Below are 115,854 nucleotides of genomic sequence, written 5' to 3'. Positions count from 1 at the left end.
AGGCCTGGACTAAACAGTTATGGACTGGACAGCTGACTCCATGGCAATGCAAAAATCCTCACGGCACAATCAGTTCTCACACCCCTCACCACAATCGTCAATCCCTGGCGTACCTGTGATTTCAAATTCCAGTCTCCCTAGGACAGCAGATTTCTCCTTTGCCTGGATCCCAGCGAGTGGGAGTTTTCCCTTCAAAGAGATAAGGAAAGAGGAAATGCCGGCAGCGTATAGGCACAGGGTAGCATCCCTCTACATGAGCCCTCTAACGATGTTCATGGTGTACTATGTTAGAGAAGCTGCTAGTATCCAGTAGGAAGCGGCAGGCTATATCTAGCTAGGCTTCGCATGTTTGTGTCCATTTAGCAAATATGGATATTTAGGACCCAGCCCTGGCCCTGTGGTTTCTTCTTGTTATTTTTGTTGCATCCAGAGCAGAAGCTGCAGCAATGTTCTTATGATTGCAGCTCCTTGGAAAGCAACTGCCTCTGTTTCTGCAGCGCTGTTGCTGCGGTGTCGGTCCCAGGGTATTAGACGAGGTGGGTGAGAAGTTGGTCCAATAAAAGATATTGGCTCACCTACCTTGTCCTGCTCCGTTTCTGTTACTCAGCAGTACAGATGCCAACCCATGTGGCGACTGCTTTGAAGTTTAGGAGCTGAAGTTACCTTTTGCCTCCTGGGGGTTAGCTCTGAGCTAGGGCAGAAATGGAGATCAGAGGCCATTTGATACACCACCACGCTGATTTTTAAGGATTCTAACAGAGGCTTACTAGGAATTGCCAAGTCCTGGAGTCAGAGAAGAGGTGGGGGAAACGAGAAGGCATGTGAAGTCACCGCGTGCATCTCCTCAGACTAGGATTGCCCAGTCTAGTATTAAATATCCCAAGCATGGTGGTTTCCACATCTGGGAGAAGATTCCCTCATTGTTAGGACATGTTTCCTGATATTCACTTCAAGTTTTCCTTAGCTCAGCTTCATCCCATAACTCCTCGTTATTCCTCCCTGGGCCACCCTAATCAACCCCTCTGCTTCCAACACCTGTAGGGTGGTTCTTGGATTCCCCCCTTAGCTCTCATTTAGCAATGTGCTACAGGCTCAGTAAAATTCTTCCAAAGTCAATCCTCCCCCCCCCTTCATTATTTACCTTATACGCAATGCTGGTTCTCTCTCTGTCTACGGAGAGGAAAACCAGATCTTCTGGAAACAGTACCAGCAGCCTCTCTTCAAAGTCCTGCAGAGAGAGGTACGTAGCACAGCTTGGAGACAGTGAAGTCACTAACTTGTGCTTAATAGGGCAGTCTTAGCTTGAAGGCAGAATGTGTAGTGATGTAAAATGGGTGTGGAGAGAGACCCTTGGGCCTGGTCTACGCTATGAGTTTATGTCGTAGTGTAGACATGGCCTAAATCACAGGGTCACTTTCAAGCATTCATTCATCCTAATCACACACCTCACAGCAGGTATTTTCCTTTTGTTTGCCATAGCTACAAAATATAAAATATTGGCAGGTCATCTGTCATGTAATGGTAGGCTGCATTTATTGCACTGGTTAGCTCAGTGGTTTGAGCATTGGCCTGCTAAACCCAGGGTTGTGAGTTCAATCTCTGAGGGTGCCATTTAAGGATTTGGGGCAAAAATTGGGGATTGGTCCTGCTTTGAGCAGGGGGTTGAACTAGATGACCTCCTGAGGTCTCTTCTAACCCTGATAGTCTATGATTATACTGTTCAGCCACTAGGTGGCATGATGTGCAAAATACCTTATTAAAGCTAGCCTTAGCCATACCTGGCAGAGCATTAAAGGATTTTATGATGAACACATCTGGTGTGTATCCGCAAGCTCTGTAGCCAGTCCATATCTGGGACAGAAATACATGACAACATCCTCTACAGTATATATGATAGAGAATACACAAGTGTCATAACCATACAGCTAAGGGTAGCCTAGAATTCCTCCTTACCAGTAAGGGGTTAAGAAGCTCAAATAACCTGGTTGGCACCTGACCAAAAGGACCAATGGGGAAAGAAGATACTTTCAAATCTTGCGGAGGGGGGAGGCTCTGTTTTGTGTGTTCTCTTGGGAAGCAGAGAAGCATCAGGTCAGAAAACTCCTCCTATAAACCATCCTAAAAGTCTCTCATATTACAAAAATTGTAAGTAAAAGCCAGGCAAGGCGTGTTAGATCATCTTTTGTTCTGCTTGTGAATTTTTCCTTTGCCGGAGGGAGGTTTACTCCTGTTTTTTGTAACTTTGAAACTAAGCCTAGAGGAAGTTCTGCTGTGTTTTTGAATCTTTTGTTACCCTGTAAAGTTATTTTCCATCCTGATTTTACAGAGGTGATTTTTACCTTTTTTTAAAATAAAATCCTTCTTTTAAGAATCTGACTGATTTCTCTATTGTCCTAATACCCAGGGGGTTGGGTCTGTGATCACTTTGTAACCAATTGGTTAAGATATTATTCTCAAGCCTCCCCAGGAAAGGGGGTGTAAGGGCTTGGGGGGATATTTTGAGAGAATAGGAACTCCAAGTGGTCCTTTCCCTGATCCTTTGTTAAATCACTTGGTGGTGGCAGAGTACCCTCCAAGGGCAAAGAATTTGTGCCTTGGGAAAGTTTTAACCTAAGCTGGTAGAAATAAGCTTAGGGGGTCTTTCATCCGGGTCCCCACATCTGTACCCTAGAGTTCAGAGGGGGGAGGGAATCCTAACAACAAGGCATTTAAATGCTTATGAAACTGACCAGTTTAGAATCTGTGTTGCCATTTCCTCCGTCACAGATAGCTGCATATAAATGCAATGTGTCTGTGTGTTTGTGTAGGTATGTACCTAACACTACATCACAGTTACAGAGGTATTTGGTACCTTACGAGGGATATTTTACATATACATAAATCATCTATGCTTGTCTCTTTGGTACTGTGGGATCCTTTTTCACTAGCCTATTTGGCTGACATTTGCTTTCCTTTAGATTGCTTATGGAATAATGTTGCACAAGCCAAAGTCATTGATGATTCATTTAGGGTTTCCCAGCCCATGAGAATTCTTGAGATTTAGAAAAGTTCTGCCATTTTAAATTGGGAAGAAACATTGTAATCTCAAAATTTCTTGTGAACCAACAAACAGTGACAAAATTCCAGTTTGGGTTAATTTTGTTTTGACCATTTTGAAGTGTTTTATTTTAATTTTCACATTTCCACCCTTCTAAATTTTGTTTTACTCTAAATTTACTAAAATTTTGAAATGAAAAAGTCATCTAGCCTCAAAACCCCCCAACACTTCTCATTTCAGAAATGTATGTTTCTCAAACAGTTTTGGTTTTGAGGTATCGGCATTTTATGATGAAAAACTGGTAGGCTGAAAAATTCCTGACCAGCTGTAGTTTCCATATGCACTCATCTAGCTAGGACCCCAGGCTATCTTAGTCCAGTGACTCCATGTGAACCCAAGCTCCAGTTGCTTCCAGTCCTTCTAAGGTGATCCACATGTTCTAGAGCAATAGATGCTGTACATTACCCCCATACTGGCATAAGCCACCTGCACCATGGCCAGGTAGTGTATCCGTCCTAGGTGCTGGATGGGTTTCCCTTCCCACTTCAGAATGGTGGTGTAAACCAGATGCTTCATCAGCTTCCGTTTCTTCCACTGCTCATCACATGGAACCTTTCCAAGACAGATCAGAATGCAACACAGAAGGGAATAAAAATAGAAGTGTTAGCAGCTTGAAGGTGTTAGAGGAATGTTGCACTTGTTATGGCATTAGCATAGGACTTAAGAGAGCTGAGCTCGAGTCCCTTCTCTGCCCCAGACTTCCTGTGTGACCTTGGGCAAGTCACGCAGCCACTCTGTGTCTCAGTTTCCCATCTGTGAAACGGCGATATTAGCACTGCTTTGCCTCACGGGGATGTTGTGAGGCTAAAGATATTACAGATTGTGAAGTCCTTAGATACTACAGGAATGGGGTCCATATGGATAAATTTGCATCTGAAGCTAAACTTCCCCCAGGTTTGGGAGGGGACATTTCGTGTGATGTGAGGTTCTGTTTTGGGCCAGTTATAGAAATGGGCCTGATCCAAATGAGAATTTTCCCAAAAATTCAAAGCGCTTTGGGCCTGGAGTTCTGATGCAGGCCTGTCTCTAAATGACATAAGAATAAGCCTGAACACCCCTCCCTCGTTAGGAGATTCGAGAAAAAGATTTAGTCAAAACCTTTCCCACCAACCAACCACCCTGGCCCAGTCTTTCCCCATCCCTGAGATTTTTACACACTCCAGGTTGTTCAGTCCCCCGTGCAGTCTGTAAGCCCTACTGCACAGCTACGTTTTAGCACATAGGAGCAGTGGGGACAATCAAGTGGTGCCTTGGTCTTGCTGCACTGGTGTGGAGTGGGCCTTTCTCTGAAAGGGAGACTTAGTGATGGACAGGTTGGGTTGCTGGAAGGGGGATGAGCTGGTAAGGGAGTTACACATTGGTTAGGTGAGCTTACCCCATATCACACAATAAAGGTCTAATCTATATCTAGTGGATCATTGATTAGCAAAGAATATTAAGATCTGAACACCCTGTTGTTGTATTTTGGGGGTGTTTAGGGAAAATAAGGAAAGTCCCTGTCACCGTAATAGGACTGCTAGGTTTGTTATTGCTTAAAAAGGGGAATAAGATCTAAGAACTCGGTGTGAGCAGTGGGTTTGTCGGCTTTCCTTGGGTTTGTGAGGTAACCTGTGGGCCTGGTTGAACAGGTCCTGAAACATCCTCACACTAAGTGGGTGCTTGGAAGAAGAGGACCCTTATTTGAACCTTCAGGTGATCAGGCTCGAGAGAGGAGTGAGGGACTAGGCTGGGTCTGGGCTTACCTGAACTTTTCCTAATTAGAAACATGAAGACAGAATTTGAAGGGGAGGACTGGATGAAAAGCCTTAAGAATATTCACTGCGTTAAAATATGTCACCCCGCAGTAGCATCCAAATGCATGACTCTTCTCAACTTCAGTGTACGCCTGTCCTCTGGTAGCACTTCATGGCATTGTGTTGTGTCTTATGAGGCTCTGTATGGTACAGGCCAGTAGACACTTCAGACCAAATCTTCCTCTTTGGGACAGTAACTAATGGGAAGGTTGAATGTCTGGGCTGACTAACTATTTCCCTGTGGTCAGTCAGTCACAGCCCCCTTCTGCGCCTCAGAAAACCAGTCGTTCTGCTGAATGTGTCTCAGCCAGTTAGAAAAACTAAATGCCAGAGGTATGAAAGTTCATAGTGTGTTTAGCAAGACTTGCTCTGACTATGCCTGACTATGCCTAATTAGTGGTGTCCCCAGGGTGTACACTGGCTTGGAGGAAGGGGTCACATCTCCCTCTGGAGTCTGCCCCCAGCCACTAAAACAGGTTGTTAATTGTCAGTTCAGATAGCACAGGGTTGTGCTTGGGGTGGCAGGGCTCACTGCAGCTGATGGGCCTGGGGTCTATCACTCTGGTATTTTGTTTCTGGCCTCAGTGTGTCATACCCCCACCTGGGAGTGCTCAGAGGACTTCAGTCTCTCCGCACTCAGGAGCCACTAACATTTCTTGCCCCCATCCCATTCACTCCGCATCTACTCTGGGCTCTACCCACCACCTCTAGCAGGGCAGCCTCACCAGGAAAGGAATGATATTGCTGGGGTGGGCTGGACAGTGAGCATTTGCCATCTTGATGTGCCTCTGGATGCTGAGAACCCAGATGTGGAATTCAGCTGGACTCAGGCATGAGATGATCCTGGATTCTATCATGGGCCCTATGGAAGGAAACACACAGCTCTGGCATGCCAGGAAGAAGACAGAACTGCCTCCGAGTCTGATGGGTGAATTCCTCCCAACACCCCAAGACTTCACAAGCTGGTAGCCAGCCTTGCAGACACCTCCTTTGGGACCAGTTCTATTCCGGATGCTGAGACAAGCTCATCCCCGTCTTGTGGTCCATGATGGTGGGTTCTGGGCTAGTCCCCATCAGAACTAGACAATTGTCCTGCTCAGCTTGAAAAGACACTGACCTCTAACAGGTGGGCTCAGCACTTTGAGGGAGCAGATTCAGGAGGATCTATCATTTAGGGTGACTTTAGCACAAGGGTCACAGTTAACAGTGAAGCTTTGCTGGCTTGAGAATCAGTGGCTGCTGCATTTACATGTGAAGACTGGGAATTTCAATGCCCCTAGCCCTGCCTGGGCCTTAGCCCCATTGCATGTGGTCAGCATGGGCTCCCCTGTTCACAGGAATAGGGATGAGGTGGTGCCTGTAATGAACACAGAGGAACAAGGGTCCCTCTTTCCCTGGTCATCACAAGAGGATCTTCCATCTGTTTAAGCCTTTCACGGGCGTCTAGAGAGAAGGCTTACCAGTCATTTCAAACATGCAGCCAGTGTCACTCGGCACATCCCTCACACTCATCCCCGCGAGCGGAAGCAGGCCCTGCAGCAATGGGGAATTACTGTTAGAAAGCAATCATTGTGACTCCCTCCTCTCCGCCCTCTCTCAGTCACACACTCTCCCATAACACTAGACTCTACTTCCCCCACATCCAGTGTTTCCCTGCCTCCTGAAAGCTGGTCCCTTACTTCAGAAAAATTAAATGCCACTTGGGCCCAGCTCTTTCAAGGGAGGCAGCATCACCTAGCTGCTAGAGCACTGGACTGGAACTCAGGAGACATGGGTTCGATTTCTGGCTCTGCCGGTGGCCTTGGGCAAGTCATTGCTCTGCTCTGTGCCTCAGTTTCCCCATCTGTAAAATGGAGATAATGATACTGATGTCCTTTGTAAAGGATCTGTGGATGAACTCTAGCTCTGCTTTGAGATCTAGGGATGGAAAGTGACTCGAAGAGTGGGTATTGCTATTATTCAACACTACCATGTGGTGTTAAAGGGCTCCCCATGCTAATTCATATGCCTACTGTGCGCCTCCCCCCCATCACCCTGCCAGGCTGGCACACCCCAAGCTTTGGGCAATATGCCCTACTCTTTGATTTGGCTGCTGTAACTCATAATTCTATACATCTGTGATTCCTTCTCTCCCTTCTGCTGTCTGTTCCCTCATCATCATGACCTGATGATGGTCAGGCCTGGACTCCCTCTGATTTCCTCTGCTTTGAAGTCCCACAGATTGGGACACTCCTTTTGTAGCTAGAGAGTTTTCTAGCTGAGCCCCTGTTCTGATATTTAGTTACTGTATTTGTGCCACAGACGTTCAGCAAAGGGATAGCTTGGTGCCTTGATGGATGAAGCCCAGTGCTCCAACGAACAGGGGCTCTACACTGTACAAAGGGAACCCGGTGTTTTACCTGGTAAATAAACATCTTCTTCATGTGATCCACTGATAGAATCAACAGCTGGAAGGGGAACAGCACAATGTACTGTTCAGACATCTCCTGTGGAAATAAGGTTTTATTATCATCATTGTCCTAAAATGTTAAGACAAATTTAAAATAAAATATGTTCGAGATTAAATTTCCCCAAGCTCCTTGCTTTACCCGTTCTGCATCACTGCAGTATTTCATATATCTATACGTGCTCCCAGTTCCAATAGGTCAGACTGTTTAAGGGCCGTAGAAGGGAGCTATGAGTTGTGCTGTGTAATGTAGCAGATGGCCCAGGGTGAGCCAAAAGTCAAGCAACTTGCTCCTATGAATACATTGCCATTCTATAGCACCTTTCCTCTGAGGATCTCAAACATGAATGAATTAAGCACAACGCTGCTGTGAGACAAGGAGTTTAGATATTATTTATCCCCTTTTTAGCTGCCTCTGTCCGCCTTAACTTCCCTGAGAGCTCCCGTGTAGACATGACCTGAGATATCAGGCTGGCTTTTTTCAGCTGGAATTCATTCAGTTGTGATCCCATGCAGATCTTACAGAGAGACAATTTATTTGTCATGTTATTGGAGACAATAACAAGGGGGAAACCCTACGGTTGGTCTGGAAATGTTTTTTTATTCCTGAAACAATGAAATCCAAAGTCTTTTTTTTTTTGTGCCAGAAAACTAGATAAAAACCATATATATTTTTTGATTTTTCATTAAAACATCTCAAAATTCTTTGAACATGGATATTTCCGTTTAAACAAACAAAATGTCATCAACACAACATTTTGAATGAAAAATGTCAACCAGTTCTAAGAAGCTTATGTGAGACCTGTCCACCTTTAGCTGACCTTGGTGGAAAAAGCTGAATATTTTACCTTTCGCTAGCAGTCCCAAATTCCCTCCTAGCAAAGTATGGCTCCAATTCTGCAGTAGGGTTTATAGATTCCAAAACCAGAAGGGACTATTGTGATCATGTAGTTTGACCTCATGTATGAAACAGGACAGAGAACTTCCCCAAAATAAGTCCCAGAGTGTATCCTTTAGAAAAACATCCAATCTTGATTTAAAGATGGTCAGTGATGGAGAATCCACCATGACCATTGGTAAATTATTCCAGTGGTTAATAACCCTCGCTGTTAAAAATGTACCTTATTTTCTGTCAGAATTTGTCTAGCTACAACTTCCAGACATTGGATTGTGTTATAACTTTGTCTGCTAGATTGAAGAACTCGTGATTAAATATTTGTTCCCCATGTAGGTACTTATAGATTGTCATCAAGTCACCCCTTAATCTTCTCTTTTTTAAGATAAATAGATTGAGCTCTTTGAGTTTGTCACTATAAGGCAAGTTTTCTAGTCCTTTACTCATTCTCATGGCTCTTCTCTGAACCCTCTCCTATTTATCATCATCCTTCTTGAATTGTAGTCACCAAAACGGGACACAGAATTCCAGCAACAGTCGCACCAGTGCCAAATATAGAGGTGAAATAACCTCTTTTCTCTTACTTGAGATTCCCCTGCTTAGGCATCCCAGGATCCCATTAGCTCTTTTGGCCACAGCATTGCATTGGAAGTTCATGTTCAGTTGACTATCCACCATGACACCTAAATCTTTTTCAGAGTCACTGCTGCTCAGGATAGAGTCCCCCATTCTGTAAGTATGGCCGACATTCTTTGTTTCCAGATATATACATTTATATTTAGCCATATTAAAATGCATATTATTTGCTGGCCCCACTTTACCATGTGATCTGGAACACTCTAAATCAGTGACCTGTGCTCTTCATTTTTTACCACTTCCCCAATTTTTGTGTCATCTGCATACTATATCAGTGATAATTTTATGTTTTATTCCAGGTCACTGATAAATAATGATAAATAGCGTAGGGCCAAGAACCTAGCCCTGTGGGTCCCCACTAAAAACAGACCTGCACAATGACAATTCCCCATTTATAATTACATTTTCAGATCTATCAATTAGTCAGTTTTTAATCCATTTAATGTGGGCCATGTTAATTTTATATGGTTCTAGATTTTTAATCACAAGGTCTTGCAGTACAAGGTCAAATGCCTTGCAGGAGTCTAAGTATATTACATCAACATAATACTTTCATCAACCAAACTTGTAAGCTTATAAAAAAAAAAAAAGATATCAAGTTAATTTGACAGGATCTGTTTTCCACAATAACATGATAGCAGATCCTGTTGTGGGCCCGAGGACCAAATTACCCCAGTCTTTCTCCTCCTACCATTTAAAAATACATTGCTTTCCCCTCCCTTCCCCCTGTGCATTTGGGAAATCCCTTGCTAAAGAGACAGAAGGTGCAGATAGGATGAGATGGTTACCTCCATGTGACAGCTGCGCATAAGAACCAGCGAGGACCATACTATTTCCCCAAGAGAGTGGATGCTCCTCCCTTCCCAGCCAGTGATGGGCTGTGTGAATAGGAAGTTCCTTAGTTCCTCCTGTGTTCTCCCCCACAACACTTCTGCCTGGAAGCAAAAACAATATCTCTTTATTAGCCTGGTGGGAAGTATCCTGAAACACATATGGAAACGGCAGGTGGAACCCATGGAATCTAGGTGCAAACTCTTTGACATTGCTCAGGTGTTTGGATGTAAGGTTCAGAGCAGAAGGGATGGTCTTGGATTGAACTGAGACTCAGGAGACCTGGATTCAGCTCCCAGCGCCTGCCATTCACCTACCGTGAGATGTCTCTGTGTACAATGGGGTGAAGAGCATTGTGAGGTGCTCCTGGGAACAGCGCCCAGCATCTGACCCTGTCTGTGGCCTCTAGGAGCTACCCTGACACAAATCATAATGGCGTTAGACTCACCTGTGGGTTCAGCTCTCTGATCCTCCCCTGAAAATCTTCCTCTTCAGCTAGCCTCAGGTTCTATAAGAAACAATGTGTGGATTCGTATGACTGTGTAAAACTGGAGGGGAAAAGTCCTCCCCACACCCTGAGATAGTGAGAACCGTTCATCGCTGTTTGGGGCTCAGGGCTTATCCATGTAATGGTGTCAGGCACCTTACTGGAGTGGAAAAGCCTAAGTGGTGATGATGACACCATGCCCCCTTGAAATAAACAGGCCCGGACTCTCCTACCTGACTCTAGGTGTGACTCTTGGCTTGTGAGGTTCTGCTTATACTCACACCTCCTGTCTCTGTCGTGGTCACGGGGTCCCTGAGATGGAGGGAGCCTTCACTCTGAGGTTCTGAAATGGACCATTTTCTGTCGTGGGAGAGGAAGGGATGGGAAACGGAAGATGAATAGGAGAGGTTCCTTTATTCACTTATCCTATGGGGTTTCGCTAGGTTGTGACACGGACAGGACCGTTAATGTCATGTTCAGGCAGGAGACTCAGTTCTGACATGGGCATTTCAGCTTTTAACTGCTTGATTGCTAGGAGTATTCCAGCGGGCTCTAGCTGGAAGGTAACCTCTGTGTATCCAGCAAGGCCACCTGGCCCCTTCCGAACGCCCAGATTCAAAGACACGCTGCCTACCTGCTGCCACCTATTTCCAGCAGCTCCATCTCATCCTGGCATGCCCCTGCCGACGCAGCTCGCCGGGCGCTCATGCTACAGCACCCCATCTCTTCTCACCAGCTCCCCCAGGCCAGCCACCTGCCCTTAGCCGCTTCAGCCCCCGGGGTCAAGTCCGAAATCGCAGGCTGACGTGCCGACCTTGTCCCTAACAAACGGTCCGTAAGCATGAGGAGACAGCGCAGATGGCGGGAGGAGAGAGGGCCGTGCCCATCCGCTTACTTGCTCATTAAGAATATGCTTGGGGTAGAGGCAGCAGCATCTGAGATGTAAAAGTGTTTCCTGTTGGTCTGAAAACCTTTCCTCTCCCATCCCCCAGCGTCACAGCTTCCGGCTAAAGAAATTGAGGGGGGAGATAAGCAAATGTGACAGTTTGACTGTAAAACCCAACCAAAATAAAAGATGAAAGCGACCTTTAATACACAGCCGGAGGATGCCGAGCGCAGCAGCCCCAGCAGCGTGGCAAGCCTGGGGGTACAACTAGGAATCACGTGATGAAAGGGAGGATCTGGGGACAATTTCCAACTAGCGAGGCTGTGGCAGGGTGCTAGGAACCAACAACTGAGCCAACTGCTCACGTAAACACCAATTATTCCCCGACCACCACCCGCCCGCCCAAGTGGCCCTGACTATGCCTAATTAGTGCATCAGAATGGGCTGGGGGAGGACTAAAGAACTAATTAGCCCACTAGCGCGGAGGGTAGAAGAAGGCATGGGAAGGAGGTGCTGGCAAACAGAGGCAGAACCAAGATGGATCTCTGGGTGGAGAGATCTCTTCCCTCTCCTCTCCTCAGCAAAGGGCTGAAGAGCAACTGGTACAGTTGATGTATGGATGAGTAAGGTGGTGGGACGAGCCATGTAAGTAAATTCTAGGGCGGGTGCTTAGCCATGGAAGGGCTCTGAACAGTCTGTGTAGACAGCGCAGACGATGGGAATGGGACATTGCTCTGCCACAGGGCTTGGTATGGAAGCGTCTCCCTAGAGGAGTGTGGGAGACTATTTGAAACTGGACTGAGAATGGGGCTGTGCAGGGCCAGGGTGGGTGGGGAAGATGGGCCTGAATATTGGCCCTTTTCCTCTTTGTATTTCTGGGATTCTATACAACAAAGGGTTTGGTTTTATTTGAATGCTGGCCAGGCAGATAGTGACTCTCCTAGTACCTGAGGGATTGGTGGGCAATGCAAGAGGGGGCTCTTTCAAGACAGTGAAGGGAGAGGAAGAGGAAAGGGAAAGAGGAGCTGCTGAAGGAAGGGGGAAAAGGAGAGAGAATCATAGAAGATTTGGGTTGGACAAAACCTCAGGAGGTCATCTAGTCCAACCCCCTGCTCAAAGCAGGACCAGCCCCAACTAAATCATCCCAGCCAGGGCTTTGTCAATCCGGGCCTTAATAACCTCGAAGGATGGAGATTCCACCACCTCCCTAGGTAGAGATGGGAACTGAACTGACTTGATCCTTGTCCTCCCTCTTGGGATACTGAGGATGAGCCATTGGGCTCAGGGTTCTAAGCAGGGTTCTAAGCAGAGCTGTGAAGTTCTTACCCAAATCTGAACATCCTCAATGCTCAGGAGCGCGAGGATCTGGGATTTGGTTTGGCCCATTTTAGAGGCAGAGAGTCAGCTGTAAAATTTGGACCAGGATCTGAACGTCCCCAAAGTTTGGGGGATCTTAGGAGAGGAGCTGGGTTTTGGTCAGGCTTCACTGGCAGCCGGAGCAGTAATCTACTTTGTTAGATGTACCTCATGTCCTGCATCTCATGGACATGAAAGGGTTAACACATATGGGGGGTGGTTTTGTTTTTTTTTAATGCACAGGCACAAACAGAACTGAAAGGGCTGGAAGCAGCTGTGGAGGGCTGTCTAGTGATGCTCTGAGGTGGTGTCACCATCCCACAGAGCAGCAAACTGTATGTCTGACTCCTCCCCACTCTCTGAAAACAGCACCCGGTGCTCGCTGCTGAGTTTCACAACACTTCCTGCATGAGAAATGTTCCCCTGCGGCTGACTGGAGCGTCAAGCATCGCTGGGTGGGCCAAGGGTGCACACAGTCCCTTTATAACAGCCTTATGCCAGCGAAACTGAAGAACCCTGCAGTGTACAGTGACATTGCTGCAGTATGTGGAATCAGGACTGCTCTGATTTGCATTAATTAGCCCAGTGGTATTCACTGGGGAAGATCAGTCTATACTCAGCCCTCACCGCCAGCAAAACTGAGAGTTTGGTTCCAGATCAAGGCTGGGGTGAAGGTTGGGAACTGAAGGAGGTGAAATCTCATGAGCTGAAGCCATGTGAGCTGGTTGGTTTTAGCAAGATTTCTGCCATCTTGGGCCAAAATCTCATGGGAAAAGCCTCTTCTTCCAAGAGTTTGGCTTCATCCAAATCAGAACCAGAAGGCAGGTTGCTTCTGGTTTAGGATCCAACCTTGGATGGGGATCTCCAAATCCAATAGCCCTCAGTCTCTACATTCAAAGGAGCTCAGGTCCCCAGTTTTAGGTGTTTTGCCTACCTCTATCCCCCAGTGTAAGTGATCTGTGGCCATAACCCATCAGGGATTTTCAAGCAATAAAACCATCAGCAACCAAAGTGACACATTCCTCCATGATGTAACTCCATTGAGTTCTATGGAAACACACCAGAGAGGAATTTAGCTCAAGATATTTGATTTGGGCCAGGCCAGTTATCAGCAGAAAAAAAATCCTTGGTCCAGGGGAAATGAATGTTTGCATTAGCCCTGGCCCCCACTGCAAGGCCCTTGCTACTCAGGGGGGCCGTACGAGCCTTTCTTTAGGTCCACCAGTGGGTCCGGTACTGTAGACCAGCTGTGGGTGTTTTAACCACAGTGGCTCAGAGCAGGCCCAGGCAAGAAGGTCACTGCTGGCACCTTGTCCACACTAGTGATTTAAGCACCGCTGGAGAGGCAGGCTGGCTCTGGAATAGCCAGGGAAGCTCATGCCGCAACCTCTGAGATGTCTGATGGTTCTAAAGACAGACGGCTGCCTCAGCTCAGCTGGAGCTAGCAGAGCACTGGCTTTCCGCGTCTGGCTTCACCATGCTCAGAAAAGAATGAGGGCTGCAAACAGTGGTTGGTTTGTATGGGGCGGGAGAAGCCAAGGAAATTCCCTCCCTCTGCGCGAGCACCTTGTGCAGAGACGCTTTGCAAGACTCACTGCCACTAGATCGGAGAGGAGAACACAAAGGGTGGGTCCTGTGCCCTCTGCCGATGACACGAGGGGCTTACCTGTGATTTACTGGGGATGTGCTGGGATTGGAGGGAGCCACACATGGCGGTTGGGAAAGTGCAGGGTCTGGTAATGGGATCACTTTATGCTCACACAGATCCGGGCATGTGCCCTGGAAGGGAAATTATTGAGTGCTGAGAGCCAGGGAAGAGGAGGCTCACGAGCCCTGAATGACACGCTATGGTAGGATGAGATGATCAGGAACAACCTGGGACATTAGGTCTCCTTCGCCCTCCAGCCTCGCACATCATTTGGAACGATTCCTGCTCTGGCCAGGGCTATGTGGGTGGGGTGGTGAAGGTGTTTTTTACATGGTGATAGGGAGGCATCACATCTCTATAAAATGGGGGCTTACTGCACGCGAAGCACGTATGGGGGGGAAGGGGCGTTGTGCGGCTCTGTTCAGGTTCATACAATGCTATTTAAGTAGGATTATTAAATGCATACAGGCAGGATTTTACACACTGGCCCGCTCATGTTTCAATGCAAACAGGAATGCTGTTCGGAAGTCCTGTCTTCGAGCTGCTACGGTTCCAAGCATCATGGAGGTGACTCACTTGGGACTAGTTTGTTGCGTGGGGACCTCCCGCTGACCCTTCTGCAGAGCAAAAAAGGGGCTTGGAAAAGACCACACCTCTGAGTGGTCAGAGCTGGAGGACCTGTGCCTCGTTCCCTGCCACTGTGTGGTGTCCAGAGAAGAGGGTGGCTCCTTGTAGCTGGGGGAGAGGCTGAACAAAGTGCAGCAAGATGGGGGGAATGATTCATCCCAGGCGGAAGTGGCGTGTACCACTACAGAAAGTATTATGCCATTGACCATCTCTCCGCAGACCATGCAAGAGAGGGCTGGGAAATCTCACTCGTTTAACTGACAGAAGAACATAAGAAAGGCCAGACTGGGTCAGACCAATGGTCCATCTAGCCCAGTATCCTGTCTCCTGACAGTGGCCAATGCAAGGTGGCCCAGAGGGAATGAACAGAACAGAGAATCACCAAGTGATCCATCCCCTGTCGCCCATGCCCAGCTGGCAAACAGAGGCTAGGGACACCAGACCTCTATACCAGTGGTTCTCAACCCGCAGCCTGTGGGCCACTTGCGGCCCAAACAGCACATAGCTGCGGCCCATGTGACATCCTCAGGGCCATGCAGGTAGTATAGATATTGTGTCAATGTGGCCTGACTAAACACAGAGCGCTGCATCTGCAGCCCACAATGGTAAATAGGTTGAGACCCATGGCTCTATACGATCATGCGAATAGAATTGTGAATAATAGATCCCTAGCACATGAGTGCATGGTGCATAAACAATAACACGTGCGCATATATCTGGAATAAGACATGATTAGGAGTGCACATTACATACATAATTGCACAGGACACACAATGGCATACGTGGGTATAACTGAGTCTGCTCAGCTGCCATTAAAAGAAACACTCTGGAAGAGGACATCACACTCTGTGGTTTCAGTCTCATTCCATAGATTTACAGGATAAGGCTATGATTTAAAAAAACAAAAAACAAAGTGCAATGGTCTTTCTAAATTGACAGCTGTGTGCAGGAGGAGGGGAGTGAACTGGATTGATGGTGGCGGGGGGGTGTTACATTGGTGGTCAGTAGCCAGTGTATTGCACAATCATCTCTCTCTTTCTTCTAAAATAACAAAATAGCTTTTAAAAGTCAGTGACCGTTTCCAAAAAATGCTTAGATACGTCACAGATACATAGAATGTGTTTTTTTTTATGTTCCTCATGGGAAAGCATCATGTATTCAACACACAGTGATCTCAGTCTAAGACCCGCGATGGGACACCTTTTTCTGATCGTCTGGAGGTGGCTCGGTGCACTGGGATGCAGCCGCTGCTTTGCTGTCATTGATCAATGGTGTTTCCTGGGCTGTGGGGTGGATCGGGGGTTGGTAGAGTGACTTGGAGTGGCCTTCCCAGCAAGGCAGGCCACCTGAGACCTTGGAGTGGAGGTGCAGAAAGACCATCTGGGAGCTGGTGAAGGCCAGGTCTTCTTTAGGGGATGTGGGAGATTTAATCCCAAAGGTCTGCTGTAACCACATGCCATAGGCGGTCTCTTTTGAAGCAGCAGCTGTGGGAACAATAGTGCTGGCCGTGTCCTTCTCTGAGCCATCGTCTGTGCTGAGCTTTGCCAGGCTACCTTCCTCTGAGACTACCACAGGCTTGATAATGTACTGGCTGCAAGCACCGCTCACCTGGCCTCTTTGGACTGTGGGTTTGAAAGGATGGCAGGCGTAGGCGCTGCGTATATCAGTGTTCTGCACCTGGGGCATATTTAAGACAGTTTTCTGGGAAACCTTCTGAGGAGTGGAGATGGTGTTTTCTCCAGGACCACTTGGTTTCTTTGGAGGCTTCTCTGATGCTTTGGGAGGATGCCGAGCGAGGTGGCTGGTGCTTTCCGTCAGTGACCTTTGGTTCCTAGAGATACCCAGGGCGTTCCTGGTCTTTGAGGGTCTCAGTCCAGCTTCAGACGTACCCCCGTTATGGAGCAGCACAAAATGACACTGTGTCTGCAAAGGCAAAATCCTCTGGCCTTTCAAGCTCTTGTTGAAAATCTCAAGAGCCAAATCTGTGACAGAAAACATAGTCATGACATGGCTAAACACCTCTACACACACACACAGAGAGAAGACATAATCATAACATGGCTAAACACCTCTACACACGCACATGCATCCCAAACTACACTGCACACCACACAAAACACAGCTAAGTCACCCAAAGGACACACAGTCAGGACATGACTAACTACCCCAGCATAACACCCACTACACACAACAGTCATATCTATGAAAGGAAGCACAGTCAGGACACTACTAACCCATCTTGCACAAACACACGCACTTCCCATGTTACACACCAGACTGCAGAAAACATCTATAATGCTGTCTGTATAAAGTTGATTTGTCATGTGCAAATTGCATGTGTGTGTGTGTGCAAATAGCTCACACAGGCAGCAAAGTGTTCGCTCAGCATGCATAAATGTACGCTGAGAACAGAAGGGTGGTGCAGTGGCTAGAATGCTAGCGCGGGCTGTGGGAGACTCAGCTTTAATTCCTGCTCTGTCACAAACCTCTTGTGCAACTCACAAGTTCCTCTGTGCCTCAGTCCCCCATCTGTGAAAGGGGGACAATAGCATTGCCCTACCTTACAGGGCTGCTGTGAGGATAAATACATTAAAGATACTATGCTAATGGGAGCCATATAAATGCCCAAGTCGGATAGACTGTGCATGCATGTTGCTAATTCCTGTGCCTGCAAAAGAATGCATGTGAAAGCTGCACTTGCAGGAACGTACGGGTACAATTTGAAGGACTGTTTATAAAAATGTAGCCCACACATTTTACATAAAAGTAAGCGAAAACATCTTCAGAAACATGTTCTGCCCTGAATGAGCAGGTGGCTACAAACAGCAATATTCCTAAGCAGTCTCAGGGTAGGATTTTCAAAAGCACAAGTCCCACTGAAAGTCAATAGGACTAAGTCCCATAAGTGCTTTTGAGAGTCCCAGCCTTAGTGCACAAAGGGGCCCACACCAGTTTTGCCAGCAGGTCTGTCTATTGATTGCAATGGGCATTAGACCCCATCCAGAGTTTGAGATCCATGAAAACCCTTATGCAAAGAGACCCTGACTTGACTCCTATTCTGTATAATGCCCAAAGCCATGTTGTTGTGCCTTTGCTCCAGGTGGACATGTCTCATGGAGAGCATTGGGGAAGCTTAGGCCTGGATTGCAGGGCTCTTTACTTACCCAGAGTCCCATTGACCACAGTGGGGATGATGTCCTGCAGCACTGCACAGTTGGTGTGTAACGCAGGGTTTGCGTTCATCTCCAGGAGCCAGACCTAAAAAGAGATGAGCATAGACAAGAGCCTGAAAGCTACATTTATTCCCCCACAGTTTGTGCTGATGCTGATTCATGAGCATGAGAATAGGCGGCATGAAATCAAGTCAACACATTCCAAAACATAAGCAAGGGGCTAACCACATCTCCGGTCTGACTGTGATCTGACTAGCGCTGCGCAAAACTTTCATAACGAGCCCTGCAGTCAGGTGACGGTTCACCAAGCTTGTGGTTTAATTAAAAAACAGACACTTGTGAGGTTTGCTGAAATTCATGAATCTGTCATAAGATTTAAGAGGTAGCCATTTGCAGGGCTTATCTACACCAGCTTTACTGAGCTTACTAAGTTAGTGAAACCCTACATATTATTTTGTACTCTTTATATTAACTATCTACATATACATGAGTATCTATACCTAGGTCTTTTTTATATAGTGCTTCCATAACATCTGTCAAATGAGTTTGGAATGAACCTGTGGCAAAGTTGTGTGGGTAGTTAGGGGTGAAGCTTTGACAAGCCTGATTTCAAGTGAGCCTGAGATCAAGTTTAAGCCCAGTGAGGGGTTGGTTTCAAATGGACCCAGGGCCTTGATTCCAGGGCTTGAGTTCTGAGCAAGACTAGGGCCAAGTTTCGGTTTCAGCTGAAAACCATGTGAAACATTGACTTTGCATGTCTGGGTTAAATTCAGCTTAGTTTCCTTTGACTTGTCAGGCTCTTTCAAATCCAAGGGTGCAAGTAAGACACAGCAGTGGTGAAACCAGAGCAAACGCTCACACAAATCTTTACAAAACAAAGCAACTGAGTTGTGCACGGTTCTATTAAAACCCCAACAAATGTAAAGCCCAGTGAGCTAAACCCCTCTATTCAGCCTCTGCTTCCAGCACAGGTTCTCCAACTCATGCTGAGAACTTGCCGGGAGATTCAGAGCATTCAGCCATTTGCGGGGAGGCAGAAAAGGGTGCTTACGCACGTCGTTTTCCTAGGACTGACTAGTGCTCTGTTGTTGAAATGCTGTGGAGAAAGAGCCCATCATTAGAAGCAGCCAGTGTGTCTTCCTCAATAAGTGTTCCTGCCTTCCCCTAGAAATAAATCACTTGAATTAGGCAGGGTTGATGCCGTAATTTTACCTTCACCTCTCCCCCTCTTTTACTGAGAGGAAAAATAAAACTCTGAATTCTCAGTTTGTTCTGGAAAATGAAAAGACACAAAAGGGGCTTTGAAATGTGGATTGTCTCCTTCAGAAGAGTAGAAACGAAAGCAAAGCCAGCTCTCATTGAAATGGAAATGTTTTACTGGTACCACAAGAGGGCACTGAAACTCCATTGATAGCTTCTGGCAAATATTTTTTCCCATCTTTGAAAACTTTGCTCAGCGCCCCGCAAATACAAGATCATAAGATTTTGTACTGACAGATGAACCTTTACAGGGGGGGAGGGATAGCTCAGTGGTTTGAGCACTGGCCTACTAAACCCAGGGTTGTGAGTTCAATCCTAGAGGGGGCCATTTAGGGATGGGGCAAAAATTGGGGATTGGTCCTGCTTTAGCAGGGGGTTGGACTAGATGACCTTCTGAGGTCCCTTCCAACCCCGATAGTCTATCATTCTATGAAATGTCTGGATTAGTTTCTTGTTTCCCTTTCATGCTTTCAAGTGAAACAGACAAACAGAAGGAGCAAAGCTGTCCATGCTACCTATCTTATATGGCCCGCATCAGTATAGCTCAGTAGTTCTCAACCCGTGGCCTGTGGGCTGCTTGTGGCCCAATCAGCACACAGCTGCGGCCCATGTAACATCCTCAGGGCCATACAGGCAGTATATATATTGTGTGGATGTGGCCCACCTAACACAGAGAGAGCTGCCTGTATGACCCACAATGGAAAATAAGTTGAGAACCACTGGTATAGCTTCTGAGTCTCTCATATGTTTTCAATGTATTCATCCTCACAACAACCCTGTGATGTAGGGATGTACTTTTATTCCCGCTTTGCAGATGGACAGAGAGACAAAATGACTTTCCCAAGGTCAGGCAGGAAACCAAACCTCTACAGATCAGTGAATTGAACCCTGGGCTCCTGAGTCCATAACCACTGGACCATCCCTCCTCTCCTGGCTTTTTATGAAAAGGTGGCTGATGAACTGCAAGCTTTCTATGAAAGGTGGCTGATAAACTGCAAGCTCCTCAAGGCTGGGCCCATGCCTTCATTCGTTCTTTAAATGGCACTAGATACAGTCAGCATTTGACAAATACCTTTTATTATCAGCTACTTAATCTTTTTTCTGTTCTGTTCGGGTTCATATACAGCTCTCATCATTGTAGCCTCTGAGCGCCTGTGGCTAGAATTTGTTCCGTGTTACTTTGCAGATAACAGCTACCAAAGGACCCGAGTCTGTGTTCCTTCTGCACCCACAACTCCTACTGCTTCAGGGGTCTGAGCTTTGGGGCTCAGAAGAAATGCAAGTTTGGGTGAGAGTTTGATTCTTTTCCCCAAGAATTTTGACCTTGCGAAGTGACGTCCCATAAACTGTGTGGTCCTTTGTGCACTGCTTAATTGTAGCAGCTGGCCAAGTGGAAAGTAAAGATTTTTTTGGGGGTCTCTGAAAATAATAGGGGATAGTGCTGGTGTCCCATCTCCCAGTGGACTCTAATATTCAAGCGCACATGGAATTTATTGCTGGGCATGTAATTACGGCTGCATTTGATGCACCTGTTCGCAACCTATGATATACATGGGTTTATTCTCACGCACACCAAGTGTCACACTCTACTGACTTCAGTGGAAATACTCCTGCTCTTCGCCAGCGCCAATGAGATCCAAACCAGGCCTCCGTTATTTGTCCCATAGCTTTAAGACCTTTGAGATGTATAGAACTGGAGTGAAAGCTGCATTATTCCCTTTTGTTTTGTTCTAATGGTGCCTCAACTTAGCTTGTTCATAAGAAAAGCCAGGTGGGGGTCTGAGTGCTTGGCCAGAATCCATGAGTTTCTGAGTTCTGCCTCTCTCTGAAACTGGTTTTCTTTGTGGTTCTGGACAACTCATTTAGGGCCAGTTTTGCAAAGGGATTTTTAGGTGCCTAAAGATGTAAATAGGTGCCTAGTGGGCTTTTCAAATGCACCTAAGCAACGTAGGCGCCTAATTCCCATTGAAATCGATGTGAGCTAGCGCTAGGTGCTCTTGAGAATCCCATTAGACGCCTAGCTGCATTTTCAGGGGCCTACACACCCTTGGCCTCTCGGGGACAGATTTTCAAAAAAGCTCAGCTTGCATTTAGCCACCTAAATAAGGGTCAGATGTTCAGATGCACTCGGCCCCCAACAGACCCCACCTCCACTGAGATTTTCAAACGGGCCTAGCACCCCCTCTGCTCAGCTTGTTTGAAAATCTGGGTATTTGTTTTGGTGCCTGGATGGGTGGTGGGTGGGAAGGGGGTGTTTGTTAGTTTAACTTTCTGACTTCTGTGTCTGTTTCCTTATGTACAAAATAGGAACACTGCAACTTACCAACCTAGGAAGGGTGTTGTGAAGATGAATTAGTTAATGTTGATACAGTGCCTTGAAGATCTAAAGAACTATTTAATCCTATGAACTGCAGAAGAAGCAAAATCCCAACACCAAACAAAGGTAATGCTTAAAAATAAAATAACCAAATTATCTTTTTACTCTCTGGACATAAACAAGGGAATTTGTGCTTCCATACTGTTTTCCTCCAGTCCTGTTCTCTAGTCTCTGCAGGGCATACCTGTTGGGTGATGCCATTTACTCTCCCTCAGGCAGTTTAGATTTCCCGTGGCACGTAAAACTCCTGCCATGTTGCGTCTTTTAGCCAGTGGCTTTGTCAAGGAAAGGCAGCGCTTACAAAAGCTACAAGGGGTAGTGGTTATTCTGCTGCTCTTGGCGCCCCCCTGAGCTTGCTCTGTGTTGTCTCTTGTGTTGCCTTTGAAACGAGTTGTGGAGTAAATATGGTTCCATCAACGCATACACCGTGCGGGGTGGGGGAATGCATGTGCTTATACACACTAACACTCACAGAGTGATCTGTGTGGGTTACCTTGGAGCGTGCGTTCTTGCCAGGAAAGTAACATTTAAAAGATTTAGCCTCCATAACTAATTAAGAAGATACCGGCTACAGCTGCAACCTCAGACACAAACTCCTTCATCCCTTTGCGGTCCTGGGGGGGCAGAGATTTGTGCTTATTTTGCATGTGAATCCCCAGTTCAGAAGCAGCTTTGCAGGGCTGGTTCTGAGTCTGGTCCCAAGCCCAGAGCTCTGTGGGGCAGGGACTATCTTTTTGGTCCATGTTTGTACAGCACCTCGCCGTGATGGGGTCCTGATGCACAATCACCGCACTGCAGCTGATTAATAATAATACTAAAGAGGCCTGGTCTCATGTTACACTGTGGATGAGGCTGAAATCCTGAGCGCACTGGAGTATTGAGAGGGGCCTTCAGTCTCTGCTGAACTCCCCACAAGGGAACCAATTAGTGCTGCCAAAGGTCACAAAGTTAGCTGGCAGATTCCCCCCACCCCTGAAGACGGAAGCTGTAAAGCAGGTTTTATCCTGAGCTCCTGAAATTGGCCTGGAACCATCTATCTCTCTGGAGCACCACTCCAAGGACCCAATGATCCCAGGAGCGAGTGGGCAGCAGTACCATTGAAATGAATGGAACTGCACCTGCTCACCGCAGGGGTGATTTTGGCCCTTTATCCCCAACGTGTTTGGCTTTCACAAATTGGCAGGCGAAGCTGGAGTCTGCTCTCCCGTGGCTGGCTGGCTGAATCCCTTTATTGCTACTAAAAGAGCCACACGCCTCAGCGGCCCTTGAGGAGAGCAGCCCTTCTGCCTGGCTGATGCAATCCTTCCTGTCAACTGCTTCCCTGACTGGAGACCATTTAAATGAACTCCCCCTAAGCCCTGGGTCTTGGCAAAACTACTCGAGGAGGCAGAACAGCTGTGCTCAACAAGCACTGTGCCCCCATGCCCTCCTCCTTGCGGCTGAGACAAGAGTGGTCGGTGCTGCAGAGGGGTTGTGGGTCCTTTCCACGGGCCCTGTTTGCATGCACGCTGCAACCAATGTGCTGCAGACCATGCTCTGGGACAGAAATGCCTTTCAAAGACTGCGCCAGCCAAATGCAGGACCCTGGAGCCCTACTGGGGACTGATTCAGGGGTGTCTAGGCATTTGGAACAAGGAGGAAGGAAGGACATAGATGGGAGAAAGCTAATATTAGCCCTTTCTACCAGCACTTTCCCTCCCGTCAATTCACTCCTTTAACTGTGTGTATGTGAGTTTGGCGCTGGATGCTCGGCTCTGGGGGAGACCACCTGGATCTATAGCACACCTCAGCACAAGCATCGTTGATGCAAGCTTCCCCCTGTCCCACCTACATTCCTCATTCCGGAGGGAGTTCCTGGTGTGAGGGAACAGCTCCATCCGTGCGACCCGGTTAGCCCTTGGCTTCCCAGCTTAGACTGACAACCAAGGGGACACGCTGCACTGTCCTAAAGACACACATACACACACCCCGGTTTGTATCATCTAGGCCATTGGAAATCCATCAGGTGGCAACACCTTTCAATCCCTTTCATCCTGGACTGGAGCTGAAGACGTAACAGAACTCCAAGGTGATGCCTGCCACTATCAAGCCCTTCAGCCCTCCAGCCTGTCCCTCCACCCCCTTTTACAGCCACTCCAATGCCTGTGGGCCCTTGGAACATGAGAAACTTGAACATCACAGCCTTGCCCCTTTAGAAGGGGAGCCCTGCTCTGGGGCAGAACACCGCACATTCAGGCACCTCATTTACTCTGATGTGAATCAGATGCCACTGAAGTCTCTGGTGTATGGCGAAGAGGAGAACCAGGCCCATTGTGTCTTATGGGTGCAGATCCCTACACAACAGGAAGCCCAGCCAGGAACTACCCAATCACCCCAGCAACCATGGTATTCGTACAAACTTCAACAGACCATTAACACTGGGTTAAAGGCACTGGTCCTGAGTCTCCTCTCTCTTCTACCAGTTCTACCCTGAGGTATCTCCACTGACTTCAGTGAAGTTTTTTCTAATTGACAGTGGTGTACATGAACAGAGAATCAGGTTCATTGTCTCCCTACAGGACAAGAGAACAAGGAATAGCCTGCAATACACAAATACAGACATATAGTCCTGCTTTACTCCCTTTCCCCATTTTAACAGACTTCCAAACCTGCTCAGCACTGCTGGGTCTCCAGTTTCTCAGCACTGAAATCCCCACCACGGTTATAGATCAAACCATTCTAAAGTAACCGATCTGTTTATCCGTCCATATACAAAATACATAGAGACGTAATAGTCTCCAGGGGCCATGTTTTCACTGAAGTGGAGCTAACGCTTTTAATTAACCACAGAGGGATTGCCAGACTAGAGTGACATTGGATCTCCCTTTCTATATCAGGTTTACACAGCCAGGGCTTTGCATGCCAACATTGCAAAAAGACAGTTGTCACTGAAATTTGAGACGTGCCAGTTTCTGTGTCTTTGCCATTAACTCTCTCTTGCCATAGATTTCCTGCACAAAGGACACTATTGTGTGGGCACCATGCCCTGTGCTGCATACATGACTGCCATTCTGTAGTAGGGTTTGCTGGAATATGTTTGAGTTAGCTTCTACATTAGCAACAGGTCTACAAAAGCAAAGTAAACCAGATAGCTTTCTGTTGTGTCCAGGCCAGGTGGTTCTATAGGGCTTTGAGGCAACGTGATGGTTGTAGCCAGTCCTTCCCCTCTCTTCTAGCTTTCTTTCTCTGTCTGTACTTCCCAATTTACCGTTTTATTCTGTGATTCTATCAGTTCTCACAAGCTAAGTTGGATTGGGATGGATCAGTACATGGATGAAAAACCTACAAGGAACATCTAGAAAGTTCTGCTGGTAATTTGATGATCAGTAACGAGCCAGTGCCCCAGCATAGCCTTGAAAGGGTCTCTGTGTTGTTGGAGTTTCAATGCTAGATACTCAGCTGGTGTAAATCAGGATAGTTCCTTTGAAGTCAAGGCAGATGCATTGACTTATACAAGCTGAGTATCCGGCCCGCCATCTTTCAGAGGCGATGTAAAATTGAGACCGGGGGCTTCTGGTCACTAAAGATCCCTTGATATTTTTCGCTATTAAATCCACATTCCTGCCCAAATTCCAATCACAGTTTTAACTGGATAAAGTATTCACTTCCCACCCTAAACTCTTATGGAAGGGCTGCTCTGCGCTGTTAAACATTTGGCTTCTTCCTTCTCAGAAGCGGCTGCATGCATGAAGGGAACAAGATTTTGCTAAATACCTTAAAGTCTTCGTCAATCAAGAAATCACAGCCAATGAGATCAAAGTAGCCCAGTTTACATTCCAGCTTGGATTTGACAGCCAGGAAGCATTGCAACATGATCTGCTGCATTCTCTTCTGAAAGACACACGATAACGGCCTCTTAGGGTCAGTCCAAACACACAGGAGCACAGCATCTTAGTTGCGATGCAACCAACCGGCCCAGCAAACTTTACCCTTCCCTGTCACTATAGAGATGGTTTCCCAGGTTTGTAAAATGAGAGGATTTGAGAGCCAAATCACATGTGAAATGGGGCACAAAATCCACAACTCAGGGCAGGATTTTCCCATGTAAGTGTTTTTTCCAGAGACACCCACTATCTCCAGTGTGGATTTTCTCATATTAGGCAGACACTGGAGCCATTCCAGCTGAGATCATAAGACCCCTGGACCCTGTTGGCTTGTGAACAACACTTCCTCACAAGCCTTCCCATCTTCAAGCAGACAGCCACCCACTGTACACCTTCTCTGGTAGGAAGCTTGAGGAAAAATACTGCTTACCAGATAAAAGGGGTCCTTGCATAATATTCAACCTTCACCCATCTCTCTGACTTCCTCCTTGAGGGCTTCTTTTGAACCTAGCTACTCCATGGTGCTATCACACTGACTGCACCATGGAACTGAGCCTGGCTTCTCACTCAGAACAAGTGTTTACAAACTTCCGAGAAATACTTCTTCATTTACTCTTCTAAAAGGGACAACCAGACTTGGGGACAAAAGTGGCAGTTGACGATTCACAGACTCCCTGAGTTTTGTGCTCTGAGGTGCGGGTTCAGGAAGCCAAAAACATAGGGCAAAATGGAGCAGACACTGCCAGGTTTTGCTTGGTTTTGAGCTGAAATGATTGTGTTTTATGGTTTCTGTCCAATAACCTGAACCCAGGCTGGTGGAAAGATTTCAGAACCGTAGTGAAACTTTTGGCAAACTTAGTCCGAGTTGCTTCCTAGCTGGTTCCCTAAGGTTTGAGTGAAAAACCTAATGCTATCTTAAGGTTTTTAGCATTTAATTTCCTTTGGGTGTCGTTTTAAACAACAGCAGAACCACAACAAAGCTTAACAGCCCTTGTCCTTTCTGAGCTCTGCTCCCTTCATTTCCATCCACAGCGTATGTTTCAAGCTGCGTGGAACCTTACTGCATCATCAGGGTCAGGCTGATGAACTGGATGGCCCCAGAGACTCCGTCCCTAACTTTCTTCCCCTCTTGGCCTGTGCAAGATGGGAGTGCGGGGTGGAAATCAAGCCTTTTAGGTCTGCTCCACTCTTCATGACAGGAGGGGTTATCCAGCCACAATCTGAGCATCCCACTGCAAGAACAGAGTGTATGTGATTGGGATCAGGCCATAAATGAATGGGCTTATACAAAGGCCTTCAAAAGTGCAGTCACACTTCGGCTTGAGTCCTGTCAATCTACACATCTCTTTGACGCCCCTTGACTTTTCACTGTAGAACCGTGGCATTGGATTGAAAGCATGGATAACACGAGAGCACTGCTCCAGGTAATTGCTGCCCATCGCCCTCTTTCATGACAAGTCACCTCAAAGTGTGATGTAAAAATAAAACCTACATTGACATGAACAAGATGAAAGACTCCAGTAGATTCTGATGCACATTTTTAGGGTGGTTTTTAACAGTAAAATGCTGCCGCATTCAGCATCTGCTGGTAAACGGTTACTATGGTGTTGCCAATACCTTCCCCTACTTGATGCCCCTCTGTTTCCCCTCAGGCATCTGAGAAGCAAGCAGATTTGCCCTCCCTCCTGTTCCAGGAATCCTAATTAACACCGCGCACGCACATAGGCTCCCCATACACTCACAGTGAACACGGTGAAGACCCAGTCCTTGGGGAGGCCCTTGGCTTGCCTGAATTTATCATTAACGTAGCTGTTAAAGCGCTCCATCCGCCACACCGTCTCCTCCTTCAGCTGACTGTACAGGGGGTTTTTCTTCTGCATGTACTGGGGGGGAAGGGCGGATGGAGAAAGCGAAGGGATGGTTAGTTAAAAGGCTTAGATTTCCCCCTCCCTGCAATGAGGAATGGGGAGGGGAAGAGAGGAATGGTCATAAGGAAACCAGACTCAAACCATAGGTTCTGAGTTGCCACCTGGCCCAAGAGATGGGAAAACAAGTGGATCCAAGTGAGAACTGCAGAAGGAACGCTCTGGGCTAGGAGTTGTGGCCAGTCTGTTCTTCCCAAGCACCCTTGCTCAGAGGGTTTAGCTCTGATGGCTTTAGGGCTCTGGCTCCCATGTCAGAATTCCCAGCTGGAAGTTCCAGACTTGTTTACCTCATGTTTTGCTTTGGGACCCTGCTCGGGAAGGTGCTGGGTACCCACAATTCCCATTGGCCTCTTGGAGGCCAGGGTGCAGGTCAGCCCCTTGAATTGCTAAGATGAGTGAGCTCACTGACACCATGGGAAATATGAGGGTGGGTGAGATCAGACCTAGAGTCCTAACGCTTGATCCTGCAGAATGTTACTAAGTCCTCCTGTGAGGTGCTGAGTACCCTCAATGTCCATTGAAGTCAGTGGGTGTTAAGGGTGCTCAGTGCCTCGAAGGATCAATCCCTGAATGCACAAGTTTCAGGCAGCCCGGATGCAATCAGAACTAGGGGTGCAGTGTGGACACAAAGATAGTCTGAGCCCACCCAGAGTCTTAGCTAGCAGTCGCAGTGCACAGAGGACCTGCTAGAAAGCGCCTCATAGCCAAGCATGAAAGTCCATTTGCTTCCCAGCCTGGAGGTGAAGTGACACACAGCGAGTCAGTGACGGAGCTGGGAACAGAGTCCAGAGGCCTGATTCTCAGTTGCATTAAAGCCCCATGATGCTGCTTGAAGTGGGCATAAACATCCCCCTGAGAACGCTCGCTACACAAGCCTCTCCCCAGTCCCCCCCAGTGCTCCACCCCAGCCCTGCTTGCAGCCCCGGGACTAAGGGTTGGATTGGAGGCCCGCTGGGACCATGGCACTGTACTGCAGCTATTCTCGGCTTCCCAGGGCCTCATGCAGACCCATGAGAAACAGCCTCATCGGGGGGCAGGCCCCTGTATGGCCCCAGAACATAGAGAATGCCCCAAAGGTGGCTTAAAACTACATTAACCCCCCTCCCCATTCCCTGCCCAAGGCCTGGAATGGACTCACTGAGAATCAGACCCTGGGACTGGGAGTCCAGACTCCCAGTGCCCTGCTCTATATTATCCTTTTCCTTCCCGTTCCACTGGCTGCTGCCTAGATGATATCACTTTAGGGGCAGGCAGCCTGTGATGCATGCTTACAGCAGCCCCCATTACCCAGCAACTGTGTTAAAGCAGCGTCAGGCATTTTTAGGAAGGCATTTCTCTTTGTGAACACACAGCCCCCCGGCTCGCCATGCGACAGGCAGGACGAGGCCATGCTCCCAGCCAGTGTAATACTCCCCCACACAACCAGGAATAAACCCACTTCCGGAGAGTGTCTCTCTGCTGGGAAGGGAAGCTGCGAGAGAGAGAGAGCGCCTGGGAAACATGCACATGTGTGTATCTCTAGAGGAAATCAGGGAGAAGAAGTCTCAATTCCGCTGTCTCATTAATCCTTGGGTAAGGTGGAGCCTTATCAAGCCCTGGGTGTTTGCATTCGCCAGTGAGAGATAAATCCCCTCTCCTTATGCAACAGCTGGGCAGGATTGCAAACATATCTGCCATGCAATTGCTGCTAAGCTGCAAAACTTCTGATTAGTGGCGCTGTCTGCGTCTCATCCTGGTTTCAGTTTAAATCACTGTCCCCTGGCCGGGGCAGGAGGCAAATGAGGCCTATCACTTGTTGAGCCTTTGTCTTCCCACTCCCACCTGTCCTCATAAGATAAGTGCATACTGGCTCCTGCCAGCACGTGCCCCTTGAAAACAGAGGGCCTGATCCTGTGAGGTGCTGAGCACCCTCAGCAGCGCCTCACAAGGACCAGCCCTGGATGGAACAAACTTCACCTTGTCAAAGGAAAATAGGGTGACCAGATGTCCCGATTTTATAGGGACAGTCCCAATATTTGGGGCTTTTTCTTATATAGGCTCCTATTACCCCCCCATCCTCTGTCCCGATTTTTCACACTTGCTGTCTGGTCAGCCTAAAGGAGAAAGACAAGTTTGTAAAAAATAATGGGACAAATCCTCAGTTGGTGTAAATCAGTGGCGCTCCAATCATTTCCATGGGGTCCACTGGTTTACACCAGCCGAGGGTCTGGCTCAATAACTACAAATTTGATTTGGGCTGAGAGACCCTTTAAAAGCTGGTTTATAAAACATGGCAAAGCTCTTAAAAAAAAGGGCGGGGGGGGGGAAGGGTTGTCGATGGGAACAGACACAACAGTAGCTTTCTTTCCAAGGTTTCAGGATCCATTTTCACATTCCCTTGTGCTTGCTTGTGAAACAAAATCAGCCCCTCTCTGTTGATGAGCTGTTGCCTGACTCGTGGGACGGAAAGCCACTGACTGGCTGGCAGGGGTGTATTAATGAGGTGGCGTGGGAGAAAGGGAGCGTTTGTCCTAGGTGCAAGACCTCGGCTCCCCCAGATGTGTCCTTAGCTGGGATTAGAGGAAGGTAAAATCCAAAACTAAGACAGGCACCAGCAGCAAAATTGGGATCTGGGCCAGAATTTCAAACATGAATCAGGGTTTTGGTTTGAGTCCATCTGCAAACAAAAGTGGACCAAATGTGCTAATGTTGGTTCATGTACTTCAATGGACCGAAATCAGATATGAATTTGTCCCATCCATAGACTGTAGGCTCTTTGAGAGAGGGACTGGCTTTTTGTTCTGTGTTTGTACAGTGCCTGGCACAGTGGGGTCCCAGTCCATTACTATGGCTCCTAGGTACTAGGGTAATACAAACAACACATACAATAAGAATTAATAATTAATTAATCGTTGAAACAGGATGCCAAATTAGTCATCGGCTCTGTGTAGATTTACAGATAAATACATTTGGAACAAAGCTTTGACACTATACTTTCTGTGTCAAGCTAGAGATGATTGTGCATTTAAGCCAAAACAGTGCTGGTGTTTAGCAAAGCAAAGTTCCCTGCAGCAAGGGGAGCAAGCTACCTTGTTATCCAACTGCAGGGCGTTTTCGTAGAGGTGCGCTGTGGAAAATGGTTCTGCTTGACATTTGAAACATACAAGAGAAAAATGGCTGCCTTCCTGGCACGGGGGAGGAAGGACAGAATCAAGTGTAGTTTGAAAAAAAGTCCTCCACGTTGCCAGCTGCTCAGGTGAGTTACCTTTCCCCCTCTTCCCGACAGGTTTCTAGGTAATTTATGCTCTGCTAATAAACACCTGTCCCTTGTTTGATGTCGGTTGTGCCAGAGGGTCTCACCTGAGCACTTGAAATCCCCTGTGCACAGCCCTCGAGCTGAGCAAACAACTCTGTTCCAGGAAAACAAGTTGATAACAGCATATATTGCAGAAAGTGGCTATAATACGTGTCCTGAGCTACCCTTCTGCAATAACAATAAAACTCCTGCAAGAAACAAAGCCAAAGAGCCAGGTGGGGAGATCTCCCAGGCTCGCCTGAACACACCATTCCACTGGAGGGAGCACATGCATTACAGGCGAAACGCTTTTCTTCCCTGTGGTTTCTTTCCTAAGTGCCCATTTATTCTCTACCGCAGGGGTCAGCCCTAGCTGATGTGGGCCTCGTGTGACGCAAAACCTCTGGTGGACTTTGGTCCCCTGCTTGGTATATGTTGAGCAGGGGGATCGCATGGGGCCGTGGAACTGGGGGGGTGGGCAGGTGTGTTTGGAAATATTGGGGGTGGTGGATCAATGTCTCCACCCCACCCACTGGTTTGCACCCTCACAATACATTGTGGGGGTTTGAGCAGCATCCAGCTGTATTTCGGGCCCCACAAGCATGGGAGGGAAGCGGGGGCAGAGGAGAGCAAGACCTGGAGGAGGGACTGGAGCAGCCACCACAGCACGTGAGACTAGGCCAGCCACCGGGGAGCAAGTAGGACTCCCTGGCCCAGCCCAGGTCCCGCCTTCTAGCTGCCATGGGTCCTTGCACAGACACCCTGGGGGGATGGGCAGTAAGTGCCCCAACCGCCAGGGCAGGTGGGAGACAGGAGAGGGCACCAAAACCTGGGCAGAGGTCAGGGTGCCAATCACCAAGAAGGGCGGGGGAACACAGGGTACTGGGCATCAGCTGCTCTCGAAATGCCATAGGAATGGCCGTAGGACCTACCGGGATGCCCCTTCACAGCCTGGATCTGATTCCTCCCCTTCCCCAAGAGTCTCGGTAGCTTGCCTTGTTCCCCCTCCTCTCCCTCTGCCTCCCCATTCACAGGAAGCTTCTGCCCCCCTTAGGGGCTGTTACTAGCGGGAGAGAGGGTGGGCTGGGCGTTTGGCAGATAACAGGGCCCAGTGCAAGGGTCTCACTTGGAGGTAGCAAAGCTGGCAAAGATCAAGGTTTAATTCCAAGAGCTAGCAAGAGGCATGCTTTATTAAAGACATGTTTGCATGCTGCATGATTATTATTTATTTGAATTATGGTAGCACCAGCGACCGAGGCCCCAGATCCGTCAAGGGATATATTGTCTCTGTCCCAAAGACCTTACGATCTGCGTACGCAAGACAAACTAAGGGAAAAGAGACCCAGAGAGGGGAACTGTCTCACCTAAGATCACACAGCAGATCAGTGGCAGAGAACAGAATCCAAATCCAGTACACTGTCCATTTGGCCATAATACATTTGGGATCCTGATCCAATCACTCCCATACCAGCCAAAGTGCAAGGGTCACATACTCATGAACCACATCAGTAGCCTCTCAAGGCACCCTGCTTTTGGGAGTCCCATCTCTGTCAGAACTGCCTCCCAGAATGCACCTAAATCAACTTCCCCACTTGCTAATAGTGACATCTCTAGTCCATCATTTTACTGGTCTATGGGCACAAAGGGGACCTCCTGGCACCATCCAATCAGATCACAGAGGGTGGAAAGATGGATATATTTTCAGCTTACCTGATTGGTCAGATGAGCAGTGAGGTCATCAGAAGTGGCATCATAGTGGGTGCAGGTAAGTCGGACATAGCCTTGGCCGAAAAATACTACGTAAGGCACCGTGCAGGCAATGAGGAGGTAAGAACGGACATCAAACTTCTTCCCCTCTAGGAGCAGAGGCTTTTCGATATACCTGCCAGAGTGAAAGTGCAAGATGTGACATCAAGAAAGGACATGAAGGGCTGTAGCATGGGGAGTTAATGGCTCACTCCTGTGCCCTTGGAAGTCACTAGGAGCATTGCCGTTGATTTCAGTTGACACAGGATCAGCCTCTGATCACTTTACTCCATAAGTACGGATTTAGATCAATGGGAGGGAGAGGCTACCCAAAAAGATTAAGTTTAACAGAAGCTGAAAGCTGATGAACAAAACCAAATGACCCACTAAACGGCTACTTTCTTGTCCTATATTTCCCTTCCCCTCACCTCTGTTGACATTTTGGCCCGATCTAATCATCCGCGCTCAGGCAAAACTCCCAGTGGAGTCAAATGCGAGAGCGGTTTGAGTGAGGAGGGCAGATGCGGGTCCCTCTGTGTGTAAATAACGATGTGTCTTAAAGTATGCAGTATAGTTGTAGCCATGTCAGCCCCAGAATATTAAAGAGACAAGGTGGGTGAGGTAATATCTTTGGTTGGACCAACTAAATTCTGTTGGTGAGAGAGACAAGCTTTCGACCAACAGAAGTCAGTTCTATAAAACATACCACCTCACCCACCTTGTCTCTCTCTGTCCCTTAAAGTGTAGTTCTGCTCTGAAAAGCAACCATGTTAAAGTGGCATCATTTCACTCATCAGATCTATGGCTTGCGTGTGTATTCAGAGTCATATCAGAGCTGCTGACTTTACGGACTAAAGTATATTAGCACTTTAACACCTCTCGACTGTGTTGTGCCACGACAGTGCGAGTGACCTAGATTCTTTTCTAGCTCATGCGTCATCAACAGACTTGTCAAGTAGGCTGACCAGATTTGAGCTAGAAAGAAACCCTCTAGACTTTTAGCTGTGAGGTTGAGTTTGCGAGGTAGGCAGTTAGAAAAACACCTATCTTTTAACTTGTAAATAGAGCAGGTTGGTTAAAAAAGTTAAGGGGGCAACTATAGAAAGTCATTTTCTATAACAGACAACACTTCAACTCTCATCCTATTCATGTCCCCCAGCTCTGATTGCTTTTAGCAGTGACTTTAACATTCGTTGATAGCGACATCACAGTTCAGTCCTACCATGGAAGTGACCATGTTGCTATAAACTCTGGCTCTCAATGAGTTACCCAAACAACTAAGGCACACAGCAGTGCTAACATTATAGTTACCCTGGGACAAATCTTGAGAGATGCTGACCCATTAAAAACTAAGGCCCAGATTCAATAAAGTATTTACATGTCTATCTCCCACTGGAAAGGGTTCAGAGAAGAGCCCCGAGAATGATTAAAGGATTAGAAAACATGCCTTATAGTGATAGATTCAAAAAGCTCGGTCTATTTAGCTTAACAGAGAAGAGGGGTGACTTGATTACAGTCTATAAATATCTACATGGGGAACAAATATTTAATAATGAGCTCTTCTGTCTAACAGAGAAAGGCATGACACGATCCAATGGCTGAAAGTTGAAGCTAGTCAAATTGAGACTGGAAATAAGGCATACATTTTTAACAGTGAGAATAATTGTTGGGACAATTTATCAAGGGTTGTGATGGATTCAGAATCACTGGAAGATTTTAAATCAAGATGGGATGTTTCTTCTATAATATCTGTTCTAGGAATTATTTTGGGACAGTTCTATGGCTTGTGCTATATAGGAGGGCAGACTAGACAACTGTCCCTTCTGGCCACAAAATCTATGAATTATATTCAGGACAGACCACTGAATCAGCTGCTCAATGGAATTAATATAGCCAGAATAAAGGGCTAGGCCTCCCCCTTCCATCCCCCACTTCTGCTGTTCTCAGAAGGAGAATTTCGGGCAGCATGTAGTACTGGAGAGTTTCTTTTCTGCCTGAAAACAAGGGACACATTGCAGAAGGTAAAAAGAAAAGGAGTGAGTATTTGTGGCACCTTAGAGACTAACAAATTTATTTGAGCATGAGCTTTCTTGAGCTACAGCTCACTTCATCAGATGCATTCAGTGGAAACTGTATTTTCCACTGAATGCATTCAATGAAGTGAGCTGTAGCTCACGAAAGCTTATGCTCAAATAAATTGGTTAGTCTCTAAGGTGCCACAAGTCCTCCTTTTCTTTTTGCGGATACACACTAACACAGCTGCTAATCTGCAACCTGTCATATTGCAGAAGGTAGAAAGAGAAAGATTAAATTTCTTGACACATTCAGATAAATTAGCTTGCCCTGCCCCTCCCCATTGGCAGCACAGTTCTCCAGGTCATGCGGAGTTTTCTAGTTGGTTTAAAAATGCTATAGTCTCATTACACACCACAAAACAAACCCATTCATTCATCTTATGGTCTAACCCAACATTTCTTTGTGGACACTGACAGGAGAGGGCACTGTTAGGACGCAAAGTGAAATGGCAGGAAGAGAAGCTGAGCATTTGAACATTAAAGGAATAAAAGCGTATGCCACATTTGTAGAGTGGGAGGGAATTAAAGAGTGACTAATATTTACTGGAGAGTATACAGAGTTTGCATTTGAATACAAAGAACCCATCACAGAGTGATATCATTTAGGAGCAGTATGCCGTCCCTTCTCACCAAAGGGGAGTGGACATTTATGTGGATAACAAGAATACCCAGAGTTCTAACAGTTAAGACTAACAACATTTTTGGACAGGATGATAAACCTCATCCTTAACCCAGTCTCTCGCTATTGGAGATCAGGTTTTGGGGTCAGGAAAGAATTTGCCCTCAGGTCAGGTTGGCAGAGGACTTTTCTCTGCACCATGTGGGGGCACCAATCATGCACTGGTTTGAACTAGAGTAAAATAATGGGTTCTCTGTAACTTGAAGTCTATAAATCAAGATTTGAGGACTTCAGTAACTGAGCCAGAAGTCATAGGTCTGTTACAGGAAAGGGTGGGTGAGCTTCTGGGATCTGAGCTGTCCAGGCGGTCAGACTATATGAGAATGAGACCTAATGTGGGGGGCAGATTACCCCACATGTGCTACTGCAAGGTTCTTACAGCGTCCTCTGAATCATGTGGTATTGGTCACTGTTGGAAACAGAATACCGGACAAATGGACCTTGGGTTTGATCCAGGCTATCAATTCCTCTGCTTCTATGTGCAAGCTACTGCATACCCAGACCTGTCCTACCACAGAACGGCTGGCAGTTCAGACTTGCCCTCTTACAAGACTCTCCTGTCCTTCCCAACTAGACCGGCTAACACCTTCCTTGTGAAGAGAGATTTATCGTAATAGTCTGACAAGGATAAAATGGACTAATTGCTTGAGTTGACTGGGAAGTTTGGAGTTTTGTGTTCTTGACCTTCTGGGATAAAATTGCTAAGTTGTCATATCAGAATGTCTGCGTTGTGACCCACTGGCATGGTGGGGTGATGTAAACAGCACCATGATGGATCATGCTAATGTCACACTATGATAAATTTGTCATGCCCTTAGTATATCGCACTATAATGTTGGCATGCCATGTGGCAAGTCACACCTTGATCACACTTGATCATGATAATATAGTATTGGTCATTGGGTTGCTTGAAGTGTACTGGAAGCCTAGCTTCAAGATTACTGAACCAAACAACCACTTAGAATCCAGGCTGTCCCATGAAAGCCAGGAGGGGTGTCTGTGAATTACAGCTCATTACATAAATAATGACAACACTTTGCATGTCTGTAGTGCATCTCATTCACGAAGTTCAAGGCACTTTAGAAAAATCAATGAATTAATCAACCCAGCTCTCACTTGGGACCTGAGTATTTCCTATTCTTATTTCAAAGATGGGGAACTGAGAGCAGTTTAGTGAGTTGCCTAAGGACAGAGGGCGAGTCAGTAGAAAGTTTATGCAGTGAAGAACTCTTATCTGGATCCGTCTGAGCACATACCCAGTCTGGATTCTTTGTGGCAGGAGTCATATTTTGTTCCGTGTTTGTACTGTGCCTAGCACAATGGAGTCCAGGGCCAAGACTAGGGCTTATAAGAGCTATGGTAATGCAAATAATTAATAATAATAACAATAATTCTCAAGCTCCACCTGCAAAATGGAATGAACCTTGTCTTATGTGACCACTCAAGAGACCAACAAATATTGGTTGGATAAGGATGTGTCTAATAAAGAGGGGACTGAGTTGTGTACTATGGGTGTGGATTTTCACAGGCTCTCAGGGTTGGATTTGTTTCTGCTCCTATTAAAATGACACCCATTGACTTCTGTGGGAACATAGGTGCTAAGCCACTGCTCAGTGCTCTTGAAACACCCCCCCTTTATTTCTGGGGACAGTTTGGAGCACTGCCTTAGAATGGGAGATTACCCAAGTAAGGGCCTCTTGTATGGGTTTCACTGTACTGATCGCTGGAAATCTAACTCACACCTTGCTGAATGGTGGTTGCTGTTTGTATGTGGTTAGTTAGTGGACTGGGATCTCTTTATTTAGGTCCTTATGTCCGTACACAGAGACTAGACCTGTTCTGGGGAAGAGCTTGCTCCTCCACAGCTCCTTATTTGTGTTCCTTCTTGCACCTGTCCACCTCATCAGCTTTCCATCACTTTTCAAATCTCAGCTGAAAACTTTCTCCCTTGCTTCTGCTAGTCTAACTTCACTCTCCTTCTGCCACGGCTGTGTTATTCAACTCTGCAAAGCATTCTGGGATGCAGCTGATAAGAGAGATGCTCTACAAAAGAAAGCTATATGGTGTTATTGCACTGCCCTGGAGTATGACACTTGCAGAGACATCAGAAGGAAACAGCAGTAACATCTGGTAGCCAGAGACTCTCTGGGCTTTGGCTTAAAAAAATGTAGTTAGCTATGAAGTTCTTACAAAGAAAGTATGTGTCTCCTTTGACTATCGGCCATGAGTATCTACAATAGCAGTTCCTGTTTGAGGTCAAGAAGCTCACAGCTTCCAGGCAGACTACAACAGATATATAGGAAGCAAGGCATAGAATGGGTGGAACAGATGCTGCAGCTGTATGGTGTGTGAAATCTTGGCATGGTGTCACAAGCTGGGATAATACCTAATTCAAATGGCTCTCTACAAGGCTTTTTGTCATGTATGAATCCATAGCATTTGGCCTTTGGAAGTCATTCTTACATTGCCAGACAAAGATCATCTCAAATCTCCTGTTTGATGGTGATGATCTATCTCCAAATGTCAGACATGAAAGTGTTGAAACAGGCTCAGCTGAGAAATAGCCCTCTACCCACAAAACACAGTGAATCTGAGGCCACTGAGAAAAGATGGTGTGAGCCATCAAACATCTGTGAAGGGATTCAAGTTATTAAGGTCAATAAGGTCTGACTGAGTGCCCATGGAGGTCAGCTGGCACCTTCCCACTGAATTCTTGGAGCACTGGATCAGACCCATAGAAGTGATCTCAAATATTTCAGTGCTCAGGTAGCTGCTTTCAGAAACACTGACCTTCAGGGGACTGGATGACACAGGGGTGGAGAGTGCCAGACCCAGTTCTTTTTCAGTTTCCAAGCTGAAGTCAGAGGGAGTTTCCCTTATAAAGGTCTGAGTGGGAAATGAGCAAGGGGCTCTGGATTTGGCTAAGAGAAATGAAGTGAAGCAAAGCAATTTACTCGAGTTCACAGAGCATGTCTGTGGCAGATTCAGGAGGGGAACCCAGCTCTTCCAGCTTGCAATTCTGCCTCAACATCACGGGAACACCCTTCTTCCCCTTTGTCACCAGCACTAGCTGGATTGCAAATGGTTGCAATGGAGTGCCCACCTGCTGCATTCTCTACCTTTGCACTATTCTTGCCTGGGGAGCTTTGTACGGCACCTTCTTGTACAGAGGATCTTCTTTGATGCTCTGGAGCTTGGCCTGAAGCGCGTGGACACCTGCTTGATTTTTAAGCAGGAAAATTCCTCGTCCTTGGTTGGAGCAGGTGGGTTTGCAGATCCAAATCTGTGTGTCTGCAGACAAGATTACAGCATAGTTATGGGTACTGTACATTCCCTAAAGCAGTGGTTCCCAGACTTGTTCCACCGCTTGTGCAGGGAAAGCCCCTTGCGGGCCAGGCTGGTTTGTTTACCTGCCGCGTCCACAGGTTCGGCCGATCGCAGCTCCCAGTGGCCGCGGTTCGCTGCTCCAGGCCAATGGGAGCTGCTGGAAGCGGCATGGACCGAGGGACATACTGGCGGCTCCCAGTGGCTGCGGTTCGCTGCTCCAGGCCAATGGGAGCTGCTGGAAGCGGTGCGGGCCGAGGGACGTACTGGAGGCTCCCAGTGGCCGCGGTTCGCTGCTCCAGGCCAATGGGAGCTGCTGAAAGCGGTGCGGGCCGAGAGACGTACTGGCGGCTCCCAATGGCCGTGGTTCGCTGCTCCAGGCCAATGGGAGCTGCTGAAAGCGGTGCGGGCCGAGAGACGTACTGGCGGCTCCCAATGGCCGTGGTTCGCTGCTCCAGGCCAATGGGAGCTGCTGGAAGCGGTGCGGGCCGAGGGACGTACTGGCGGCTCCCAATGGCCGTGGTTCGCTGCTCCAGGCCAATGGGAGCTGCTGGAAGCGGCGTGGACCGAGGGACGTACTGGCGGCTCCCAGTGGCCGCGGTTCGCTGCTCCAGGCCAATGGGAGTTGCTGAAAGCGGTGCGGGCCGAGGGACGTACTGGCGGCTCCCAATGGCCGCGGTTCGCTGCTCCAGGCCAATGGGAGCTGCTGGAAGCGGTGCGGGCCGAGAGACGTACTGGCGGCTCCCAATGGCCGTGGTTCGCTGCTCCAGGCCAATGGGAGCTGCTGGAAGCGGCGTGGACCGAGGGACGTACTGGCGGCTCCCAGTGGCCGCGGTTCGCTGCTCCAGGCCAATGGGAGTTGCTGAAAGCGGTGCGGGCCGAGGGACGTACTGGCGGCTCCCAATGGCCGTGGTTCGCTGCTCCAGGCCAATGGGAGCTGCTGGAAGCGGCGTGGACCGAGGGATGTACTGGCGGCTCCCAGTGGCTGCGGTTCGCTGCTCCAGGCCAATGGGAGCTGCTGGAAGCGGTGCGGGCCGAGGGACGTACTGGAGGCTCCCAGTGGCCGCGGTTCGCTGCTCCAGGCCAATGGGAGCTGCTGAAAGCGGTGCGGGCCGAGAGACGTACTGGCGGCTCCCAATGGCCGTGGTTCGCTGCTCCAGGCCAATGGGAGCTGCTGGAAGCGGCGTGGACCGAGGGACGTACTGGCGGCTCCCAGTGGCCGCGGTTCGCTGCTCCAGGCCAATGGGAGTTGCTGAAAGCGGTGCGGGCCGAGGGACGTACTGGCGGCTCCCAATGGCCGTGGTTCGCTGCTCCAGGCCAATGGGAGCTGCTGGAAGTGGCACGGACTGAGGGATGTACTGGCCGCCACTTCCAGCAGCTCCCATTGGCCTGGAGCAGCGAACCGCGGCCACTGTGAGCCGCGATGGGCCGAACCTGCAGACGCGGCAGGTAAACAAACCGGCCCGGCCCACCAGGGGCTTTCCCTGCACAAGCAGCGGAACAAGTCGGGGGACCACTGGTCTAAAGCATGTTATCCCAAGACACCAACGTGCTCAATTAATGGGTGCTGAAACATGCTCATTTGAATATATATTTAAATATCGTATCTCACAAATAAAGAAGGGCCTGGGGTTAACACAAGATCTGAACACTCCCAAGCACTGGTGTCATTTAAGATCTGGAGCTGGGTTTTATCGGTTGGTCTCAGCTCTACTATGATAACTAGTCAATATATGGATCCTGGTTTACTGTAACAGCTCAGTGCCAGGATATATCAGCTCCTTTGAGGTTACATGGGGGCAGCCTGATGGCAGGTAATCGCTTACTCTGCAGGGGTCTGAGTTCAAGTCCCAAATTCAGTAGTGTCTGCTGCGCGTGCAGCAGCTGAGAATGTCGAGGAAACGGCACTGCCAACAGCTGGGAAGGCTTTGTTCAGCGGTATCAGTTTCCTCCATACATCATTCGCTTTGGAGACTGGACTCTGTTTCCGCCTCCTGAATGATGGGGCCTTCAAGTGCATTTGCAGCTGGCCTCCAGGATGCTTTTGCGGGTGTGTTGGAGAAGTGAGCGGGCAAACAAAAGTGCTGGTGATGATGTCTAGTGATGATGGCCAAGGGAACCGCTGAAGGGAGAAAGTTGGCGGGAGCCTCTTTCTGACACTGCCCAAGACAAGAATCTGTCTCCAGGGTTTGGACAGCTTGGAGGCGGGGATGTTGTGCAAGGAGATACCTATAAGGCAGCTGACAGCTGGCTAGAGACAGTGGGGTGGGGAACTTTTGGGCCAATCAAAACCATCTGAATGTTGAAGGGGCATATTTGGGCTTCGTGTCAGAGAAACTGGGGACGAGCGAGTCACGTTCTCTGAGTAGCCCACCTGTCAGCAGTATTCGGGTCTAGATGAATATCCCACATGTTGCTGATATTCCTGGGGAGTCAGGACATTTACTGTTCATTCTCTAGCCCTACTGATATTCCAGAAGAGAGGCTGAAAGGGCTGCTGAGAGCTGTAGCATGATTGATTCTTGGGCAGGTCAGAGAAGCCATAGGCACCTTGCTAACACACCAGGGATTTCTGGGGTACTTGAAGGAGTGGGCAGGTACTGGGGAGCAAAGGGGGGCAGGGAAGCCCCTCATTGCTTTTTCATAATTACTTTGGGATCACTAAGCCATTTAAAAAACAATGTTTCTCCCAGAACACTTGACCTCATCATTGGCCGCTAACATGCAAAGGCCAGTCACCTTTGTAAAGTTCAAAGAAAGCTTCTCTCTCATCTTTTATGTCCAGCCGAAAGGATTCTGGGAAGAAGTCTTCCATCTTCAGTACCCTGTGGGAGAACCGACAATAAGCCAAAAAAACCTTTCCTGAGCCATACAGCCCTTTTTGAGTTCTCATCAGACAAGAGGTGGGGGAAGCAGGGCACATCTTACTGTAGACTTGGGTTATGGATTTTTTTCCCCTTGTCTTTTCCCCTGCACTCTTTTATTTCCATTGGGGAAGGCTGCCTTTTACTCACAATAATTATTTTTTTCTTGGTCACCTCTAGAGGCGAGCCTGAGTCTCAACCCCAGGCTCCAACTTTTGGGAAAGTTCAAATCTGGGTCTGACTTCTGGGTCTTGAGCGCATCCCTTATAATATTGCATCAAGCTCTTCGGGACTTTGGGACATGCAGCAGCTTGTAAATCAATATTGACTGTTTATCAGAGGTAGACAAGGATTTGGGCAAAACTAGAGCTTCTTCTCCAAATCTGAATAATGGAAAAAGTCCCAGGAGGGAATTCTGGAGAATATATGCTAAGACATGGCCAAATATTTCCTTAATCTCGACAGAATTTCTGTTGGCCTTGATGATGTCCTTTGCACACTAGGTTTGCTGCAAACTAACAGACAGGACCTCAGATAACCATGGCAGAGGTCGTTTGCGGTACAGATAAGTCTGCAGCAGAGGTGGTCATGTGCTGTGTCTGATATTTACAAAATGCTCTAGAGCTTTAGGAGTTCCCACCTCGTCTTTCACGGGGGGATTCATTACAACTGGTACCTTTGGGGATCAGGCATTTCCACAGTCCCAGGCATAAATAAAAGATGGATTCTTTTCTCTAATTTACTCCTTCAAGAAGTAAAAAAAAAAAAAAAATCAACCCCCCACCCCCCACCGCCATGGCTTTTATACCTCTTCTTTCATACTCAAAATAACCAAAGAGATTAAACCCACAGAATAGGTGGGTGACTACAACCCAATATTAATGCCAGTGAAGACACAAAAATGCTGGCACAGTTAGTTGGAGGAGTAAAACTGAACCCCAAAAAACTATGGACCAAGTTAAAGCCTACTAAAAATGTAGCACTCAGCATCCACCTCAGCTTAGATCATTTGAAGTGAAGACTAAGATCTTTAGAAGGTTGAAGCAGAAAACATGGACCATTGAACTTAACTACAGCTGAGTACTGGAGAAAAGCTACTTCACTCTGATCAGCCACCAAGGGCATGCTCCAGAATCCACTGAAATCAGTGGAAAGACTTCCATTAACTCCCAGTGGGCTTTGGATCAAAACATGAGGCCAAAAGATGAGCGGATGGAGGAGAGGAAAGAAGAGCGTACAAGACTTTAGAAAAGAAGAGAAAGCCTGGTGTCCCCAGAGCTGATTGTGCTGTACCATGTTGGGTTAATTGATATGAGACTCTGCATGAGTTAGTGTGATATCTAGTGAAGCCAAAGTTAAATATGGTGGCATACGATGGCTTCTTAAAACAATCTTTGCTTTGTCCATCATTAGTGGAGCTATACAAACAGAATTGGTTGGCTAGCTTAATGATTCTGAAAAGTTCTAAGATCAAAGCAGAGGGTGGAGTTGCATCAGAGCTTAATCAGAGATCAGTTTTAATCACAGGGTGGAGAAACCAAGGATTTCCATGATGGGTCTCACAAGCCCGTCTCTACCAGATGATTGCTCATCCCATCAATGAGGTGATCATCTATCCAACTTCTCCTTTATATGGTACCTCTCCCAAGTGACACGGGTTTCTATATTCTGGCTGTGTAATGCCCAAAAGGATGTGCAGTCCTTACTTGGCATTCAAGTTCTTGCTGATCTTGTTCATCACCCGCTCATACTCCCTCAGGTTGCCCAAAAGGCCAATCTTAGTAGTGAGGACCTTATTGTTGGGGATCTGGTAGAGAAGCTGTTCACCTGCATTAGAAAACAAAACATATCCTTCATGGGCCACACAGCCCGGGCTGGGACGTGGAGGTAAATCCTGCCTGCAGAGTAAAATTCCCCATCTGCTAAACGGCTTGCCGAGGAGCTGATATCTGCCCTGAAACCACAAGGGACAGACCACACACACTCCTTCTCCCTCACAGCACCTCTGTGAGTTTGCTTTGCCACAGTAGCAGCCACCCGGCCTGCCACTTACAGTGCAATGGTGATACTGTTATATACACAGGGCCAGATTGTCTCTGGTCCTGTGTGGGTGGGGAAGGAGCTTTCCTGTCCCCTCCCTTCCTCCCCGGTACCACCCTTCAGGGGACATCCATAGGATGACAAGATAATGCAGGCAGCGTGCTGGACTGGGGTGCAAGTGAGGAGGGCCAGGGTGAAGGTAGCACAGTGTCTCCTGCTCTTTTATCCATGCATCTGCCAGCAGAGATGTGTCATCCCAGAACAGGCACTCTGCCCCTGTCAAAGACTGGTGGAACGGCTGTCCAGGGGCCAGGAGGAATTCTAGCCTGCAAAGGCTTCCCCCTGCAGTTTGACCCCCTCCCACATCCTCTGCTTTAATGGCATAATCTGGCCAAAGAGCTGGCATGTCCCCACTGTAACTGCAGTGGCATGCCCAGACCCTGCCCATGGATTGGCAGGGAAAGAGTTAACCCACTCTGGCCCTGCCTGTAGGAATGAGCACAGCTGCATACCCTGAGTATAGGGATTGCTGGGATAGCAGGCTGGGCCAGCTGTAGTGCATTAATTCCCCAGCACCCAGACTTTAAGAGGGAGGGGCTGGGTGCTTTTTGGCCCTAGGGCTCCTAGGAGGGAGGGTATGGGAAAAGCCCTCCAGCTGCTAGTTTACATTTTGGCTGTACAAAGCCCCTCTCTTTGGGGTGAAATCTGATCAGGCACCAGGCTAAAGGAGGCCTTTGTGAGTTCTTGGTTTCATGCTCTTCCTGTGGGGAGTTTGGCTGGGCCCCAAGAAGCCTGGTTATGCTGATTAGATTTATCTCTAGGCCAGGGAGATCCACAGAATGCTTAGCCTGATCTTTTATATGGAGGTTTAGAGTTTTCAGGGCTCCTTAGTATCTAAACCCTTGTAAAGGGGCTTCTTTTCTTTCTGCTCGTTCACGTCCCATTTAAGGATAGCGAGCCTGTGTGAAATACTCCCCCTTCTAAAGCATCCATCCTTCCTGAGGGTCAGTTTCTCAGCTGGCACAAAGTACAGCAGCTCCCTTGACCTCAGGGGACATAAACCAAGTTATGCTAGAAGACAACATTCCCCTGATCTCAAGGTGGAGCTGCACTGCCAGGCCACCCCCTATGGCACTAGCTTTGAAAAGAATTCAGGTGTAGCATTGTCTCTTAGTAAGAGCAAGAGACTGGAAGGCAGCAGCTCTGAGTTGCCCTCCGTGCCACCTTAAGCAAGTCTCCTAGGCCAGTGGTATCAATCTGTGATTTGCAGAGCACTTGATGGGCTGCGGAGTCCAGGCTGACTTCATTTCCCAGCTGCTAGCACATGGGTTCAAACTCATCAGTGCAGCTGGGAATGAGGAGGGGCCACTGCTAAACAAGAGGAACCAAGGTTCTCAGGGACTAGAGCTACCAGTAGGCCTGGATCTACCAGCCGCCAGTGGTGGGAAGAGGACTAGGTAGCTGGGCAGCATGCCCAAGGGGAGTGGAGATCAGGCATGAGAGAAGCGTACGCAGCGGGCAAGAGAGAAGAGTAGATCAGAGAGGGAGTAGTGAAATGAAGAGCAAATTCAGCCATGTGTTTCACAGAGGACAAAGCACACACCATTTTAGAAAGTTCCAGCTTAGCTCCTCTATGCCTCAGTTTCCCTAGCGCGACACCAGCAGTAATAACGGCCACCTTTTGAAAAGCACTTGGAGGTCCCTACACACAAGGTGAAGCAGTATGATGCAAAATGCGCCTATTATCCTGGAGTGGCTTAGTTTGGGACTCTTCTCAGTACAGCCAGAAATAGCTGGGCTTGGAGTATGCACAGAGCAATCATTTCACTGCACAAATGCACCGTTTATTGGATCTAATGCACAAGAACTGCTCGGGAAAGTGTCTTTTCTGTCTCTGCCTAGAAGGCTGGGGGCATCACCTGGTTTGGTCATTGGGTGCTCTGTGGATATAATATTGGATTGAGTATGCAGCTCGACAGATAAGAGTGCAATCCACCCATGGCAGTACCAAAGTGATGCTCGTGTTCTGGGTCTATATCTTTATACTGCCCCCATCACCATGGGGTTTGAGTAGTCACAGCGGCATCTTCTCCACCAAGGCTTCATGCGTCCATTGCTCCTGCAGAGGTGCCCTGCCAGGGAACCCAAATCCTCCTCCTCCTCCCTAACTCTCTCAGCCACCGCTTTGACCTCTTACCTTCTTTGAAGTTGTAATAGGTCTCTCGGCTCTTGGTCTCGCACCATTTCAGTTTGTAATCCTCCCTTTTGTTGTCATGGATACGCTGCCAGCCTTTGCTCCTGCAGTAGATGCTCACCCTGCGCGGAGCACAAAATAGCCAAGCAGCCACCACTTTTAATGAAGAGTTAATTAGCTCGGAGTCCTTCAATTCCCTGAGGTTGTCCCTAGAGGGCTGACTCAACAACACCTACAAGCCCTGAGGTGGGGGAGAGGGGGCTTCTCCCCTCTCTAGTTAATTAGAGTGTACCCTTGTGGGACTGTACTGGGGGTTTTGAGAGGTGATGATGATGATGGTACAGACTTCATTAATAAAGGCTGATCTGGTCAAATGGGGCTATTTCAATTAGGAGGGAAATGGTACTTGTGGGAGCCCTGGTTCCTCTGTGTAGTGGGTGACTTGGCAAGAAATCTCTGCCTAAGACTTCAGAAATGAGGGGGAAGAAAGAACAGCTACGTAGCCACTGGAAAAACGAAATGTGTTTGTAAACCCAGTGGGGTGGCACCGAAAGAGTTAATTAGAAAAGCCCAGGGAGCTGTAGCAAGGAGCCGGACAGGGCCCCAAAGTTTGCTCCTGTTCTGTGTCAGGTTCAAAATTGCAATTCAAAAAGGATGCTGGCACATTGGAAAGTTACAAAAATGACTTGAGGTGGGAGGGTGTAACTGTCTTCTAGCGAGAGGCTTAAGACGTTCAATCTATTTAGTTTATCAAAGAGAAGATTAAGAAGTGATTTGTAGGCTGTGATCAAATACCTGCAGGGGAATAGATTTTTGATAGTAGTCAGCACTTGAAGCTGGCAGGAAAAGGTATAACAAAATCCAATGGCTGAAAGTTGAAGCAAGACAAATTCAGACTAGAGAGAGGCTCAGATTATAAACAGTGAGGATAATTAACCATTGGAACAAACTATCAAGCGCCAGGGTGGATTCTCCATCACTTGCAGTATTAAAATCAAGATTGGATGTCTTTCTAAAAGACATGCTGTAGCTAAAAGGAAGTTATGGGCTTGATGCTGTAGAGATTAACGAGGGGAGGGTCTAAGGCCTGTGCTTTGCAGGAGGTCAAACTACAAGATCAAAATAGTCCCTGCTGGCCTTAAAATCTATGAATCTAATTACACAGAAGTCTCTGGGGAGTAGAATGACTTACAGTCCAGCCCCATTAGCACCACCAATGTAAAAGAATGGCCCCGGCGACTGAGGGTCCTCCGGCTTCTTGTCTTCCGGCTGATCTACTTCAGGGGCTGTTTTGTGATTTGTTTTATTCCCTTTGGACTTGGCTTCATCCACCAGCTCCACTTCAGATGCACTGGAAGCAACTGCAAGAATTAGAAAGAGGGAGACTTGAGCCAGGTTAGTGAGGTCTTCTCTATCTCAGCAGAAGCTAGCAATGGAAAAGCACAATGCTATTAAGTCCCCTAGTTTATTCAATGGCCAGTGCAGGGCATGGTCCCTAGATAGAGGAGGGATCGGATATTAAACCGATGGCAGGTGTGTGTGAACAAAATAAAAAACTGGAACAGGGCAGAGATTTACAGGAAAAACTTCTCCTAAATCTGCACTGGGCTATGGTAACACTCTTACTCAGTATTCACAGAGGTTATAGTAGATGCAAGGTTTTACAGTTAAAGCACTCAGCTGGGACTCAGGAGATCTGAGTTCAATTCCTAGATTTGCCACCAAGTCCCTGTATGATCTTGGACAAGTGACTTCATCGCTCTGCCTCAGTTTCCCTCGCTATAAAATGGAGAATGGCACCTCCCTATTTTAGCAGGTGTTGCAAGAACAGATTTGTTAATGCTTGTAAGGTTCCCAGGTATTATAGAGATGGGGCCATAAAAATGCCTATCACTAAATTATTCATATCAGAAATGCAGGACCACAGAGTTGGCGGGAGTGTTGCACAGGTCGGGAGTGAAGAATAAGCCGCTACATTACGACATTGACTACTAGCTAGGCTAACCACACTTCGAAGCAGATGATCACACGTCTATTTGAAGCCTATAGAATTTCGCTGTGCATGCAGAAAGTGACAGCTCTGAGGTCCTGTTCTCAGTGATAGGCAGCCACGAAATGGAACGGCACGAATTAATTGCGGTGACACGACTATAGGAGTTGTGTGGGTGGGAATGAGAAACGTTCAGCCAGCTTCAGACTGGTAACTAATCAGGTCAGGGCTTGCCATGGTTCTGTTACTGATTCTCAGATGCTAAGGCTCAGATGCTGATGAACTGGCAGGGGATAATAATGATTTTCAGAACAAAGCTAATGAGATCTGCCCTGTCTTCAAGAGCTGCAGTGTGATTTTCTGGAGAGAATGACGAGGCTCGTATCTAGTGCCAGCAATCAGCAGACATAATTCTAACTTTTGGCCCTTTTGGGAAGGACAGTCTTGTGGGTGAGGCACTAGACTAGGACTCAGGAGAGCAAGGTTCCATTCCTGCCTCTGCCACAGATTTTCTGTGTGACCCTGGGCGCGTCACTTATTCTCTGTGCATCAGTTCTCCATCTGTACAATGGGGATAACGATTTTTAGCCCCTCTACTGTGTGTATTGTCATTCTAGACTGTAAGGTCTTTGTAACAGGGACTGTCTCTTATGTGTCTGTACAGCACTTAGTGGAATGGGGTCTTGAGGTCAACAGAGGCCTCTAGGTGCTATTATAGTACCAATAGATAGCCTAGGGTGGATCATTTTGTTGAATAATTAGAAAACGCTGGGAAATAATGCCCTGGCATTTCAGCTACCATACCTAAGGCTGTTTGCCAGTTACTTCTCTGTACAGACCAGATACAGAACCTTGATGCCATGAAAGTTTCCAAAACTGATCACTCATTGTTCCAGAACCCCCGCTGCCAGGCAACCTCATAAATGCAAAGACGTCTGATTCTCTGAGAACTTGGAGTCTCTTGGCATTATTCATATAGCACCTGATCCTGTCAATGGGAATTCTGATATTGACTTCAGTTGGGACCAGGAGCACAGCCACAGTGCAGCTGTGGAATAATATCCTCTGTTTCCCAGTAGATCAGGGAAAAGATTGATATAAATGTAACTCCAATGATTTAGGCCAGTTGAAGGTCTGATTCTGAGGGATTATCAAACTAAAACAATCACAACCTGAATCAAACCATAAATAAATCTACTGGGGCCACTTGGAAGATCTTCAGCCATACTATGAATGAATAGTCTAAATTGTCTAAAGGTGGGAACCTAAATGAAGTCACAAATCTAGACATTAAAACCTCCCCCTTTCCCGGGAATATGAGGTAGCTGAAGAAGGACTGAGCCCAGTTTTCAAATGCAGGTGCCTTCATTTGGATGCTCACATCAGCAATTAGGCAAGTAAATGCCCCATTTTGTATGGTAATATGGTAAATTACCCAGTGGTAATTTGTGGCTCAGTAGGGGATGCCCACGTTTGAAAATTGGATCCACAATCTATAGACCCTCGAAAGTACTTTGAAAAATGACTTGGGTAGAAACTATAAATGATTTGTTGTTTTTTACTCTTGTGACTGGATATTGTTACAAAATTCTTGAAGAGCAGAGTTTTCTACCCAAGGATTTGGAAAAATAAGTCCCTGTGTTTACTATCTCCTTAATTTGGAAACGTTAACACTGAGCTTTACACCTTATAAATTGCACCACGATACTACGGTGATGGGTATCTTATACGTGCATGTAACAATCACAATTTGTTGTTGTTGTTATTATGCCATCTACTAAGCACAAAGAAAGAATAGAAGGAGGGAAAGGGGTGGGTTGCCTACTGCATTTGTTCTTAATGCCCATGATTTTCAGCAATTTCTTTCCGAAAATACACCTGAACTTGCTGCCTCCTAAATATGTGGAATCTGTAAACAAACAAGACAGAGATGAATCTGTTAATGCTAAATGTCGTTTACCACTGGTGACTCAGCATTACAGCAGTAAGCCACACCTGATACCTTCTTTGGAGATTAGCCCCATAATTCAGATCAGGACCCAGATCAGAATTTCCCCAAAGTCCAGGAGTGTTCAGATCCTGGGTTTGGTCCATCTCTAGTTCTTCGATACGGGATAACACCTGGCAGTGAAAACGTTCACATCTGTGGCCCCCTTGCACAGCAGTAGGGTGGGTGTGTTGTCCAGGAATGCCATTAACAGCACCCACTTGCTCCTGCTGTTACCAAGAGTGGCTAGGCGCAGAAAGAGGAGGGGGTCAGAGACAGCAAAGACAGGCAAGCAAATAGTCAGTAGCCAGAGACAGTACAATGGGATGACTGGAAAGAGGACCAACCCTGTGACAGGTGTGGCCCAGAGATGCAGGCTGTAATTTAGTCCTTAATCCATCTCTTTACTTGATATAATGGAATTTACAAGAGCAAGGAATGACTGGTGTGAATGAAGATTTTAGAATTAAACCCACTGGGCGTTTTGCCAAAGCCAGGACTGAATAAATCCGTCGTAAAAAGTTTGGGATTCAGATTATGACTCTCTCATTCTCAGTTATGCTGGGCCATAGGTGGGCATGGCACTTGGTTGGCCCTGCAAAACCTTCAGATGCTGGTGGCCTCAAGGGACCAGGGTGATCACAAAGTGAATTTTTGGCTGATGTTTTTATTAGAAGTCAGGTCTTCCACCTTGGGAGGCAAGAGTTTAAGTGCCTGGCCCAGTCCTGGGTTCATACTGTTTGTTTTGTGGCTGCTGGCCAGTCTCCTGACACGCTGGCAAATATTTGAAAACAAATAAGTTTATTTGTTGGCTGAAGGATACAGTTTATGGGAAACACATTATTATAGAGGTCTGAGACTGTGCCCCCAGCTCTCCCACCCAATTCATTATTCCAGATAAAAGCCATCTCTACTATTGTGAAGTCAGCTGTAGCCCATGAAAGCTCATGCTCAAATAAATTTGTTAGTCTCTAAGGTGCCACAAGTACTCCTGTCCTTTTTTCCTGTGTATACTTGACAGCACATGTAGGGCTTAATTCTGCCATCGTGCAGAACATACATGCTCACCAAAATAACCTGTGTGCAGTGCAGAGAGAAGGGGTCCACCTGACACCCCGTCCCAAAAAATAATCTGTGAAAAGTCTGATGCTTGCCTCGGGCCCCCTATGCCAAGAGTTGTGTGGGGCATTTGAGGAGCAGGAATGATGTTTATATAGAGACCCTATTGCCCCATCAGTGGCTTCCATGTGTCACTCACTCACTGGGGAGTGACCAGTCCCCCTCTGTGCTGATCCACCAAGGAGATGAGTTGTTACAGCCCCCAGCTACAGCACCTTGACCTTTTAGCTCAAGCTGTAGCTTCTTCTGCATTTAGCTCTGGAAATCCCTGGTGCACTTGCTCGGAGGGCGGCCATCACGTATGCACACCCCTCCCGCTGCACCATTTATTCACATCCCTCCCAGTGGTGGTTTGTGCAGAGGGTTACGTGTGGGTGTGTTGAATACATTTGAAGCTGCTACTCCTCCTTTATTCTCACAGGCAGATTTTGTGGCTAATGGGTGGGAGCTCTTGTTCCTGTGTGTGCGGGGGAAGCAGTTAGGCAATCGAGATTAAGAGCGGGAGACCATTCAAAAAGCCCGACTTCCCAGCAAGGCTTTTGAATCTTATGCCCTGCCACCCTACAGTAAAACCTGACTTGGGTCCAGTCTGCTGCAGTCCCAGCAGGCTCTCCTCTGTCTCTCTGAACTGATCAGAATTGTAGCTTTGTGCATGGAAGACCCCAGCACCAACAGAAGTGATATTCTGTCAGCCAAGTCACACAGGAGAGAGATTGTAGGTTTCTTGCAGTTGTTCAAAGTCTAAGAACCAGGTCCTGAAAATTTCACTGGGCGCTTTGCCTGAGCGTAAGGGCTGCTTGTGAGGAGCCCATGAAATGCATCACGGCAAGGGGTTTGGGGTTTGACATACATAGACCAAGTGGCCTACGAGGATGGTGGTGTGAGACCTTAGGTCAGTTCAGAGTGACGGTCTCTCATGGCAGTCAGGGACTGTGGAATGTGCAGGAATATGGACTGAGGGGACTGCAGACGCAGTACTCAGCTTTAGCAGACAAAAGAAGTAAAGTGCTGCGCAGAAGAGAAACTGACTGAGTCACATGCATCGTTTCTATGCTTCCAAAGGAACCATTGGGATTCTTGGCTAGGGAAATGGTGGAGATGAGGAGGGTTAAAGTTGTAAAATGGGGGTGAATCCTGGGGAAACCACCAAGGACTCACAGGACCCACCTCTTCAAATACCCTCTGCACTGACTATATTGTGTTTTCTGTGAGATCAATTATATTGGGGGGAGTATATTGTGTATTGCTAATATGAAACTCTCAGGGGAATGGGTGTCACTCAATATTGGTGTACTATGAATTTTCATGATATGGGCCAAAGTTTTAAAATCGGGTTCTCTTCCCCCCCACCCACCCACACACACAAATATTAGTGTACACAATTAATGGAAATCAAGTATTTATATGTCTAACTGGCATTGATTGTGCCTTTAATTTTGCTGGGGCAAACAAAGAGGAAGTGACACAGTAACACGGGTTTTTCAAAATTGGGTCATACACATTCACGTGCTCTCTCTCTCACTTTCTCGCTGCTATCAGTAATGGAAATCCTGTCTCCTAACTGTTTAAGGAGCAATTGTCACTAATGTGGTGAAATCTCTGAACACTATGTGCCAAGTAAACTAATCAAGGATCTCTAGGAGAACATTATCTGACCAGAAAGAGTTCCAAACAGGTTTTCATTAGGTAGTTCTGAGGAGCTTCTTGGTCAGATAGCATGCAATTTCTTTAACAAGCATTGGCTAACAAAAGAGGAAAAAAGAAATCTTTTCTAAACATTAAACATTAAGGTCCCACCATTTATTGCACAAACAGGGCTTGATTTACTACCATTTTACTCCAGTTTCGTGCTGCTGCAACCTCTTTGACTTCCGAGAAATTATTCAGCTGTATTATGGAAGAAACACAATGGCGAATCAAGCCCTTGGTGTTTCATCTGCATAGTGCTTGTAACATTATACTCTCAAAAAATGTGTATTCCATCTCTCCTACCTGAAAAGTATGGGGGCCTTTTGATTGTTAAGAAGGGTGGGAAGCAAAGCAAACTTTTCTTGCAGACATTTTTTGTTAAGGCAATCGATGGTGCATCTGCATCGTGCCCTGAAGCCATAATATCTAAAAGTTGGGTTTAGTGATCATAATGTTAGTGTGATGTTATCGGTGACTCTGATTTAGGCTGAAGAAGATGGGAAGGGGTTGTTAGGTGGATAGTAGCCCTGAAAGGTTCGTCTTCGTATTTTCAGTTCTCTAATAGAATTGGATCTGCATGCAGATCAGGTACCAGTATAAATACGTCACCAAAGGGGTGTGATTTTTAACCACTATAGTTATTCTGGTACAACCCCTAGAGTGAAATCAGTTATACTGGGATAAAGGTGACTTATACCAGTATAGCTTATTTCCCTTCCAGTATGTAAACAAACTACCGTAATGGAAGCACATTTATACTGATATACCTGTGTCCATGTCTCGTGGGGAGGTTTGTACTACTTTAACAATACGAGTACAGTTAAAATGATGCAGCATTTGTATGCAGCCCTAACAAAACAGAACACTCGAATGCCACATACCATATTGTCACTTTCAACAAAAAAAGCAATCAACCAACTTGATTACAAACTAACAACTTTTTTGTGGACAATTTCTAGCTGTTTAATCTTCACCTTGTATAAACACACTCTCCAAAACAGGTTAGCAGGAGAAGCAATTAATTGAATCAAGGGAATTGATTGGCTTAGAATCCAGATCCTTTCATGCCTGGGGAGGCTGGTTTGAATCTTGACCAGGCCTGTGAATCTTGTCCAAAGGCCTTTTCCCAGTGGTGATCTATTATATGTGAAAAGAGTTGGTGGTCTCTGTCCAGTACCATTCCCTGTGCCCAGGTGTTCACATCACAAAAAGCCACCACTATGTTTGTCCCTCTTATCTGCTGTCCCAGCCAAAAAGACCAAGGAGTGAATGGGCCATGCAGACTGAACTTCATATGTATCAAAATAGAGAGTTGCCTGAACTGCAAAGTTCAGCTCTGGATCTGGACTTATCCAAAGTTATGGGGTGTTGAGCAATGAGGTTTCCGAAGAGTTTGGGGCCAGTTATGAAGTTAGGCTCTGGATTCAGAGTGGAAATTGCCCAGAACTCGTGTGTCTTCACTCCTATCCAGTGACTTTCATCTATCTCTATCCAAAACTTGGACTGGACACCCAGCCTCTGTTTATTTCCCCTGTCTAAAGAGCATCAGGGTCTTACTGCCTTCACTGCAGCTAGCTACCCCCTCCCAGGTGCTGGAACTAGGGGTCCTGAGGGTGCTGCCACACCCCCTGGGTTGAAGTGGTTTCCATCATATACAGGGTTGAGAGTTTGGCTCAATGGCTCTCAGGACTTCCACTATACAAGTTGTTCCAGCCCCCCTGCCCCTCCCTTCAGACCCAAACTCCTTTTCACTGAGTTTTAAAAAGTTGAGACCCCTGCTTCATCCTTAAACTAGGATCTGGGTGCAACTCATCCTCCCTGCTCTCTTCTTGCCTCCAGTGAAATAAAAACATAGGCCATAAAATATAAAAGGCGTGAGTTTCAGAGGGGCTGACAATTTGCCACTCTGTTGGCTTCGGTTGAAGTCATGTGTGCTCATTGCCTTTGAAAATCAGATCCAAAAAGCTGGCATAAAGAATGAAAAAGTAAAAATCCAAAGATATTCTCTCAGATCATTTATTTGAAAGCTGCCACTTGAAAGCCTTTCTGCAGCATGCAACATTACATAATCTATCTATGAATAATTCCCTCAACTATCTACATCAGTCAGATATGACCTAGAAACTTAGAAGTGGGTTAACTGCCGGGGTATAACGTATTGGAGGTGGGGGACCCATGAATATGTGTTTCCTAAAGAGTTTCACAGCTTAATACAGAGATGTGCTGGGGGAAAGGACTACGTGTGTTTACAAGGCAGATGATAATTACTGTGACTCCAGCTGCAATCACACAATATCACATTAAAATAGAACTTGTGATATCTGATACCCTGACGATGCTAATCTGTTCGGGTGAAACCAATGGGAGTTTTGCTATTGACTTCAATGGGGCCAGGATTTCACTCTTTGAGATTTATCCACATTTTTACCTCTGTGTTTACAGTGTCGGTTTACAGAAGGATCGCTAAGGAATATGCTTTCACCGTGGATAGAATAGACTGTACTGGGCAGAAGAGAGAGAGAGAAACCACAACGCAGTCAACCTATGGAACTCGTTGCCAGGGGACGTTGTGAAGGCCGAAAATATAATGGGGTTCAAAAAAGATTGAGATAAGTTCATGCAGGAGAGGTCCATCAATGGCTATTAGCCAAGATGGTCAGGGATACAACCACGTGGTCTGGGTGTCCCTAACCTCTGACTGGCAGAAGCTGGGAGTGGATGACAGCGGATGGATCATTCCCTCTGAAGCACCGGCACTGGATGCTGGGCTAGGCAGACCATTGTTCTGACCCAGTATGGCCGTTCTTATATTCTTATAAGCCCCCGTAAGCACCCATTCCCACTAAATTCTTCTCAGAAATACTCCAGGCTCTCCTCTCTGATTTGGTATTTTTATGACTTTTTTTTTCTTGCTGGGTTGCCTCCTTCTGCCAAAAGTTCTCCAGTCCGCCCCCACCTCCGACCCCTTGTATTTCACAACAGAACTTCTTCTAGCTCCCAATCATGCTGTTAATGGCAAACTTTTGGTTATCCTAATTACATGCTGCCATTCTATTGCACCTTTTATCTGAAGAGCTCCAATCACTGTGTAGGCATTAGTTAATTAAACCTCACAACCCTCCTGGGTGAGGTAGGGAAGTATTATTCCCATTTCACAGATAAGGAAACAGGTTCGGAGAGATGTTTTATCCCAGGTTACATAGCGAGTCAGGAGCAGAGCCAAGCACAGAACCCAAAAGGGCCTGATCTACACGCCCCTGTTCTATCCACTACACCACACACTCCCATCTAGCTTCATAACAGGGTTTAGTGATGCTGACTTGGTACTTCTGGCCCTTCAGCTCTGTTCCATGTGGGACTGTGACTCCGTTTGTATAATATGCCGAAGCACCTTAGCCTCACATACCAGGCTGTTAAAATGAGCCATTACATCATCCACTCACCACTTGGTATGTGTGCATGGGAAGGGAAAGGGAGGGAAGGAGGCAGGGGAGTTGTGTCATTTGCTAGCAGTTAAAATCCAGTTGTAATGTTGCTGGAAGATGCTGCTCACCAGTCTAGGATTTCCTGATGTATTTGATACCCGTGAAAGTTACATGGGCTCCATGTCTTCTCAGATTCTCTGCCCTGTGAGCATTCTGTGTCTTGGTGGCTCTCCCGTCCCTTCCTCCTTGTCTCCCTAACCCTTTTCTCCACCCATGGCCCACTGTGGAATGGTGGGAAAGTCACATCCAGTTACAGCTCCTTGCCCCTCTTCTCCCACTGCTGCGTCTATCCAGCACAGCTCCACTCACTGCTGAACGGTTGTATTATGACATCGACCACCTTCTTCTTGCTTCCCTTTCATCACCCCTATTCGTCTCATTTGCATGCTGCAACCCCATTGGTTGAAATAAGCCAGCAGGGCAAGAGGTATAATCTATGGGTGCCGACGGGCTATTACATCTCTAGCAGAGTTTTTTCCACTGAACGTTCAGAGCGACATTTGAGATTCCGTGGGTCATGAAACGGCCCAAAGTGAAAAGGGAAAATGTCCGCGCAGAAGTTTTTGTCACATTTACACAGTTCTAATCTACAGATAAATACAAATCAATATGTGTGCAAAAATTATTTTGGGTAAGAGGCCCTGACCATACCTTTTTGTCTTCTTGCAATACCAAGTGGAACTTGGATACCCACCAATAAACCCACACTGCGTTATTTGATTACAAAGTTCCTGATGGTACTTATAACAGTATAACCAGTGTCTTGTCAATATTCCAAACAGTGGCTAAAGAATGACACAGCTTTTACACAAATAAGATTTATCATTATCAATGAATTGCATCACCAAGCATTTTTTAAATGGAAAAAGAGATGATTTTGTGAAAAAGTTATACTAATGAAGCTTCCAATAATCAAAACAGATATGAGGTTCTCAGCCAATAACATGTACTGATTTAGCGGACATTGCTTTTGTTTACCATAAAGCATGAGGTGTTTGGCTGCACTGTATCCCTTCATGTTATTTCTGATGATTCACGAGGCCAAAGATCATGTGCTTTCAGACAAGGCTAGAACTGCTGCGGTCTTTGGCTCTGATCCAATTCTCATTGGAAAAATTCCATTTGACATTAATGGGAGTTGGATGAAACTCTGTTTAATTGGCACTTCCTGAAATGTATCATTAATGGGGATGGGCAAACTTGTTTGGCCAAATTTAAAATTCCCTTGGTCATGGTAGGTTGGAAAGTTCAACTAGATCTCAGGGGTTCATGTTTTGCTATGAACAAAGGAGCAGAAGGGACAAGAAGAAAAACATCCGCTGGAAAAACGTGATGAAAAAAACAGAACTGAGAATTGGGCAGCGTGAAAATCAAATACAGAGAGATCCAGATCCTGAGCGGGGATACATTAGAGGAGCTCCACTGAAGCCAACTAAGTTATATCAATTGACACCCATGCAGGATCTGGCCTAGATAGCACAAAGGCAAAGGAGCAGACACACATAATTCCACCCCTTTGGAAGCCAAAAGCAAAACTCCCATTGTCTTAAGTCGAAGCAGGATTGGGCCCCAAAATGAAAAACAAAGCAGGCAGACTACGGAGACCCCAGATTCTCTGTCAGCCATTTGGACTGTTCTCTTGTGCTACCTGGTCTACCATATTTATGGATTATGGCACATTATAATTTATTTGTGTTCATAGGTGAAATCCTAACTCCAATGAAGCCAATGGCAGTTTGACATTGACTTTTATGGGGCCAAGATTTTGCTCATTGAAATATTTTATAAGTATTTACATGCATTGTAATGTGCTTGTCATAGACCTCATCTACACATTCAAGTGCAGTCTACAATAAATTGTGTTGAGGGTTATTTTATTACTGTTTCCCTGCTACCTTCGCCCGCTTAGCAAAGTGTGTTAGTTCCTCAATATAAAGGAAGTTGATTGTAAACTGTATGGGGGCAGGGACTGTCTTTTTTTTTTTTATTTACCCTTATTTGTATTGCTTGTTGATACAGCCCCTGCCACCATAGGACCCTGGGCCATGATTGGGACTACAATAACAGTACAGAGTGTGTTTCCTGGCTTTCTGCCTAAAACTGTTGTCTTGTTCTTCCCTTTAAAAAAATTCTTTTGCATTTTGTTTTTTCAAAAATACAAACACATACGCAATTACAAAACACTACATAATGCAAAAGTACTGCAACAACAACTGCAGAACACTCTCTCTAAATGTTGACACCCCTAAGATGTGAATCTTCTTCCTCCTTAATGAAGTGAATAAACTGTTACCCCAGGGAATTCAATTTAGTCTAATAATTAATTCTATGAGGTCATCTCTGGCACCCAGTCTCTCTGATATCCAGGATATCTAGAGATATAAACAATGGAGGGGGAGGAAGGGGCGGAAGGGGACATGTTTTCCCCAGCCCCGTATTATTTCAGCTAATAATACCAAAAATACCAAATTCTGGGACATGAGCATATAATGGCTGTCTGGCTATATCTCCTCCTTGTTGCCAAACACGTCCTGATGGCACTATGTTAATATAGCCTATGCGGACCGAGCTGTATCTTTCTCTTACAAGTCTCATGCTCCCTGGATAACATAGAGAAAGGAAGATTTTTTTACATGGGTGTGTGAAAATATGACCAAAAGTATAGAAACCTGAGAAGGACTAAAATGGCTGCCATGAGGTGCGGAATGTGGTCAATAGAGAAGTAAATAACTGAGAGAGATGGATAAAACAATTGTATCTGGCTGTCATATCAGAGCCTCACAGTCTTTAATGTGTTTATCCTCACAACAGCGCTCTGAGATAGGGCATTTTACAAAGGGGAACTGAGGCCCAGAGAGGTTAAAGGGACTTGCCCAAGGTCACGCAGAAAGTCTGTTGCATCTTCTCTTTCTTATTTATATGATACCCCTCACCACGGATGTGAGTCTATGTGGGGAACGTTACCTGAGCAGCATGGGTGTGCAGAGCATGACTGGTAGTATGGGTTAGAAGCAGGGTGAGGGGAAGCATTATCACCAGGATTGATATGGGAAGCTAGTCAGCAGTGCGGATGAAGAGTGTGAAAAGATGTTCATTGCAAGACACATCTGTTTTCACAGCTAGTTAGCAATGGCTTCCAGCACAAAGGCTGGTCTCTTCTCTCTGCAGTTTTATAGCACTGTTACTGTTACACTTTGAAATGGGGATCTAAATATTTATAGGTCTATTTTTAACATTCAGTTATTCACTTCTGCTCTCTCTAGAGCTGTTTGCTCTTTTATCCTCCTTGCCAGGGTTGCTAAGAAATTAACCAATTTTAAACAGTCCCATTTATCCTGAGACATGAACTCATGAAATAAACTGCAGCGATTGAAGTGTTGATAAGGAGACTCTTCCATTAGTCTGAACACGTACCTGTCTCTGTTTAATACTGGGAGATTCCATAATTACACAGAGAAAGAAGATCAAAGTGTCCCATCCCCCAGGTCTCCATACAAAGATTACAGATGAACTTTCCTGCTCTTTGAATCTTTTGACACATGATGTTTAAGCATAAGTCCCTTTACCTTTCATTTATTTGTGTATTTTGCATCTCTGGATCGCTAATTATTAAAGAGAGGATAATGAAACAGATCCTCCAGTCTACCCAAGTTATTAATTAAAAACCCCATCCACAGCAGAGGGGCCAAATTCAGGTCTTGCTTTCCCCCATTCAACCCCACCGGAACCAAAATACCAAATGAGGCTTCTGAATTGTGCCTTGCAAATCTTCATGGGCATCTATCTGCACGTGCAGAATCCTATATTTGTGCATCTAAAATGATACTTTGCCTGCAGTTACCCACATTGAACAAACCGAATCCTGTGCAAAAGTGAGTTTGGAATGCATAAACAAATAGCTGCACAAATCTTGTCTACAGTTTAGGAGGCCTGAAAGTGTCTACTGTATATTTTGGGATGACTCATAGTTACCCTAATAGTGGCACATGAGAAACTGAGGCAAAGAGAGAGGTAAAGTAATTTGTTCAGCATGATAGTGCAGGGTCTAGAATCCGGGTCTCTCACTCCCCCGCACTAGAACCTGATCCAAAGCCCACTGAAAGTCGGTGGAAAGACTTCCATTGACTTCAATGGGTTTTGTATCAAGCCCTTAATGTAATGGTTCATTCCGTCCTCCTCCAACCATTAGACGACTACAGTGATCCAGGAGCATTCAGGCAAGCTCCTATGACAGATACATGCATGTTGGTTGGTCCTGCTTTGAGCAGGGGGTTGAACTAGATGACCTTCTGAGGTGTCTTCCTACCCTAATCGTCTATGATTCTACGATTCTGTGTCAGCTCCAAGATATAGAACCATGGATGCCAGAATAGGGGCAACACTGGAATAAAGATAGGTTTGGTAGAGCAAATGGCTATCTCCAACCTGGAGGGCGCTGATTGCTCTGGGGACATTATATTGTCCTTCCCAGAAAGAACCACCACTGAAGTGTCATCTTCGGGACATCCTGGCAATGAACAATGCTGACTGGCTGACACACTGAGCGGTGAGTCTAGGCACCCCTTCTTTTGGCCCTTCACCCTATGAGTTATAGTAACTTAGATTCAGAGTCAGTGGGGCAGAGTCAAAGGAGATGTGTAGGAGGGGTTAAAAGATACTTGTCAGTTAAGTGGGAGTGAAGACTAAGGGAGCCTAAAATGGAGTAATTGGGCCTAGTAAATTACTCCATCTGAGACATCGTTAGACTCATCTCTGAATTTGGTTCATTGGGAACTGTGATCACTCAGGGCCAGGTTTTTAAAGGTATTTAAGCACCTAGTGTGATTTTCAAAAGTATCTAGGCACCTAAAACTGTGTCTATCAAGATGAGGTCCATGCATAAGCACCTCATAATGAATCTTAGCTTCTGCTCTTGACACACACACAATGCCGCCACTCTGTACTCTAGAAAATCTATTATCAGAAGAAACAAAAAGCCTCAGCCGTTGACAACATAGTGTCTGCTTTTTCTACTGTCATAGAAAGAGTGGTCTAACAGATTGTTATCTAAATGCCCTGCCTGTGGAGCCCGAGCTGAAACCTACCTGAAATTCTCATTCGCTCCATCTAACTTGTCTAACCATCTTTCTTAAAGATCAAAATCTTCCTGAAGATTATCTCATTATTAACGTTTCCCTTTGAAATGAACTAATATACATTTTACTACCAGTGCATCCATGTGATTTTTAACAATGGAAACATCAGAAGATAAGCTGATTGCTGTATTTATCACTGAAAATGTTGTAGCACTTCAGCCAAATTGCCTATTAATGAAGAGATTTATTTCTTCTTCACCCAAATTTCCTGCTAATGGAGAGGTTATTTTTCTCTCCGTGTTTCCAATTTGCCACTTAAAAGCTTAATTTAAATTATTTCAGTGTCACTAGATGTTTGCCAGTGACAGTAAATTCTAACTTGATTTGTTTCAGAGGCAAGGCCCATGCCCATCTTTTCAGTGTTGTTAATAGGAGGTTGCAATTGTGTACAATACAGTTGCAACCAACTGTATACAACCTTGCATACAAGTTGTACACAACTGTATACAAGGTTATGGGTCAGATCTTTAGCTAATGTAAATTGCTGTAACTCCATTGGTATTTATGCCAACTGAGGATGTGACCTGATGACTAGATATTGACATTTAAGAGTCAAGGCTCCAAGATTCACCTGTATCAGCTGATGAGGATCCAACCAGCTGCTTATCTCCTTCTTTTGTCATTGACTTGGTTACCTTTTTCCTCTTGCTAGTTGCTAATGTCCCCTTGGAATTTAATTTGGAGTTTGAAGGGGCATTTTCAGCAATTACACCAGAATCATGGATGATCTGGGAAGGCTTGAGATCTATACTGTTCTCCTTCCTATTGTTTTCTTGGCTGGCCTTAGATGTGACTTTTGTTGCTGTCTTTGGTTCTTGGGCTTCCTCAGAACCTTTATTCTGACCCAAATTTCCATCCGGGAGTGCACAGTTACTGCTTTCCAAGTCCGGTTTAGTAAGATTAGTCTCCAGCAGCCTGCTCGCTGCTGACTGTCCCCTGTTTTCACTAGCTTCTGTATCTAATCCCCTTTCTATTTCATCCTCTCTGGTAACATTAGACCCAGTTCTTGGGATGCCCTGTAAATCCACAGCAATTATATGGGTGGTCTCCCTCAATCTGGTCCTGCTCATTATGTCCTGAGCCATGCCTTGGGATCTGGGAGCTGTCTCTTCATTTTTCAGTTGCATCTTGCCTTCCTTTTCCATGCCATCTCCATCATCGTCAGCAGGCTCCTGTTGTACAGTCTCAGGATAGAAGACAGACTTCTTGCCGGGAAGCTCTCTAACCGAAGCCCACTTGTGTTCTGGGCAGTGGCTATGAAGACAACAAACGAGACCTTTCGTTAGAGCACTGACACCAAATATTCTTCAGGCAGTAAGTGGGAGAATAACCTTAGTGAGACAGGCTTGTAACCAATCTTTGAGAAGGAATGGTTTTGAGTAAAAGTAGCAAGCAAAGCGTTTGTTTAAGAAGAGGATGCTTAATTCACAAGGCTTGAGGAACTGAAACACTGATTAGAGCAAGGGGGGAGGGTGTGGAAATAGGCTTTCCAAGCTAGGGTAACAGATAGTCGAAGATAAGCAAATGTTAAACAATTCCTCCAGGAAACCTATAAATGTCACGGCTAAATATTCTGTGTAATCTCTATTGTAGAGGCAGGACCAATGGGAAATTAGAGAAGTGTATTGTGTTATGTGCTCCCATTGAGCTAGACATAACATAGGTTGAAAGATGATGCCGAGTTAATAAGGCATCAAAACAGACCTACCTAAAACTTGTTCCTTCTTAAAGGAAAGCTGTGATTTATTGGAGTGAGTGGGCGGGAGAAGCAGGTGAATGTTAAGTCACTGCTGCTGATTCACTGGGTGTTCTTGGTCACATCACAGTGCCTTGTTATGCCTCATTCTCCCCTTTATAAATGGGGGATAACAATCAGGGCTGGGCAGGAACCAGAATTTTTGCTTCATGGGAAATTCTATTATTTTGATATTTGTTTTCTTGTTGAATTGGAATGAAAACAAACCTTTTTGAAATCTCAAGTGAAATAAAATGTAAAAGAAAATTCACTTGGGGTCAATCAAAACTTTTCATGTTGATAAAATCAGGCTGGTTCACTCCAATTTCAACTTTAAAAATATGGAAACAAAAGGTCATGTCAGAATGGAAAACTGAAACACACCATGTCAACAATGTCAAAACATTCCATTTCCACATCCACAAAATGCTTCATTTCCATTTTTTTTTCAAAACAAAATTTTGTTGAAATCAACATGTTCCTGCAAAATGTTTCAATATCAACAAAATTATGCAAAAAGAAAAGGAGGACTTGTGGCACCTTAGAGACTAACCAATTTATTTGAGCATAAGCTTTCGTGAGCTACAGCTCACTTCATCGGATGCATACTGTGGAAACTGCAGAAGACATTATATACACAGAGACCATGAAACAATACCTCCTCCCACCCCACTCTACTGCTGGTAATAGCTTATCTAAAGTGATCACTCTCCTTACAATGTGTATGATAATCAAGTTGGGCTATTTCCAGCACAAATCCAGGTTTTCTCACCCTCCGCCCCCCGCCACACACAAACTCACTCTCCTGCTGGTAATAGCCCATCCAAAGTGACCACTCTCTTTACAATGTGTATGATAATCAAGGTGGGCCATTTCCAGCACAAATCCAGGTTTTCTCACCCCCCACCCCTCCAAAAACCACACACACACAAACTTGTACATTGTACAAATGCACATTGTAGGGAGAGTGGTCACTTTGGATAAGCTATTACCAGCAGGAGAGTGAGTTTGTGTGTGTGTGGTTTGGGGGGGGGGGTGAGAAAACCTGGATTTGTGCTGGAAATGGCCCACCTTGATTTTCATACACATTGTAAAGAGAGTGGTCACTTTGGATGGGCTATTACCAGCAGGAGAGTGAGTTTGGGGGGGCGCGGGCGCGGAGGATGAGAAAACCTGGATTTGTGCTGGAAATGGCCCAACTTGATTATCATACACATTGTAAGGAGAGTGATCACTTTAGATAAGCTATTACCAGCAGGAGAGTGGGGTGGGAGGAGGTATTGTTTCATGGTCTCTGTGTATATAATGTCTTCTGCAGTTTCCACAGTATGCATCCGATGAAGTGAGCTGTAGCTCACGAAAGCTTATGCTCAAATAAATTGGTTAGTCTCTAAGGTGCCACAAGTACTCCTTTTCTTTTTGCGAATACAGACTAACGTGGCTGTTACTCTGAAACAAAATTATGGTTTCCAATGGAAAACTCTTTAGCTGAAAATGTTCTGACCAGCTCTCCTAATAACGCTCACTAACGTTTGCCAAAAGCTATTAGATCTCAGGATGGAAATGTGCTGTCTAAACAATAGATATTTTATTATTTCACGAGTGGCTATTCAGTAGCGGGTTTGAACCAAAACCCCAGGTCTGAAACATCACTGTTGTGTGGTGTTCAAAAACAGAACTCAGATTTTAGGCCTTGAGCCTGTCTCTAGTCTAAAGTGCATCCTAATTTCATGAAATTTTGGATGGAGAGAGAGAAACTGGGTGGTATGTTCTCTTCTCAGCATTATGCACAGGATTTAACTTCCGTCACTGGCATAGCCTTCTGGGAGAGAAATGGTCTTCACAAGTGTCCCAAGGGATCTGAGGAATCACTTGAGCAAATCCCCTTGCTTCCCTTTGAATATTTACCCTAAAAGTCCCACTCTTCCTTGACTACCACTCTGGTAGTGTAAAGACTGAGGCCGTAAAATAGGCAAAATTACATTTACATATCAAGGGGTATAAAGGGGACTTGGGGTACAATGAACGTTCGCCATAAGGAAAAGGTGATGTTGCCATAATACTCCAGCCAGCATTTATTTAATGCCTTTCATCCCAAAGGACTTCGCAGCACTTTACAAACTATACATTTAAAGATCACTTCATCCCCATGTGGGGTGTGATGTACAGCAGCCTGTAACACTCCCCAGCAGTCTTTAAGACAGGAGGTGAGGAAGGCTAGCTTGTGAAAGCAGGCTGCTAAGCTTGTGAGCTTTGACTCAGCCCAGAGAATGGGCACAGAAGGACTTTGCCACAATGTGTTTTAGATCCGTTCTTAGACATTCATTCTGAACATTAAAATAACTATGAACCTAGTAGAAACTAATAATGACAATAGTTTCCACTAGGTTCATAGTTTGACACTATTACTCTGTCATTGGATCACATGTATAGCTGATGTAAGTCAGTATCTTTATCTCCACCTTGACTTTAGAATTGCTCCAACCAGAACTTCTGCTTTGTTTTGTTTCTTTCAAAGAAAAAAGTGAAGTAAAGAAATGGAAATTCTAACCTTTGCTCAGCAGACACTAAATGCCGTAGCAAAGCTTTCACTGTCCCCTGTCCTTCCTTCTGCTTAGAAAACTTGGCTTCTAGCAGGGCCATTAAGAGAGCTTCTAAAGAAACCAAACCATCGCGTTATGGAGCAGCAGACCCACACGGCTGTAGAGTGTGGACTGCTTATCTCACTGAGTGGAGAAGGATAGCTTCACAGCAGCAAGTGATGGCTCTGAAACCGAACCTGCCTCTGCTTTATATACACCAGGTTCCAAAGGAGTCCTCCGGCAGGTTCAGAAAACCCTCAGCACTATAAACAAGGGCTGGTCTCCTAGCAACAGCTGCCTAGCGACTGTTGCTAATTGTGGAAGGGGTTCCAGCATTAACATGCAGAGCGACTTCTACAAAGGGGTGTGTTTTTAGATAAAGCTCTGCAGTGATAAAGAGGGCTGCTGTTTGAGTGGGCGCACACGTGTCACCAGAGTGAGCGCGTGTAGCAGAGAGATAGGGAAACCAATTTGGTGGCTGGAACGCCTGTTGCCTGGCTTGTTTCAACTCAGTCGTCCATGGTCCTCTTCAAGTCTTCGAAAGGTCAGGCTTCACCTGTGCTGCCAGACACTACACCCACTTTCAATGTCACTCAGAAGCAAACAGTAAAAGCTAATTTTGTTTCCTTCCCCCTGCACAACCACTCGCTCGTCACCTGATAAAAGTCGACTCAGAGTGGCTGCCAATATGAATTTTGATCACGGTGTACCTGTCCTTCAAGTGCAGTCACTGATCTCATTGCTCAGTGCTCCATCTCTCCTGACTTTGTTAACATCTCTATGGCGATACCTTTCAGTATGTTGCAGTAGGTACAGTTCAAAACAGTCACCGCCCAGGCCAACGACTGACATAGGCACATTCAGATTATGTAACTGTATGCTCAGAATCTGCTTGTGTAGGCAGTCATTAGACTTGCCTGTGCATATGTGTATATGCAGGCCCTTTGGATCACCGTAGAGTCATCTGTCCCAAAATGTTTATCCACAAATTTAGTAGAATAATGTATAGCACTAAAATATTGGGGGTTTCTAACCTGTGTATAGTGGAGGTCATTGGTGTATAGTGTGTATAGTGTATAGTGGAGGTCATTGGTGGTTCTTTGGCTCATGGCTGGTTCTTTCTTTCTGTGCAAATAATAGGTCAAAGAACCAGGAGGCTCAGATTGGTGGGTGCAGGGTGGGTGTTTTATGCCTTAGTGCCTGTGGAACCTAGCCACAGAGCTGGTGTAACTGAGCTCTGTAGAATCACCCCAATTTAGGGGAATCCTCCAGTAGTTTACAGCCAGTGTAGTGGGGACTAGACTGCCTCAATCCCTGCAGCTAGCGAAGGGGCATGGCCAACGTAAAAGGGAAGTAGCCAGGGCTTCCCTCCAATTTGCTGATCCAAGGCTGCTCTTTTGGTCACTCAGGGGCATTGTCAGCTGATGTCATTTACAGCCTTCTTCAGGCTGCTCGAACATGCTGGGGGGCTGGCCTGGCATGTGGCAGCCCCAGGGCTGGGGAAGTGCAAAAGTGAGCTTTACATCAGGTTTACATGCACACCCTTCTAACCTGCTCTAGGTGCTCCTTGGACCTATTCAAGGATCTGATCTGGAGAGAGTTCTGGAAGTTAGAAGTTCTACCTGTACGTATAGATGAACGATAACAGTGGCTTTTCCTTTGCAATGGCACAGGGGAGTTTTGCCTCAGCAAGGCGAATAAAATCCCAAAGATAATATTTATATCAAGGGGACTGGGTCCTCAGCAGCTATAAATCTGCATACCTCCACTAGAGTCAATGGTGCTTCACCAGTTGACCCCATCTGAGGCTATTATACTCTATCGTTGTCCAAGCAGAAACAGGTAGTTCATCTCTCTTGGTTGCAATCATTGAAGACCAGAATTAGTGACTTTGCAAAATGCAATGAAACACTGGTGAAATGAATGATTGGTAGAAATTAAATGGCTCTTGGAGAAAAATTAAGCATTTACATTTTTTAAAAAATCATCATAAGGTACTTGTCTCCCACAGGAAATTAGGATTAAAAATAACAAAAGCCTCCAACCCTGCTCTTCTAACTGCACTTTGAAACATTCTGGGCTAGGATTCAATATGTGGTGGTGGTCATGAGGTTCGCTGGCATTTCTGAATGAATTTCCGTTGAATTTCAAGTCATAATTTATGGCCTATTTATGCAGCAACAGCTAAGTTGCATCTTTCGATAGCAACCAAGTTCTTTGCAGTCATAATAACACCTTTGAATTTGACTCCCCAGATAAAGCACAAGATACTGCAGGGTGAGACGTCAGAAAGGGGCCAATGCAATTTCTCTTGGTGGTTTTGCAAAATTACACAGCAGATACCAGCTGAACAGGAACAATAGCTTTTTGGTTTAGCAAATGCTGCTTATAGCATAGCACCAAACCCCGACTGATGAACGTGATCAAAAAGCACTGGCCCCCAATCTGAATTCCACAGAACTGCAGTCACAAGTTGGCCTCCAGGATAGACTGCAATGAGTTAACTAACCGAGGTAGCACGTGCACCTCTGCTACTAGGTTGGAGCCAAATTCCACATTTGGTGGGAAGCTAAGAAAACCCCTGGCTAGCACAAAAAGACTTGAGGGAGAGACTTAGAGACAGGAATGTATTTGGTGATGGGGGAGGATGGGAAGAAGCTTTTATACAAAAACTAAATCTACTGGCCCGGCCATACTGTCTGAGTCCTTTCTGATCTAGTGTTTGGTCAGAGCTGGCTTGATCCTGGATTGAAGGAACCTGTGTTTATAACCTCTCTGCTGCCATAAAGGTGAATGTCATGTCACCAGTTTAACACTGAGGGCAAGTTCACTGGAGTGCAAAGGGGAAAGTCGATGGTATTGTGCCCGCTTGTGCTGGTTGTGAATGGGGCCCTATAGCTTCACTGCATGGCCAACCAGGAGAAAGACTGGGCTAGGAAGTCCTCAAGGCACTGGCCAGAACTAACAGTTTCTTGGGGTTTTCTGGGGCCTCTAGGGAACAATGTTCTGGTGGAAAGGAGGGGCCAGGCTGTGTATCCTGATTCTAAATGAGACAATCCCTTCCCCAGACTGCCTCCAAGTAGCCTCAAGGCTGCTCTAAGCTACACCGGTTTGTCACACTCCCCTAGGTGCTGGTATGCCAGCCAAGAAAAGCCAGTGAGCAGCCAGCTCCTCCCTCCCTCTTTCTCCTTCCTCTGGCATGACCCATCCCCGGGTGCTTTGAGGGGGAGCAGGGCAGTGATGTTCTGGAAGCTCTCAGCCACACAATGAACTCCCAGGGGTTGGATTCTTTATTACCCCTTTGCAATGCTAGAGTGGAATAAAGGGGTTGCAGCGTAAGAAAGAAATTGGCCCAGGAAGCAGGGCCCTGGGATAGGAAGGGGCCCTTTTCTCCTGTCACGTTTAAGAACAGAATTACACCAAAACCTCTGGCAAGTGACATGGGAAATGTCTCAGGACACGCTTTGATCCTGAGATTGCCAGCCTCAGGCATCCCAGGCTGATGTGTACTGTATAGATTAATTTCAGGTTTCAGAGCAGCAGCCGTGTTAGTCTGTATCTGCAAAAAGAAAAGGAGGACTTGTGGCACCTTAGAGACTAACACATTTATTTGAGCATAAGCTTTCGTGAGCTACAGCTCACTTCATCGGATGCATTCAGTGGAGTGAGCTGTAGCTCACGAAAGCTCATGCTCAAATAAATGTGTTAGTCTCTAAGGTGCCACAAGTCCTCCTTTTCTTTTTGTATAGATTAAGAAAGCCAGTGATGCTTGCCTGACACAGGTGCCTAGGAGCCAAGTTTCAATGGACTTGAAGTGATATTCCATGTCTCCGTAGGAGGGAGAGACAAACCGGTAGGAATCAAAGATCTGCAGTCTGCCCCTTTTCCATCTGGCCCCGAGGCTGCGCTCACCGGCCCCCAGCCAGATCTCCACGTGGACAATGTCATGGAATTGCCACCTTCCTGCAATGACAAGGAAGTGACTGCGCATTTTCCAAAGTTGCCTTTAAAATGGCATTTGGGGAGGTGCTGGGCTGACGGCCCTGGAGACTGTCTATCCATAGAACTGGCCCTGACAGACGGTGTCACTGTTCAGTCAGTGTGTCTTGCCCTGACCAGAAAAGACTACCCTTGCTGCTGAGAGGACAGTTTAGTCTCCATGTCTATTCAGTCATTCATCCCTCCTCAGAGACTGCCCTCTCCCCCAAAGAACTCCCAGGAGGAAAGCCAAATGGATTGGGGCTGTCTGTGATGTGAAAACCTGTCCAACAGGCTCAGAAAACTCATGGCATACAGGCCACCAAACAGCTATCCAGTAATAACAACTTCAACTGACAACTTTTTGTGAAATTCTCACAATTGCACTGCAAATTTGGAAAGATATGGCTGAAAATCTCCACACAAAAAAAGCACCTTTCTGGTCTAGTTCCATCAGGAATTGCAAAGATAGTCACAAGAATGACCAAAACCAGCCCAAACCACATCTTCAGAATTCACAAAGTGTTCATTTTAAGTTTAATTCCAGAAAGGTGTAAAAATTTGGGAGGGTTATTACTTCATTTAACCGGGATCATTCAAATCCCCAAGTTCACAGCCTTGTGTGTGTGTGTCTAGCCTTGTGTGGTGGCTCATAGCTACTCTAACAATGTTGTATACTTCTCTCTGAGGTCAGCTGGATGGGGGATACGCATGGGGGGTACATATGAGGATGGTATGTATGGGTACGGATGGATGAACGGATATGAAGGGGGTGGAAGTACATATGAGGATGGATGGATAAATAGAGGAGGTACAAAGGGGATGGGTGGACGGATAGATATCTTTGTTGACATTACGTTCTGTGTCGAAGTACGTTCCTGAAATGAAGATGAGGTCTCCCGGCTTCATGTGCTCCTCACTGGGCAGAGTGATGGGGAGTGTGTCATACTGATACGCCTGGTTTCCTGGACCCATGCAAAAGCCAAATTCCGATTTTAAGTCATGCACCACCTGCCGAATCAGTCCGCAGCAATCCAGGAAGAGCGGGGATTCGTACTCTGGAGCCGGGGAGCAAGGCAGTAGGTGAGCAAAATGACAAAGGAACCTCCCTTTTTATCCAGCAGGAGGACAGGAGAGTCGCTTTGGTGAGAGAAGATGCAGCAAGAGACAGCTTTGCACAATAATTCAGATTTGTCTAGGGGCAGACACACCAATGTATATTGTTCTTCTGTTTGCCAGAAGCTGGGAATGGGTGACAGGGGATGGATCACTTGATGATTCCCTGTTCTGTTCATTCCCTCTGCGGCACCTGGCATTGGCCACTGTCAGGAGACAGGATACTGGGCTAGGTGGACCATTGGTCTGACCCAGTAGGGCCATTCTTATGTTCTTAATGTGGATAAAACTATAATGCCCAGCTATGGGCCTCAATGCCATGCCCTAGAATCTCCGCCCATTTTGGAAACCAAACCTGAACTGGACCTTTTGGCAGTTTCGGTATTTTTTTCTCCTCCATTGTTTCTGATTTGTGTGGCCTCTGCATTTCAGGATGGCACTTGCAATTGGAATAGGAAGTGCCAAAATATTACCAAGATGTCTTTTTTTCATGGTATTTCCAGCTTGACTGGAAATTGGAAATAGCAGGAATCCCATGAGATTTCCAGCCCTAAGAAGTTAGGATATGCTGGATTAGGTCCAGCAAAATCACCTGAACTGTTGGACGCTTATAACTTCTGGACAAAAAAGGTTCACGCGTTGCTAGTTTTATGGCCTCACCAAATCCACAGGATCTATGTAGATGTTTCAGATGTAATGTGGATTATGCGGAATTGAAGCTTTGGAGATGGCTGGAAATTTTTCTTTTAATTTTTTTTAAAATGAAAAATGTCACTTTCACCTACATTTAAACATTTTGAAAAGCATTTAGGAACTTTAAACAACTTCTTGCTGACTACTTTTGTTGCTCCACTCCTCTCTTGTGTCCCTCTGAGAGATGTGTCGTACCAGCCAATGTCTGGTCAGTAGAACTGCTTGGGGTGAAAGAGCAGAATTTGACCTCTTTAGTCCTCTGAGTCCAAAGGAATCAAAGTTCCTAGATGGAGTGCCTGATGGTAAGTGTATGTTAGTCTAGGGATGTCTAAGGGAGCATGTGTCAATGGATAATGCACTGGGGTGTGAGTCAGGAGACCTAGATTTTATTCCCAGCCCTGCCACTGATCCTGGGCAAGTCACTTCACTGCTCCGTGCCTCAGTTTCCCCTTCCACCTTTTGTTTATTTAGATTCTAACCTCTTTCTCTAATCAGGTATATGTACAACTCCTAACACAATGGCCCCCTGATCTCTGATGGGGCTTCTAGGTGCAACCATAATGAGGATGACGATCATAATAGCGTCTAAACTGGGGTAACATGAATATGGAAGGGCCAAATTAGACACCCTTAATCTCACTCCTGACTATGGCTCTATGTCCTTTATATTTTTTATTTGAACGGCCAAAGAAGAGACGTTACCATTCATTTGTGGCCTAAGGAAGGCATGAACCGTCAGTAGGTTATCACCAGAGACAGTAATGACAATACCTGCTCCATCAGGGAAAAGGTGAATGGGCTGAAAGGGTCTGCACCTACTGCCCGGCTCGTGATACTTCTTGGCGTAGGGTACACCTGTGTAACTCTTTGCCTGCTCAAGAAACTTCATCCGCAGCTGCCACCGGTAGTCCTGAAGTCTGCTCTGTACGGACAGTTTCTTCCCTCGGAGCATCTGCAGCTCCTCCTGAATCAAAACACAAGGAGGAAAGGAGGAAAATCGGGCAGCAAGCCCTGTCTGTTTTTTCTCAAGACAAAACTTTTTTTTTTCTTTTTCTAGAGAGGAGCGAGCAAAGTCAGAGAAAGCCGGAGTCTGGCCCAAACTCAATTCTAGCTCTGGCTTGGCCCTGCATCCCCGAGTGAGGAGGTGCCAAGCCAGTGTGAATACTCTGGCATTTCTTCCTGGAGGTCACAGTGACCTTCAGCAACATTCTCTGTATTTTCCTGTTCGTGCTCGATGTGCCTGATTAGCTCCAATGCTCGGCTCACACAGACCAAGCCGGAACCTCGCCCTTGCTTTACCTTCCAACTTCCTGGTTTACACATCTCATGGCCAAGCCGCCTACATGTTACAGAGTCATATAGGAAAACCATAGGCTGGAAGGACGGCGGTGCTGCACCCTATGATATTGCAAATACTTCCAGTAGGTGCTACTCCTTCTAGGAAGTAATCCCTAATTGTTAGTGCACAGGAAGGACTGAGGGTTCAGGATTTCTGGGTTCTGACTTGAAATTCACTTTAACATCCTGTGCCTCAGTTTTCTCATGTGTAAAATGAAGGGGAATATATACCTTCCTCCCAGAGTTATGAAGGCAGGTTGAATTAACGGTCTGTAAAGTACTTAGAGACCCTGTACTAAAACATGCTATAGAAGTGCAAGTACTCTTCTATACTAAACTATACTTCTTCACAGATCTAGAGTACTGTGTATAGATACAGTGAAAACAGCAGGAAATTGCACCATCAAAAAGTTCTCGGTGACATGAAAAGCTGCAAAAACCAAGTTTGAGTAATTTGTTTTCAGAACGCGATAGAGTGGTTGCCTGATGTTACATTGTTGCTTAAGAAGTTTATGGTTGGAATGTTTCTACTAAAATATCTGTCTATGTTCCCCAAAAAAGTCTTACAAGATCTAGTGATGCAATGACGGCATTAAAGAGAAGTATTATACTCTAGTTCCATATAAGATATATCCAGATTTATGTAAGGAATAACACACCCACCCCAGCATATACAATAAGGTTATAATGCTCTTTCAGGATTCTCTTTACCATAAGCTAAGAGCACTGTACCAAATACAAAGAAAAAATCAAAACAGATAAAATAAATATTAATAAAAATATTAAACTGCATAATTATTTGAAGGATTCCTTTAAAAAATTAAAATAGGACTGATGAATTCACACTGCTTTGCACTTACACAGCACTATTCATGCGGGGACTCAACATTTTGTACAGAAATGAGCTTCCCCATTAAACACAGAGACAAAGGTACAGAGAGAGATTAACCAATTTGCTCAAGCTGATACAGCCAGTAAGTTGCAGAGACAGAAATAGGAGCCAGGCATCGCGATTCTCCGCCTTCTGCTCTAACCATTTGATGGACTGACTTCATTAAATAGATTAATGAAGGCAGCAGGCAGTCTGAGCATCCTATGGTAATTTTTTCTGCTGGGAAAGATGACGCCTGTCTATGAGCAAATCTCCCCTGGAAATATTATTGCTTCCCTCTATAGAAAGATACAGCGCTGGGAGGGAAAACTACTACCTGGGTAGCTTATGTGAGAAGTCTGGACTGTTTCTATATGATACAGATCATCCTTGTGTTTAGATGAATAGCAATGCTCTATTCAATAGAAACTATACTGAAATGAACACTTAGGGCTGATAGAAATGCACTGAATGACTGAATACCAGCCTCAGCCATTGGGTGACAGTATGGCATTTTCTTCTGATGCGGGCTGCGGGAGAGTTGGACTATCAAGAGAATCTCTTTCATTCAAAGATAGTTTTATGAGCGACTTGTGATGGCAGCTCATACATTCTGCTTGCCCTGTTTTCTTGCTCGGTCAGGACAGCATGTTTCTCAGGAAACAATGTTTTAATAAAGCTGGCCACAAATGCAGAGTAACAGCCAAGATGTAGCTGGCTCTGTAACCATTTATTATATTTTATTTTTTTCTAGCACTGCATTTGCACTTTCTGACAGCAGCAGTCTTTCCAGATAATGCCTTTTTTATGAGGTTAAGCACTCTTTGGGTGGATGAAGCCGACCTCTTGGAGGAAGATGAGTGTTTGTGTGGTTAAAGCAGGGGATAGGGAGTAAGGAAGGTCTCCTCTAGCTTTGCCACTGACCCACTGTGTGACCTGGGGCAAGTCACTTTGCTCCTCTGTGTCTCAGTTTCCCCATCTGTAAAATCCTCCCAGGATTTAATTAATGCCTATAAAGCACTTTGAAATGCTTAGTAATTAAGGCAGACTTTACTCTTGTGGCCTTCCAGTAATGAGGAGTGCAGTTGACACCCAAAAGCAAGCTGCATCCACAACTGTTGTGAGCTGTTTATATTACATTCTTATGGGGATTTTCTTCCTTTAGAATATGGTAGCAGGTTTTCAGGAGAGGCTTCTCAATATTCTGGAGTCAAGATTTGAGATATTCGACAGCCAGGGAGTACAGCAAGCAGCACATATGTGCTTAGCAAACTGTCCCTTTTCGGTATAGCTCTGACATTAGTCTCAAGTGCAACACATAAAGGGAGTGGCCTGATTTGGCCAGAGTCAAAGATTGGGTCCTAAATGTCCTCCTAAATAAGGCTATCTGCAGCCAGAGAAAACCAAAGGCAAAGAAACCATCATGCCACTGCTTACATGTGTTTCCTTACATGTGTTGCTAGTACTGGGTCCTGAAAAAAAAGATTCCTACTTGATCTACTGCGTCATACACATCTTGTGATTGTCAGAGAAAGCAAGAGTGCCGCTCATTGAGGAAACAGGCCACTTCCCCTACCAACTCCTTCTCATTGGTCCTGCCTCAGTGCCGGGGACTGAACTAGATGACCTCTCAAGGTCCCATCCAGCCCGACACTTCTATGGTTCTGTGACTGGACAACTGCATCCCTCGCAACATTAAACTTGGAAATTAGTGATGGGCCCAAACCAAATCTCTGGAACGAAGTGTTGGAGGGAGAGAAAGGAGAGGCCTCAAGTCTGGTTTCATGCCTTGGGGCTGGCTTTTAGGGTAGCTTTATAATGGGTCAAACCAGAACCTCAGATCTGAACACCTTAGAACTTTGGGGAAGTTCAGTTCCAGTCTACTAATGGAACCATCAACCAGGCAAGGATACGAAGAAACCAGCACCACCTCCTTCCTGCACGTGGAGGAAAGATATGGGAAATTCTTCTTATAGCGCTTTTCTTGTTTATAAGGTGCTTCTGCTATAAAATGATCTTGAAATTCGAGTCTTTGGCGAAATGCAACCCCCTCTGGTGCTCAAAAAGAGTCACACTCTGGGTCAGATAAGTAAGAAGGTCAGAACATTGTACAAGGGCACCTAGAACTGAAGTCACCTTTCACAATTTCATCAAACCACCATTATCACAATGGGCCGCATTTGCCAAAGCACTGAGCACCCTGAATTCTGCTTGAAATCAGTGGGAGCTGTAGGGGCTCAGCACCACTGAAAATCAAGTCTTTTGTGGGTAGAGACATTGTTGTTCAGGGCAAAAGCTGTCTGAACAACAGTGCATGTCCTTGCACCATCGCAGCCCAGTCCAAAACCCAGTGAAGTCAATGGAAAGACTCCCATTGGCATCAATAGGCTTTGGATCAGGCTCTTGAGATGCACAAATCCTTTAACTCGGAAATTCTTTCTCTCTTTCACCTCTCCCTGTTTCTTCTGAACTATGTTTAAGGCTCAGATGAATCTGAGCTTCTGGATTTTCAGCTGCAACTTATGACCCACCAAATCAGTGAAGTAACGTAACTTTCAGCCAGGCAGACCAGCTTAAGCGAAATGAGAATCCGCGTGTGAAGCGTGGCAGCCGGGAAAAGCAAAGCAAACAGCTATTGTGAATCGCCTTTCCCACCGCTCGGGGGGGGAGTCACCTGCCCTGCCTGAGAGTGTCCTGGCAGATACACTTTTATGCCTGTATTCCTGTGTGGTGTATCCTCACAGCAACTGACCTACGTCACCGGCTGCTCGTAATCAACGAGCCAGGGCTCAGCATACAGGAAGCGAGGCTGGTGTCTGCCCGAAAACAAGGTTAATTTCTAGCATGATTCCACTCACCCTTGAGCTCTTCCCCCTACATCAGCTAAGACAAGGTCTCATTACCGCCCCTTCCCTCCAATACACTGGATAATGAAGGCGCTGAACTGCTCTTCTCCTGGAGAAACGGAACAAGAGAGATTTCTCCAGTGATAACTGAGCATATCTGCTTCTCAGCATCCCACTAGCCTCTCGGCCTGCAGGAACACAGGAATTGCCAGAGTTGGATCAGACCTATGGTCCATCTACTCCAGTGTCCTGTTTCTGACAATGGCCAGACCCAGATGCTTCTGAGGAAGGTGCGTGAACCTCTGTAGTAGCCGGCAGTTATGGGATAATTTGGCCCCAACCCCTGTTTTCTTGTAACCCCCACTAGTCAGAGGTGGGGCTGCGTAGAACCTTAGGGATGTCACATTGCAGGGAGCACAGTTTTAACCTCGTCTGAGGAAGGTGGGAAGGGTAGAAACAGACACAAAGTTATTAGGGGTGAACCAAAAAACACACCACCAGAGCAGGGCTGAAAGGAGTGCAAAACTCAAGCCATTTTCCAACCGTGAAAATTCCCAGATTATAGAAAAGCAGATTTTTAGATGGAGTGGTTTGTGTGTTACTGTTTCAGGGGCCAGGACAAGGCCTATGAAACAGGAAAAGGTATGTATATTTTTCTATCAAAATGAAAATGGTTTGCACAAAATGCATTACTACCTGCCTTCCGCATCCTGCTGGGGTCTTTTCAGGGAGGTGCAGCTGGCAGGACAGTACTAAGTGATGAGACAGAACCACCTGGGCCCTAGTCCTAAAACTCTGATCTTGACACGCTGCCTGACCCCTGGCAAGGCACACAGCATTCGATTCAGCTTCCCCTCACTGAAGTAAAGAGAGAGACTCCCGAAGGACTTCAAGAAGAGCTGAAGCAAGTCTTTAGAGCCTGGTTTTCAGAGGTGCTGAGCACCCATCGTTCCCACTGACTTTGGAAAACAGGTGCTATAAAGATGCCAAGTATTACTGGAGGGGCAAATCCCCAAGTCCTTGTTCTTGCTCCATTGATATGTATGGGCGCTCTGCCTCAGTAAGGACTGAGTGGAATTTGGGTCTGGACTTTGGTCAATGGTGTTTCATAGTCAGCCATGCAAAATTGTTTTGTTTTTACCACACTTTAACCTCCCTCCCTGGGCCTTCCTGGTGGCTCTCCCTGAGTAGATAGAACTGTGACTGGGAGCCTCTCTCCTCTTCAAACTGCAGGGCCAGATTCTGATTTCCTAGGTGCTGGTGTGAATCTGGAATGACTCCATGGCAGGAGTTACTGCAGATTTCCACCAGTGTAAGTGAGACCACAACTGGGCCTTAGGTACTTGGCTTCTGCGACTCCACCGACTAGGTTCTGCCAGGCTGGGCGTTACAGGAACCAAAACGCAGTTTCAGGCAGCAGGTGTGGCAAACTGGGAGAAAACATCTAACCGTTGGCAAGCAAGCCCTGTGTTTTTTTTCAAGGGTGTTACACATTCCCAGACTACTCCCTGTGGTCTCTGTACAGACTTTGGTACTGGGTAGCACGGTGATGAATCATTTGGCTCATAGATCCAATGATCGCGGATTAACTTCCTCCTGGATTCACCCCACTCAACTCAGTAGCAGCAGCAGAGGGATGATCTCAGCTGTTTTTCCTTATTTACTTCTTCACTCTAACTCCCGCTGCCCACAAGGCTATACGCTGGGGAGAGAGATGAAAATTACAGTTCCTCCAGACCAGTGATGGGTGCCTCTCAAAAGGTTTGGAGGGTCAGTATGAATAAGCATTCACATATATGGGAGAGCGATGAAGGAGTCCAAAAATAGAATTACAGGGCTACTGCAAGGCTGGAGACTTTTGGCAAAGCCCAGGACTGGCATACCAGCGAGAACTATGAGTCAGGTCAAATGCAATGGTGGGGATGAACGCCCTGTGAACACGTGGACGACTGGGCGTGCATTCAGGGAGCAGGCTCAGGTTTGCAAGACGAAGGACTATTTGGAATTGTCCGACTGAGGAGCCCAGGCTGCCGTGAGGGGAGGCAGAGGAGGGGCTGCGGGAGCTCAGTGCTACCATGCATTGGGGCTGAACTCCAGGATTAAGGTGCATGAGCAGCCAGTGTCAGGGCCTCAGGACTGGAAAAACAGGAAGCACCGTAGGTCAGGATTGAGGTGTGTTGACAGAGAACTGGGTGGGAGAAAGCTGGCACAGCACTTGCCTGCCTTTGAAGGACAAGCTTCTTGATTCAATAAGGACTTGTCCAAACCCCACCATTCAGGCTGCTTTCAAACAGCTCGCCTCTCTCTTTCCCACCCATTTCTTCCCACTTGATCGACTATTTTCCTTCCAGTAAAGAAATGCCCTGGTCCAGTCATTGTTTTTAAGCTCAATACCCTCACCTGCCCCAGTCCTAAGGCTTGGGAAAAAGCTTGCCAGGCCCTTTGTTTGTGCATAGACTGCCAAGAGCCCATTGCACTGTTTCAGGTGATTTAACACAATCTGCAGTTGGCAGGGCTCTGGGTGCCTCTTCTTTGTTGCAGGTGCATTTTTGGCAAGCGGCAAGTGAAATGCTGAGCCTTGTCAAGAGCACTCAATCCACCTTCCCTGTCTGGGGCTGGCTGGCTGTGGAACAGATGGTTTTGGAAAAAATAAAGGGCAGGGACATTTTAACAGCAGAGGAGTGCACTTTTGATGAATGCTGGATGTTGTTTGCTAGTCAAAGAGAACCCACTTTTGCTGATGCAGAACCTCCATCTTGGGATCTTTTGGGGAGAGGTGAATCTGGGCTGACTCTGCTAGATTTGAATGCTCATTTAACACTAACTAGAATCAGGAATATTGTACCCACCTCTGTCTCTCTCCTCCCAATACTCTAATCTCTGCTCGTCCATCTCATTCCTTGCTTGCACTGTCCTTGAGATTGCAGCCCCAAGCAGGGCACATGGCTCTGACAGTGCACCTCAATCCTGACTTGCAAAATCCTCCATGCTCCTCAGTCCAAGCCTGCAACACTCGTGCTCTCCTTGTCTTCCCACTCCACAGCCTTGTGAATGCAATACAGTTTCTATTTGCAAAACCCCTTGCTATTGCATTCCTAGATCTCCTCTCAGCACCATTTGCTTGCATGACGGTAAGGGCTCACTTCCTCAAAGCAGCTCTTCTCGGGGATACTGGTGCCATCTGAAAGTGCTCTAGGTGAAAAGAGCATGTAGAGGTGCCACTGAGAAGCAATATGTAGGAGTGGGTAAATATTATTATGTAGCTGATTCAATACAGGACTGTCACCACCCCAGCCTTGCTTGGCCTTAGTGAGCCTGCAGTGAAATACTGAATAACTATTTTGATTTTAGAATTTCATACCCTCAGCCAAAGAGGACCATCTGGTGTGAGGCAACTTGCACAGACCTGGATGGAGGAGCACAGATTGCAGAAGGAAAGAGTTTGAAGGAGACACCAGGAAGTCAGTCTGTGTGCACATGGCTTGAATGCTAGCTGCTGTTGCAGAATTTCTGTGCAGTTCTTTTAATAAAGAGCTAAATTAGTTTTTCAAGCAGGGAGCCCTTTCATGCTATTGCCCAACAAAGTACGCGAGACGTGGTATTGTCCACTTTGTCATTGGTGCACGAGACCAATTGATACATGACCCCAGAGATGAAAGGACAGTGTTTGAGCTCCGCTTCACCTGCCTTCCCTGGAAAAGTAGCATCAGCCGCTGTAGCTAGTGATTCCTGCCATGTGAAAGGGGTATAATTGTTTGTAACCGTGACATGTGCTATTTGATTGAGACCAGAAAATAAAACTAAATCTCTTCCCAGCCATCCTGTTTGTCTGACCCTTCTTACATAGTGCCAGAGGAAAATTAAATCTTTGGCAAAAGTGAAGAAAGGGCCCTGAATCACTCAGGGAATCTGGCAAACGACTGGAGGAGGTGGTTGCAGCAGTTCTCGATTTTTCCTTTAATCAAGAGGTATTGCAGAGAACTTGGAGAGAATGAAGTCCTCCATTCTGCTACATGGAGTAGGCCCACAGGTATTGATGATCTGCATCTCTGGGGTGGTTGGGGGGAATCTGACAGGGGCTGCAAACTACTGGATAAAGTCATTTTGAAATTTCAAGAATGCTATGATCCACGTAAGAATGTCATGTGGGAAAAAGCACATTCTCTTTAGAAGAAACCAGCTGCCAGGTGAGATCGTGGACTATTCTGTCCCAGACCTATGTAATAAAAATTGACATGTGGAGCGGAACAATTAACAGATGGGCTTATTCACATGCTAGTGAGTGAATGTAGATGATCAAACGGGTGCATACTTCTCTGCAGAGCAGGATGGAAAAGATGTTCCTAAGGAATCTAATGAGGTGGTTACTGGCCTGGGATAAAAACAGAACAGTCAGAATCAAGCTCCCTGTTTTTAAAAAATATGACCTGGTCATTTTGATCAGACACAGACATAAAGGATTCTGTAAACCATGGCAATTTGCGTACTCTGGTCTCTACACACAGGGAATGTTCTTGGAAATTTAAAGATAAAGAACACAGGGGGGAAAACAGCATCACAGTTTGACCACTGAATACACTGCAGGGATTTCCTTGTCTGTGACTAACAGGCACATGAATGAATATCTGGGGAGACATCTTTGATTTTATACTGTAGAGCCCTTTTTAAAATCAAACTGCTTTAGAAAACACTCCCTCTTCTTTTACACACACACAGAGGAGGGGGATGCACTAAGCAGGGGCAGGGAGGTCAGAACTGTGAGCAAAATGTGAAAGCAAATGGATGTCTATTTAAAACAACTAGCTTTGAAACATTTCTCCACTGTGAACGGCCCTCTAATATGCAGTGTGTTGTCTCCATGGGACAAATTCCCTGACAAATCCCTCCTCTTCTGTGCTAGGGTGGGTCGAAAGCCAAGGAAAAGAAAGTCCGTTCCAAGTATGTCTTGCTCTCCCCTGACAATGAAAACAAACACACCTCACTGAAATCAATCCAAGTTGCTCCATTGACTTCAGAAGGCTTTGGATCGAGCTTGTTATTTTTATGGACTCTGGCCCTAAAAGGTCTGCTAGAGGGTATTGTGAAGGTCAAGACTATAACAGGGTTCAAAAAAGAACCAGATACATTCATGGAGGATAGGTCCATCAATGGCTATTAGCCAGGATGGGCAGGTATAGTGTCCCTACCCTCTGTTTGCCAGAAGCTGGGAATGAGAGACAGGGGATGGGTCACTTGACGATTACCTGCTCTGTTCATTCATTTTGAAGCACCTGGCACTGGCCACTGTTGGAAGACAAGATACTGGGCTAGATGGATCTTTGGTCTGACCCAGTAGGGCCGTTCTTATGGAGCCAAGATGTTGGGTTTGCTAGGGAGCTGCATGTTATAAAGAAGGAAACTGCCACATCCTCCATCAGGTTCAGTAGGCTTTGAATGAAGCCCAGAAAGATGGGAGCCAGACTGCAGCAGCACCATGGGATATCAGAGCGATTTATGGCAAAGCTGTGCTCCCATGCAGTCTAGCTTTGGTTTATAACTGGATGGCAGGGTAAGAATTTTTCCTTCTAAGCCAAGTGGGCACATTTTCTGGTGCCCCTGTGAGAAATCAGAGAGCACCTCACATTTGGGTTTGCTGCATATGCTCACACGTTGTGTCATCTTTGAATCAGACCATTCTGTAACACGTCCCCATGCAGACAGAGGGCCTCCTCTTTTCCAGCTGGAGCCAGCGTTGTGAATTGTAAACCCCTCTCCTTCCTGCCTTGATACAGGCTTAACAACCTGAGCAAGAACTTTAATATTGACACAGAATGTTTAATGTTTAAACAGTAACGTTGGCTGGCACAGATGTGGAGTATTGCACCGCCATACGCAGGATCCAGGTCTGAATATCACTCCCAGCCTTTCCACACCCGGGCCAGCCAGGGATGGGAGCAATCCGGACGTTGATGCTCTCAAGGGGAGAGAGGGAATGTTTAATATCAGCACCAGCAAGTCTCCTTTTCAGTAAGGGAAAAAGCAGATGTTCAGCTGAAAAATCATAGCTCTGCTTTCGGGCCACTTTGTGCCCAAAGCCATGGGCTGATGAGAGTCCACTTGGAACCATCACTGGGGTGAAATCCAGCCCTGCACAGAGGGCCAGCACAAGCCCTGGTTTATGAACCATAAGCGATGCAGCAAGCGGACAGAGTTGCAGAAAATAGATCTTTATTAAGCATCTATAGAGGCCAGAGTTACACAGTGAGAGGCCAGTTTATGTCTGGTAACAGCCCGGCCCAGGTTGCACTCCTGAGGCTCTGGTGATGCACCAAACTAACTCCCCCCCCTGAAATCTGACCTTCTTTCTCCAGTTCCACTCATAAGACCACTAGGTCTATGTACCAGTTAAGTCCCACTTGCATCCTCAAAACAGAGCTGAGCTTCAGTGGAACTGAAGTAGTGCCCTGACTTTATGCTGAGACTGCACAGGGGTGCATTTCACCTGGTTAGTGAGAGTGGCTATCAGCAATGTGCCACTTGGCAAATGTCAGAGGGCTCCAGTCTGAAAAGGACCATTGGATAGAAATGTCATGAAAAATTACATTTTGCCTGGGACAAAATGCCAAAAGCTTTAGCCTGAAATGTCATTTAAAACATTTGCCACTCTCCCATGGCTCTGCTCACAGCCCTGCTCTCCTGGCTAGGGTCTAGTGGTCCTCTCTTACCTGTTCCTCTAGCCTCATTCCCAGTAGCACACCCACTCCAGGCAATAAGCTTAAAAGCCAGCTCCTCCTTGAAAACAGAACAGTCAAGTTCTACTTTTGATTGCAAAGCCAGTTTGGGGACCAGAGGGCTCTGGGATGGGGAGCTGGCTCCGAACTGCTGATGTTAATTTAATGTTTTCCTGAGAGAAATGCTTCTCTCCTTGTGTCCAGTCCTGAGACAGGCTGAGAACCTGGAACTCTCAATGCCGTGGAAGTTGCCAGTGACCAGTGCATCCAAGGATTGGCCCCTGACTGTGCTTTCAGGATACTATAGGGTAGCTTTCTTCCAAAAGTGCCCAAAGGGCTGGAAAGAAGGATCCTGATCATATAGGCTGCTGAGCACCTCCTGAGAGGTGTTGAGGGCCCTCAACTCCCCGCTATTAACCCTGGATGACAGAATGGACAATACCCTGGCTGATTACTGCAGCCCACATGAGATTTCCCAATATAGACATTGTCTGTTTTATGAATGTCCTTCTCACATGAACTGGGCAATGTACCAGTTACGTTGGGCAACGTACCAGTTACATGCACACAGGAATTTAATATTGCACCTTAAGAACCCTGGAGCCTAGAGAATTGGCAGGCTGCAGAACGGGAGGGGTTTGGGCACTATAGCAACATGATTTAATAAATGTCAGGGTGCAAAAAGGAAGAATGAAGCAAAAGACACAAGGGGGCACGTTCTTATCTCAATTACACTAGTTCAAGCCAAGAATAATTCTATTGACTTTAGTGGGCTTACCTGGGATTTATACCAGGGTAGCTGAGTTCGGAATCTGACTCAAGCAATTCAGGAGGGAGAGAAGAAGGATCAGATGTGACCAGGGACACGTCATTTTTAAAAAGCTTATTTTAGTGACTGTCAAGCCGCTGGTCTTGTCTGTGACTGTTGTAGAGCTGCCATGCTATACAGATTCCGTGCACCTGCCTTTGATTGCTTAGGAGTTTAACAATCTCTTTCATAAGGTCAAACTCCAGTGGAAGGGTGAGGCTTCTGCAATAGACCTGTAATAAAATAATCAGCTGGATTTACGCACCCACAATATGGTGCAGGCTTCCTAATCAGTTGTGGAACTTGCCCCCATAGCAAACTAGGCTGGCATTTTAAAATGGACCTAGGGGAGTTAGGCACCCAATTCCCACCGAGTGTCAATGGGGTTTGGGCACCTAATTGCCTTAAGCTCCTTTCACTAGGCCAGCCTTAAATTCTTTGGCCCTGATTCTGTACTCCATTGCAGCCATATAAATCCCGAATAGCTCCCCTGAAGTCAGTGAACATCCCCCTGATTTACTCTGGCATAACTGAGATCAGAATCTCACCAGCTTAGATATTGTTCTCAGTCTGATACGTGGTGAATTTATGAGCATAAATTCTGTAATCATTAGTGGTCACCTAGTGGGCAGAGTCTCAGGCTTGAGACCTCTGTGTTTGATTTCTTGCGTTAATATTAGTTACATAAATCCAGCATGCTTCACACGGGATCATAACCCTCTGCATCCCTAGCAAAAGCTTGCGGCTCATTTAGTCATCTCTTTTCCTGGCTTCCAATTTTGTAAAGTGCTTTGGGAGCATTTATAGGTACAATTCACTGACTGACAGGATTCTTGTTCAACACTCGCCAGCTTTTCCTTTAGCTCCACCATTTAGGCTAACTAGTCTTGCGTCCTCCTTAAAAATGCCCTTAGCTCACTTCAGAATCCAGAGCTGTTCAAGTCTGAACCTGTTTCCTGGATGCCTGATGGAATCTGGAGTGATGTCAGCAACAGGTAGAGTAAGTCAGGAATCTTCTCCCATGGCTTGGCTGCTCACAGTTTCGGGGCAGGAAAGAGATACATTCAAATGCTTTCGGCATCAAGCTTTTGATTAGCGCCAATTTCCTGATCGCCTTTTTACAGATATCCCAGTGCAATCCTTTCAGCGGGCTGTCAAAGGCAAACAGATGGGTACTGGATAGATATCACTCCAAAGTTACTGCTGTAACTTTCAGACATGGACCCCCTCTTGGGGTTGCGAGGTACACACAGAACATGCCATGGCTGAAAAATAAGATACTTTAGAATGACACATGGGGCCACGTTTTCCTAGCCTTAAATCAGCTGCCGTTTTTGCAGTTGCATTTTTGCCGGCACAAATAGTTGCAGAGACAAAACTGCTCCCACAGTCCATTCTGGCCTCCATTAAGGTCATTTAATGTCGACATATCTGAGAGGCAGGCACAATCAGGTAACAGAAACCCATCTGACATTGGTTATGGCTCCAAATAATAGTGGATTCAGTTTTGCAACCACATTTACATACACCACACTGACCACAGAGACCAGCCTTTGAAAATCTGAACCACACTGCTCACACTTTTCCTATGTGAGTGGAGTGCAGTCCCGCAAACTGAAGTGCTCTATTTATCCAGCATGGCCAGTAGCAATAGGGGCTTCTCTGCACTGCCTCAGGTTTGCACCTTAACCCGGAGGGACCACTTCTAGTGCCCAAGTCAATCTATGGCTTCTTGTCTGAGACAGCTAATTACGGCATCAATTAGCATCAGTTCTGGGAGGCACCATTTGTAAAGTGAATGCCCACTGGGAACTAAGCTGACCGGAAACTAGTTTCACACAGGACACCAACCATCCATAAGAGATAACAATGATTCATTCAGTCACAGTCAACCTGGGGTGGATTTGAACCAACGACCCAGGGGTGAAAGGCTTTGCATCCATAAGCCGCCTAGTCCTCCGTGCGGTTAAATCTTATAAATCCTCATTTTAAAATATTCCTTGTCCTTGGGAGCTTTTGCAGACGGGGCCTATTTTTACTACTACACCCCCTAGAGATCAGCTCCCCAGCACCGGAGATTAGTCCCTTCATGGAACGGTGCATGCACGTGCTGTGAATCGTTCCTGACTCGAATCGTGTTAATTTCACACATGGTCTGCTCACAACCGTTTAAAATATAAGAATTTGTGCTTGATGCTTCTGCATCTCACAAAGGGGAACACCCAAATGGCTGGTTCATTCTCACAAAGCCCCTGACAGTTACAATGGTGGCCTTGAATGTCCTCGCCAAGACCAACGAGGCAGCGCTGGGACAATGATTAACTTCATGTTCGGGTTCATAAAGGTGGGGTCTGGTTGCTTTCTGTGAGGTATTTCTCAATGGCTTGTGCCTAGCAGTATAAACAGGGATGGGCAAAGCTGCTCAGCTCCAGTAAGAACTTAAGTTGACCCCTCGAACTGAATCTGTTCTGAGAGCCAGTGAAGTTCTGATCATTTTCTGCCCCCTCCCCATTTTTTCTCCCCCTCTGTACTTCTTGTTCTGGCTGAAGCTGGGACTGAACTAGCTGAAGGAAGGCTGTTCTCATCAGAGCTGAACCCCCAAAATTCGACTCAAACCCCGTCCAGATCTAGAGAGTCTCAGCTGGTTCAGGGTTGGAAGGGTGGCCCAACAGTGAGGGTGCTAGCCTGGGACTCAGCTGAGCAGGTTCCATTTCCTCCGCTACCAAAGACTTTCAGTGTGACCTTGGACAAGTCACTTAGTCTTTCTCTCTGTCTCAGTTCCCTATCGGTAAAATGGGGCTATCCGCATTTCCCTGCCTGATGGGGATGTTGTAAGGATAAATATATTTAAGACTGTGAGGAACTCAGATAACACAGCAATGAGCACCATATAAGTACTTAAGAGAGAGAGAGAGAGACTCAAATTCTACTTAAGTCCTCAAAATATGGTTCAAATGGGACTTCAACTCTGACCCGCTGCACAAGGGAAAGTTTCACCCTAACTTTGTGCTTGAAACCATAAATAGGCTCTGGTTCATTCCAAGACTGGGCCTGTGTTTGTCAAACGTTTTGCAAGCCTCAGTGAAGCTAGTTTGAATTTTGGGTTCTCAACAAAGTCTAAAACTGAGAGAGTTCACCCAGCTTTGGGTTTCATTGCAGATGTTTTGCAAGGCTCTCGTTATGTGGCCGTGCTGATTATTATTAATCATGTTTATTACAGTAATGCCTAGGGACCCAACCAAGAACAGGGCCCCATTGTGCTAGGTGTCCAAATACCTAGTAAGACACACTCCTGCCTCAAAAAGCTTGCGATCTAATTAGACAAGACAGAGCTAATGCCTGAGGAAAGGCCTTGCACTGTGAACCTGTTAGCACCTGTGTGCTCTAGTCCAGACACAAGTTACTAGGCCCCTGTGCTATTCAGTAGTGGAAGAAAACTGCAATAACAGAGTTAAAAACAGGACTGCATCTTGTTGACTTTGTTTACCATACAAATGCAGCTGGCTTAGAGGCTTCCAGACTATTTGCTTGTAATGTTGTTTTTAAATACTGTATTCTACAGACAATTCCTGTGTTGTTGAAATGAATGCTTCTAAAATGACGTTTTTTTAGGACCTATTCTAAAAGAGAAAAGGCGCAGAGAAAAGTCAACAGAGCCGAAAGAATCACAAGTCATTAACTCATCCTAGTGTTCTAGGGTTACCTTATTCCAGGGGCAGTAAACCTTCTTTCTCCCTTTCCATTTGTTTATCCAGCATTTGGGAGGAGACGCACACAGATAGTGAATAATGAGTTGGGCTAGCAACAGGAATGGGTGTGTTTAAAGTGGATGTTTGGTGTGCAAATATAATTAGCAATCCAAATGAAGCTATTCCTACCTGGAGTGTTTGCTTAGCCTCTCCCGTGCCCTGGCCTGGTTAATAGAGTCCATTAAACCATTTACCTTTGGAGATGTGGGTTCAAATATGGCTTTGATCTCAAGTGAAATGCTTTTGTCTCAGCCAAGTCCCACAAGGTTTGTATATAATATATTATAATGTATACAATTTAATATTAGAGGGGAAGATTTTCAAAAGTGCCTACAGGATCTAGAAGCACAAGTCCCCTTGAAAGTCAGTGGGATTTGTGCTCCTAAATCCTTTAAGGATCCTCTAAATCCTCTGAATATCTTCCCTGGGTTCTGCTCCCTCTGTTGTCCAGGGGTCAATTTATTACTACTACATTATATCACAATTTGGCCTGTATGTCCTCCCAAACTCCCTTCAGGTACCATCATCTGGGTATCCTCCAGTGGATTGTACAAGGCGTACACCGCTCACCAGGCTCAGTTCATAGAACGCTGCTGAATCTGCAGCCTAGGGACTCCCAGGGAACGATGGGATCATCAACCAGCCTGGGGCAGGGACGGATTGCTAGTGTGATGGCTATTTCTCAAAAAGAAAGGGAGGACTTGTGGCACCTTAGAGACGAACACATTTATTCGAGCATAAGCTTTCGTGAGCTACAGCTCACTTCATCAGGTGCATCCACAGCATGCATCCGATGAAGTGAGCTGTAGCTCACGAAAGCTCATGCTCAAATAAATGTGTTCATCTCTAAGGTGCTACAAGTCCTCCTGTTCTTTTTGCGAATACGGACTAACACGGCTGCTCCTCTGAAACCTGGCTATTTCTGATACTCACATGTTGCATTGGATGTGCGAGCACACACGCACACACAAAATACCTTTTTCCAGTCCAATGGGAGAGAATACTCCCTCCAGCTGACATAGCATAGGTCCTTGGGGTGTACTAAATAACCCACCCCTGGTGCCGCCGATGAATTTCACTTTTATCTCACAAGGAACAACATTTCTCTCCTGGAGAAGCATCCCTCAACCTCCCCATAACAACCCACTGAAGACAGGAATTCAGGTTTCTTTGAAAGTGTTGATTTCCCAAAGGGCTCAACCAGCAGAAATCACCATGGAAACATTGCCTCTTCCAGAAGTTATACTGACATACCTGCATCCTCCCACTTCATCCTGGCTTGGCAAGAAGATTTAGATATCCCGCCACCCACAAAATATACACACATCCTCCCCGAGCTTGGGCCATCAGAAGAGATGCGTGCCTCTTTATCTGGGAAGCAGAGAAATACAGCTGAGAAAAGGGGGTATAATTCATTAAGTAGTTTCTCCTACATTTAAACCCATTCCATGAGCCAAAACATATATTCGGAGTTCCCACAGAATCTAAATGTCCTGAACTTCGTGTTTGAGTCAATTTAGATTACAGCAGCGGTGCCAGGAGCAGCTTGTTAAATGTGCTGCCATGGGAGCTGACTCCACCTCTTCCCACCTCACCTAGAATAAACTGATAAAGGGAAAATAAAAGGACTTTTCCACAGAGGAAGGTTAATTAAGAAGCTTCAGCACAGACTTCGGGATTGATCTGAAGGTTGACGTCATGAGGATTCAAGGAGGAAAAAAAAACTAAATCACATGGACGGCAGTGAAAAACAGCCCTAATCTTTTGTTGATTGTGCTGTCTTGCCCACCCGATGGTGCTCTGAAGGGGTTTTAATATACTAGGCTTGTCTCCTTTATTGTTTCCTTATGATATATATAAAGAAGGCCCAGAAGTTTGGAGGAGTTGAGGGTGTTTTTTCCTACTTGTTTTTTTACCATCGAAATCTTAGGTGTGTCAAGTCTGCTCTTCCCTGCTTTTGCTGGATGACCTCTTGGGAATCTCAGATCATGCTTATTGTGAGTTCTAACACTTACATTATAAGGGTGGGAAGTTCTGAATTTCAATAAAGACATTCTATCTCCAAAATGTTGAAACTATTAGGAAGTTAAAGCAAAAGACTAGGAGACTGGACATATGGCTTCTATGCCTGAATCTGCCACTAATTTCCTGTGAGATCAAGGACAAGTCCTGCCCCCTCTCTGCCTCAGTTTCCCCATTGTAAAACAAGGACAGTAATAAAGCAACTTATTGCCCAGGGTTGGTGTGAGTCTTAATTAATATTTGCAAAGTGCTTGGAGTACCACGGGTGAAAGAAGCTGCATGAAGTGCACCGTGTCATTACTATAAAACATTATGGCTGCAAATAAAGTCAATTTTGAAACTCTGCTCAGGGTAGATTTGGCAGAACCATGAGTTGGTCACTGCACTCAAGATAGGTCAGGGAACAGGAATTCTTTAGTGGCTACGTTCAGTATAATGCTGTCCTCAGTAAACGGTGAATACCCAATTATGCAAAGAACATTATGGAATCACAATCACGTAATTCCACAGGATGTAGCTAATCATTTTACTTATGCGAATCATGAAACATTAAGTGAGCCAAAGATTTTCAATTGTACAAGAGGGTTAGGAATTCTCCCAGCATCCCTAGGGCATAGATCAGTTACCAGCCATAATACTATTCCTTCTGTTTTAATTATTGAATTTTATTTTAGGGCAGTCAAGCATCCCCTAAAAATGTCCAGTGGAAGAAGTCAAACACTAGAGCGGTCAGAGAAATGCCACGTATTTGTTGTTGGGAAATTTGCAAAATATCCATTTTTTTTCCCCCAAAAAAAAATTTCCAGCAAAACTTTTATAATTTGGCAGGACAAATGTCACAGGTAGGATGTTGCCAGCAGGTTATGGTTGATGACTGGAAAACACTGGAAGTGAAATCCTGGCCCCATTGAAGTTAATGAGACTTTTGACATTGACTTCAATGGGGCCAAACCCTAGGTCTCTTAGAAGTTATATAGGAGGATGCATTTGACGATAGGGGGTGTAAAATAGCATTTTTCCACCAGATTAGCCTGCTAATTGCTGCTTGTTTCTGAAGGCCTGTAATGCATCTGGAGAGTTTATAGCAAGAAGCATTACAGGGGGTTGTTTTCTGACTGTCACGGGATTCCGAGCACATCAGATGCAGAAATGTTTACAGCTGTGGTAGGCCGTGGAGTGGGGGATGGGAGAAGAGACAAGGCAGAAAATACGACGCTTTTGATTGGAGCTACAATTACAACTCAAACCTTACAAGCTTGAAGAGAGGACCTATTAGACCCCAGTGGGTGTGGATTATTATATGTTTGCTGGCTCAAAAAGATGAATCACATTTGCTGCCATAGCCAGAATCCAGAGGCAATCATAGCTACGGGGCAAAGCCATCCCTGCTATAATGCCTTTGAACATAGGTGAGTTCCAGCAACAGTGAACAGGCCCAAAGGAATTTTTCAATAGGAAGGATCTTTAAGATTTTCCTTCCAAAACAACAAGCCCTTTTGATGCAGCTGCACATTTCAGAATGGTTTCTGTCTCCTGTTAAGTGAGATGGAAAACGTGGGCATAAACAGCAGCTTATTTTACCTGCTGTTTCCTTGCAATAAGTCCTTGAGCAACAATGTAAGGTATAATTACACCAGCGAGAAACTCAGATGACTTCAGTTTGTTCCTTGTGTGGGTACAGGCTGTTCTAAAGGAGCTCCATCTTCCCACCGTCTGCTATTCAAACTCAGATAACCCATTTGGTGGGACTGTGTTTGCTTCCTCTGTCTCACCTATCAATCAAGGGAAACTAGATGTTTTGCTGAAAGGCGGAAGCCTTTCTTTCAGAAGATTTCTTTGAGTCTCTCTTGTCTGACGAATATACTTTTATCTCCTACAATACTGCATTTATCTCTCAAGCAACACTCCCCTTGACTTATTCCTGATTGCAGAAACAGGAGTCATAATGATTATGCTGCAGTTATAGAAAAAAAATATGTGCTGGAAGGTTATAAGGGGAGTGGCCAGTGGTATTTGTATGCTCCTGGTAAAGAGTGTTAGGGGTGTTTTTTCTGTGCAAAGGTTTTCTCTCTTTGCTGGAATTCTGCATCTTGTAAACTGTAGTATCTATTTCATTAGAAAAAATCTAGGGGATTTTACTATTTAGGCAAATAAACTTGTAAAGCCCCGGATCCCAACACAGACTAAATTTTAATGTATTATTTGCATCCTCCCCCTCCACACCTCACCCCCATCAGTCCTACCCTTCTCTGTCATGTGAATTTGATGAATCCAGGTGAAAATGGATGGGGCACAGATTGCCAGTGACACACAAGTTAGTCCTCCAGGTGTTTACAAGTCAAAGTGACATTACTTTGATGTCGCTACAGACTTGATTTTAAACAGGTAAAGCTGCATAAACGAACATCTCTCTCTCTCTCTCTGCTTGTGCTTGTCAAGACCAGGTTGTTGTTTCTTTGTATCTTGGTGCTGTCTACACTCTGAAAATCTGTCTTCATGCAGGTTTCAGAGTAGTAGCCATGTTAGTCTGTATCAGCAAAAAGAATGAAGAGTACTTGTGGCACCTTAGAGACTAACACATTTATTTGAGCATAAGCTTTCGTGAGCTAAAGCATCTGATGAAGTGGGCTTTAGCCCACGAAAGCTTATGCTCAAATAAATTTGTTCGTCTCTAAGGTGCCACAAGTACTCCTCATTCTTTTTGTCTTCTTGTAGAAGCCAGTTAAAATACAGAAGCAGCTAATTAGCATTGGTGCACAGTTCAGCCCCATGAACCCTTCAAGACAGAACTATTACTTTAAGCTCACGGCCTGGAAAAGTCCACTCTTAAGCTCTGATTGGGAACACAATTAAAACAGAGGTCTGACCCATCTATAATATAAAACTATGTTTTAACCCTGGCAGATGCTACTGTGTTGTAATTGGCTCATGCAAGTTGGTAGCTTTTCATAGTGCAGATATAACCAAAGTTACATTTGTTTCAATGAAAGCTTCTCTTAAAAAGCTTTCCAAATGGGACATCTTATTTGGACCAATCATAAAGCTGAGATACACACAAGTGAGCATCAAATTACAGCATTATTTGTCTGTGATAGGATCTGTTGGATCACCTGGAATTTTCAATCAGTCCCATTTCTTTAAATCCTGAATGACATGATTTACTCAGTTGCCTTTCTATATTACACCACTATTAATTTCTATATAGTCCATCACTCCTTGGGGCAATAATGTCTGTCTCAGTCATCAGTGGAGAAGTGCTCATCCTACGTCATGAGCCTGCATTCTGCACAGTACCTTAATCCCACCTAAGCATGAAGTGGTTGTACTCAGTTGAGCCTGCTGATTGGGTGAGGTGATGGCTGCAGTTGGGAGAGGAGGATTCCTGGAGGACTTGTATGTGTCCAGTCATGTAGCTGTCAAAAGACAGGGAGCATGAAGGAATCAGGAGCAAAAGGCTGAGCTTGTAAATTCTGTGGGTTGGAACAGCAGCTTCTGGGAAGGAAGCTGGATTATGTGTGACTCAGTGCTGGAAGATTCAACGAAGCAGAGGAACGGTCCTCTGAATCCCAAATGTTTCCGACCCCTTGGCTCTGTGCCACGTAAAGCCCTGTCCCAGCTACGGTCGGCCACTAAGGCATCCTTAAAACTCACTGCTATTGGGGAGCTGTGGATCAAATCCTGCCGTCCTTCCTCATTCCAAGCTAACTTTAAAGTCACAAATACTGGCTTCACAGGGAGTTTTGCCAATTGAAGGAGTCAGCTAAGAGTTCCAGATTTTCTCCCCCCTCAAAGCGGTGTTGTTAAACATCAGTTTGGTTTTGGAACCTCAGATATTAATGTCCTTTATGGAGATGTTTAGCACCAGCGAACTGATCCAAAGCCAACTGAAGAAAATTAAATACTCCCTTGACTTCAGCCAGCTTTGGATCTGGCCTCATGGGCACTGTTTTCGCTACAGAATTGAATCCGGTAACACAATGCAGACCACAATTTTATGCTCAGTGTAGACAAGGAAATGTCATTTTCAATATCATCTCTACTGGGACCAGGATTCAGCCTTGTTTTCATAAATGAGTAACTGGCAGCCTTTCTGGAAGATATGCTTTAGTCAAACACAAGTTATTGGGCTCGATAGAGAGAAAACTGGGTGAAATGTTACGGGTCTGTTTTATAGAGGAGGTCAGAGTAGATGATCTAATGGTCTCCTTTGGCCTTAAACTCTATGAATCTGTTCAACTTGTTGAACCTCCTGATGCAGCAAGTCATAGTTCATGAAAAGCCACAGAGCTATCAGCACCTTTGGCCTGGATTCATCAGAGTGAATTTACATATCAGTGGAACACAGATTTCTTGAGAAAGTTTCCTTTTAGTCGTGCATAAAATCCACGTGGCTTAAAAATAAATACAATTCAGAACTGGCTGGAGAGTCAATTGCTTTTTTTTATTACATATGCAATGAAAGGTTTTGAAATAAGGATCCACATTAAAAGGCAGCATTACAGCAAGGTCAATAATGCAAATACATAATAAATATGCACATGTACAATAGCAGCCAATGCAATCATTTTTTCTTGGTAGAATCAGGAAAAACAATCTTTGTGAGAACACATTTATTCCAAGCATGTGGCTTTTGGTGATAAAACAGTTACTAAATATTGGCAGTTAGACTACTTAACCCATCATAGCAAATAGGGTAATTAATGGTAACGGAGTGGGTGAGCTAAGCTTTACTACTGCAAACCTTCCCTCTCCTTTTCTTCTTTTATCGCAATCCTTAGGGTACTTCTCTTGCGCACCCACCCTTTAAACTGGCTGGTCAAGATACCAAACCAAGATTTTCACCAGTAATTTACCCAAGAACACATTTTGCTGAAAGACAAGTTCATTTCTTACAGGTAATTAGCAAAGAGCTGTGTCAGTGAAATGGCAAATTTGCTTCAATTCAAGGAATATTTTCTACTTCAAAGAAGCTTGAGTACCATGTTGAGAGGCTAGATCAGGACCGGAGGGAAAAAGAAACAGAATGGATCCTATTAAAAGAAGGTTTGGCGTGAGTGAAATCCAATGGATAAGTGCTGGATGGTTGAATGGTCAGACAGGGTATATAGAGGGCAGAGACAAGAGTTCACTTGAAGTTCAAAGGTAGCACATTCAAAATAGATAAATAACAGTCTATGCAACATATAATTAGTCTTTTGGTGGGATATTACTGAGAGAAACAGTTTATTAAGATTTTTAAAAAAGGATTAGAATATGCAGAAGAATAGTATTAGCAATTACACAAAATCATCTGTGCAAATTCTACTTACACAGAATGAGTCATTTTTTAAGGAGAAATAAAATATCTTTTTTTTTTCACTATCATTGTCACTACCATGGCAATTGTGGGCTAGATGGATTTTGTACCTGGCAAATTTTCATGACAATTTAGCAAGTTTGCATTAATATAAAAATTGAGAGTTCTCATACTTCAGGGGGTAAGATGATCCACTGCTGTGGTCAGGAAGAAATTCCTCCTTGTACCTGCCCACTGAATAATATTGCACAATTAGGAATATTGTTTTTGGGAGTTAATAATCTGGCATTGGCTCTTGTAGACAGGATACCATATAAGATTGCCTTTCTTTGTATGGCAATTACTATGTGCCTATCCTTAACAGTTAGCAATAATAACTGCTAGTGGGCTTTGTGGCAGAGTGGGTAGATGCACTCTCTTTTTTCATTTACAGATAGGGACCCAGCTTAAGTATTTCTGTGGTCACATGTGAAACAGAGTTTGATTATCTCAGTCTAGTCCTAAGGTTGTTTTTCTCAGTTGGCATCCCTAAAATACACTTGAAAATAAATTGCTGGCACAAATCACGATAGTTGTGCACCTAAATATGTTGGTGCCTGCCAAGTTTTGTGCCTGCAGTTCATTGTTGCATCAGAAAAGTACCACGCAACTTGTCACAACTGGCCTATTTGTTATCAGAGATGAGTGGACAGGTGCTATGTATTCGATTAGCTCGGTGTCAGAAGTCTGCTTCAGAAGAGCTGCACGAGGAACCATATAGCGAAACTAACTATGCTTTTCTAACCAGTGCCACTAGTCTTTTATGAGACTTCAGATTCCACAATCCCCCTGTTGATTTTTAAAGCAATACGACTTGCTAAGCTGCAGGCTGCAAAGACCATCCCTTGTTTAAAAAAGAAAAATTGCAGTTCTTTTGAACCACCTTTCTAGCTGAGTTTAAAAATAAAATACCTCCTTCTTTAAAGTTACAATGCAGTAACAAAATCCATTGGCCTCTTGAAGTTTTTTTGCTGATTTAACAAATAATTTCCAAATAACGGCAGCTACATGAAACCATGAAAAATCTCGGATGACAAAATGGCCCAAGTTCACTCAGAGAAGTGATTTTTGTTTGACCAGGCAGGGCAATGAAATGGAAACACAGCTTCCCTTGTTTTTAAAAGCCCTCAATAGAGTTCTTTTTGTTAAATGTCTAACCAGGTCTGTCCTTCAGAGGAAGAAAAATGTTAAGGTCAGAGAGGACAGCCTTCCGTGCTGTACCTGTCTTAGGAGACTCTTTTAGTTTCCAACCTTGCTTTTTACCAAAAGGCCAATACAAATTCAGGACAGATCCTGAGCTCGTGTAAACAGGCATAGTTCCATTGAAGTCAATGATGCGATGCTGATTTACACTAGCTGAGAATACGGCCTGAATGGTCTCTTTGGCCAACATTTTTTCAGCATGAGTTATTTTCTTCCTTTGTTTCACATTCTTTAATCAAATTGTTGCACTGATTATTTTCATCCTAATTTAAAATAAAAAATTACAGTCTATTGTGCCCATTTTTCCAAGCAGTGGTGCACATTTGTAGCATTACATTAGCTGCAGGTAGCAACTACAATCTCAGTCTTCTCTTTGATGCAGTGAAGTGCCTTGTGGATTAATGCAGATGAACATCCAATCAACAAAAATAACCTTTTCATACCTATGTGATAGGGACATGCAAGCTCATACTCACTTGTACTTTTTCCTTATTGCCTTTTTATATCTCTGCAGGCTTTACACAGCACAGGCCTACGTATAATAAAGGCAGACGTTGAACCTATACACTTGATTGGGCTTTTAAAACACACCCATACTCCAGTGCAAAGGCCCAGAGCTCAGACTTTGCTGGCTGTACTGAAATAACCATGACCAAAATTTTTCTCTGTATTTCTGTCAAGGCGAAGATTTAGCCAATGCGATGGACGGCATTACCAGACAGTATTAGACGAAAATAGCTAGATCTAACTTTGTCTGGTAAGACATCAATCAGCAGGCACTCAGGCTAGAGGAAATGCAATCAACATTAGCGGGGTTGTTTCAGAATTCACGACTATACAGGCAAAGGGAGGAGGGGCTGAGGGCCCCACAGGTAGGTTTCTAATTATCTTGTAAATATTTAACTTTGATTTGTTTGCTGATAAAGAGCATTTAAAAAAAAAAAAAAAGCCAACTGCTTCCAGGTTACTGGTATGTGGGCTTCACCACTCCCAAGGCAATGTAAAGGACCTGAACTCATCTCAAGACAATAGCTGTGTCCACAGCAACCATTTGGTTGGGAAATTTCCCAGTATGGCTGACTCTTGTGCAGGTTTACTGCCAGTAACTACAGTCAGAGTGCTACTGTGGAGTACTGAGGCCCAGATCCTCAGAGGTATTTAGACTCCTAACTCCAGTTGATTTCAACAGAGGGTCTGGGCCTGAATGATATAATTCTTCTCACAACATGGTGGCGGCAACCCCATTGATCGCCATTATCTAGTCTAGTCTAGCGCTCCTGTCAGTGCTAGTAATGGTGGGAATCTTTTCAGAAGAAAAGCCTAGTGTGGACAAGAGGCATAGATAGCTTTCACACCATTATAAATCAGTAATGCTCAAGGAAATACACTGGTGTAAGCAAGAAAATAATCACACCCAGACCATTTGGGGGAGAGGGATTTTTTTAGGCTCTCCATACCTTTCACAGTAAATCAGTCTAAATTCAACTAGCCTCCCTAGGAGAAGAATGATTGGCCACTTTCCTAGGTATAAAGAAAAGGAGGACTTGTGGCACCTTAGAGACTAACCAATTTAGTCTCTAAATAAATAAATTGGTTAGTCTCTAAAGTGCCACAAGTCCTCCTTTTCTTTTTGCGAATACAGACTAACACGGCTGCTACTCTGAAACCATTCCTAGGTATGAATCATCTGTTTGAGGAATTGACCTGAGCCATATGCAGAAATACATTCTTTTAAATGTCACATCTCTGGCACCTCCAGTGGGTGCCTGATTACAGTTCTCTCCATTTTGATTGACTGTCCCATCAATCCAAGCTCAGCACCCTTCAGAGTGTGTTTTCAAAAGAGAGGATATATTGAAAGTGGCTTTGCTCTACAGTTCATCTTGTTTAAATGCTAGTTAAAAGCCCATTTGCAGAGTCACTCGCATTTCACACCATTTCCTGAATCACTTTCAAACGGGTTAATAAGTAACACCATCACTAATCACCGACAGATACTTTCTCCCTCCCTCCACCCCTTCATCTTAATTTTTTTTTTTACTGAGAGCGATACACCTGCAAAGGAAACCCCTTTCACCAAACAGCGCACAAACTGTATTCATTCTAGCACAAAGAGACCTCAGCTAGACTAAACCCGGTGTGCTTAAAGCAGGCATAATCGGCTGCTTTCAAGCTACGCAGATAATAATATGAATGCACATTGCCACACATGCTAATGTTTTAAAAAGCAACAGAAAGTTTAAACAAAAACTTTCCATTGTTCCTGTGTTCCATAACAGTTGTTTTTGGCATGGAGTTTTTGGCATGTGCCAAACCTATTTTGGATGGGAAGGGATGTAAGCCTCATGGCTGGCTCTCTATACTGGGTTAATTCCATCCTTTTGGTGAATGATAGAGCAGAGCTGCGACTGGAAGCCTCCTCAAATAAGAATTTCTTATTCCCAAACTCTCTCCCCTATTACAGAGGTAGGCCTAAGACACAAAGTTCACATTCAGACTGAAGAGCAACAACGTTTAGGGATGGTAACATCCATTGGCAAAATTTCCATCATTGTGACGGGCCAAACCAAAGCAAAGTTCCCAGTTTATGCAGACCTGGGATTTTGATTCAGCCACGTCTCTAAACTTCATGTGCTGAGTTATAAGGTCTCTTTCTGTCTTTAGTGGGCCCAATTTCCCACTCCATTACACCAATTTGACACCAGTGTAACTATTAATTTCAGTGTAAGAAGAGACTCAGGCAGAACATCTGCTTCAATTATTTTCCCCAGTTTATTGAAGCACTAAAAATGAAAGTGCCAGGTCTTGAGTTTCTGCGGTGAACTAAGGAGTCTATTCTCAGTGTATGCATGCAGCTCCAGTGGACACTGGAGTTAGCTGGAACTCTAAATGCTGGGGATTGGTGAATTTTAATATATAGGGCCAGATCCTCAGCTGTGGTAAATTGGCATAGTTCCACAGACTTCAGTGGTGCTTTCTGACTTACACTAGCTGAGGATCTGGCCGATAACCTCAGTGCTTCTATTTGGTGACACGGAATTCTGAAATATAAATCTTCGTAATTCATTGATGATCTCCATTCTCTCCGAGCTGTGCGCACAAGTGTATAAAGTATGGACTGCCATTACAAGGATTAAAGGAGAAAATAAAACCAGGGAGACAGACAGGGACTGAGAACTGTGGCAGATAAAGATGAAGGGCCAAAGTTTTCCCTCGAGCTACATGTGTGCAGATTCCATTGCAGTCGGTGAGAGTTGTGCATACCCCTGTCTGAGGCGAGTTGTCCAGTCCTGAAAGCACATGCCTTAAACTCATCCTTAGCTTTAAATATGCAAGTGGGTCCATTTAGTTCAGTGTTCTAAGTGTGCAAGAGTTTCCAGGATCAGGGCCAGAGTGTATTCAGCAATATTTTCACCTTCTGGACCATGTTTACAGCCGTGCATCTCCCCCTGAAGCCAATGGGCCTGCACTGGGAAAGGGGAGTGGATTTTCATGGTGCTATGGTGATTCTTTGAATCACCCTGACTGTCCAATTACACTGGCTAGTGAGTTTTTCAAAGCCTTTTTATTGCTATAGTGATGCACACAGAGAAGACCTCCAATCATTTTATTTTCCTTTTCAGCAAAAGCAATATCTTGCAGGCAACAATAGCTGGAAAATGCAAATGAACTCACCCCTGGAAGGTTTCAGAGTAACAGCCCTGTTAGTCTGTATTTGCAAAAAGAAAAGGAGTACTTGTGGCACCTTAGAGACTAACCAATTTATTTGAGCATGAGCTTTTGTGAGCTACAGCTCACTTCATCGGATGCATGCCGTGGAAAGGCACTGCATTTAGCCGTATGGAGTGGAAATCTATCACCCCTGGAAAAGGCCCACTCACTCCAAAATGCTGTGTAGACATACCTAATGAGGTCTGAATTCTGACACAAGGGTCCTTAGCTGCTATGCACGTTCCCAGGAGTGATCTACCAGTGCTCAAACTTGAGCAGACATTCTCCAGCTACACCTGGGTGGGGCAGAATCTATTCATAGCTTAGGCTAGCAAACAAATCCCTCAGGCATGAGAGAGAGTGAAAGAGGGGCCACTCCCATTTCAGATGTGAGCAAGGACACAGCTCAGGTGGGGTGTCATGAGTCATCCTTCAGACTGTACAATCCTACAGCAGGGGAAGTATTCTCCTCCATCCCCGCCCTCCCCTCCAACCCCAAGTGATTTTCTCATAAAGCAGCATGGTAGCCAGCTTTCAAAACGGTCGTTCCCTTTGTTAAACAAAACCAGAATCCGCTTCTAATCAGAAACATCATCTGTCCCTGAGTTGAATGCAATAACATATTTCTGTTCGAGTCACTACACAATTAAAATGAGTTTCTGGGAGGGAGCGGCTCCTTATATTCTACTTTGTTGTGTACAGTGGATGTAAGAGTTTAATCATTGTTCTGCAGTTAGATTAAACTGGCTCATTTCTAAATGGAGTGATAGGAGGAATTAACCCACCTGCAACAGAAGTTTTTCTGGCCTCTAACAGGGGCAGGTGGCAACAAAGGGGATTCCAGGGCAGATTCAGCCACGGAGATAAATTGAACTATAACTGTGGGTAGATAGACTTTTACAAGCAGCATCCCGCCCTTACCCACCCTGTGACTGGTCTTGCCACTTTTGTGAGCTGTGAATGCATTATAGTGTCTCTGGTGGGAGACAATTGCATTTTTCTTCATTCTGTGACTGAAGCCTTAATTCTAAGCATTGGGTTATTACACTAAACACCAATGTGAAGGTTAATTTTGTTCTTTTACAAACTTCTCTAATTTGTTGCATGGAATAATTTCCTACAAAGCATTTGAAATATTTATTTCAAATCAGAAATTAGAAATGTTGTGTCTATTGTTGACATTCACTAGGCTTTTACTGAATCTTCAAAGACTTGTAACCTTCCAGAGTCTAATACCAATGCTAATGTCTTACCCCGCTTGTCCAAAGGTTCCACTTTCGCCTAAATCATGGTGCAAGCTCTTGTTTCTGAAGCATTTCTTCTGATGAACGTAGTAGTTTGGTTCACCCTTTAAACATCGTTACCAGACAGTGTTAGAGTAGATCCAAAAAATCCAGCACTGTCTAGTAAGATGTCCACAGAGGACCATAGTCTGTCCAGCAATCGGAGGAATGGAGAATCCATTAATGTTCCCATATTCTTCAGAAAACTCACTTCTCATCAAAACTAATGGAAATGGCTCAATAAACATTGCCCTAAATAAATAAGCAACCATTTTAATGGCTTACTGTATAGCTGATGAGTTGAAGAAAAATTCTTCTGGCAATAATTGACAGCAGGAAAAAAATCTGGATTTTTGGAAACAAAAATATTTATCCAAAGAGATGACCTAAAAATAAAAAGTTGGTATAATAATAGTCTAAAATAGAAACACGTGACAGTTTCTTTGTGCTACTTTGTGGTGATGTAAAAGCAATAACTGCACCTTTTGTTACATTTTCCCCATCCTCTGAAGGTCAATAAACAGTCCTAGTTTTCAACCTTCCCAGCTGGTAGAAAGACATACCGAAGAAACTAGTACAGAAGGAGCTTCAAAGAATGAGGGCTAGCTTAACATTTTCTATAACTTCTGAGCTGGCATTTCTGATGTAAATAGTTTACAAGACTAAATTTAAGATCATGGGATGAGGGTAAATTTGGGCCTTAAACAAGGGTAACAGAGACAATAGACTCACCAGCATAGTTAACATACTGCTAAGTAATGCCAAAGATGATTGTATCTCTCCTACTGACCATGTATTTATTCACCTTATAATAAAAGATTAGCATACATTGTGTAACACATGCAAGGTGGATTGTACTATAGTCCACAGTTACTCCATATCATGCATTTGCTGATCAGTGGCCAGAGCTTCATGTAGTTCTTAATGGGCTGGCGCAGTGGTTCTCAATCTTTTTTCATTTGCGGACCCCTACAAATATTCAAATGGAGGTGCAGAACCCTTTGGAAATCTTAGACATAGTCTGCGGACGCCCAGGGATCCGCAGACCACAGGTTGAAAACCACTGGGCTAGCAGACAGGATACTGGACTGTTACTCAAAAAATCTAGATACTATTCCTGGCTCTTCCACTAACCTGTTCTGTGACCTTGGATGAGTCATTTCCCTCTGTTTCTCCTCCTGTTCTTTGTCTGTCTTGTCTCTTTAGACTGCAAGCTCTTTGGGCAGGGACTGTCTCACTATGTCTCTGTACAATGTCCAACACAACAGGGCTCTGATCTCAGGTGGGGTCTCTAGGCACTACTGTAATATAAATAATAATATTAATTTCAACACAAAGCTTGTGACAGATGTTTGACTGTCCAGCAGGGTACCTGCCACCCATTGTGCATTGCATGAAATCTAGACAGTGTCACCTAAGAATAACTTCCTGGAAATAACCAAACATTTCAATTCAAATAGTTCAAATGAACAGCACACAGCATGTGTGTGAGAGACCCTTATGGTTTTTTGTTGTTGTTGTTGCTGCTTTCTGTCATGCTTAACACCTGCCAGGAGTGCTGAAACACCTGTCCATAATGCCATGTGTAAGATAAAAATATTTAACAGACTTATACCATCTCAAGGATATCCTTGTAAATCATTATTTACGGTGCCTTTAATAACTGATAACTGAAGGAAGGAACAAACTTCCTGCATTGTTTCAGTTCTCGGTCAAAAGACACAAAAGGCATCTGAGAACTTCTCTGGGGCAGGTTCTTGTTTCCATTAAAACCCCTTTACACTGGTCTAGCAGTGCGAAAGGGGGTTTAAAGCAGGTGTAATGCTGTGTAATTAATTCCCACTTTAAAGCTACTCTATGCTGCCACATTGCTGCAAAAGAGTTTTAGGGTAAATGAGATCAGGCCCCTTCATGTTTTCCTCCTTCCAATGTATTATATTGCAAACATCTCCCAAATAATGAAGAAATATTTAGAGAAAATTGTTTTTAAATGTTTGAGTGTTTTTTAAACATTGTAGATGGACCTTAGAGGTAGAGTTTTGATCCAGATACAAGATTTTGGTTCTGGCTCACTGCTAATAAAAACACCTTCTTGGACAATGTCCACTGTTATAACATACTAATGTAGAAAGGAAGCAAGGTACCATCTATGAAATTTGTTGTGGCGAGAAGGTACAGAGCAAACTACAAAAAGCAAAATTCAAAAAGTTAAGGGTGCTTAAGTTGACACTTCATAACAAGATGACTGGTCAGAATTCTTAAATCAGTTTTTACTAGCTGGAAAAAAAATCATTTTGATTATGAAGCAAAGTTTGAAAGTAGGGATCCAAAATGTTATTGCTAATAAATCCTTATTTACTTGTTCTTATTATATTTTCTGTAAAGTTACAAAACACTGTCTGGAAGTTTAAAAATAGACAGAAAAGATTAAATAAGCATTCTCACAGCTACAAAACTTCACATTTTTGTTTGGAACTATTTATTATATCATTGTTCTCTTAAAAGTGTGTTCATCTGTATATAGTATCCAGGGTTTTATATTTATATGTTCATTTAAATCATATCTTCAAAGTGTAATCTAAAAAAAAGTGTTTTCTTACATTCATTTTTAGCTTCTAATCTAGTCACCCAAAGCATTTTATTCTAGGGTTACTCATGCTTGGGAGTTCTTCAAAATTATCTTCAGTCAAGCACCATTTTTCTTTGTATTAGTTTCCATATTGGCCACTAACCTCTGGTTCCAAATTCGCTGTTGAACTTTTCCACGTTGTGTGCGAGACACCATAATCATCATTACCAGGCAGTATTAGAAACACAGAAAACATCCAATGCTGCCCAGTAAGATGGTAATGGCATCCCAGGATCGCAGTCTACAAGCAGCAGATAAACCACCAGCCAGAAAGCCTTGGAGAAGAAAAAAATAATAGAGAGAGAGAGAAAAAGAGAGAAAGAGAGGGAGAATTCCACCGTATAATTGTCAACCTTTTGTGATAATTATTTGGGAGAAGAGACTAAATTACAACTTTCTTATAATTTAGCAGAAAAAAATATACCTACTTCGGTTTCTGATCATTTTGGACCAGGGCTTTCCCTGTACCCTAAACCTTACTGTTCCCTCATACTGATAGATCATGTCAGATATATCTAATCCGACAGCTCCTAATGCAACAAGTCTTTGGAACTGATGGAGATAACAAGATAGTAAATTAAGCCCAGCCAAGCATCACAGCCTATGTAATGCCCCCTAACTGCTGCCGTAAGTTAATAGCAACAAGGCAAAGTGCTAAACCCTGTAAGCAATTGGATCTCAAGCCATGGTTAAATGTACACTAAGGCCCAACTCCAAGAGGTAAACTACTGACAGATCCAACTTCTCTTTAAGTATGTCCATGCAATTACATATGAACTTTACCTGTGCTTGTATTAGGCAACTGATATTTGCTGATTTCTTGAGTCATCTTTTAAACCAGGTTTATTTTTTCTTTTAATTTCAAAGAGAAGAACTTTGAGTGCAAATTTATCATAGAGGAATTCTTAATACCAAGGAATTAGATTAGAATTCTGAAGTTGTCAGCATTCTATTTCTCCCTCCACATCTCCAACTATAACATCATAAGATTCTGTAAATGTGAATTTTTAGTGTTGTATTACCAGGTTAAAAAGACAGAGAGAGAGAGAGACAGAAAACACAGGGTCACCTGGAATATTTAAAAACCTGTATAGCAGCTAAACAAATTAGTGCAATTTGTTCTAATTTGTTTAGCACAAAGAGGCTAAACATTGACACCTAACACTCTTGAAAAGTAAAGGCCTGTAAAATTACAAACATGCCTTCCATTGCATTCTGAAACCAGCTGGAAATCCCTATTTGCCAGACACTGCTGACAGATAATGCTGCCAGAGCCTACTGGCTGTGGTAGGGTTTTTTGGTTTTGTTTTTGTTTTTCACGTTGCCTGCTCTGTTGCTAAGACCTTTGCCAAGCCCCCACCATTTTGATCGGTGACTGTGTCGGAAGCAGTAAAATGGCCTCCAGGATTAACTCAGGAAGCATTCAGGGATGTCAAATCTGCAGCTGGGGGAGGAGGGAAAAGAAACTGTATTTGTTTCCAACTGATTTCAAATCAGCAGAAAGTTAGTGAATTCGTGAATGCAAGATCCACATGTTTAATTTACAACAGCAACAACAAAACCCCGAAAGGATCTGCTTACGTACCAAATTCAAAAGCCTGACAAGGAGAAAGCGAGCCACCATACCTCTCCCAACAGCAATGTCCTTTTTGAATATAAATGATTGAGCTAAAGTCAAAAGTGACACATCAAAGGGGAATCATGGCACAAAAATAAAAAAAAATTTGCAACTAATCTCAGTTAAACTCTCAAACCACAGAAGATGGGGAGACAAGAAAAAAAAAAAAAAGATGCCCATACACAGTGTTGCGTGTAAGCTAACCTATTCTGTATGTAAGTTAACCTGTTCTGTACGTAGGTTACATTATATTGCAGGTAGATTAATAGACCCTTTTATTCAAATGCAAAGATTCACAAAGATTTTCAATTAGGAAAAATTTCAGTTGCTAAATACTGATCCCTACAAGTGACGTTAAAAAATAGCACTTCTGTGCCTGTTCCCCAGCAGCTTTTAAAGCCTGGAATTGTGTAGCACGTCCCTCCATCCTCATTTGGATATAAAGCAAGCTGGGTTTTCTTTTCACCGTTTTTGTGCTGGCACTCAGCAAATGGTTAACTAGTCAAGAGGAACTTCTCCCTTTTTTATTAGAACATGCTGCACCCCATCTCATCCGAGCTATTAGGTGACTGTCGAAAAAGATAACGCATAGCAAAAGCAGCTGACAGATAGACATGTTCCATTTAGCCTCTACAAATGGAGGTTTCATTTTTTTACATTAATAATTCATGGAATTAAAAAGACAACTGAAGGGTGTGTTAGGCAATAGCTGCTCTCTCTCTAAAATAGCCTACGGTTTAAGTGTGATAGTTGCATCTGAAATAAAGTGTCACTTTCATGGCGGGCTTAGAAATAATAAAAACCCCAGAGTATATTGAACAGTGTTTTGAAACATGGCATCTAGAACTATTACCCATGTAATAATATTAAAAAAATTATTTGCTAGAAAGACCACAGTTAAAATAATTACAGGGAATATTGTTATAATTGGACCGTAAACATCAGTTTATTGTACTTGAAATCAAAAGGAACTATTTTAAATAAACTGCCAGAACAAGATAATGTAGAGCTACGATTTTGGATATTTCACCCTGTTTTGCCTACAACACACCATGTCTTGCAAGGATCTGAGAACTGTGGATGATTTCACCCATCCATGTGCTGACCGAGGCCCAGCAGAGCAAGTTAATGGTAATGTGGCACCATGAAGATTGAACTTCTTCAGGTTTGTGGTTTTGAGTTAGAACCTGAAATACTTCACAATTTTTCTCCTTTATTTCCTTGGTTGTTACGACTCTGTAGGGTTTGAGCATTTTCCTGGGATATTGCAAAGATTCCAGTGTGACTGAATAGAATAGATGCATTGAAAATGAGCCTTCCATTGATTGTATCAGGTCTATGTGTCTACATAATACTAAGTCAGGAATGTCCCAATGCTTAAATGCCAAGAGATTTTAAAAATTTTTTTACATGAGATGGTGCGTGTGGGGCCTTTGGCCACGCTACAGCATCAACTAAGTGTCAATTTTATCCTGATCAGTGACTGATATTGTTTGCAGTATTCGGAAGATGCTCTATGTGAAAAGGAAGTGCTGATCAAAATTAAATAAGTCAGACATAATGGGCCAAATTAACTGGTGCCACTTTCTTGACTTCACTATTGTATATTGCTGTAGACAGTATTATCTTTAATTCTTTGATGATAAATTGTGTCCCTTTTTTGCATTGACATAAAAGGCCCAAATGCAGCTCAACTGCCACAGTTACACGGACCAAGAAGCAGTCCACAGACAAGTCCCACAAGGGGCTGGGCTGTGTAGTGACACTTTAGACAGAAGCGTGGAGATTATGGGCAGGACTTGATCCCTGGATACCCACATACGGGGATGAATCTCAGAAATTCTTATAGACGGAAGATAGGCCATTGAGTCTACAATCTATCTAAAACTAAGCACCAAAATCTCCACAGACCATGTAAAAAAGTGTAGTGGGCCCCATCTTCCACTCTAGGCTGCAGACTGATGTAACAGCTGCAAAATGCAGCCATGTCTGCCTTGATATAGGTTAGTCACTAAAAACCCATTAGTTTGGGCTTTGTGCACACGAAGATTTGACCCTAAATATACTGAATAGCATGTGTGCAATGTGATCAATATACAGCTGATGTGGGGACTGTAACTTGGGGGTTTCCTGGGCCACCTCCTGCCCTTAGATACACTTCACAGCCCCCACTGCAGTTAATGAGAGCTGGTACATGACACAGATCACCCACCATTAGTCGAGATTTGCCAACAGTTTTCAAACAATGGTATCTGAGAGACCAGTTTTCCCTTAAATTTAGGGTAGGAAATAACTGGGGTATAACAACTGTTGGCAAGTGTCGAGATCTTTTTCATGATGATCACTGTAGCTGAGACCAGCCTCCTGCTTTTCATTCATGTACATTTCAGCCATAACATTGCACTAGCTAGTTTGAATCACTTAATCAGTGACACAACAACCCAAGGTGCACCAACGCTGTACATGCACATTTGAACGGGCTGTCTTAAATCACAAGTTCATGTGAACCTCCACGGAACTAGAGACACAGGGGTATAGCCAAAGGACTCACTAAGCTCCTTCTCGTGCCATTTCAAAGATACAGTAGGGGGAATCCAAGTCAACCACACTTTCTTTTAGATAGTGTAGGGCTGGGACCAGCAAGTTTGTCAATTCACCAGGCCCTACTACCTTGTTTAAAATCCCATTCTCTCTGTAGGGAACACTGCACTTTAGGACAAAAAACATCTAAATGGTGGCATCGTGGCCTAGCAGAAAGATAACTAATGTAACTGTTGAGGCTGCGACAGCAAAACAATGCTAGAGAGAGATCCAAGACCGCTTTAACTAATCAAACAATAGACTATAGTATATTCTGGTCGGTGACCACTCATCTGTTACACAATGGTTCTTTTTCATAGGCAAAGATCCCTACTGCTGAAACCTTTGAACACTTGCAAATGAGCCACAGCTGCTAGCTAGCAGAGGGCATGTCAAACCTGTAACGTGCATATGAACATTTTCTTCCGTTTGAATTTCATTGGCACTAACTCCGATTCTTGTATTGTGAAGAGAGTGACTGGAGGTCTACGTCCCTGAGCTTCATCGAGACACATCTCTGTTTGAGAGATTACAGGCCCCAAATACTGATCTGCCAGTATTTTACCATTTCCCAAACATCATCTGCTCATTTGAGATGGGGGATGTCCCAGAATGAGGAATGTTTTGGCCAAAAGAGGAAAAGACCTGATTCTAATCTCACTAACACTGGTTTCCACCAGTGTAACATTGCTGGGTCAGATCCTGAGCAGATGTAAATCAATGTAGCACCATTGAAATCAACATAGCTATGCCATTATACACCCATTCAGTATCTGGCCTGTTGACTTTAATGGCTTTACTCCTTATTTACTGCAGTGTCAATAAGAGTGGGGATCAGACTAGGAATTCAAAAGATTTTTCTGTGTCACCATCTGAAAGATATGGAAAAATTTAACACATGCAAGTTACTGTGGAAATTCAGAGTTGTAATAAATGTTCTGTAAAATCCTGCATGGGTGTGTATCCAATAACTGAGTATTTGTTTATACACTTCTCTTGTTTATAGCTAGATCTCAGGTACACCATGTACATCACTCCCAGGATATATTTGTATCTGTAGAACCAGTGAATGGCTTACACAACTATGTATGCAGCTTTTTCCTCTGTAATAGATACAGTACCTATCAATCTTCATATTTCAGATCTCCAAATACCCTGTTCCAGCTAATACAACCAGCTGAAAATATTGCGTAACTAGAATGGCCCAAATTCAGAATAATAATTAATACTTAGCTCTTATATAGTGCTGTTTATCAGCTGATCTCAAAGTGCTTTATGAAGGGGGGGTCAGTATCATTATCCCCATTTTACAGATGGGGAAACTGAGGCACAGACAGGGGAAGTGACTTGCTCAAGGTCACCCAACCAGTCAGGGGAAGACTTGGGAAAGGAACCCAAGTCTCCTGAGTCCATTGACTTCAAAGAAGTTACATCATATATAAATTTGGCTCATTGTGTTGCAATATATATTGGTCAATTATGTCATTTTTCTGGATTCTGTGTACTTTGTGATTCTAAAAGTAATGAATGACATATGAAAATTGTGGCTAATTATTACATACCTGTACAGTATTTTGCATATCTGGGTCATACTTTACTTAATGTATGTTGACTAAGATGTTTGGGCCCTGAAAATTAAGCCAAGAATTGTTTATTCCTCATAAAGTATTTTTCATTGTTATATTATTATGTCCAATAAAGAAATAATCAGGAAATGCCTTCTAGAGCTGAAAGCAAACAATATACACAAGGTGGACATGTAAGGGAAAAGGTATAGAAGGTTTCTACAGCATTTAGTAATTGGGCACAGGCTCTGTCTGGCACAAAGTTGAAATCCCTGCCCTTAGCCAGATCTGCAGACAAAGAAAAGTAAAACCCAAAGGGCAAAATTTAATGAAATTTCCACTGTTCTTTTCTTTACTAAGATCAGAAATTGGCCCTAAATTCCTAACAGAGAGGGCTTTGTATTTCAGACCGTCATTTCCTGATAGAAAAAATCTGAGTTCAAATTAACTGCTGAGCATAATTCCACCTCTCATCTGAGATTCTATGATTCTATGATTAAATACACTTCAGCTAACACTGCTTAGGAGTCCAAGGGTTTTTTTCAGGAGCTACTGTAGGTATTTTAGCTATGTGCATTTTACAGTGACGGCAGAGAATCTGGCCTCCAGTGTGGTCAATATGGCATTTTTCATCAGCACTACAGCTCTCTATTTCTATACCAGGTGTATCCTGCCAACATGCCTCAACCAGGATGCAGAGGCACCATTTCAAGGAGATGGAAGACAATTAGCTTCTTATTTTAAATGTAATGCCCATTCATATCTTACCCTCCCTCCTTCAATTGCCAACAAGAGGCTAATTGCTGATGGGTTTGGTGGGGTGGACACACTTGTCCCTTAGGCACTGAAATTAAACCCACCAACTCATTTCACACAGGCCACCAAAGAGACATCAAATGTAATTATTTTAATTAACTACCAATCTAGACTAGAGTCATACCAGTTAGCCAGAGATGAAAGGCTCTTTATCCCACTGCCAAATCCCCTATGATTTCCATACTTCCTCACAGTAAAGAAAGAAAGAAAGAACATGGACTCTGTTTTTATTTGTGGATGTCTAGACTTCATATATCCTTCTGTATATATTTAAGATTCTGAGTCTGATTCTCCATAGCTCAGCTTCTTGTGTTGTCATTCACACTGGTGCTAATTGGGCATGAAATTAGTATAAAACGCTACCATTGATCTGAACAGAGAGAGAATTTTGATTTGGTAGTATTTTATACCCACTTCAGGCAGCCATTAAACGTACAAGGTGCAGGTCAGTGCAATATCCAGGGCGCAGGTCTGCCAGAGGGAACAGAATTTGCCATGAAGCACACTACAGCACTCTATGTACATTTCCAAAATATTAACTCATGCAATCAGAGAAGTTAGGGGAAGAGTCCTATTAGGTCATCCAGTCCCTCCCTCACTATAGCTAGTACATGACAGTACATTTTCTAGTGCTTGGTGTCAATACTATTGAAAGAACAGGAGTCAGTTATATAGATTGGGGTTACCACAAATACTCCCTGACAGCCTCCATCACCTTTAGTGTGAAATATCTTTCTCTGGAACCTCCCTCTTGTTTGACTATAGGCCCTGATTCTGTCCCCATTGGTTCATGGGAGCTAAGCTGAGTCTGTAGTAAGGTGAGGGAACAAAGTTAAATGTAGCACATTGGAGCTCTGTCATTTCAAAAGATGTAAACTCATACTGCATACAATGGTAAGGTAGATAGCAGAGCTTCAGTGATCTTTCTTATTCCCACTAAAACAAAGAAAAATCCTTCCTTTGGGCCCCCCTTGTCCTGCATTCTCTTCAATGGAAACTCAGCACCTGATAGGCTCAATAATATAACCAGACAAGGGAGCTTTAACTTACTGCTATATTCAGTAGAACGCATTAGTACTTTCAAAAAAACAAACAAAAAACAGTTTCCAAAGAAGTTTCAAGGGTAAGCTGGAAAATGCCAGTGTGCCCAAGCAGTTACAAAACGGTGTCTATTTCTTAACTGCATACTGTTTCTTACACCTTGCTGGTGTTAATGATTATTCAGCCCCACGATGGCTGGTGAATTTCCTTCTCTTTATGTCCCTCACGGTCTGCACATTAGTGTTCTGCAATGGAAACTGATTTCTGTTGCATAGTCTGCCATTATAAGAGACAACAGGCATGATATGGTTTCAGAGGAACCCTAATTTCTTCCCAGATCTCTTGCTGTAGCCATTTTACAACAAATCCATTCAAATAAATAATCCTTGCATGGTCTTGCATAACTGCAGACAATAGTAGCGCACATGGTAAGAGAAAGAGCCTTTTGAGTCTTTGTCCACACAAAACTGTGTCTGTTTACTCTAATTTCGCTTACTCTGGTAATCCCCATGCAGAAAATATTCCACATAGCGAAGAGCAGATTTGAAAAGTGAAATATAAATACTGAATTTAAGGAAAACATTAGCATGGCTTTGCAAGATGTGTGCATCGCTTATAAAAATCTGGCCATTTTTAAATTATGTTGGCAGTTAAAGGCCTGGAGGCCACATTCTGATCTCAGATGCACTGTTGTTAATCCAGAGTCACTCCAATAAAGTTAATGGGGTTACATGGGATTTAGGCTGCTGCAGCTGAGATTAGAGGATGGCTCTAGAAATTTATCACACACCTCTTTGAAGACATAAGTCTTCATTCTCATCATACATGGTCTATCTACTAATTAATGCAAGCTTAGTGGCAATTATTATAAGCCACTGGCTCATTTTTTTGTAATTATTGGCTAAAATTAAATCTATAAATGCAACTTTTTTTGGCCATGCTATTTTATTTTGTTTGAACAACTAAACGTATCTTCATCATCATTGTAACTCACTACGGTCTTTTTGTATTAAACAGTCACAATCATTTTTCTTTGTTAAAAGAGCTGCCAGGAATTACATAAACTGAAATATTGCCCTCCTTAATGTTCCCTAAGAAGGTCACTCAGTGATATTGGTAATACTAAATGACCAACATATTATAGTGTCCTGTAAGCCACAACATGGCAATGACAAAGTAAAAGACGGGGAACTTCCCAAAAGGCATGGAGCAGTATACACATGAATTATGGATTCCATTAACCAACTCAGCCCGTAGGAGAGGGAAAATGAAAGCAGCCACCATTTTTAATATACCCATTACTGAGATGAATCCCTATTTCATACCCAAGAGTAACCTATTGCTTTAGCTTTATAACATTAAATTCCACAAGCATTTATTTGTATCCAGTTTACTATCTGTTTAAAAACTGCTTGCACAGTTATTTCTATTTGGACTGATAACAGAACTCACTCCATACTTTTACGTACCTCTATTTTAAGCCAGTCTTATTTAATACCCGCTGCACACATAAAGTTATCAGTCCTGAAAAGGACAAAAAAATATTGAACCAATGTTCCACTACAATTCTCACCATTGCCAGTGAAATAAGCAATTCGTGCCCCACAAAGGCCTAACAAGCAAGATGAAGTTCTTGTTCTACAAAGCATACAGCTCACTTACAGTGTCCTAAATGCAAATATGGTCCTAACAAAAAATTAAACACTCTACCTGGAAATATAACACAAAATTGCTATGGTGGAAGCAGTAAAAATCCAAGCCATATAATGAAAAACTTCAAAACAGATTAAACTAGCATAAGGGAAACACACAGAGGAATACATCGTTGTTCCCCAACTCATCCACCCCAACATGGTACCACCTGAAGGTAGGCCCACATGCAGAGGAAAGACCCTTCTGACTGAAGTGAAGGCAGCAGAGTTGCAAGGAAGGAGGGAATGAGAGAGAGAGAGAGAGAGAGAGAAAAGGGAGGGGATTCTCAGGGAATAAGAAAGTGGCTGTAACCTTACCGTGGCGAAAGATCGAGGCAAAGAATGCAAAGCCAAAATCAAAACACAGAAAACGCCAAAAATCTTTCAGTTTTCTGAGTCCTCAATAGTGCGCTTTCTCTGGCCATTCGGTACCCATGAAATATAAACCCACCCTAATGGTCGCCCAGGTTACCAACTTCATTTAGTTAATCATCACCATTATTACCAATGCTCAGGCCTTGAGAAAAAGGAAAGAATGGCTGAAGAGGAGCGGAAAACAAGGAACTTAAATGAATCCCTTCCCCCCTCCCTTTTTTTCAGCACTAGTATTTAGCTATTGTACCTTCATTACCTTTATTCTCTCCTCCCTCCTCCACTCACCTTCCCCCTCCTCTTTTCTGAAGTACACAGTCAGGCAAAGTTCCACCAGCTTTAAAACAATCAGGTATCAATTATCCTCCAAAGGAGAATGCAGAGTCTCCAATTTGCACCCAGGTAGTTGCAGCTTCGGAGAGGAATGTGACTCTAGCGTGAAAAACTAACTTGTTAGTTAACCTGTATGGTTGAGCCTTAATCAATAGTCAGGGACTATGAAAAGAACAAAGCATGTGAAACTTAAGCCTTTATCTTTGGGCTTCATCAGATAAGCTATACCTGGAGTCTAAAAGGACAGGCAGGTTTGTTTGTAAGCCTAAAAGCTTGAATGCAGGCTAAATTCTGTTTCTAAAGTTCAGTCTATTTATTGACTATTTAAGATTCTTTTTTATCCAGGCTAAAAAACTGTGAGCTAACATATCGTTTTCTAATGACCATTTTAAAAAAAAGTCTAATTAAAGTGAAATGTGTATCCCAGCTATAATATCTAATTTCCTCAGGCCACTTCCACCTGCCCAAAATACGTTAAGGACATTATAATTTTGCAAACAAAATGTCTAACAAATTAACATGTGATTGCATCCATATTTTATCCCCAATTTGCATTTTTGTAATTTTAAAACGCATTATTTGCCTTTTGATAAGACACAGAGCAATTTGGTGACCTTTCTGCATTTCTCTTGGACTAAGGGCGTTTTAAGGGAAAACCCAACCATTACAGAGATGAGTAAACCTTCAAAGGCATAGGGATCCTAACAAGGCTGAAGTGGAAATTTACTTCCTTTCTGAAAAAGATATTGAAGCAATTTGCAGACACTTCACTAGTATATTATGTGGGATAATTAAGCATATTTTAATTTGGAATTTCATTCACTCTAGTCTCTGGCTAAAATAATAGCAATCAGCATTGTTTGTTTAAAAAAATACAAAAAAACTCTCAGCTTAATCTTTATAGGACCTTCAATAGTGCAAACAAAATACTCGCACCAATCCAAATTCTGCTCTCAGTTACACTCATTTAAACTCATTGACTTCATGGGAAATTAATGACAAATTTCTTCCCAGCTTCCACAGGATCTGAAATCTAGCATTGCATAATTTTATCTATAGTTTATGGTCTGATTTTCAGAGATGCCAATCAGACACAGTTCCCATTGACTGCAACCTCTGGAAATCAGGCCTTTAGAGTTTTTTCAAATTTACTTCCAGGAAAAAACATAATTTGTTTATCAAGCCTAGATCCTGCAAATACTTACAAATGCACTTAACTTTACTCATGTGATTAGTCCTATTGCCTTTACTGGGATTGTTCAAGGGATGCAGCCGATGAAGTGAGCTGTAGCTCACGAAAGCTTATACTCAAATATATTTGTTAGTCTCTAAGGTGCCACAAGTCCTCCTTCTCTTCAAGTAAAGAAAGTTAAAGCATGTTCATAACTATGTGAAGGATCCTGGCTTCCATTAGATTTTTTTCATTACATCTTCTAGGGGTCAAATTTTCACATTTGGGTGCTTAAAGTTAGCTACTCAAATCCGGATTTTAACCACCTAAATATCTGTTTAGGGGCCTCAATTCTAATGTAAAATAAAATTTTCAAATGCACTTAAGTCCCATTTTCAAAAGCGACTTAAGCACTGGCTAAATCCCACAGACTTTCACTTAGGTGCTTTTGAAAATCTTGCCATTAGGCACCTATGTCCCTACTTAGGTCCCTAACTTCAGGCGCTCATGTGAAAATTTGCAATTTGAAACACAGACTTTCCAATAAATACATTTCAGAACTATCAAGACTATGGTAAGATTAAGAGCATCCCTAAATTCATTAATCAAAATAAACTAACCAATAAGCACTGCTGCTAACTTAGTTTACGAGTAAATATTTCCACTTGTACATTACTGCAAATAAATGGGCCCCCCAAACACTTACATATTAATGCTATTCTGTGGAACCCAAATGAACATAAAATAGTCTTGTTTTAAAAGGGAATCCAGATACAGCAAAATAATTCATAAATCACTGTTCTTATCATTTTAAAAAATTACATTCAGCTGGATTTACAAAGCTTCCAATTGTGAGAGGAAAATGTAGGTGAAATTTAATTAATCGGACTCAGTGAAAAAAGGTCAGGGCAGCCCTGTAATATTGCCTGAGTTGTGCCTTTCAGGACAATAGTTTTTGGAGGGGAGCTTCTATAGCCCCTGCTGAAATCAAGGGCGTTATGGAGCATTTAAAGCAGGCCAAATCTAGGTTCCGCTTTTATAAAAGGTTAAACAATCTAAAAAGGTTTCTGCCTGGCTTAATACTGTCCTGGAACATTCCAGAAGGCGGTTTTAATAAGGGGTGGAGGGGAAGGCTGAGCTCAACGTCCACAAAGCCT

General features: G+C 44.7%; 1 protein-coding gene and 1 long non-coding RNA gene across 3 annotated transcripts; both read right to left on the bottom strand.

Annotated features, from left to right (window-relative positions):
- Window positions 1-10,153: 10,153 nt before the first annotated feature.
- On the bottom strand, window positions 10,154-11,052 carry LOC144929535 (uncharacterized). The gene is made up of 3 exons (XR_013634816.1): window positions 10,820-11,052; window positions 10,467-10,545; window positions 10,154-10,206 (listed from the first exon to the last, which is right to left on the bottom strand). It is a non-coding gene; the product is annotated as an uncharacterized LOC144929535 (long non-coding RNA).
- A 4,380-nt stretch (window positions 11,053-15,432) lies between these two features.
- TTLL10 (tubulin tyrosine ligase like 10) lies at window positions 15,433-113,306 on the bottom strand. Of its 2 annotated transcripts, none has more exons than XM_073316743.2 (12): window positions 113,140-113,306; window positions 71,777-71,969; window positions 46,689-46,857; window positions 45,500-45,618; window positions 42,969-43,089; window positions 41,138-41,223; window positions 38,194-38,365; window positions 32,285-32,456; window positions 27,118-27,258; window positions 25,266-25,382; window positions 17,867-17,960; window positions 15,433-16,684 (listed from the first exon to the last, which is right to left on the bottom strand). In XM_073316743.2, the coding sequence occupies exons 2-12, from the start codon at window positions 71,955-71,957 to the stop codon at window positions 15,882-15,884; spliced, it is 2,175 nt and encodes a 724-aa protein (XP_073172844.1). In that variant the 5' UTR covers window positions 71,958-71,969; window positions 113,140-113,306; the 3' UTR covers window positions 15,433-15,881. The 2 variants fall into 2 exon arrangements, with proteins under 2 accessions (XP_073172844.1, XP_073172843.1); XM_073316742.2 differs by lacking the exon at window positions 113,140-113,306 and adding an exon at window positions 61,473-62,155 and having other exon boundaries at window positions 71,777-71,857.
- Between the last annotated feature and the right edge of the window lie 2,548 nt (window positions 113,307-115,854).

The sequence above is a fragment of the Lepidochelys kempii genome, chromosome 18 (genome assembly GCF_965140285.1).
Source record: "Lepidochelys kempii isolate rLepKem1 chromosome 18, rLepKem1.hap1, whole genome shotgun sequence".
In the NCBI taxonomy this organism is placed as follows: Eukaryota; Metazoa; Chordata; order Testudines; family Cheloniidae; genus Lepidochelys; species Lepidochelys kempii.
Note: the sequence above shows the minus strand (reverse complement) of the source record. Positions and strands in the feature narration are given on the sequence as shown.

Bases quoted from the DNA above. Each gene is read 5' to 3' on its own strand.
- TTLL10 (XM_073316742.2), bottom strand. From the start codon at position 62,046: ATGGAAAAGGAAGGCAAGATGCAACTGAAAAATGAAGAGACAGCTCCC. The intron at 43,090-45,499 runs GTAAGAGGTCAA...TTTCTAATGCAG, and splicing joins CTATTACAACTTCAAAGAAG to GTGAACAGCTTCTCTACCAG. The intron at 27,259-32,284 runs GTAAGCTGAAAA...CTTCCCCCCCAG, and splicing joins CTGCTCATCTGACCAATCAG to TACATGCAGAAGAAAAACCC.